This window comes from Silurus aristotelis, assembly GCF_946808225.1.
Source record: "Silurus aristotelis genome assembly, chromosome: 16".
Lineage (NCBI taxonomy): Eukaryota > Metazoa > Chordata > Actinopteri > Siluriformes > Siluridae > Silurus > Silurus aristotelis.
In genome coordinates this window covers 7,903,938-8,027,116 of record NC_139589.1, presented here as the reverse complement: position 1 = coordinate 8,027,116, position 123,179 = coordinate 7,903,938, and the positions used below count along the sequence as shown (strand labels likewise).

The 123,179-nt window shown below is 38.5% G+C and overlaps 1 protein-coding gene across 5 annotated transcripts; it reads right to left on the bottom strand.

Moving 5' to 3' along the window:
• Nucleotides 1–8,024: 8,024 nt before the first annotated feature.
• Nucleotides 8,025–112,642, bottom strand: igsf9bb (immunoglobulin superfamily, member 9Bb). 5 transcript variants are annotated; one of them, XR_014537268.1, is made up of 21 exons: nt 111,873–112,591; nt 85,257–85,448; nt 80,576–80,722; nt 64,062–64,213; nt 55,231–55,348; nt 51,841–51,982; nt 47,548–47,693; nt 42,102–42,244; nt 41,665–41,805; nt 41,193–41,309; nt 40,806–40,956; nt 39,666–39,789; nt 33,819–33,994; nt 33,270–33,496; nt 32,271–32,355; nt 28,527–28,688; nt 27,401–27,446; nt 14,925–16,559; nt 13,918–13,963; nt 11,974–12,101; nt 8,025–9,385 (listed from the first exon to the last, which is right to left on the bottom strand). XR_014537268.1 is itself a non-coding variant. In XM_083564826.1 (20 exons), exons 1-20 carry the CDS (start codon nt 111,934–111,936, stop codon nt 9,171–9,173), a joined length of 4,299 nt encoding a protein of 1,432 aa, XP_083420952.1. In that variant the 5' UTR covers nt 111,937–112,642; the 3' UTR covers nt 8,025–9,170. The 5 variants fall into 5 exon arrangements, 2 of the variants coding, with proteins under 2 accessions (XP_083420952.1, XP_083420951.1); XR_014537269.1 differs by having other exon boundaries at nt 13,918–14,127; nt 39,678–39,789; XR_014537270.1 differs by having other exon boundaries at nt 39,678–39,789.
• Nucleotides 112,643–123,179: the final 10,537 nt, after the last annotated feature.

The window sequence follows — 123,179 nt, the reverse complement described above, 5'->3', positions numbered from 1 at the left end:
CAGTTAACTCTTTAAATAATGAGGATATAAGGCGGTTACTTTAGAAGAAGTAAGCACTGACAAGACAGTGTGTATCGTGGTGATGTTCTAGACAAGGTGGCAAGAACAAAGACAATAATTACACATGCAGTGCTCATGTTACAGTGACAGGAAATGCAAGGAGAGAGACGAGACGACTGTTATTCTAAACACTAATTACAATTCCTTCCTCCTTTCTTTTTTCCATAATTCCTTCCTTTTTTTCCAAATTTTTTTCTTCCTTCCTTAGTTATTCCAATTCTTTGCTTCCCTTTTTCTTGTTATTCCAATTTTTTTATTTCTTCCTTAGTTATTCCAAATCCTCCCCTGGTGGTCTAGTGGTTAAGATGCAGCGCTCCCACCGCTGCGACCCGGGTTCGATTCCCGGTCAGGGAACCATCCCCAGCCACTCTTAGTGCCGGTCCCAAGCCCGGATAAATTGGGGAGGGTTGCGTTAGGAAGGGCATCCAGCGTAAAACATGTGCCAAATCAAACGTGCGGAGGATCCGCTGTGGCGACCCCTAACGGGAGAAGCCGAAAAGAAAGAAAAGTTATTCCAAATCCTCACTTTTTTCCTTTCTTAGTTATTCCAAATCCTTTCTTAATTTCTTCCTTAGTTAATCTAAATCCTCCCTTCTTTCCTTAGTTATTCCACATCATTCTTTGTTTCCTTCCTTAGTTATTCCAATTCCTTCCTTATCTCGCTAGATATTTCATATCCTTCCTTCCATCCTTCTTTTATTATTCATTACAGTTCATTCCTTAATGCCTTCTTCGTTCGTTCATCCGTTTTTCTTCCTTCCTTCCTTCCTTCCTTCCTTCCTTCCTTCCTTCCTTCCTTCCTTCCTTCCTTCCTTCCTTCCTTCCTTTCTTTCTTTCTTTATTACTTTCTCTCTTTCTCTCTCTCTCTCTCTCTCTCTCTCTCTCTCTCTCTCTCTCTCTCTCTCCCTCCCACCCTCCCTCCCTCCCTCCCTCCCTCCCTTCCTTCCTTCCTTCCTTTCTTTCCTGGTTATTACAGGAATTAATCTTCATTCTTTTCTATTTGACAAAACATTATTTACTTCCTTCTTTCCTTCCTTCTGTCCTTCCTTTCTTCCTTTCCTTCCACCTTTTTTTTCTTTCCCTTTCTATTTCCACTTGTTTCAAATCCTTCCTTTGTTTTTTTTGTGTGTATAATTAGCAATATACATGCTATACATTCTCACCACTTCTTTATTTTTATTCTCAATTTAATCTGTAATTCAGGCCATTTGTTTTTGACAGGAGTTTGTTTACAGCATTTTGTAAGCACCACATCTTATTTCTTTACTTGGTACATGTCTTTGCTAACACTGCATTACAATGCAATTAACAGTGAGGAAAAACGTTTTTTTTTTTTCACCTTTGCATCAAATATGAACGAAATAACCGTTAGTCTCGATAAGTGAGAAACGTGACGTTTGCACCGAAGACATCTCCCGTCTAGACCACAAAAATTGGATCATAAATAGCACCAAGTCATAATGTGGTCAATGGGATGGCGAGTGAACACGCACCACACTGATGTTTCTATAAAATGTTACTTTGTCTGTAAGAGTATCTACAGGCATTCTACAAAAGCAGTTTGCAACATCTGTCGTATCGCTAAATAACCACACTTTCGCTACCATCACGACAGAAAAAAAAACATACTTTTTTTTTTGTTTTCATAAACAAGACATCAAAGTTGGATCACATTTTCTTTCACCTATTACAAAAGTTAGATCATCGTTCCGTTTACTTTTTCATTTGTCGCTATAAATATCTGTCCTTTATACATACAGTACACTGCCAAAATATCTCTACTTGTACAGTCTGCTTACTAGAAGAATACAGATTACACATATCTTACACTGTGCTGCTATACATATTGAATGTGTGCCCCCCCGCCAGTCAAATACCATTACAGTCAATGAGGCGGTACGTCTATGCGGACACATCACCAACTTAAACGGCTTTATAGGACAATAATGCATTGCGGCTGTGTTTACAAAAACAAGCAAACGAACGAACAAACAAATAAATGAAAAACAAAATTGTATGACCTACAGTAATATCATGATGAGAACAGCAGAGCAGGACTCTTTTTCACAGTAAAAAGTGTTAATGCACAAAGCATCGATGATAAAATATGTCGATTTTGTAACTTTTTTTTTTAAGCAAAATATTTCGTCAAACTTGAGAAATTGGAAATAAACACAATGCGGGAGATTTGTGAAGCACGATATTATTTCAGTCATTCTATTCGATCTGTTTTTAACGCGTTTTGTGTTCCTGGATGCAGAGTGGTGAATTGAATAAAATACGATACACTACAAGCGAAACAAACCCACCCCACCCCGCAACTAGACCACGCAATCCCCCCTTTGGTTTGTTAATCCTTCTTTTAATATCCATATATATCCATTCAAATGGTTTTGCTCTCGAAAATCGAATAAATACAGTTGTTTATTCACATTGTTCAATATCCAAACCATAAAACAACTTCTTTGTCGTTCACTAACAGTATCCACAGTGTGCAGCAATTTCTCATGTACAAAAATATATTGCGAGATATGTAGTCTTTATTTACAAATTGTGAAAAGTTCTATTGTCTAGTGTGTATCTGCGGTTCCCGATCGTTTTCGACAAGAAAGCGGACTGCCGTCTCATATCCCCCACCACGTGCTATATTGTGCTGATACCGGACCCTCTGCCCTTCTCCGCCTAAAGTAAGCAGCATGATCGTTGTTTAAATCCCTGAACGTCTGAAGGAGGTCAATGTTTGAGCATGCATTCTGTAAGATTTGGGTCTACAAAAAATAATTAATCAAGCGTAGGTTCTTGATCAGATGTGATATTTATATTTTAAGTACATCAGCATACTTATTTATGCTCATCATATTTCCTTAGAGATATTTATTGAAACCTCTTGTGATGTTTAAAATAAGTAGATTTTCTCCCTCAAATAAAGGTACATTACTTGTACATTAATTTTCTTGTCACTGGAGTGACACTATATGGACAAAAGTATTGGGACACCTGACTTTTCCAGCCTTATGTGGTTCTTTGCTAAACTGTTACCACAATAGCACTCAATTGTATAGGATGTCATTGGATGTGATAACATTACATTTTTTTGCTTTACACGAAGCCCAAACCTGTTCCGGCATCACAGTGCCCCTGTGTACAAATCAGCTCCATGAGCATATGGTTTACATGGTTTGGAATGGAAGATCTTGAGGGCCTGCTATAAAAGCTCTGACCTCGATCCTATTGAACACCTTTGGAATCCTCACCCTACATCAGTACCTGACTTTACTAACACCCTTTTTTCTAAATGAGCACAAATCCCAATTACCACACTTCAAAATCTAGAGGAGCATCTTCCCAGAAGAGTGGAGGTTATCAGAACAGCAAATAGGTTGTAAATGTAAAATGGGATTTTTGAAAAACCCAAACGAATCTTATGGTCAGGTGTCCGCATACTTTTTTTCTATATACTGGCCTTAAAATCTGATTATGAGAATAACTTTTTAAGTCAAATATTTTATATTGATATAATATTATATAGCAAAAACCATTTTGCACCTTTAACAGTGTGCTCACTTCACTAAATGAAAATAATCGACTTTTGCCTTTGAGTATAGATCATAGTATAACCCCATAGTATAACCCCAGCGAAATCATTTTCATCCCTCAAATTTCAAATAAACTCAATGCTTCTCAGTCTAGTGTGACGTTACAGTAAATGATCTAAATGATCAGACTGATAACGTTGAATATCGGCCTCTTTAATATCTCCATCGCAACAACACCCATTTCTTCATCGCCTTGAAAAAATAGTCCTTAATAAATTATCTACTTCATTCCAGAAACAAAAAAATCTCTCATGTGCACTCATTCAGATACATATCTGCTCCGGATAATAGCATTCGAAAAAAAACTGAAAGATCATGCTAAACACGTCTCAAATCGTTTAAATACATTTTTTTTGTATCTGTTAGGAGATAACAGAGAAAGTGCCAAGACCCTGTCCTGTCAGCTAAGCATCATTCCATAAAATAAGGATAATAGTAAATCAAAGTAAATCACTAATAACACATTTAAGCTCAAGTAGAGAAATGTACATTTACCATATGCATATATACTTGTAGATTTCATTCGTGAAGCCTTACAGAGGGGATATTAGTGACAGCGATTCCTTAGAACAAGGTGAAGGGGAAACCTAAATGAGACAAATGAACACTTATCCAGGAGACGTAACAAAACGTGTTTTAAATGGGAGAATAATCTTTAAAACGAAACAATTCAATCTTCCATGAAAGATATTTCACATCCACGACATGACACATAGATGCAAAAAACGCAAAGGAAAAAAACCAAAGAAAAGACAAGAATAAAGTGAAAATGACGTGTTGAATCAGAACAAAGAGTCGAGCTTTACTAAGATGGTCGTTTTATTCAAAATTATACAAACGCAAATGATGGATTGGAATGGAAAATGTTTCTAGCTTAAAATAAATTGTCATGGTAACATAATAGAACGCTTGTTCTTGGGATATAAATTCCATATTGAATAAATGCAATGCAATAAAAAAAAAGGTTGATAAGGTCAAGCTTGTCAGTGTCAATGTCACTCAGCTACAATGCTACCAATTGAGCTCAAGGGTTCGCTTGTTCGTGGCCTTCAAAGCTTTCTTCTCTCTTTCTTTTTTATTTATGAAATATCGCCCTTTTCACTTTTTATGAGTGTTTATTCAGCATTTATTTGATCTTTCAGACACCTACAAACTCCTAAATTTTATATATATATATATGTGTGTGTGTGTGTGTGTGTGTGTGTGTGTGTGTGTGTGTGTGTGTGTGTGTGTGTGTGTGTTGCCCTGCCACAGCTTAATTACACAACACGCAGAAAAACTCAATGGTGCTACAGAAGATACTGTTCAGTTTAGGTTTGGAATGAAAGGTTCACAGATTAAGTAAAGAAACGCGATGAACTGGCAACATTCACCACAAAAACACATTCTGCAAATGCAGGGTCAATGCAAATGTATCTTCTTCTGCCCATTAAATGCGAAAAGATACTTCAAAACCAGCATGAAAAAAGCAACATACAAACACAAATGATTAGAAAAGTAATTTGAAATATGGGAATATGTTTTATGAATATATTTTGTCGCGTGCATATATTGTCCAATTTATTCAAAATTACTAAAATTTTATCATACATTGTGCAATATATGCTATTATATACAGTATTTTGACATATTACAGTACATTCCTAGCATTTTGGATATTCCTTTTTTATATCACATGGTTTTTTTTTGTGTTGAAAATAAAATACAAACAAAAAAGAACAATATTTAGTTCATCGAATTGTTCTATATCTTTTACAAAGCACCATAGTTGACCAAACAGAAAATTGCCCAGTACATGTCTTGTAAATACTTTAGGAGCACATTTCTGAATTTAAAGATCTATCTAGAGGTTTGTTGCCATGTGTTTCATGGGTAATTGTCATCTAATCAGACATTTAATTAAATCACAAATGGAACAACAGGTATAGAGATTCAAAATCGCAGAAAAATATTTCTTGCAAAGAACAAAAAAAATAAAATAAAAAGCCATCTGGTGCGATCTGAACCAGTCGCAAAGCTTTGTGCCAAATAAAAAGTGTCAAGCTCAGTGCAGTATGTGAAAAAACTCCAAATAATGTAGGCCTAGTTGACAATCAATTGCCTAAACAAGGCAAAATTAAATGATACAAATGAAATAAATAAATAAAAACGCTTACACAGGTACACTTGTAATGCGCTGGTCTCACATAAGCACAGAATACATCAAAGGTATTCCTGATTTTTTTTTCTTTTTTCATGTTTTCTTTAATAAGAAAGTGCAGTCATGACAAAATAAAATGAAATCTCCATAACCGTGCCAACAGAAAGTGTCTGAGGTAAACCCCAGCCTGTTGTCAATGTAGTCAAAATAATAAATGCAAATTGGTGATCACATTCAGCACCCAGATGTAAGTCAAGTATGAAAGAGGACATTTTTTAACTCAAAAAAAAAAAAAAAAACAAACAAACAAAAAACAGTTTTGAAAAAGCATTTTTGATGGACAGTAGGTATTGACCGTCAAGATGCCACAGCAAACATTGAAAGTTTTGATCCGACGCTTGGAAGATGTTGAAATCCTAAAACGTCAAATACTGCGATGTTCAAAAACGACAAGCAGCAGCCACATCTGCTGGAAGATCTACTAAGAGAAATTAAGCAAATTTCAAGTGATTACAGTCCAAAGACTCCCAAAGTTTGATAGCACCCAAAAATCTAGGCTGTTGAATATGCCTGTATTGTACTGATTAGCCTTTGGAAGGGGCTTGATCATGAACCGACACAATCAATTTGCAAAACTTAGGTTAAACATCAACCTAGCTGGAATTTAAAGTGTCCCCCCATTACCAACCAATTGTCCAACCTACGCCCTTGTGAGCTGTTTTTTTTTTTTCAGCAGGGACAAAGTAATTTGAAACAGGTAGAGCACCATTGCTGACCACCACCAGCAACATCCCCCTTTCACTGACTGGCCACCAAAGTGAACATACATGAGCCCAGATATGTTTGTCCTGACAGTGAGAATACATATTAACCAGTAGAAAAGAAGCACCCTTGGATGATAGATACAGTATACAGTAAAAAACTTTGGCCGCATGGGAAAGCCTGGTCTTCTCATAGGCATTTCCCATAATGTCTTTCCAGAGGATAGAGACAGGAGCTGGGGTGTTGCTTCTACTCGCAGCCAGTTTAAACGTCGAAAATGGAAAAGAAAAGCTACTAAAATGGCCCACAAAGGCAGTAGGTTTCCATTTGAAATGAAAAAAACAAAACAAAACATATATATATATATATATATATATATATATATATATATATATATATATATATATATATATATATATATATATATATATAAATAAAAGACGACTAAATGGAGCGAAGCATTCAAGAGCCCAACTTTAGGTTTGCCTTTTTGGATCAAAGGGGGGCAGTTGAAAAAATACTACAGTATAATTATGGCACAATGTCCTACCCTTCTCACAGTACATTACACTTAAGAATTTTATTGAGTAAAGACTGTAGTATTGAAACTATAATATTTAATATGTATCTTTCTAGAAGCTACCGTAGGAGCTCACAAAATCGTGACTAGGTCATTATTACTAGCATCAACATATGACGGTACATCACAGTGATTACCAAGGTTTTGCTCCAATGCATAAAGACCCAACCCAGAATCATGTACACACGGCCATAGCAGCTTTGGATTGTAGTGGAGAGTAACCTGTGCGCATCTCTGGATAACGTTTCGTAACCTTCTCGGGATGACGGATGAATATTTAACAGTGTTGATGTCATTTGCTCAGCTTAATAAAAATCATAAACAATGCTTTGGGGAAAAAACAAAACAAAACAATGGTTCCTCCAGAAATGCTGGAAATAAGGATCATTCCAAATCCACGGAGGAGAAGATGAATGGAAACAAGACGACACTGCACACGCACAATGCGTATTATGTAAGAAATAAAGCCTGATGGTACATGCTATTAGAGGAAAGGAATCGACAATGGGGTGGTGTAGTGACAATTACCGCACCAGTGTTGATTATTTTCCAATAAAAGCACGTCCCAACGAGTTCTTTATACCACAGCGAACGTGCTATACTTTCTTCAGTGTTTACAGGTAGCCCCCAGTTACGACGGTTCGACTCTTTGGTCTTAGGATGGCGATAGCGATGCGATAAAATTGTACAAATAGTGCAGCAGGAAACGTAGCAGCGTATATGTTGTACAATACGTTGGGACGTTGCCAGTGGCAGACAGTGGCAACAGTGACAGTGGTCGAGTTCAGTTGTTTTGGTGTTAAAAGGTGCATTTTTTCCATGCTGTTGGTGTTTTAAAGGATAATTTAGGCTCTTGTCTTGCTTTACTTCATCAGCGAGTCTCCACTTGCAAACTGGCTCTCGTCCGCTTCCACTTAAATATATACTGTAAAGTTGATACATTACGGTACTATAAATTGCTCTTTTTTGCTAAATTATGCACTGTAATTTGCTCAATTATTAAATTACAGTACATTACCCTATACTGACCACCAAGACTCCTGGGTAGGCTAGGCCATGGCTCGAATAATGATGGGGTCATTGTAACGCATCATCATTGTAACGTCCAGGACTACCTGTACATACATTTCATGTAGTTATCCTTATCGAATAGTTCCTGATATCTTAGTCAATCACAATCTCTTTTGAATTAAAAAAGCCATGCTACCAAAAAAAAAAACGCAACACAGTGCCTGAAAACTTAACATTCCAGCTTTACCACTAACGATCATAAAGCATGGACGCTGGAAACTCCTTACGAAATGTTAAATGCTATGTCGCAATTTCATCAATTACTGTACATGTATTTGCAGTGCAATGCTTGAGCATGAACTACTGTCAAAGCTGCTGTTATTAAACACCAGTCAAATCAGATTAGAGAATTCAGCAGTACTGTGGTTAAAGTATATTAATACATAATACCATTATGAGCATAACAGTCATTCTGCCTTATAAGTAAGACCTGAAAAAAATTATTGAAGTGTAAATGACGGCTAACACACAAAAAACCCCACCATATATCCCACTTTTAAGAGGTTACAGGATGTGTGTCTGTTCAGCAGTGTTGCACTGATGAGTCTCGGGTGACTCTGAGGTATATCTTGCGTACGCATGAGAACCCTGTGTTCTGCTGAGACAGAGTAAGACTACTGGCAGAATGAAGCAGGTGCAGGAATGTGAGGAGGAATGAGAGCTGTAAACCATATGCATGAGCCAAAACTCTAGCATGACTTTTTTTTTTTTTTAGAAGAGAAATAAACATCCCAATGACACTGGTTCTCTGTTTGGGGCAATCTTGCACTGGAGCAAAACCTTGGAACACTACCAACCAGAAATAAGAAAAAAGAGATTCCAAGAAGAAAAAAAAAAAAAGAATGTAAAGAAAAGCATGGATGGAAAGATGAGGTGTAGATATGGGGCACAGCTGGGGTGGTGGGAAACTCAGTGCAGAACCAGTGGGCTTCGGGAAGAGTGTGGCCTGCTCTCTGGGCCCTCACAGGAAAGTGGCGTGGTCTGGGTCCACTATGTCCATGCTGGCCAGAATGGCTTTCTGGTCATCTTGCGGCGGACGGCGGTACAGCAGGGCGGAGAAGCGAGCGTACGGGTCCTGTCTGGTTAACTTCTTCTTCTTCTTGCGGAGGTAGAGAGCTTCTTCTGGTGGGAGGACCTGAGAGGTGTGGGGCTGCTGGGTCTGAGAGGTCGGCGCACCTGGATCCAGACAATGGGACGTGAGTCAGCGCAGAGTGCTGCGAGAGATTACAGATGTGCATAGACAACGATCGCAGCTAGAGGATACATAGGCATGATTTGGGCAAGAAAGTGATACAATCAAAGAGAACGAATATATAAAGCATTTGATTGGGTAGCTTATTATTATATGATGTTTTTCAGGATCATTAGCACCTTTAATAGTCAAAATGTACCATTCAATTACTGCTCCACAGAAGCTGATTACCTAAAATCAGAAACTGGCTGCATCCTCCAGCATCAAGAATCTAGAAACATAATAATCTACTAAGATGGGTAAGAAAGCGTTATCATTTCAAACGAATATCATTATATTACCAGTATTTCTGAAGGGTTTTCAAAAGTTAGCATGCAGAGATTTTGCATTGATTCTAGGATCTAGGTTCAGGAAAGCTGCCACGAAGGACTTTCATCAGCTCGACACTACCTACTCACACCATAGCTCTGTGCTCTTGAAGCCTGCACACAGTCAACTGACGTATTTAAGTTACTTGACTGAGGCCTGCAATATAGAAAGACTCTTGTCAAATACATCAAACAACATACACTCAGCACTTTAACCGAAACAACTGCGCCTCTGCTCATTCATCCAATTTGGTGGTGGTTCAATGCATATAATCATGAGGATACACGTTTAGGGTATTGATTCAAATTCATATCAAACATCAGATCGAAGAATCTAAGAAAATCTGACTGCGGCAAGGTTGCTAGTGTCTGACAGGCTGGGTTGATTATTTCAGAAGCTGCTGAGATTTTTTTTCTGGAGTTTACAGAAGGGTATAAAAAGTTAAAAAACAGAGAGTGGCAATTCTGTGGGTGAAATTGCCTTGTTGATGAAGGAGGTCGGAGGAGAATAGCTGAACTGGGTGCTGCTGATAGAAAGTCCATGACAACTACAAATAACCACTCTTTACAAGTCTCTTGATCAAAAACGCATCTCAGAATACACAACATGGCTAACCTTAGGGCGGATAGGCTACAACAGATGAAGGCAGTTGATGTTTCTGTGCCCATATTGCTGTTCTTTGCAGACAAGAATTGATCCTGATGTGGCTTTCTGCCATTTAGCCTATCCACCTCAAGGCTTGGATGGAAGAAACAGACTTTCTGTTATCATGATTATGCATAATTTTATGCATTGGACTGCAGCCATATGAATGTACATTAGTCAAAGTATCCCTATTAACGCACCGACATATGTGTTTCCGTGAACAGGCCCTGTAAAGTAAACTGTTATAACGACCAGGTATAACTTCATGGCCACCGATCCGGCATAACATTATGACCACCTGCCTAATATTGTGTTGGTCCCTCTTTTTCTGCCTAAACAGTCCTGACCCCTAGAGTATGAACAGCATGAACTACTTCAGCAATTTGAGCTCCAGGAGCTCGTCTGTTGGATCGGATCACACGGGCCAGCCTTCACTCCCTTCGTGCATCAATAAGCCGTGGCTGCCCATGACCCTGTCACCGGTTCACCACTGTTCCTTACTTGGACCACTTTTGATAGATACTGAGCACTGCAGACAAGGAACAGCCCACAAAAGCTACAGTTTTTGAGATGCTCTGATCCAGTCGTCTAGACATCACAATTTGGCGCTTGCCAAACTCGCTCAAATGCTTATACTTACCCAATTTTAAGGACAAAATGTTTACTTGCTGCCTACTATTTCCCACCCGCTAACAGCTGCCATGATGAAGAGATAATCAGTGTTATTCACTTCACTGCTTATAATGTTATAATGCCAATGTTATGCCTGATCGGTGTATATGATGATAATAATGGCTGCTTATGGTCAAACCTGATCCTAAAAGAGTATAATGCTATTTCATTTCTCATCAGGTTTATTTTGGTGCATTGAGACGATCCCACTTACCTAATCATGATGCATGTGAATAATTAGGTTTTAACAACCTAAAAAAACGTCTCCTTTTCAGTTAATTACTTATCGTCATTTAATATAGCAAGTTAAATAAGTATAGATGTATGAGTAATAAAAATAAAGTGAGCTTCACTAAAATGATTGCCTTCTTTGCTCATATACTAAACAACTGCTTTCCTTTTATTTAGCTCGCTGTCACAGCCCACCCATAAATTAGGATCTGCTTATAGTAAATTAGATGCATATAAGTGTTAATTTGTCTAAATAGCGCACTAAGTGGGAGAAGTATGATACACACAGTGTGCCAGTGTGCTGGCATTATGATTCAATTATTGTGTTTGAATCACAATGTGTGTTTTTTGTTGTATGAAAAGCGAAACAGAAGCACACTCCTTTAGTGGTAGTTTAGTGGTTAAGGCATTTGGGCAAGGCCCTTATAGCTTAGACCTCATAGCTGCTCAGTTGTGTGAATGTGATAAATGTAAGTCACTCCATATAAAGGCATCTACCATATTCTATTAAAATGTCATGTAAATGTAATTACCTTTACATTCAAACCTGCACAACCTTAATGATAAAGAGACAATCTGGGTTTTTCAACTAAAGCTGAATGCCGGCTGCATACTGCTAGAAAATAAGGAAATAAAAAAATGAGTGAAACCTCACCCATTTTCTTTCTGGTCTTGGAGTTGTTATTGTTAACTGCAACCTTCTTGGCTTTTTTGACACGTTGATATCTCAGGGCTTCTATCCTCTCAGACCCTGCAGAACCACTCGGTGTACCTCGATGTTTTCTGCACAGAGGACAAAGAAAAGGCAAAAGGGCTATCACACGGGTGAAAAGCTGTCTCGTGCCTTTCTAGTGATAAGACACTGGTCACATATGGCTTGGCCCAATCCATGTCAAGTTACTGCTCTCAGTGCCAAGCTATAGGCGCACCAGATTGCCTACGAACCAGTCCAAGACATCCACACTCTCGGAATCGGCCAGTTTTGTTCAGCATGACAATTATGGAGCCGGACGTTATTTGAGTGGAAAGATAGGTATACTCGGGGCTAAAGAGGTGTACAGGTGCTTTCTCATTAGTACAGTATTGATCACAGCAATGAGGAATTTTGAAAAAAAAAAACAAGCTTGATAAATATTACTTCTACAGCTACAATAAATTAAATATGCATACCTTGGTATGGCAGGATAATATGTATCAGTTTAAAGAGAACTTTAAGATTAGATAAAATAAGATATACCTTTATTCGTCCCACAGTGGGGAAATTTCTGTGTTAAATGAGAAAATGTAATGGTATTAAGAATAATAGTAATAATAATAATAATACCAATAAGAGATTGTCTACTTTTGTGAAAAGAAAAGTATACATCCTTAAACATTAGGTTGTATTCACAGTCTTCCCATCCAAATACAGTATGGAGGCACTTAAAATGCAGCCCACATACTCAGCCACACGCACACACACGGCTCTGACGAGGCACGGTGAAACAAGAAAAAGAGCATTATAAAGGAGCCCTTCCGTCTGCTGGGGCTGCCAAGAGAAATTAAAAGCCATTAGTAGAGGGGGGAAATCACAGCTGAGCGACAAAGCATCTTCAAAAATGTGTTCATAGACATGAATACTGTCTACAATGGGCTTCACCATGCTGACAGGGGGAGAGATGGCGGGAGGGGAAATGGCTACTTGGGAACAGTCACATAATGAAAAATAAAACAAAGCACTCAGACAACAAATGTAACAAGAATTTATCCAGATATTTGTTCGTTTTTCAACTGAAGAGCAATATTTAGCGATGGCATGCATGGAATTTTGCACATGGAACAGAACTTTAAAGGGGAATACTCTGAAAAGCACTTCACTGGGCAAAAGCCACACATAAAAAGAGAATGTTTGTTACGGTGCCCAGAGCCAGTAGTATTTTCCCCATTACAAAAACGAAGTGCATGAGCTTTTATGAAAGTATACTTTTCTCCTCTAGAATGGGAGAGTGTTCTGCAGTCCAAATATATAAGTAAACACATGTGCATTTGGATTTATGATGATGAGAGCGCTTAAAAAGGGCCAGTATTTATTTTTTTACTCTAATACATAAGAAACTTTGCAACTGAGGCCATTTTTTAAATATCTTTTGTTTTTTTTAACTGTAATTTACAAGTGACTCATTATGTGACTATAATGTGTTTTACAATACAACTCGGCTACAGATAAAAAAAAAAAAAAAAATCATATACACTTGTTCTAGTTCATGGCCCTGATGTGAACGTGATCACGATCCTAAATGTTTTTGTTTTTTTTGTGATCCTAAATGTTCTTTCGAGTAAAGCAAGTTTCTCTTGACCACATGATCTATGAAATATCTCTTAAGTAGAAAACTTACATATGCATACCAGGATGAGAATGCATATAGGATTCAAGACTGCAGAACTTAAATGCATAACTACTCATAACTTAAATAAAAATAAAATAAGAAAAAATAATGCAGGTTGGTGTAGCAAAATTAAACAAATCAAGACTCTCAGACTCGTATTCCCCTTTAAAGAACAAGGTGAATAAAAGCCCCACCTGCTGCCCCCCCCTTTCAGACATGGATCCAACCCTTACCTATTGCGGTGTAGAGGACCTGGTCACAACAACGCTGCCCAGATAGCTGAGATCAATCAAAAACAAAGCAGGTAAGACTCCAGGAGTCATCAAGAATGACCAACTGCCCCTAATTGAGATGGTGACGACATTGCAACAGATGAGAGCGGACAGTCCCTGCAACGTGATTCGCCCAACAAGCCTCCCCCTGGCAGTCAGAGCTGGGGTGACCTGGGTGATGGAGGAAAGGGAGGTGTAGGAGAAGCAATCATGCAGTCATATTACTAATGTTCGGGAGAGGAGGCCTGTGCCTGCTGTGCTGGACACGTCTAAATCAATCTCCACTTCATACATACTGTAAGTCATCCTACAAAGCCTGAAGTTAGTCAAAACAGGGCTTTATTTTGACTGAGAAAGGTCAATTGGGATGCACGGGGGTTCCTCCTGTTGGGTGAAAGGCAGGGTAAAGCAGAATGACATAGAATGGAAAGGCTGGGGTCCAGTGGTGGTGTTCCTCTGATTCCAGGCTTTTAAAGGGCTTTGGTACTGCATTTTAAATTGACTTAAGATATCACTTACTGAGAGACTGAGCCCCAAAAGGTCTGTCACCATATCTGTGAAGCAAATAATTCATCCTGCCTTGAGCTTATATTAATCTAAATATAAATTAATCTTTATTTTCAGGAAAATTTTACAGACAAGCGTCTTTAAGTGCTTCACAGACCTTATGAATGAACATTGATGTTTGACATGAAAAGCAGCATCAGTGAGACTGAGATCTACAGTGTAATAATACAACATCATCTATGTTAGAAAATGGTTCTGAATGGTTTGCAAAATGTAAGGCATTGAGGGCAGTTTAGAAAAGAAAACAGAAAACTTATGATATAGCAATTTTTTTCTCTAGCAAACACATGTAAAACAACTCTACCTTCATGATCAGTTAGAAAAGTTTTCTATTTGTGTAAATAAATTTATTATACTTTTTTAGTACAGTCAACTTTGTTTGGCAACCTCATTGAACTTACCCTGAAGCTGATAGCTGAGGCGGAGAGGGTTCTGATGGCAGAATCTCCTCCTCACTCCTCCTCTGTGTTGGAATATGTCCAAAAATGCTGCTGCTTTCCATAGGAGGTGACGGAGACTGGGATGGATAACTTGTTGCTGAGGTGCCAAAGGCCATGTGGGAACGGTAAATAGGACTTGCCCTTCGGCTTCCCTGACCTTGAGCAGGGGAAGAAGAAGGTGAGGATCTTTTTGAAAAGCTAACAGAAGGTGGCTGCAGGGTTATTTCAGACATCTCAGGGGGAATAGAAGGCTGGACAATGTTAGGACGAGGCCTAGGGCGCACTACGATCTCGGGAGAACCCTCATGAGAGCTAATGGGGCTTTGAGTAAGAGGTGAGAGACGGGAAGGCTGGAGTACCACCATGCTGGGTTCCATCCTACGGGGCTGTCTGGGACTGAGCCTGGGAGTTAACTCATACCAACGGGTATCCAGGCTTCCAAATGAGCTAGGACCAACAATGTGAGACGCTGGGTCAGGGTAAGGCAATACCGGCACACCCATACCGTGGCTTGTGTGTCTTAGCTGCCCTAGACTCTGTGCCTCTTGCATAGGTAAATGCTTGGCTGGAAGGCCCTGAGGCTTCAATTTGCTGGGAGATTTGCCTAGCCGACTCTTTGGGGCCTCCAGCTGAAGAATACCAGGATAGGAGGGTATGTGAATTGAGGCAGGTGGGAGAGCACTAGGAGGGAGAATGAGGGGTGGTGGAAGAGACGGTTCCCGGTGAAACTGCAAAGGGTGGGGGGGAGGAAATATAAAGTGGGGACCCTCAAATGTGGCAAAAGAGAAATCAGGCCGTTGCCAGATATCTGGGGAACGTGATGACGTGTGTGTCAGGGGAAGGGAGCAGCCTGAGACTGCATAGTGCTGAATATCTCCTTCACTGATTTCTTCTGGTATGGTTGGATGACCAAAAGGCCCCTCAATGTGGTAAGGGGGTGAAGACATTACTGAGCTGAGTGGGCTGGTGTCTGGCATGTAGAAAGGAGGTGGAGGCTCTGGTTCTCCAGGACTGCCTAAATAGCTGCCCAAGTAGAACTGGCCATGGGAAAAGGCTCGAAAATGAGGAGCACCACGTATCTGCCCCATGGCCTGAAGTCGACTGCTTTCCATGATGGTCATTCCTTCAATCGGCCTCTGGAAGCGGGGGCTATAGGCTGGGGGCTGCAAGTAAGACTCCTGGCTGGAAGAAATAGGAGAGATCTGATGCGGTCTAAGAGTGGCCATCATAGGAGGCATGGGGCCAGGATCATCATTCTCTTCATCAGACTGTCGAAATTCTGGGTAAAGGTCTGATTCTTCCACAAAGGGGAAGCCCTCAATACGCCTAGGCTTGACAGGTGTGTCCATGTCAGTGGGATCCATGACGAAGCGACCATCTGGCCCACGACTGATTAACTCAATAGGTGTAGTAGCCTCAGCTTCATGTTTAGAGACACTATATTTCTTGCTAATTATTGCTCTTTTGGTCTTCTTGTATAAGGAAAGCTCCTTCTCCTTGGCAGGACTTTTCTTGGCTCGTGATCCATCCTCAGATGACTCGGATGGAGCTCCCATAGATCGGACACTTTCTGGACTCATTTTACCAGAAGATGGCCTGATAAAAGGAAGAAAGGGAGCCATTAGTTTGTAGTATGTTAATCAATTTATTCTCACAAGTCTAATAAACTTTAACATATGTATGAAAACAATTTAGGATGGTTTTAAACTGAAAGACCAAATGTTATGATGTTATATTTTAACCTCAATACAAGCATTGCATACATCAACACAGCTGCAACCTTAATCATTTGTCTGAATCAACTGACAGCTAAAATACTGCTGTATTTCTTTCAGTGAGATAAACAGTTTGTAAGTTGCATGTAACAACATTACAAGTGAAGGGGTGTTAATGATATCATCAATGGTTTTACTGTAATTTTAAGTAATCAGTTGATAAATTTTTTTATAAACTTCAGTATACATACTACATATTAGATTAGATAATAGTCTTCAGTAACTGCTTTATCTTGGTTAGTGTCTTTGTGGATCCAAAGCCTATCCCAACAACACTGGAAATTACACAGATTCACATACTCATTCACATACAAGGATAATTTAGAGCCTATCCATCCACCTACGTACATGTTCTTAGGCAGATAGGAGGAAACCTGGGAACCCAGAGGAATCACCACATACAAAGTAACATAAGCTCTGGATTGAACCAGCATGCCTCCTACTGATATATTAACACTTTCATTTACTTCCAGGCCTAATTTATTTTAGAATTATTGAATCCTTTGAATAACTTTAATTAGGGTCACGTCAATGCTTTAGAACAAATTATACTTAAGTGGTTGATGGTTTGTTTTGCACATTTATTACTCTTAATGCTCAATCCTGTAAATTCTTAACTACAATTTCTTACATGACTTTTTTCAGGGCCAAGATAAGTTTAATTAGTGTGCGCAAAAGCTGTACATTTCCATTCTCTCACTGGTTGTTTGAAATATCTACCAGAATATGCTTTCATTCATGCCACTGTAACAGCTTAACTTTGCTAAAGCCTTTGCACCCAGACTTTAATTAGTAATTATACCTTTTTATGTTGTGCTTTTTTTCTAATGCCAAAATGTAGAAATAAACATATAATAAAGAAATAGTGTCTAGAAACTACTAGAAATAAAATGCAATAAAAAAAGAGCAGCATGATTGTATTGATTTATCATGAGTAAAGATCAATTAAAAAAATCGGATTTTGGACAAAGAGATTACTTTTATTTCAAAAAGCATGATAAAACAATCATCCAGGAAAAAAAGGAAAATCAGAGCTGCAATTATTTTATTAGTAATAACGTCAATTGAAGCCTTGTTTCTGCTGAATCATTACACTTTGCCTGTGCTGACTGCAGTGACGATGCTGGGTTTCCATGGCAACTGCCTACCGAAAACCAACATTGAAGTCAATGATGTCATCCCTGCGTCTGGAGACACCGCATCACAAGAGGAAAATCTTATACTCATTAATGGTGCGAAGATCAGAGCAAACCACTAATCATTTACAGCAGGTCAGAAAGCATTTACACCCTCTTTGTGAACTAAGCTTAGCTTAACACTTTATCAACCTCTGGCTGTCACATAGGCCATGTTTATTTTTTTTATTACTCTGCCTGTCACAAATGTATATGCCCCAAACGATTACAATAATCAAAACACTTAGGTACGTGAAAAAATACAGCACAAGCAGATCCATTATGCACATGCTCTGGCACAGCTGATTGAGGATGTGAAGAAGTCAAAGCTATATTTAATCAGAGACTAAAATCAAGAGATGTCAGAATTGTAAAGTATATGAATTATAACACTTAAAACTCATAAATAAAATAAAAACAGCTAAAAATGTAAGACGTTCGAAATTGACCCATTTCAATGTTACCATTTCAGCTCTAGTGGCTGTGAAATGTATCGTAATACGTATCAACTGCGAAAGAAATATTACTCTCTTGAACAAGCTCAAAGCTCCTACTTCTCTACTACACAATAAAGAAGCAGTGTAAATTGGTCAGAACTGATCTTCAATTATGATGTACTCTTATAATTAAGGCTATTTGTAAAACATTTGATCACCACAACAATAAATAAAAAAAAAACAAAAAAAAACCCAGAGAAGGTTGAGTCGCCACTTGTGGTCATGCTCTGGTGTGAAGTGGAGCGTTGGTCACATAGATGCAGGTGTTCAGAGGATGCTCGGCACCAAAATCTGAAAATCTGATGAACATCACGGGGGTTAACACACAATCCACCTAAACTGCTAATAAAACAGCTACAGTGTAGAATGTATGATTCAGAATCACAGCTGTACAACAAACTCTTATTTTGGCCAAAATTAGCATTGATGTTTTATTTGATGTTTTAATTGCTAGCTATGTGTGCTTTCTTCATGCTGTGAATGCCAGGCGTTGATAAAGTTGTTGGTTTTGTGCCACCGTTCGAGCAGAAATACCAGCTGGCAAAATGACCGGTCTCTTAGTAAATACTGGTGATGCAGATGACAAAAATTCCCAGGATTCCACATATTCGGAATATGATAAAAGAAGAAATGTAAACCTTCACCTATACTACAAGCAATTACAGTATAGTAGTTCAACACAATTTTTACACAGATCTGTATTTCCTTCATTTATCTACTATTATACATGACCTTTCACACAGTCAACTTGCTTTATAGTGGCAATAATTGGAAATAAAGAAACAATTCACACACACACACTCGACATGAAGTGAAAAAGCATTTCACTGCATGTCGTACCCTGTATGTATGTGTATGTGTCAAATAAAATTTGATTTGATTTGATTTGACTCACACACACACACACACACACACACACACACACACACACTCTCTCACATGTACATAAACTGTATATACATAAACATACAGTATATTAGGGGTGTAATGGTACACGTATTTGTACCAAAATGTTTCTGTACAGGGCTTTTGGTTCAGTACACATGTGCGGAGTTAAAAGGATAGTTCAAATCTGAGTTCCCTCAGGAACTTATTAAGTGGTGGACTGCAAGTTTGCTTAGACTCTGCCTCACACTTTGAGCACATTTTTATTCTTATTAACTTTGAAACATACACAACACTGCCAGGGGTATAAAAAAGAAACTAGAGCTAGCACAGAATCACTGTGGCTACTAGCTATGTACCGGAAATAAGATTTGTTTTGCGCATGCATGAAAAACGCTAAAGAATCCATAGAGCTAGCGTTAGCCGGTAACCAGGAAGTGGCTAGCGGCTAACGCTAGCAATTGGGATTCTTTAGCTTCAAAAATTTCTTAAAAAAAATCTTGCCAATTCCACATATCGAGGGAGTGAAAGAATTAGGGAAGGAATTTGTTAAAGTCTGCTGAAATAAGTAGAACAGTGAAGTTGATCATATCTTTAGAAAATTTAATATAAAATGTAAAACACACACACAGACACACACACATCTGAATTATCATCTGAGGTCTAACAAATGTGAACTATTTAATGCAATTGTTCATTTATTTATTTGTAATAATTAATGTTTAATTTGTGGCAATTAAAAAACTATATATATATATATATATATATATATATATATATATATATATATATATATATATATATATATATATATATATATATATTGCAATTAACATAATTAATAATTTAAAATTATGTTCATAATAATTGGTACAGATATAAAAATTATATCAAACCACCTGGTCATGACCCTGTACTCGACTGTGGAAGAGTTGCTACCGAGTCATATAATGTTCTGTGTTAAATTTTTATAGATATGACAGTGTATTATTTATTGTGTATTTTCCATTTAAGACATGTAAGAGTTTTACATACAGTGCAATCTGAAATATATAAACAACCATCAATCCCCCTATCCCCAATGGCAATTTTGTTGTAGACCCCCCTGCTCTAGATTTTTCGTGCTGCTCCACTGCTTATTTTAAGTTTCATGCAAAAAAAGAAAAGTGAAGAAGGTTAGCACAAGATGATAGATTACCAGGCACTCAGATATTTACAGTATAACGGTTCTTAATCCACATGACCACAATCTTGCTCTAATGTGATCTCATTTTCTTCTTCATGGCATTATTATAATAATATTGTAGTTTCTGCATTTTGTACACATTGTAGTATGATTGGTAGAGATGTTGAGAATTCAGTGAGTATTGCATTACAGTAGTCAAGGGAAAAAAACATGGCCCAATTTGTTGCTATTGTCATGCTATAATGGATATTATGTGCTATGTTCCTAAGATGATAAAAAGCATATTTAATACGTTATTCATGTGTTATGAGATAAACCTAGATCTAAACCCGAACTGGGTGACTTGATCAGAGACTTCCAGAAGCCTACAGAATTAATAGTACAAAGGCATGAGGATGTGAAGAAGCAGCAGGCTGGCCAGTGAAAAATAACCTAGAGGTCAGAAGGATGCGTGCTCAATGTGACCTAAAGATGCTCAGCCAAGCAGAATAAGATGGTCTTCATACAGTGGGAGAATAAAAACTCACTTCTTTCTCATCCTTTAACACTATTTGAAGCATGGAGTTAATTCAGTCGCCCTGAATTAACCAATAATATATGGATGAGCTACTGTATATTGAAATAATAGTGGAAATATGGCAACTCAATTTTACAATCACGCCGAGCAACACTTGATTGTTTTTTTTATTTTTTTATCATTGCGTATATAAGCAGGAGCTTTCACAGGCTTTCCCGGTAAACATGTCACCTGGCAGTTCCATGACCAAGCATTGCCTCCTGCTGGACATTGATGACTCAGCTGAGGTGCTTAAAGTGAGCACACTGCTCAGAGCTAGGCATGTTTATGGATGGAGGTGAGACAGGCAGGAGTGGAAAGAAAGGGCTGCGGCAATTTAATCTGAGGTGTCCGCCAAAACAACCGTGCCTATAGGCGGTGCACATGGGACATGCGGCCAAGCCAGAGCACGCTCAGCTGCGCAAGGTACAGCACTCACTGACGGCTTGAAGGTGGGGGCCTGAGCCTGCTCCCATCCGTCCCCTCCCACAAGGGCTCTATGCCAGGCAGAGGGGTTAGAGGAGCCCTGCGACAGGAAACATAACAGAAACAGAAGGAAGGGGCAGGGGAGCACGGAGATTGTCAACGATGTTTAGCTTCCGAAATTCCAAGACAGGAGAAGTGACAAAAAATAAAGCACCAAAACAGGAGAAAGAAATAATATAACTAAAAAATGGAGAAATAGGATCGTGGCACTTCAGTGGTCTCTTTTATTATCTCCAACACACTTTTTTCATCATGCGATTATACTGCTTGTAATGCAGAGGAAAGGAAATTGTTTATTGTTAGTATGTTAGAAAACAAGTATAAACTAATTTACACAAAATGAGAAGCAGTGCGATACATAAAAACAGCATCTTTCAAACCACTCTGGTACTCTGTTGTAAGCTGCCATTAGGCGAATACCTTGTTTTTTTTGCATAACAAATATTCTGCATCTTTTGCTATTACAGCAAACAAACAAAATAACCCCCCTAATAATCACGCTTACACAACTGTCCCATACAGTGCAAATGTAACAGATTCATTAGGACACAAGGAGGTGTGTTTCTTGAAATTTGCACTGGCACTAAAATGCAAAACTGCATACACTTAAACAATTTATACGTTTATACCTAGCAGGTTCATAGCTATCACATGCACAAGGAATGCACATCTTTCCATCCTTTTTAACAACTAATTGTTTATTAGTCCTAGAACTTGTATTTTTACCTAACCTTTATTAAAACCTTTCATTCAAGATCAATACGATGCATGAACTTTGGTTTTATGTACTGTATATACACTTTGCGGCAAACAGTGTGATCACATAATTTTAGGAAGCTATAAAAAGCACATGCGGTGGAGACAGCGCTAGTTTCTGCAATGGAAGGATGCTCTGCAGGGATGCAGGGAGTGTGGCCTGGAGACGCAGCATCTTTTTTTCCCTCAAAGAACCAGGGTTACATACGTAACCAAGAGACGTTTCCTTTCAGGAACTCGAGCTGCGTCAACAATGCTTTGTAAACAAGAGTCTAATATCTCCAGACTGACCGGTCCCTGCCTAATGTGGATGGGCACAAGTAGGTCGAAGGACAGAGAAGCCAAGAGTGTCCCTAAGGTCAAGGCTGTAGAACCTGACAAAGGTCAGCGGGGTGGACCAGCCCGCAGCATTGCAAATATCTTGGAGAGGCTTTAGAGGCCGCTACACTCCGAGTGGAGTGAGCTCTTACCCTGAAAGGTGCGGGGAGACCAGCATCCACAATTCGCCTTCTGAGGGTCTGCTTGTTCGCAGGGATTCCCTTTTTATAGGGACCGTAGCAGACAAACTCCAACTTTCTCCACAGCTCCATTTATAGCTGGTTAAACTTCTTCTGGTCAGGGGCCTAAGAGGGAGGAGGATAGAATGCCTACAGTTTTAACTGTAAAAAATTTCAAGGGAACCTCAGGCAAGGGCTCAAAGAAATGCTTAGACAGGTCCATCAGAACGACAGCCAGGTCCCACACAAGCACTCTAGGTCGCACCCGAGGCCTCAGCTTTCAGATACCGTGGACAAAACGTGTGACGGCGGGGCCACCAGGAAGGGACGGACTGTACCGGAACAGGGCGAAAGGCATAGAGGCGTGGTCTTGGCCACACCTGTACCATGGCGTCCAGCCCGAGCGGGGCTGGTTAAATGAGGGAAAACCAGAGGGGACAGTGCGATGTCTCTTGAGTAGCAAACAAGTCCCCTTGTGCTCCGTAAAACGTCCTCCATTTCTGCTCCATCATGTCTGGGTGGAGCCTCCATTCCCTGGTCCTCAGCCCTTGTCTGCTCCCTGGGCGTCTGCTCCCTGGTTTAGGCACCCTGGGATATATGCTGTGCTCATGGAGAGCAGCTTTCCTTGGGCCCACAGGAGGATCTGTATAGGGCTGAGATCGCAGACCCTCCTGATGGTTGATTTAGGAGACCACAGATGTGTGGCCTCTCAGGTCTGAGAGAAAGTGCTTTGGAGCCAGAAGCATGGCTAGAATCTCTAGGCAGTTGTTCCAGATGAGATGGGGCCTGTTTCACAGACCTTGGGTGGAGCAGCAACTCATGACCGCCCCCCATTCCGTGAGGGAAGCATCCGTCGTTAGCTTTAACGTCCGAAGGGGCTTGGTGGGCAGAGCTAGGGCCTTGAGGGACGATGCAGCACCCAAGGAGAGATAGCGAGAGTTTCTTCAACCCGGGGCATCGTCCCATAATTGCACTCTTTCAGTCCTACTAAATTAGCATATAGTGAGGCATTGGGACTGAAAGCAGACCCAGGCGTGGAGGTGGTGAGGTAGATCACAAAAAGCGCTCATGTAGCTCGAGGACGCTGTTTTTGTTTTCCGACTGGCTGAGCAATATCTAGCTTGGCGAAAGCACAAGTCACCACCTACAAAAGCTCCTTAAACAGGACTGGCTGCGAGGGAGTGTCTACAGGTTTGCGAGCATTTATTCCCTCAACCTCCTCGAAGGAAGAGAGCTGGAGCGCAGCACTCTCCTGACAGGGGGAAGAAACTGCTGGAAGGCGTGCTTCTGCGCCCTGGGAGGAGGCCCGTCTCCAAACCCTCTGCCATATCCAACTGCTCCCGAACAAGCCATACACAAACTGTGTGTATATCCCCCAGTGATAAAGCAGGGGGATAAAGGAGGAACACACAGCCAGTACCGAGGCTTGCTTTACATTTATTTTTTGCTTATATTAAATTTTTTTTCTTACACAGACACACACAGAGCGCTTCCAGAACAAACAGAAGGTAGCGCTTTCCGTTGGACAGATTACCTACGTAATTCAAAGCGTGGACACACGGAAGCTTTCCCAAAGCGTTGTGGACGCAGCTCTAGTTCCTGAAAGGGAACTAGGCTCGGTTCTGTTTTTGTGTCTAAATATGCAAAAATCCCTATAGCCACAGTCCAAAATCTAGTGGAAAGCCTTCCCAGAAAAATTTAAGTTATTATATGAGATCCACAAACCTCAACTATATGTACTAATTTAAAGCCAGTTAGATTTGCTGTGAAGTTGCTTTTGTAATTATAATTACACACAAGATTGTTTCTGTATACGTGCCATCCACATGAGATTCTACCATTTCACTACACTACACTTATAGATAACGATAATCTAAACTCTTTTATAGCCATTACCGTCTTAAGTAAGAAAAATAGCCAGCAGTTGTAATCATTTACTGCAACATAAGTACATAGTGTACAAGCGAAACATATTGCAGTAACATAAAAAGTGTGCTTTTAATTGCAGAATCATTTCAATTTACCCATTATGAATTTTAAGTTAAATGAAAATGAATGCCTTAGAACAACTGGCAAATTAGCCACAGGGGAAACAGAGATAAGCCTTTTGTTTAACTGAGTTTTCAGCGTTAACTACAGGAAATAGAGTGCTCTCGATATGGGATGCTTTACTGCCTTCACACCCACACACACACACACACACACACACACACACACACACACACACACACACACACACACACACACACACACACACAAATACACACACGCACTTAATGACCATTTGACCACCTGTACACCTACACAATTATCCAATCTAAAGTTAATACAGAAAAGGAAGCAAAAACATTCAGTGAGCAACAGATATGCAGGCAGAAATACCTTGCTGATTAGACAAAAACAGCCAGTCTGATTAAACACACTTTACAAACACGCTGAAAAGAAAAGCATTTCAGAATGTATAACGTCAAACTTTTAAGTGGATGAACTACACAACTCAGATGAACATATCAGGTTTAAATCCGATCTGCCAAGACCAAACATCTAAGTCTCAATCAACTCCCCAAAAAGATGCAGTTGGAAATAAAGGTTAAAATAATAATAATCTGGTCTTGTTCTAATAACTGCATAAATGAACATGGATAAAGGTGTTCTAATTAAAGTGGCCAGTAATTTTATATCTGGTGTAATATTTCTAAACATATTCGAGTTATATCTTAATAAAAATAAATAGGCTATATATAATATATATGATGTAATTATGGTATAAACTTGATTAGACTTCAAATAGACAAGAATGGCAAGTCTGTGATATAATTATGGCATAATATGGCATAAACTGTTTTAATATTTATTGTTTATTTGTTTATTGTAATAAATCTTTTATAAATAGCATAAAAGAACCTTATGGACCAATCATCAAATTGCAACTATATATATATATATATATATATATATATATATATATATATATATATATATATATATATATATATATATATATTAATAGACAGATCTTGATTGAATGACATCCAAGAGTCTCCTTAAGGTGCAGTACAGAAGGCAACAAGACAGCGTGAACAAACCAGTCAAAACATTTTAAGCACTAGGTTTATATTTTGGCTAATGTGTAAGATAATAAAACCGATTTTAATAGTGTAAAAAATAGAAAATGTCTGTTTATTTCAGGAAAGGATGCTGCAAGATGCGGACCGTCAACCTTTATGATCTAGAACCCAAATAAGACTGGAATTAAATGTATGTATTTATGCTTTCAGACAAACCTGTGATCAATATTCAGCAGTCTGGCCAATGATTAAAAAAGGTAGCAATTGAGATTAAGGTTTACTTAACTAAGATCATTTATGTCACATACTCCATGTGTTGCATTTCCCAGCATGCTGAGAACTTCTTGTATGGTGTGCATGGTATTTCACAACATGCACTTTTGATTAAATTACCATGCTTAAGTTTATATTTTGGATCTGTTTCCATTCTTGTCCTGTCAATGGATTGCTGCCTTAATGTGTTCACCTTTACCTTGTTTAGTACCATTGTTTTCTCATCTGTCTTGTTTTTTGTGCTTTTTTTTTTTTTTTTTACTTTTTTGTGCTTCCAACATTTGAATTTTTGGTACTTTTCTTGTCTTTCAATTTAGTGCAATAAATAATTATTTAAGTAATGCTATCAAGCTAAACATTATCATACCATAAATAAGTAAGAAAGTTAGCATATACAGTACATGCTAGCTTGAGAATTGCAATCACTGTTTATACAGTCACAAAATACATTTACAACCCTAATTCCAAAAAAAGTTGGGACACTGTGTAAAATGTAAATAAAAAAAGGATGCAATGATTTGCAAAATATTTGCCGCATCATAGAACAAACAATACAGCAAATAAAACCCAGAACTGTTCAGCAGCTAGAATCCTGCATAAGAAACGTATGGGGCAACATTTCTCTCCCAAAACTTCAGCAACTGGTCTACTCAGCTCCCAGATGTATACGGACAGAAGACGTGATGGTACTAAGTATTAAACATGGCCCTGTTTAACTATTTTTTTTGAGACCTGTTGCAACCATTGAATTCCAAATGAACTTATTTTTTCCTGTAAACGGCACATTTCTTCAGCTTTAACATTTGGTTTGTTTTCTTTGTTCTAATGTGGATAAAATATGGGTTTATTAGATTTTCAATTTATTTCATTCTGTTTTTATGTATGTAGGTCCATATAAAATGATACAAAATTAAATTATTGTGTTACATATTTCTATTTTCGTTAATTATTTAACAAAAAAATAACCAAGTTATAAAAATAGCTACGAATGTTACTTTGTTGATACTCGATGGCTCAAAGTTCAGAAATTGTTCAGGTGAACTAATGTGTTGATTAATGTCAGATAAGGGAGCCTTAATAAAAATTATTACCTAAAACAAAATGAACATGAAGTGGTCTTCGAGCACCTTTAGCAAACCACTGGCTTCACTAAGACCAGTAATTACATTTGGAGAAGCTGTAAAAGACTGGTTGTGTGTCGGCTTGCAGCAGTGGGACAGACGCACCACTCATTAAATTAGAAGAGATTGAGGGAGGAGGTGGAAGATGAAGTGGTTACTTACGGAGTCTCCACGCTTTTTCTGCAGTGTGTTATTGAAAGCGGAGGATCTATGTAAAGGAGGGTAAAACCAAAGACAAAAAAAAAAGACAAACTGTTATAAGCAAACAACTCAGGAATTACATAAATACAGCCTTAAGACATGACACCGCCAGTGTGTACAGTATTTACACACCTACCTGCAAACTGAAAAAGAAACATATTCAATGCAATAATCATGCTTTTTTTTTAAATATATATATACCCCGTATTGTTTTACGATATTGTATACATTTTTGTTTGCAAAGTCCAACGATTACTATCAATATTAGGACATATTGGAAAAAGAAGAATTTTACCTCTACAGTTTTATAAGAGAGAGCTGTTCTAACATTCTTCAAGCAAACTGTTCAGGAGGTTTTATTTAGTATTTAAGTAAAGACTCTCCAGTGTCAGCACTGGCCTCTTAAGTAAAGCTGTAAGACACATGTGATTTGTAACAATGCCTTTTATTATCATTACTATTACTTTGTTATAACATTATAGGGAAAAAAGAAAGACTGAAGAAATGACTCTTCATAGACTTTTATAAACATCAGAACGACATATGTAGTTTTGTAGTTATTCCACAGCATTCAATGTATAAACAATGTTTTATCAATAATAAAATGCAATCCTTCTTAAATAACTGTGATGTTATAACTGTAATTATTTAAAAGAACTTGCAACATGTTTTGAAAGACATTGATCAGTCAATCTATGCCGTTATATTTTCAATTCTATTTACAGATAGATGTTACCACAAAGCTGGAGGCACATCCAAAAAAAAGGATGTTTTTGGATGTGGTAAAATCTTTACTCTCTTCATTTGAACAAAGAGACCCAAACCTGTTCCAGCATGACAATGCCCCTGTGCTCAAAGCCAGGTCCATGAAAAGGTGGTTTACATGGGATGAAGTGGAAGATCTTGCGTAGCCTGCTTTAGAGCTCTAATCTCAAACCTGATCTCAAACCTACTGAACACAATCAAGGCCAATACTTTCATTCCCATTTTAAGCTGTGTATTAATGAGGGCTGCACCAAGTTACTATGTAAATCGAAGGCCTGGATGCGCTGGGAAAAGCCACGTGACCCGCAATTGCGCCACTCACCTCGCCGTCTCTTGAGTTTGCGCCGCCGCTGCTTGTTGACGAAGCAGGCTGCCAGTGTGCTGAAGAGGATGGCCGCCGCCAGGAAGCAGATGGTGGCCACGATGCCTGCCACCACCGGCCGTGCCAGCCCCTCGTCTGTCACGTCTGGCGTTGGGAAGAAATCTGACACACACACACACACACACACACACACACACACACACACACACACACACAAAGGGCAGCTTTAGGGCCAACACTAGTATGGTGCAGAGACAGCAGCATACAATATACCTATAGTTTTCGGTATGTTTTGTTGTTTCAGAGAGATTATTAGAGGTTTTATCAAGAAATTTTTAATTACAGTTTAGTCAAACAATATACTTGCATAGTACAATGAACAATAGAATAAACATCAGACCTTTATCAATGTCAAATTGAGAATAAATAGGCTATTAGCATAATGTGCTTATTTTGCATCGAATGGACCATTACCATAATTATAGCACTTGAATCATGTAATTAGCAGAATAATGAATCATTTTAGGCTTTTATGAGCATTAGACAGCAATAGACATTGCTGTCTATTGCATAAAAAAAGGTCATTTCTGATGCTATATTGAATATTATAGACAGTATGATCATTTATTTTGGAAAACCATTATACATTACAGTCATGTATTCTATTTTTCTATTTGTATTACTCCTCAGTATACTTGCATCTATTAAACTTATTGTCAACTAATATAATTGTCGATAAGCGTAAATGAATTGTGCCCCTTGTGGTTTGTCTCGTGTAGGAGTGTAGTGACTGCTCCTTTTCTCGACTGAGCCACACAAATTTCTTTGGATGCGGTAGCATCAAATTCTTCCTTTACTTGAACTAGAAAACCCAAACCTGTTCCAGCATGACAATTTTCCAACCACATTCTAGAGGAACATCTACCCAGAAGAGTGATGGTTTTTATAACAGTGAATGGGAGCTAATTATAAAATGGGATGTTCAAAAAATCACATACAAATCCACAAACTTGTGTTCATATAGTGTATAATTCTATACATTTCTGATCTTTACATGTCAAACAATAACTAAAGACTGATTTCAGGTAGAAGCTATATATATATATATATGAGGAAAATAAGTATTTGAACACCCTGCTATTTTGCAAGTTCTCCCACTTAGAAATCATGGAGGAGTCTGAAATTGTCATCGTAGGTGCATGTCCACTGTGAGAGACATCATCTAAAAAAAAAATCCAGAAATCACAATGTATGATTTTTAAACTATTTATTTGTATGATACAGCTGCAAATAAGTATTTGAACACCTGTCTATCAGCTAGAATTCTGACCCTCAAAGACCTGTTAGTCTGCCTTTAAAATGTCCACCTACACTACATTTATTATCCTAAATTAGATGCACCTGTTTGAGGTCGTTAACTGCATAAAGACACCTGTCCACCCCATACAATCAGTAAGAATCCAACTACTAACATGGCCAAGACCAAAGAGCTGTCCAAAGACACTAGAGAAAATTTTTATTATTATCCAAAATTGTACACCTCCACAAGGCTGGAAAGGGCTACGGAGAAATTGCAAAGCAGCTTGATAAAAAAAAGGTCCACTGTTGGAGCAATCATTAGAAAATGGAAGAAGCTAAACATGACTGTCAATCTCCCTCGGACTGGGGCTCCATGCAAGATCTCCCCTCGTGGGGTCTTAATGATCCTAAGGAAGGTGAGAAATCAGCCCAGAACTACACGGGAGGAGCTGATCAATGACCTGAAAAGAGATGGGACCACTTTTTCCAAGGTTACTGTTGGTAATACACTAAGACATCATGGTTTGAAATCATGCATGGCACGGAAGGTTTCCCTGCTTAAACCAGCACATGTCCAGGCACGTCTTAAGTTTGCCAATGACCATTTGGATGATCCAGAGGAGTCATGGGAGAAAGTCATGTGGTCAGATGAGACCAAAATAAAACTTTTGGGTCATAATTCCACTAAACGTGTTTGGAGGAAGAAGAATGATGAGTACCATCCCAAGAACACCATCCCTACTGTGAAGCATGGGGGTGGTAGCATCATGCTTTGGGGGTGTTTTTCTGCACATGGGACAGGGCAACTGCACTGTATTAAGGAGAGGATGACCGGGGCCATGTATTGCAAGATTTTGGGGAACAACCTCCTTCCCTCAGTTAGAGCATTGAAGATGGGTCAAGGCTGGGTCTTCCAACATGACAATGACCCGAAGCACACAGCCAGGATAAACAAGTGGAGTGGCTCTGTAAGAAGCATATCAAGGTTCTGGCGTGGCCTAGCCAGTCTCCAGACCTAAACCCAATGGAGAATATTTGGAGGGAGCTCAAACTCAGTGTTTCTCAGGGACAGGTCAGAAACCTGACTGATCTAGAGAAGATCTGTGTGGAGGAGTGAGAGAGAACTTGCAAAATAGCAGGGTGTTCAAATACTTATTTTTCTCACTGTATATATATATATATATATATATATATATATATATATATATATATATATATATATATATATATATATATATATATATATATATATATAAAGAGAGAGAGAGAGAGAGAGAGAGAGCGGTTTAGATATAGGAAAAGAAGACTTTGACAGTGTAATTGTCCTTTGGAACTTAAACTCCAAAGCCCTAAACATTCTCACTCCCAACTCGTCACATATGGACGTGTTCGTCAGGATCACTTGGCGTCACTTTTTTACGCCCTGGGTACCCCTTGATATCAGTTTGGGCACTTTAATATCAGACAGCGAGTGAATTTTAAAATAAAAATCAGCTAGAGAGTTACATAAATATGACCTCGAGGCACTCTGCTTACATAACATGTAAAATTTTAATGCTGCAGGCTCCGGTGTAAAAGTCTATGGGAAACCCTGCATGTTAAAAAATTACGCCAAAGGGGTTGAAGTCTGTGGTAATTCATGCACGTTGAAAAATGATGCCAAAAGGGTACCCAGTGCATCAAAAAGGGACACCAAGGAATCCTGGCGGTCGTGTTCCAAAGCCACATCCCCAAAATATATGCATGTGCTTTTTTTTTTTTTTTTTTTTTTTTTTTACCTAAACCTATACAGATTTAAACATGGCTCCATCTAATGAGATCTGGAGTGCCAAAAGAAGCTAAATATATATTTATCACAATTTGCCAAATCTAAACTTGACATCCAAGAATGTGATACTCTATTTTTTTATTTCCTTATTCCCCCTGTAATTTGAATACTATAATCCAGATGTGTGTGGATAAGACAGTGAGATCATGCTGTCTTGAGTATTTTATGATCATGCCATTCTCATGCCAAAACACTACTGAGGCATTCAACGGTAAATAAATCTCCAAGTAAGCTAGCCAGCTAACACTCAACAATGAACAATGATGCTTTCTTTTCCCTATAAGAAGATTCACACGTATTTTTCAGGAAGATATTCTTAAAAAATGTAAAAGTAAGTAAGAAGAAAAAGGATGAAATGTGTGAAAGCAGAACTTAACGAAGAGAATAAACACAAAGTGCTGAACTACAAACGGTTGCAGTTCAACACTATTTGCAGCAGATGGCAGTAGAGCATCACCAAACCTACAGTTCAGCTTATTTACTCTGTGACTTTATAATGTCTAATAAAATTACGGACATGTAACATGACAGTCTATAAAGTTTGTGTACGTGTAGTTTGTGTATAATTCAATTGACTTAGAGACTGTTGTAGAGCATAGAAAGGCATTTCCACTGACCTGTACTGGAGACCCCAACCACATTACTTGGTTCACTGATGAGGTCCTCCATGACGGCCATAACTCTGAACTCGTACCATACCTCCTGCAAAAAACACACGCAATTTACGAATTAGCTCACGCAAGCTAACAGCTTAATGCTAACTGCATACGAGGCAACAAAAAACACTTAAAACGGATTACTGGAATCAATTTCGGTGTGATTTAGGAGGTAAAACAGTACAAATTTTGTGGCTCTTAGCGAAGAAATAGAAGTATTTATAGTTTATCTTTGGGATACTGGAGGTGAGGCAGAAACACACCTTCCACTGCAGTGAAATATACACATTCACATATGGTTGTTTACACATAAGGGGCAATTTTCTGTAGCAAGTCCACATACTGACATGTTTTTGGAAGGTGGAAGAAAACTGGAAGTCCCGGAGGAAACCATGAGGGGAAATCTGTGTGAAAATTAAACTGCTGAGTCACTGTCCCATTCAAAATAATAGTTAAAAAAAAAGAGGAAGAAGAAAAAGAAGATAAATCAAGATTATATACATACTGTATATACATATATGCAAGGAGTGTATAGGGCACCGTAAGACAGATTTGGGTTAGTAGTAAGTAATAGTAGCAGTAGTAAGTGTTGAAATGGAAAAACACAGTTGATTAGATGAAATGTGAAAGATAGGTATAAGCATTAAGATGTTAGAGAGTGCTCCACGGTTTTGAAGTTGCCAAGATTCTTTGTGGAGATTTCTGAAATTCATTACCAACCCACTCCATAAACACCTTTATCACAGGGCATTCAGAGTGACAGAAAGTCTTTATGGAACTCCCTGGTGACGAACATATAGCAGTGTAAGCACTATGTAAATATGCTTCGTGACACAGCAGCTTTAAAAAAAATGGACGATTCTGCACTTTTTTGTCATGTCTGAGGAACGGTATGCAAATTTCCCTTTGGATCTTTACACCGTTGAATGTCCTGTCAGCTGACATCAGTCACATGTTTACCTGAATCAGATCTCTGGCCAGCAGCTCCGTCTCTCCTGCGGGGATTGCATCATCCAGGACGTCCCACCTCTCACCGAGGCGGAACTCCATGATGTAATGATCGATCGGCGACGTATGATTGGCTGGAGGGATCCATGTTAGCAGGACTCCCTGTTGTGTCCGGTTGGCTGTGAGGCACCGTGGTGGGGTAAGCAGCACCAGAGGTTCGGGGGTACTTATAGGAAATACTGCGTGAACAAAAACTCTGGTTTTAACCTCCAGTCGACACATGACAATAGAGATGAGTGATGAGTATTCACATAAACCATAACTTAGTAGTAAATTTCCCCAGACTGATTTTCTTTGTTTTTCTTGGCTGGACTACAGAAATGACCAATACAATAATAGAGAGATCTCTGTAACATACTACAAGTTTAAAATGCAGAAGAAATACTGGAAAACATTCTTCCTTCTATAAATATATATTTCTTCTATCTTGCAATCAGCTCACTATGCTTTGAAGTATTTGACTAAATATTTGGCACATCTGTATGCTATTAGACAGCCCACCTAGAGTGTTCACAGTGACGACCTCGCTGAAGGGGCCCGTGCCCAGCTTGTTTTGCGCCAGGACGCTGAACTGGTAGGCCGTCTCCGACTCCAGGCCCTGCACCAGCAGCCAGTGCAGTCCGCTCGGCACGGGCATGGAGAGCCAGTCGTGCGAGCCCAGCTGCTCCCTCTTCACCCTGCAGGGGGAGCCACAGGTTCAGGAAATAAATAAAAAAAGTTTAGGTCTGAACCTGCACACATAGACGCACACTCAGACACACCACTCTTCAGATAACAATCTCCATGTCACTCACGGTATTGATGAAAGTACTGCCTGCAGCTAGACAAAAAGACAAGGCCTATTTAGCTTAGGGTAAGTGCAGAGGAATTTGCCAGACTTTTAACTTAGCAACAACGGCATGCGCCTGCCAATGCCAAACAAAACACGTCTTCATATTGTACATGGCACCTCGCTCCTTCTATTAAAAGTGTCTTTGGGATGAGCAAGAACAGGATGTGTTTTGTGCATTAGAACAATAATCAGAGCAAGTGCATTAGTGTAAATTCGGATCGGTTGTAGAATCAGTTCAGTTCTTCTTGATAAACAGAGCCGTATATCCAGGTGACAGACATGTGTGGAGATCTGTGAATGCGTGTATGATGGGACTGAGGGCCAGTAACGGACGTGAATCAAAGTGTGCTTACTGAGCGCTTACTGTCAGCGTGCTCGGCTCTGATATACTGTCTGCCGCATGCATGGCTCGGGGTCTTATTTCACTAGCCGAACCACAGTCATTCATCCAGACGAGTGAGGAGGGAAGAGAGACAGTATGAGCGGCTTTCCAGTTCTGCTGATGTTATCTCATATGTTTCTGTCACAGCCTCATGAAAGCGAAGGTCTACTGAATAAGCGCTTTATTAATACAACTACCTTATTTTTTTATGTGTCAAGGCGTGATCGACCTCGTCCACGGAATGGGGATCACCTTAGGACCACCACTGACTATATAATATTCAGTGTGTGTGGTGGAGATACAAATGTTATCCAGCACAATGATGTATTAGACATACTTACCTTCTGAACCAAAGTTCAATGTACAATTATTTGAACTGTACCCTTTCTAAATGTCACTTTTTGACCATATAACTGTCGGTTAAATTGGTGAATTGTTTGTCAATCCACCAGGTCTACTGAGGTGTTTAAAGATATACTGCTGCTAAACACACAACATATATATTATATATTTGTGGTGGTCTATCAGAATCACTGACTTACGTTTTAATATATTATTGCCCATAAATATGTATTCAATTATTCCCAATAGTCTATCCTCTTCATTTTAAAGCTTTTCGCGTTGGAGTTTCTATCCAATCAGATTTCAGCCATCACATTTTATTAACCCTTTACAGTCAGCACAGCAAGCTCTTGTAGCATAAAATACATGTTGCTTAAAGCTGTTGCTTTAACCAAATAGATTTCGAGCTGCACCCACTGAGGCCATCGAGCATCTATCCAAAAGCATTAATAAATGTATATACAGAAACCAGGCATACCGTTATGACATCATAACATTATGAACGGTGAAGTGAACAACACTGATTATCTCTTCATCATGGCAGCTGTTAGCGGGTGGGAAATATTAGGCAGCAAGTCAACATTTTGCCCTCAAAGTTGACGTGTTAGAAGCAGGAAAAATGGGCAAACGTAAATATTGAGCGAGTTTGACGAGGGTTAAATTATGACGGCTAGACGACTGGGTCAGAGCATCTCCAAAACTGCAGCTCTTGTGGGGGTATTACTGGTCTGCAGTGGTCAGTATCAAAAGTCTATCAAAAGTGGTCCAAGGAAAGAACAGTGGTGAACCGGCGACAGGGTCATGGGAGCCGAGGCTGAGGTCTGATCCAACAGACGAGCTCCTGTAGCTCAAATTGTTGAAGAAGGTAATGGTGTTAACGCACGACAGTTCAGAACTGTTTTGGCAGGAAAAGGGGGACCAATACAATATTAGGCAGGTGGTCATAATGTTATGGCTGATCAGGCTGTCAAGATTTATTTTCAACGCAAATTCATTTGAACGGCACTAATTTCATGAGCTTGCCATTAACGCAGAGTGCATTTCTGTTTGACCATTTTAATTACAAATAAATAAATATGAAAGAGGTGAATGTGAAAACACATTTATTTACATCCTTTCTTTACTCAGATATAAAAAAAAAAAAACTGCAGTAATTTTTTCCACTGGTTGTTTAACAAGTACATAAGGTAAAAAAAAGGACTTTCTTCTTAATGTATCGGCGTATCGGAAGTAAAAGATCCATGAGTACTATATTTGAATCATTTATGCAATTTATTATTGCTGTCTCGTGCATATTATACCTTGCTCATGTGAGTGTTTTCTAATGTTACAGGCACACAGCGAGACAGGTTTTCATGAAAAGTAAGAAATTATGCATTAAAATGTTGTGAAGTAAAAATCTAAGTTTTCCAAAATGAAAAAGTAGAGATACTTTTAAATATATTGAAGTTACAGTAACAAAGTATTCAGTTAGTTAATAACTGGGCAATCGAAGTATGTGACTGGCCACACACTTGTACTGTACAGTGATTTTAAATAAGGAATTATTCACTCTTGAATAAAACATTATTGCATTACTAATAATGCAATGTTGCTTTCTACAATTCTTGTCCCTTACGTGTTTCATTCACAGTATGAAATTGTATCCAATATCCGCATTTTGGGGTTGAGTCATATCCGTGTAAAAGTTACACACACCGGCACAATTTTCAGCTGTTAGCATTTGTCCGATGTACCGGAAATGGCAGCAACATGCCAAGTGCCTACATCAATTGGTCTGGCATAGACTGCTGCGGAGAGCCACAGAGGGCATCTTTAAAGGTTAGAGAGGAAGTCTATTCATACAGAACCTTTAAAGTATGAGTCATTGAGCTTCTCTCTTCCACCGACACCTTTAGTCATTTCTTGGCATTGGCCGGCCCTCAGTAGGGCACCTGCTGCTTACAAATCAGGCCAGTATATGCCGGAGCCAGAATGAGGCGGAAAGGTGAACAGAACGCAGCTTGCAGTGAGAAGGACGAACACTCCGGTCTCTTCTTATCCTGAAGCTGTTTTTTTAGCTTGTGGCATGGGGATATATTGGCGTGATGCCACACAAACAGCTGCTCCACGAAGCAAAAGTGCCCTTTGTATACATGTGTACTAGTGTGTTTGTAATTACGCTGTATTATTGGAAGGACTCCGAGATTACGTGTGTGGTCTTAATCTGATTGGAGGTCAGAGCCTTGCAGAGTGAATGCTGATGATATCCACAGTCAGTGACCGTGATTGCCTCTTAATTACACACAATCGCATAAACCAGCATGGATGGCCTTTCACAGGCTTCCTCTGCTTCACTTTACTGCAAACTGCACTTTCCAGATCCCTCCGGTTACTAAGCTTTTAGGGCTAAATGACAATCATACCACCTAAAACTGCTGTGTGACTGGTAACTACCGCAGTGTGAATAAGAATATTATAAAACTAGACAGTCATGTTATAAATGAGGGGTGAAAAAGGCAAAATAATGTTTTTATTATATTTTTGCATAAGAGGGTGTTTGGTTTACTGCATAAACAGTATTAAGAATTGTTTAACGAGTATGCACAGTAACTTTGATTCGAAGAAGTATGCAGGCTAGACCGTAGCATAACTAGCCATATCTGAAAGCCGAAATTAGCCCTATCCGAAAGCTAATCATAAAAGGTAATCAAGAAAATACACACAATAAAGATTTACACAAAATGAGGAGAGATGAAATATAAATACGGATTGAAATTTCATCCAATGTTACTGTGCTACTATACTTGCTAGCATGCTAGCTAGCTCCAGCCTAACTATATCTTACAAACAATTCATCAGCAGGTTAAACAGCTAAAGCTAACCTGTCAGTTCTGTACTCACACTGTCTCTGCTAGCTAGTTACAAAAGGATCATTAAATGATTGGTTCACAAACAAGATTTTATTTTATGTCATCCTTTCTGTACCTGCTTGAAACCACAAAAACAACTTTCGCAAGTGCAATGTGAAGCAAATTTCCATTCTATAGAAAAGGAAGAACACAGAGCTATAGAATGCTGATATTCGTGCTGAATATCATTGGCAAGTACAGAAGCTCAGCAGCGGAGCCGGGGGCAAGCGCAGGCAACAGGCACAGGATAGAGAGCAAGGAAAAATGGAGGCAGGTCAGCCACAAAGCGTGCTGCTAGTTTAATAAGCCCAGGCAACAGCTTGGCTTAGATGGATCTGGTCATTCTCCGGGCAAACAAAAAAAAAAAAAAAACATTCAAGCACTTAATAATCTCTTCTAACACACGATCTGCTCCGTGACCATAACGCATATAATACAGATACGACATTGCTAGCCTCTTACATGTTCTCACGTTTGGAAAAAAAGGTCAATCGTTTTTGCTATACTTACATCCGGGAAGGTACGTCTTCACTTACTGTGGCACAACTTGTCTGTTTTACTGGATTGTGAGAGAACTCATGTCAAATTCACATATATTTCCAAATGAACTTGATGGAGTATGTTTGTCTGGGCCATTCAGACATCAGCTACACTATATGGTTAAGGTTTGTAGACACCCAACCATATCACCCACATGCTCTTTTTATTCAGATTTGGTCCACATGCTTTTATTAGGATAACATTCACTTTTCTGGGAAGGCTTTAGAGTTTAGAGCACAGTTATGGGGCCACAAAGCATCAGTGAGGTCAATACTGATAGTGAAAAGACCTGGAGAGCGTTGTGCTCTCCAGAACACTGTAATACTGGAACGTGCCCCTGTGAAGAGAAATTGTAAAGCTATAGCATACAAATATATTTTATACAATCGTGTGCTTCCAAATATGTGGGGTGAAAAATAATCACACATGGGTATGAGGGTCAGTTGACCACAAACATTTGGCCAAATACTAATGCTTTTAAATAAACAGCACACATTATGCTATTAGGAATTTGGTACAAAACATTGTATTCTCTCAGGAACATTTTCTTTACAAACAGTTCTTACTTAAGTACCCTGCAGTTGATATATAATATTTATTTTTTTAGATTTGCAATTATTTATTTTTTAATTAAAATATACTAATTGAATCATTTTTATGGCTTTTTTGGGGGGCTATGTTACTTTGCATCGCGTAAAAGATTCTTCGTGTTCAATTAGAAATTTGCTCATGCCCTCCAAAGAACCAAATAATCTGAATATATTATTACATTTCACTGGGTGAAGTGTTTTAAGGCAGGACTAATTACGCACTATCCTACAACAGCCGCCTCTTTTTAATACGCCGATTTGTATGCGTAACATCGCCATTAAGGGTCGTGTCTGGTCGTTCTTTTTGACACGGCTTTATGGTTATGCACCAGCAGTTTCCAAATAATCATGGCTAGCATAGAACTGCCTGAAATGACCCCAGTGCATCTTTTCAAACTCAGACTCCGACTCAAACTGACTACAGTGATTACATTTATAATATGTAAGTATTGTACTAAGATCGGTCAACTAAGCTGTCATACTCGTTTAAAAGAAGATCCCAGTCGTTCCTATTATATTCATTAATTTATATTTAATCCAGTAGGAATTATTCATTTTTAGTACTAGTCCAGTTCTGCCAGATTAACAATTCCAAACCTCATTCAACGGCAACATCTGCTCAGCAACAGCAGCCATGTAGCAAAATCTTTCAGAGCCAGAGCGCTGATCAAGGATCACTTTTGCCCACCCCTGGCCAGCGATCCCAGATGACCACTCCTCCCCGAAGTTAGGAAAGGAAGCAAAAAAGCAAAGCATGCTGGGATCACTCACACATGGCCGTACCAGACTGAGAATGTCTGCTCGAAGCCACCGTCGTAGCTTGGCTCCCATGAGACGTTGGCTGAGGTCGTCGAGACCGAAACATGGATGTTTTTGGGGGCGTGAGGGCTTGTGCCTGCGAAAAGGTATGCGCAGAGTCAAAACATACAACGTAAAAACAGTCATTTCAACACTTAACACGTTTCGAGATTTCATCTCATTCTTGACATTCTTGATGGAGGACATTTTTAATCAGACAGATGAGCAGAAAGAGAACTGCAGACAGACACTGAGTGATTCATTTACGCTGTTATCTCTTAGCTGAGATTAGTAGGCTTGTCCTACAAACAGCATGTTTAAGAATCACTTACACAAAATGTGCCTTAAAAGTCAGCTAAATAGAATGCCTTGTGTAGGACACAAGCACCTGGTGGATATTCAGGGAAAAACAATATTTAATAGATAAGTGGCAAAGACAAGAGACAAGCTGGCAAAGAGCTACTGTTAAAAGCCTGCAAATTAGCATGATAAATGCTGCCAGGCGGGCTATTCAGAGTTCCCATCAAAGTGCCTGGTCTATTTGCATTTACAAACAGCAGGGAGCACAGTGTAATACCAACAAGACCACTGGGCAGCAAAGTGAAAGCAAAGCTGCTGTCCATGAAACCAACCTCAGCTCTGTGTAGTGCTTTCATTCAGCCAAAATAAAGCTCTCACACATTAGACCGTGTAGCTTCTTGTGTAGTCTTTCAGCTAAAGTAAACACTTACTCATCTGTAATATTCAAATGGAAACGCTGTGCACCGCTGACCTGACAAATTACTCCTGCCAGGCACTGTGGCTAACAAACAGAGCTTTGGCTATTCAAACCGTGTTGATGGAACGATCCGGTTTTGAAACTGAAAAAAAAAAAAAAAAAACCTCTCAAGAGTTGTGGACGGATTTATCTTAAGTTTGTAATCTAGCGTTCCAGTGTAGATTTATTCATTGATAGAGACTCAAAGCCCTTTTGTACGTTGATCTGGACAATGGCATCTGAGTGAGTCGGCATCGTCCTCTACCCTAAACAAACTTGTTCATCACACAGGCAATGCAGCGTTAACCCACACCGGTATGTCATTTGCGTGAGTCACTAGGTGTGCGGGCTCCTACCGATTACGAGGAGGCGCGTGCTGGCAGTGATGCTCGTGGCAACATTGGAAGCGACACACTCCCACTCCCCATGGTCCTCCTTGCTGAGAGATTTGAACTGTAAGCTGCCTCTTGGTAGGACGTTGTGCTTGCCCCTGCTGGGCTTCCCTACCTTTGCCAGAGAGAGAGAGAGAGAGAGAGATAGAGAGAGAGAATACAAGAAATTAAAAAGTTCGGAACAGAAGAAGGAAATGGGAAGAGAGGAGAAAAGCTTTTAAACATATAATGAATTACAATGTCAGTTTTGATAGACTGGAACACAAAAGGCACAGATTGCTTTACCATGTAATACATATAAAAAAAAAAAAAAAGTACATAATACTGAAGTGACTTTTTGAATAATGTTACCTTCCTCCATGTTATGTTGGGAAATGGGTCTCCTTCTGCCTCACAGGGGATGACTAGCTCTCTACCTGCCTCCTGTCTGTACTCTCCTCCTGGAACCACCAGAAACTTGGGGGGATCCTACACACGAACAGAGAAAAATCAGGTTCTCAGAATGCATGCATGCATAGGGCAACACCAACATACTGTCTAATGATCCAAAAGACACCAGTGGATGGCAACTGGTTAATAACATAAAGAACCCAAATCAGGTAATACTAAAGAGAAGGGGGATCAGGTATTGCTGTCGATTAGAGTGAAACAGGGAAAGGAAATCAGAGACACAGACTGAACAAAGACAAAAGGTATGCAAATTAAGTCAGGACTCCGGGATGCAGATGGAGAAATGATACATTGAAACACAAATCAAGTAATGACACAGGAAGGCAGACTGGCTAATGATACAGGGCCACAGATGACTTCCATGTGCAAGCACCTTTAGCACCAGGGGGGCGGAAGGGGACTGTCCCATGGTACCCAGGGCGTTGTAAGGCACGCAGGCATAGGTGCCAAGAGAGTCCTCTGTCACCTCGGCCACTCGAATGCTCCCATCCTCCATTTGGCTCCAGCCCGGGTACTGAAACAGGAAGTACTGTACTATTACTTGAAGCACAGGAAATAGGAACAAAGTGAAAAAGGAATGAATAAATGTTCCCATTTCCAGCAGGCCATAATAATATTATGCACATTCTCTGAATCAGCAGTGAATCATCAACCTTTGAGAACATGATACTAACCCTGAGTCAGTTCCACCTCACACAGTGTGTTTGAAAAGCTTCCAAACTATTCCCAACGCCTAGTTCTACAATCTAGAGCTTATGTCAATGTTATACAAACGAACGTGGATGAGCACGAGACTATTTTTTGACTAACCTTCTCTATCCGGAGAGGCAGACCGTCTTTTTTCCACTTCACTGAAGTGACAGGTGGGTTGGCATCCACCGGGCAGCGGATGTACCCCGGCAGTCCGATGGCCACATTAATGACGGGTGGCATGTTCACCACACGGGCAGGGTCTGCCAAATAAACATGTAGGGAGGGCAAGAAAGTTTAGAAAAATAAATGTTTAAGGTATTTAGGACAAAGCAGTCATCCGGTACTGAACCAATGGTATTTAGTCAGTACTGATATGTCTAGTCAAGCGCAGGTTAATGTGAGAGACAGTCTCTAATAGTGAGTGTATCTTGTTTCAAAAAACATCAATTGTGCCGGACAATTAATCGATATTACACGAGAAAGAGAGAAGTTATACTGAATTTCAGGACACCTGTAATCTGGCCATGGGTAAATATAGATGTGCTGATATTCAGTAAAACTGTTAGATTTTTATACAACGATCCTATAAACAAAGATTTAATAGTAAGTAAGTGACATTTCATACACACCACAGCCACATGGGTAATTTTGCTCTGCTGCCATAAACGGATCCCAAAGGTCCGACAACTATCTCACGTCAATTTGGGCATTACGCCGTAAAGATGCTTCGAAGTAAAAAACGCTTTCATATTTTAAGACAAACGTTATATTCCTAAAAATTGTCTGTGAAATTGTATTCGACTATTGTAGAAAGTGCAAATATTTACAAGCTGTCCCAGTGCGGTTACAGAAACGACAGACCCCCCCCAACAAAACAAAAACAACGTTTCTCTAGTACCTTTTCAATTGCAAGAATCCTTTAAAAATTTTCAGCACAAGCACACACAAAATCCTTGTTCACTTAGGGATGAAATGTGATGAATTGCAGAGTGAGTCAATATACACAAAGAGCTATGTAATTGAGCACTGAAAATAGGATAAACAGATGAATGTATCTGTATAACCCAGCCATTAGGGGGGCACAAGCCAGTGTACTCTTAGTGCCGGTCCCAAGCCCGGGTAAATGGGGAGGGTTGCGTTAGGAAGGGCATCCAGCGTAAAACATGTGCCAAATCAAATATGCGGATCACAAATGAGAATTTCATACCGGATCGGTCGAGGCCCGGGTTAACAACGACCGCCACAGGTATCGTTAGCCGACAGGGTACCGGTGGAAATTGGGCTACTGTTGGCCGAAGAAGGAGAAGGAGAGGAGGAAGGCGTCTACAGAGACGGCAGGAAAAGGAGCAGTGTAGGAGAGTAGAGGTTCGGGTTGGTACTTTAAATGTTGGTACTATGACGGGTAAAGGGAGAGAGATAGCTGATATGATGGAGAGGAGAAAGGTAGATGTGTTGTGTGTTCAGGAGACCAAGTGGAAAGGGAGTAAGGCCAGGAACAGGAGGTGGGTTTAAACTGTTTTATCATGGTGTGGATGGGAAGAGAAATGGTGTAGGGGTGATTCTGAAGGAAGCGTACAGTAAGAGTGTAGTGGAGGTGAAGAGAGTTTCTGATAGGGTGATGATCGTGAAGGTGGAAGTTGAAGGGATGATGATAAATGTCATGAGTGCCTATGCTCCACAAGTTGGCTGTGAGATGGAGGAGAAGGAAAGATTCTGGAGTGAATTAGATGAAGTGGTAGATGGTGTACCTAGGAAAGAACGATTGGTGATTGGGGCAGACTTTAATGGGCATGTAGGTGAAGGGAACAGAGGTGATGAGGAGGTGATGGGTAGGTATGGTTTTAAGGAGAGGAATGTGGAAGGGCAGATGGTGGTAGATTTTGCTAAAAGGATGGAAATGGCAGTGGTGAACACGTATTTTAGGAAGAAGGAGGATCATAGGGTGACGTATAAGATTGGAGGAAGGTGCACACAGGTGGATTATCTTCTGTGTAGGAGATGCAACCTGAAGGAGATTGGAGACTGTAAGGTGTTGGCGGGGGACAGTGTAGCTAGACAGCATCGGATGGTGGTCTGTAGGATGGTTTTGGAGGCGAAGAAGAAGAGGAGGAAAGTAAGGTGTGAAAGAAGAATAAGATGGTGGAAACTGAAGGAGGAAGAGTGTAGTGTGAGGTTCAGGCAAGAGGTCAGACAGGGGCTTGGTGGTGGAGAAGAGGGACATGAATTATATTGGTAGAAAAATGCTGAAGATGGAGCCACCAGGTAGGAGGAAAAGAGGAAGGCCAAGGAGGAGGTTCATGGATGTGGTGAGGGAAGACATGCAGGTAGTTGGTGTGAAAGAGGCAGATATAGAGGACAGGGTGGTATGGAGACGGATGATCCGCTGTGGCGACACCTAATGGGAGCAGCCGAAAGAAGAAGAAGAAGAAGAAGATGAATGTATCTGTATAGAGAAATTATTTATTATGTCCCAAGTTATGATCCTAAGTAAGGGCTCATAGGCTCAACTGCATAAGGCGATACTTGACTTCTGGATTGCATGGCATGAATTTGAAGTTTTAATACCATGCATGAAACACCTTGTATTCACAGCAAGGTAAAGCCAATTAACGCAATTAACACTGGTTGCCATAGTAACAATACAAGTTGCCTTGCTTTGAAAATGAAGAATTTGCCATAGATTATGTTCTTAAAAAAGAGCATACAGTGCAGGAATCTGTAACAAAAACTAGAGTTTCTGTTGAAAGTAAGCAGACATGCCATCTCTTTGCTGCTCTAAATCCACACAGTTCTTCCTCTGACCTGCTACAGTTCTGGTTTTCATCCTCATTTTTCTTGACTTCACTATGTCAGGATGAGAAATAAAAAAATAAGAAACTAAATTTGATTTGCCTGGGCGACTTGACTAAAGTTCTGGACATCATTTTATCCGTCATAAAAGAAAAAAAAAAAAAAAAAAGAAAGATTGTATTGCATTTCGAAGCGCAAAAAATGATTTAAAGAAGACAGAGCTTCATGGCCAGTGTTCTCATTTAGGATGATTCTTTCTGTCAAAAAAACTGTGCCATATTCATTATAAAAAAAAAAAAAAAAAAAAGAACTGAGCTACATAATATCTGCATAGTAACTATGATTAAACCAGCTGAAATTCAGGTTGGGTATCACTGCCTTTCATCTCACACCTCCTAATCACAGCCTAGTGTAGCTCTCCGGTGTGAAGGAATCCACTGATCCATCTTTATTGTTGGCAAAATGCCCGGCTCTATTCTTAGACAACGTGGAAGAAAGGTGGGGGGTGGAAAAGTGAGGAGAAGAAGAAACCAGCATGCGCAGTGCATAGGGACAGACGGATAGAGCAGAGAAACGAGAAGTTAAGAAGTGTCGAATACGAGCGTGTGCTAAATGTAGAACGGCGTGCGGAGTGCAGTGCTGCCAGTCGTCTATTGGGGTCGCCAGCACCCACGCTGCTTCTGCTGCCAAGTGTCTGCAGGTGACGTCACTGCAGAAAAGAGGGTTTCCACATAGGATGATGTCACCCTATCCACATCTCCCCCTCCTGTTTCTTTCTCTCCTTCTGCTCCACATGTGCAGGGTGTCCACGCTAAGTGCTGGTGGATGAGACCGGTTTGGGGCGGTCAATCTGGACTGACGTGGACGAAGATTAGACCCCGGAGGACAGGGGAATAGGAAGCTAGATAGCGAAAAACCTGGGCTTATCGTTAAAGTCTATAAAAATGCCAGCTGTTAATTCGTTCAGCAAGAGATGATATTGGGTAATGATAAAGAAATCAGCCCTAGTGGGTTGCTGATCAGCTTGATTAAACATGCAAAGTATGGGGAGGATGAGCTCCGGGTAAAATGTGCTTTTTCTCTCTCTCTCTCTCTCTCTCTCTCTCTCTCTCTCTCTCTCTCTCTCTCTCTCTCTCTCTCTCATTCTCAGCCTCAGCTCAGCTAAACTATGAGGTAATCCCTTTTCCCTCTCTCTCTCTCACTCTCTCTTTCCCTCTCTTCCCAAACCAGCACAAGCCAATCTGATACTGAAGGAGTTCAAAATGTCTGTTGCCGTGGATACCACAGTCACCACCAATAGCATGTCTTCTCTGGACAGTTCCAGTGCTCGCTTGTCTGCCACAAAAGCTTTGGGAACAAAAGCTTCCTGCAGCGATTGACCACATCACGCAATTCCTTTACACATGTCTATCAGTGTTGAGTACATGAGCCATGACTGACTGGTCCAGTGGCTTATAGACTCAAGGTCACTGTTTCATTTCAAGCCCGGACTCCAGGGGACAAACGACTCATTCCAATCTGCAAACTCCAAATAGAAAGTGGTGGGCTGAAGCAAAGAGTCCAATATAGGGACAATGACAGGGGTGCACAAGGGGCATGGTGCTACAAAGTCTACATAGAAGCTAATCAAGAGGCAAAAAATTAAATTTACCCATTAAAACTAAGTGAAAAATCTAACTCAGCATATAAATCATGGTGTATTTGTTATATGCTATATGGACAAAGGTTTGTGGACACCTGACTATTGGATTTGTATGTGATTCTTGAACATCCTGTTCCACATTTAGTCCCCGTCTGCTGTTCTAATAACCTCCACTCTTCTGAGAAGGTGTTCCAACAGATTGCAGAGATTTGTGTTTATTCAGCCACAATGGTGTTAGTAAAGGCAGATCATGATGTAGAAGGAAGAGGTCTGAGGTGTAGTCAGTGTTCCAATTCATTCCAAAAGTGTACAAAATGGTTGAGGTCAGATCTCTGTAGCAGATCTTCCACTCTAACCCATGTATGTTCTTGGAGCTGGCTTTGTGAAGAGGAGCATTGTCATGCTAGAGCAGATTTAGGTCTCCTAGTTCAATAGAAGGAAAAAATGAATGCTCTGCATTAAAAGTTATTCTATACAACTTTGTGGTAACAGTTTGGGGAGGATCCACGTATGGCTGGAAAAAAAAGTCAGGTGTCCCAACACTTTTATCCATATACAAAATGATTTTGTAGGTTGAATTATACTGTATATGTCAGGACTTTCTAATGATCAGGAAGTTTTATGAAACATTAAAATGACTTGTTAAGTACAAACAACTCCATATGTTTTTTTTGTTTTTTTGTTTTGTTTTAATAAAGCAAGAAAGAGAACGAAGCTGTATATATCTGCTACGACATAAATTATAACAAGAACTATCTTATTTTTGCATCATGAAATTGACCTATAAATGAAAAAAAAAGCATATCATTATTTTATTCAATAAAAATTTTTAGAATGAAGAATAAAACAATAACAATAGATATGATTTGAATCAAGCCACATACCACCTGAGCATTTTGCTATAATATAATATCTTTTTGGATTTTATTTTATTTAATCAACTGTATATCAGAGCACCTTTAATAATAAAGTTTTATAAAAATAACATTTTCTACATTTTATCAAAAATGTTCTTATTCACTTTATAGTCAGTCATTATCGTGTGTTGCTGAAATAAATGTCTGCCTGGGGGCTGAGTATAAATATATGTCCCACCAGATGAGCCTAAGAAAGATAGACTGTGTGACTCACATTGCACTGTCAGGTATGCTGATGCAGTAGGTGGCCGACCAAGGCTATTACTGGGGCTGCAAGTGTATTTCCCGGCATCCTCAGGCTTCACCTGGGCGATGATGAGAGAGCCATCGATCAGGATGCTCACTCTGCGCTTTAGATCACTGGAGAAACAGAGGTTTCGGTAAAAAAAAGAAAAGAAAAAAAGACAGAATCAGTAAAGTAAAGTAAAGTTCTCTTTGCCATATAGGAATAAAATAATAAACTTTGTAAACTCATGTAAAACAAAAACTCTATTTTTTGAAAAACTCTCTTCAGCATCTTAAAAAATTACATATCAACATACAATGATCAATTTATTTATATTTCTCATACTCTAGCAATGTTAGAAAGCTGGGGTCAAAGTGCAGGGTCCAGCCATGAAAAGGCACCCTTGAAGCATAGAGGGGTAAGGGAATTGCTCAAGGGCCCAAGAGTGGCAGTTTGGCGACGCTGGAGCTTGAACTCTTGACCTTCTAATCAGAAACCCAGAGCCTTAACGATTAAGTTGCCACTTCCCTTCACAATAACACAATTCTGTTGAATTCTCAAATCTGAATAGTCAAACGGTGTAATTCGATTTCCCTAACAGCAGATTTAAACAGAGTTGAGTAATTATTTTGCTGTAATTCAAATCTCAGTATTATACAAAAGTATTGGGTCACCTGACCTTTCCTGCTATATGTGTTTCTCTTCCAATCCGTACCACAAAGCTGGAGGCACTCAATTGTACAGGTCGTCTTTAGATGCGCTATAATAAAATTTTGCTTTCACATGAACTTTAAACCCAAACCTGTTCCAGCATGGCAATGCCTTTGTGCACAAAGTGAGCTTCTTAAAGATCTGGTGTACATTCTTTGGAGAGGAAGATCTTGAGTGGCCTGCTATAAAGCTCTGATCTCACCCCTACTGAACAACTTTGGGATGAATTGGAACACTGACTGCACCCCAGGCCTTCTCCCCTACATCACTACCTGCCTTTCATAATTCCCTTGTGGATGATGAACACAAATATCCATAAGCACACTCCAAAATCTAGTGGAACAGCTTCCAAGAAGAGTAAAGGGAATTATAAGAGCAAATTGAGACTAAATGTGAAATGAAATGTAAACAAAATCACATACCATACCTATAACCAGGTGACCCAATACTTTTGACAATATAGTATACTAAAGGGACTTCTATGGCGAACAATCCACAGAAACAGATTTCACAAAAGTTAATGTTGATATGGTGAGGTTTTCTCTGAACTGTTTATTTATCACGTTTGGAACGAGTCGGTCTCGGTGCTTTGTAAGAGTCAAAGTCAAAGCTGTAACTGTAAGCGGGTTTTCAGTAACACACACCAGATCTGTTTCTTTACTTTATCAGCGGCTGGTGAGGATTTGGCTTTACAGGTGCTATAATGTAAGTGATAACAGGAACTGACTTTAGTTTTACAGACAAATGAAGCTACCTGTGTATATGAAGAAAATGTACAAGATGCTTAATTAATCCTAAAATTGATAAACAAAGAATGTTGTCAAAAAAATTGCTGGGGTACAAGATTATTAAAATACTTTAGGACATGCTGCTATAGCAAAATAATCCGCTTTTACACTCCACACATCTGCTAATTATTTACCTCTAACAGCATGCCCTGACGTGTTTTATTCCTTTCAAGCGAGGCATATGATGTGAAAAAATGTTACATTTCACATAAAAATAACAAACAAACAAACAAAAAATGTTAAGTTCTTACAGTGACTACATACACAACATCGTAACAACAATGTTACAATAGCTATGTTTTCTTTACTGTATTGATGACAATAGATCGTCCTGTGTCCTAGATCATTTGAAAAATCTCTGTGATAGAACCTAAGAAGAGGAGGAGGATATTTCTTGTATTTAAGAAATTAAATTGTATTTAAGAAATTATTAAGGTGATATTTAAGCTACGACTACATCATTCACCATTTTATCTAAATTTCTACATTTATGCCAAACCGTTTCCTTAAAAAAACCTAGGAAGACTCCAGCTGGGATATCCTGAGAGCAGGGCTGGGCTGGGAAATCTAAAACAGAACAGCCGAGTGAGCTTTATTCATGCCCCAGCTTTCTGTCACTCTCCTGCATTGTGCTTCCAGCAGAGAGTGGAGAGAGAAAAAACTTTTTTTTTTAAGGGGCATAAAAGCCTTTTTTCGATGGCATGTACAGGCCATGCAGGAGGGGGTTTAGGATAGCTCAATGCTACACTACTTATAAGCGGTGCTAGTGGAGTGCATGATGACACAAGCTCCATGCTGTCAGGGGAGCAAGAGTAAAGGAAGAGAGGATGCCTGAGTGCAGCCCAAGCAATCTCACGCTCAGACAGAGATTAGACTGGTCAATAAAAATCAGATTGGCACATAAATAAACTCAGACCAGTATCACACCTGGATCACTGCCCACAATGGCTTGTAAATATAAGTGAACTCAAACTGGGATCAAACCTAAATCGGTGCTTAGATGACCTTTAATTCTGCTTTAATAATAAAAAAAAAAAGCACTAGCTGAGATGAGAAGTTCGCATTTAAAGTACTAGTGTGATTCATTTATACTTATAGCACTGTTAATAAACTTATATAATTCTGTCCATCAAGTTTACTGTACCTACTGCATATAAAGATCTGTTGATCGAAATCCACGTGTACAATAGCCTGAGAAATATAATATAGTGGCTCATTTTTGCCTTGTGGAAATAAAACAAACCCTGCTACTAGACAGTCTTTACTAAACCATGCAGATCAAATAACAGCTGACATTTAAATGTTCAGTAGCACAATGTCTAGACTATTATAAGCATGACCATCATTTTTGAGACAGAAATAAATGTTTGGGGAAATGTTCTAAGGTTGTATGGTTTAAAAGCAGATACACTGATGCACATGTACAATGAAACGATGAGCCACAAACACACACACAGGAAGTGTAATCCAATCAGCAATGCTTCAAACTGGATGTGTATTGGTCCAACTTTAAGAGCAGACCTTTGACTTTCTAAATACATGCAACAAGACTTTATGTTTTATAGCTAAATTCTTACTATAAGATGTAATGTAATACATATATATGCTTGTGTGTGTGTGTGTGTGTGTGTGTGTGTGTGTATGTGTGTGTGTGTGTATGTGTGTGAAAAACCAAATAGATGTCAAATTCTGACAATAATTTCATGCAAGTTTTACAAAAAAAATGTGTTTCTTATTAAATTGGCTTTGACGCTCTTCCTGTAGTGGTTTACACAAAATGTTACTCTGCCAAACTTTTTTTCTAAAACCCCAAACAGTTAAAAACCCTATGAATGTCAATGTGGCAGAATTCTGACAAACAAGTTCATGGAAATTTTACAAAAACAACATCGGAGTGCTTTTTTCTTTTTTTTTTGTACTTTTTAAATTGGCTATGAATTTCTTCTTGTAGTAGTTTATACGAAAAAAATTCACTCTGCCTATATTTTTCTAAAACCCTAAAATGTAAATAAATCGCATTGACCAAGTAGATTGATTTCGATGTATGTATGTTTTGCAGCAAAGTGAACAACTTGAAATAATTCAGTAACCAAATACTCGCTGTCAAAATATCAGTGATGCTCCAGCGCCTATAACTCAGTCTTTAAATATAATTTTCTCCATTGGAGATACTTGTGGTTTTGATCTGTCCAAAAGAAAAAAAAGTTTCCATTCTGGAAAGCTGAAGTTTTCAAAATTATACTAAATAGACCTAAAACGTCAGTTTCACTATATGTCGGGTTTCCAAAGAATGACCCAGATATTAAAACAGATACTGCAAAAGCAGTATCAGATAAATAACGTTTACGGTAAGGACTATGAACAAACAATATGTGCTTAAACAGCGTTCATTTCTTCATACACTATAAAGACAAATGTTAGTGGACACCTGACCAAGATTCTTATGTGCACTTTGAACATCCAGGAGGAAATTTTTTTAAGTGCAACAACATGTGGGTCTTGTTGACATGCCTCTCAAAGTTTGCCAAAGGTTAAAGTTAGAGAGGTGATAATTCCGTTTTTTAATGGTAACTTAGCCTAATTATGTTTATGCATAACTGAAAGAAGATCTTAAAAGTCTTGGCTGACCGGGTAAATGAATGATTATTTCCTTTAAAAGTAGCACACATTGATGTAACCCTGCCAGCAATCCTGAAGCCTGAATGACGATGATGGCAAACTCTCCCCACAGCACAACAGCAAAACACATGTAATTCAATAATGAACCCGATCATAACTTTACTTCTTGAAGAAGACATTATCTTCCTCCCAGAACCAGGTGTACGTCATGTTGCCGGGATACGCCTCAGCCTGACAGGTGAAGAATGCATCCTGGGATATGTTCACGGTTATGTTCTCTGGAGGGAGGACAATAAATGGAGGTCCTGCAAATCAAAATGAAAAACAGATATTATTTAACAATAATACAAACTACAGGTACATACACTGTCCTTTTCATTCAGAAACATTAAAATATTTTTACAGTGTAAATCTACAATTTATAAGCTTTCTCTTCCTAGGTTATATGACCACATCAGCTGTGAGCATAATACATATCGAAGCAAGCAGATTTAGTGACCTAAAGCAATTTGTTTTTATTCATAGCTGCCAGTTAATATGGAGGATTCAGTGTCTCCTGCACTAACAAAAGAATTTCCAGCAAAGCATCTTGGCTGGCAATTACTATCTCTACTGGAAGCCCATTAGGAGGAGAAATATATATAAAATACTGATTAAATTGTCTATTATAATGGCCAATTACAGTGAAATCTAAAGATACCTTATGTTTGCATACTTTAAAAAAAATAAAAAATAAAAATATATACTGTATATAGTCAGCCCTTATGAATTTTCGGAGATAAGAACACGGCCATGACCAAAAAAACCGAAGAAAAATATAAAAAGAAAAAAGAAATTTTAAATATATTCAAGAAAACATTTAAAATCCGCTATTCTGATTTGACAACAACGCGGACAGAAGAAGAAGAAGAGGAAGAAGAAGACGAATGCTTGGCAGTCATGCATTGTGTGACTGAGACACGTAAGTTTTACTCTTCTCGACTTACAAACACTTTTTCGTCACTTTTAAGTCGGGGGCTACCCGTGTGTGTGTGTGTGTGTGTGTGTGTGTGTGTGTGTGTATATATATACCATACTATAAAAATAAAAAGAATAAGTGTACATTTGATTCCAGACATCGGCCTCAAAACATGACGTTATCTTGAAAGAGCTTCATATGTAATATCATTATTAGTGTGTGGTTTCTTGCTCTACTTAGTTTACCTTTCAGGGATTTATATTACACCCCACATTCTCCCTTCTGTTGGCAATACAGAGAGCGAGAGAGGAAGAATTTACAAGGGTGTACAAACAAGCAGTATCTCCAGCCAAAAAGGGTTCAACCGCCCACTCGAGCTTGTACAAACACAAACATGATCTCGTGCACCCCCACCACACACACACACACACACACACACACACACACACACACACACACACACACTCACCAAACCATTTAACCAACACAATACAATATAATAATGGTAACACAAGCAACCCCTTTCAATACAACAGCATTACAGGCATCTCCAGTTTAATCTAGCACTCTAGCGTGCATCTTTCTTTTCATTCATTCTCCTGAGAACACTGCTGTGCTTCTTAAAATTGAAGGCGGAATGGGTTATGTAAGCCACACAGTGAATGAGTCTCCATTCTTAGACACCTCTCCAGCTGAGCCGTCTCTCGTTTCAATGTGTGTAACGTGCTTAACCAGAGTTTTTATGTTGAAGCATAACCTGCTTTTTTATCAAATGCTTTTATTTATATTTTCTCATGTGACTTTTGCGTTTGGTCCAGTCAGTAGTCTGTTACTGATTGTATTTACTCTGTTCTTCGTTTGATTCTTGTTATATCCTTTGTGCATCACAGCGATGCATGAAGCCTTGTCAGTTGGGCCTTTCTGAGGCTTGAATTCCATGTTCTTGTATTTATTCACTATTTGCTGTCAGTCAGTGTGAATAATCTACTAAACTTGAGATGCCTGTGTAGATATACATAGATATGCCTCTGATGACATTGTCTGTTTGTGGTCTAAGCATATTTAGATCTTCAACTATGATTTTCTATAGCACATTATTATTTTTAGTATTATTATTATTATTTTATTATTATTTGTATATAGTTTTTGCAGTTGCAGAATTGCGCAGTAGAACAATTTGCACGTGTTCACCATGAAGGTCAACATATTCAATTCCAAAACATTTTTTGTGAAAATGATAACAAAGCAGCTATATAGAAATAATGAGAACATAATCTTTAAATAATAGATTTAATCCTATATCTTTATCTCTAATGAGCATCAGAGGAGATGGTGAAGAAAAAAACCCTGAGGACAGCATGAGAAGAAGAACCAAAATCAAAAAATAAAGATTTAACATGAAGCAGGTGAGAGTCATTTGTCAAGTGTTGAAATTGTTTTGTATGTTTTTAGCTCTACACAACTCAGACGATTTTTTTTGCAAAACAAAACTAAACAAAACAACAAATAACCAAGAGTATCAAATTGGCTATGATTCCGACTCACAGACTAAAAGTTTTTAAAAACGCCTTTAAATTCTTAAGGTAAGAAAAGCATGAGAGCAGAACAATAAGTGTGGAAATCATAATGCAGCAAAGATGTTCTGAATCTGAATATAACAGTACCTGAGTATTTGACTCATATTGATCGTAAACGCAAAGATGCACTAGTCCTCAACACCAAGCCACATTTAAGTAAAAAAGCCAAAAGCAGTTGATTTGTGAGGTTTCATTTCCTAAAATACAGCACTAACCAAGACCAACACAACAGCCTCAACAACACGGCCTCTTCTGCAGAATAAATGAGCCACGGCAGATAAAGCTGGCGTACAAAATGTATTTGGTAACAGTTATTGTCAATTCAAATATAATTGGTAAAAAAATACGTATATTAAATCATAAATGTAGTTGAGTAGAGTAAAGTTGCTTAATCTTTGATCCTCAATAAAACTAGACAGTTTACTCAAATACTCAATATTTAAATCTTTTTTAAATGATAAAAAAGAAAATCCTCTAAAGTTTACTGTGCTGGATCAGATTCTGAGCAGTAAAATGTAAATGCAAAACCGATTTTCTAAAAATCAACTTCGGTGCTGTTGAGCTTTAAGCCTGCATTATGCCTCGATTGCACGACGCTCTGGTAAAAACCTTCCACTCAATTAAAATGTACTAAAATAAACTCAACTTAACTAAAGTTGCAGCAGATTCTACACATGACTAAAAGACCTAAATTAAATGTGTTCTGCAAAACTTTACCCTGAATAATTGCTATTTTTGGTGTCCCTGCCATCACTTGTAGGCACACAATAAGGAATATTTGCGCCATGGCAATGACTTTGGCCTGCTGAAAGTTAAAAGAGGTCACTCACAGTCAGCCAATTACTCCTTTCATACATCACGTAGGCCCAATTAGCTGCTGTTTTTACAGCTCTACTGCAATCGCATCACTGAGAAGGTATCTACACTAGCAGCATATTGTTACAGACATGGTATTTAGATCAGCGAATTTCTACACATCCTTGTGCTTTGAGAACAATCTGAGGTCAAACGGTGCTACCTTGGACGAGTAGGCGTGTGGTGTGGATGGCCTCTCCCTGCACGCTGTAGGCCCTGCACGTGTATGCTCCTCTGTCTTGCCGGGTGATGGACAAAACGGTCAGACTGCCATCGCTCACCTGTTGAAACATGATGGACACAGCAAACTTGTTAGTGTCCAAACCTCAGTGAACACACTCTGATTATGCCTTACCTCTTGCAAAACTTCTTCCAGTCAAAGTAATAACAATGCAAATAGTTGTTTAATGCATTTACTGTACAATTGCGCCATTTAGTACCACCAATACTGGTGATTAGTACACTAATCAGGCCTAACATTATGACTGGTAAAGTAAATAACACTGATTATCTTTTCACTATGGCGTGAATGTGAACATTAGGTCCATGTGGTAGAAGTAGGAAAAATGGGCAAGCGTAAGTATTGAGTGAGTTTCACGAGGACCAAATTGTGACGGCTAGACGACTGGGTCAGAGCATCTTCAAAGCTGCAGTTCTTGTGGGGTGTTACTGGTCTGCATTGCTCAGTATCTATCAAAAGTGGTCCAATGAAGGAACAGTGATAACCCGGCGACAGGGTCATGGGTGGCCAAGGCTCACTGATGCACATGGGAAGCAAAGGCTGCCCCATGTGGTCCGATCCATCAGACGAGCTCCTGTAGCTCAAACTGCTGAAGAAGTTAATGCTGTGGATGCTCGACGGGTCAGAACTGAAAGGAGGACCAATACAATATTACAGGCGCTTGGCCTGGTCAGTGTATCAATGCTCAAAAATAAACATTTTATACTCCACAAAATCACAGTGACACTAAACTCACATATACAAAAGAGAGCCTTTTCTTCTGTAATAATCAATTCAGAAAGCTTCACTGAACTGCTTCACAATACTCACAAGCACGTGTTAGCTTTCACCCACCCTGGTTAGTCATATAAGGGTAGTGGGAAAATGCTAGAAAAAAAACTAAACACTACTACTTCATCTTCCGTCAAAAACGAGTAACGTGGCATATTATGACATTTAAACTAGAAGTTTATTACAGAGTAAAAGTGGAAGCAGACACAATGGATGCAGAAAACACAATTCCACATGTCAACAAAACATTTAGTAAAGGGCATTAACCAAAACGAGCAGGTTGTTATTTCATCACGACTATAAAAAAGAAAGACAAAGACAACGTGGGAGAGATCAAATAAACCAGGCCACTCCACTAGGGACTGAAAGATCAATGTGCTCCTGTTCTCTCTCTCTCTTACACCCACAGATACACCATTCCCATTTTATTAGAGCCCCTCAAGCTGTTACTAGTACCACCGTGAAATGGAAGAAGAAGCATTTATTTTATCACATGCACTTTACAAAATGATTCAATTCTTTCTTTAAATATCCACTGTTAGGAAATTGGGGTCCGAGCGCAGGTTCAGCTTTGAGATACAGCACCTCCCAGAGCACACAAGGTTAAGACATTGCTCGTGGGTCCTCATAGGCAGCTTGGCATGGCTTGGACGTGAACCCCCAACCTTCTGACTGGTAACACATAACCTTAAACACTAAAGCCACCACTGGCTTATAATTGTTAACCACTGCCCAGGGATTTGCAACTATCGAACCTTCTCCAGTGTCTTTCATTGTAACTGAACTGGTCCCAGTAGTGGTTTCCAAAGCATCCTTGCACATGTCCCAATATCCCTTAATAAATAAAATGCTTATTACCATGACCTCACCTTTCTGGAAATGAAATGAATCATGCAACTAAGTACATTTACAACAGAATTAATAAAGCACATCTTTTGAGATTCACATTAAGTAGCACATCAGGCAGATTCCTTCATTATAATTCAATACTGAAGGTTTCTAGAGTGTGTGTTTCTTGAAAAGCCTTCATATTTTAGTTCTGAGCTACAGTATGAATTAAACGATGACACACAATGGCTCTCTATATGAAAGAGCACAAATAACAATTCTTACTACACAGTGATGCACTAATAAGTCTGTCTGATTTATAAAAACAACGTCAGCTATGTGAATGCTCCCATCCAGTTCTCCCTTATTTACAAGACATACGCGTTCGATACTCTCCAGATAACACACAACAACATCTAAATGACTAATTTAGGTTTTAAGTCAACAGTCAACAATTATGCATTTTACTGAAGCTGATTTTAAAGTGATTATAACTGCTGTTGCAGGAAATAAGAAAAAAATAAATGTTAAAAAATAATAATTGAAATAAAATAAAATCAATTGTTAACAGGTTTAGAAGAGAAAAAGGAGTTCAATGTGTGTCTTTTTTTAATTCTTTCTTTTACAAAACTTAGATGTATTATATACTGTAGGTAAATATAGACAGTTTTGGAAATTTGATTATTATTATTATTATTATTATTATTATTATTATTATTATTATTATTATTATTATTTTTATTATTATAGTTTTGTGTTGAAAATCAACAGAAAACTGAATAGTTTTCCAGCCTCAACTGTGGGTACTGTACTTTAATCCTAAGCTTGGGTTTGCAAGCTCTCCCGCTGACTATATGGGTGTCCTTTAGGTTTTTATGCCAGTAAGTAGACTGGCCAGTGTATAAATGCTTTGTATGTAAATGACGCAAGAGGGTGCATATGTGTGTGTTTGCAGTTTGCTTGTGATGAACTGGCATTCAGTACAGGTCTTATTCCTCTAAATCCACCACCAAAAAAGTATGCTGAAAGCTTCAGGTTAAACCATAAGCCTATTTTAGATTTCATTCCAATATACAGTTAATAATAAACAAGCACTGCTCACCTGGTCCCACCATGTGTCAGGGTAAGAGGGGGAAGTACATCTAGACTCTTTTTTGTTCTGGCACCAAGGTAATGGTATGAACTTCCCCTTGATGCAAAAATAGCTGAGCCACTGCCTTTCTTTAAAAGACAGGTGACATCCTACTTTTACAGATGAAATGGCCCAAATATTCACATTAGGTACTTTGCATCTGTTTACAAAAATCTGCATATATACTGTAAATCTAAATAATTATTCTGACATACATTTTAGTTGTGATACAGGTAAAGAAAGTGATGTCGATTCCCACACCAGTTTCTTTCTTTTACTTTAATATTTAAGGTATTCAGTTTATCAATTACCTCTTTTTTTTTTTTTTTTTTTACTCTTAAACACTACACGCAAACGCAGCAAAACTGGTGTCACATCAGCATAAAAGTACAGCATTTTACTAACTACTGAGCCTCTCTCCGGACTTATTAGAGTTTTTCTCGGGTTTTTTTGCCAAAAAACGCATGTGACAACACAGGGTTAAAAAGACCCGAGGGTTTGGAGACAAAGAGACAAACCCAACTTCATGTGAATGAGAAGCCAGTTCAATTGGTGGAATAATTAAAATCCACATAAATATGTCTAGGTCAATAGATGTCAGTGACATACAGTGAATTTGTCACCAATTAGTCTGATATCGACGTAACAGAAAAATAATACATCAACTACAGACTGCCTTTAGAAATGTCCATAATGCTCCTGTGCCACTTGCTCAATGCTCAAATGATTATAATTTTTTTTATATTTGATATGTAATATATATTGTTATGGATACAAACATAAAACTATATCAATTTATAACATTTTATATTTATGAAAATAAAAAAAAATTATTGTGCTTAATCATTAATACTATATTTTACAATCTCTCTATGTAAGTATGTTGATATTTTGGTCATAAAATAAAACTTTTTATACTAGCATCCGAGGTTACGACATAATTCTCACGGTGCTACGACTTAATGTCGGAAATTACGAGAATAAAGTCATAGCATTAATAGAAGTAATTCAAAATTATGAGAATAAAGTCAGAGCATTAATAGAAGTAATTTAAAATTATGAGAATAAAGTCGTAACCACAAGAATAAAGTCGAAACAGTGAATTTACGTTGTTTGCCTAGCGAACTTTTCTGGGGCATAATTTTTAAGATGCAATCGAGCAATAGCCCCCTCTAAGGTCACAAAATAGGATGGACACTGTATCTGGTGTAACACTTTATTCTCATAATTTTGACTTTATTCTCGTAGTCTTTATTTATTGATTTTTTATTTTTATTAAAACGCCGTCATAATTTTACTACTACTAAACTGATGTGATAAAGTGACTAAAGTGATGAACAGTTCATAGTAATAAAAAGAAATTGTATATATCACCAGGTTTTATTGTTTTGTTATTCTCTAGAAAACGTTTTAATGACAAGCGCATGCATTTAAAAATGGTTAATTGTATTGGTGTATCAACTAAGTGCTGAAACATCACAGAGGCATGACGCAAGTCAAACACTAGAACAGGATATTGCAGGAAATGCTCACAGGCTGCAAACACAGTAACTTTTGATGCTCTGGCAGTTAGCTTGACCTGTCGATATCCCTTCAGGAAATCAAGGTAGCGTAATTAGCAGGACCCGAGCCGTCAATACAGTCTTTCATTGCTGGCACTCTGGAACTGTGACAACATTTACCTTCTGGTAACCCATGCAGAATCGATGCTAATGCTAATTGGTTTAACCAATGGCACCTATAGATTTATAACATAACATTAAGAACATTCGCTTTTTAAATCCGCTTTAAATCCATAATTACTCCCATTAACCCGGAGCCATTCATCGTTAATTGGGTCTTTTACTTTATTGCTGCATTTTTTTTTCCGTATCATCTGTGGTCTTTTTTTTTTTTTTAAGATTTATATTCGATTCCTAAAAATATATGTATATAAAGTACAAGGTATCATAAATATGACTTGAATCACATTGATATAATAGACTTACATTTGTACCTTTACAAAAGGTACTGATGAAGATTATAATATGATTTACTATTAATTGTGATTAAAACATTTCTGAGTAATAATCGGGCTGTAGATCTGCGAGGGTGACATTTTTAATAAGGTTTTCTAAGAGTTATCAGCTGCTACAGCTCATGACGACAGTCAGAAGCAGCTGCGAACTAGGTGATCGTATGTAAGATCACACACACACACACACACACACACACACACACACACACACACACACACACACACACACACACACACACACACACACAGAGGCATGCAGAACTGCAAGAACACATAAGTGCATCCCATTTATTCAAAACAGCAGCAATCTGCAACACAGTAATTACTCTAATTAAGCAGATGGGGACATGTGGCTAGACTACAGCAGACCCAACACACACACACACACACACACACACACACACACATACATACATACATACAGGCAAAATCACAGACATAAGCCTAAACTCTGGTGTGATTTTTGGCCTGAATGTTCTATCCTGGACAAATTTCACACATCACAGAACAATTCTTTGGACCTGAGACAATATCAGTGATCACGTAATATGATGTTCTTACTGGCTGCTTATTTAGACCAGCTGTGACCACTGCCAACTGATGAGAAAGTTCTTCCCAAGACATCCTATGCAATTGTACGAGGTGGTTCGAGACTAGTGGTGCTAAATTGCGTCGGCAATTTCATCATGGACAGCAAGTTAGAACAAAAAGCAAACATGAAACTCTGTTGAGACTGGGCAAATCTGCCACGGAGACGTTTCACAAGATGTAGGTTTGACATACGGCGACGCTGCAATGGGGTGTTTTGAGTGGCGGCTTTGTTGGAGGTTCTTGAAGCTTTTGAAGCACGCCTGCTGTTTAAAACACCTCATTGCAGCGTCGCCGTATGTCAAACTTACATCATGTCAAACGTCTTTGTAAAAGATTTCGAAACCACCCACCCTAGCCAGATTTGGCTACTGCAGACTTCGCCCTCTTCCTGTAGATGAAGATCCAGCTCAAAGGTTACCATTTTGGCACCATTGCGAATATCCAGCATGAATAGCAGAAGGTGCATGGCATGCTTTGAAAAGAAGACTTTTTAAAGACACTTCAGAAGTGGCAGGAACGCTCTGAGCTCTGTATTGCCGTGCAAGGGAATAGTTTGAAGGTGATGGTGTGTAAACGTAGATAAATAAAGTATTTGCTTGTAAACAGAGCTTTTGGATACCACCATTTAAAAATATTATAAATCATCGCTGAAAATGTGTGCCGTTTATCTATAGGCTGCTGAGAAAATTATAAATACAACAATAAGAAAAAAACAAACGGCCCCTCTGCCTCTCTTTCTTCTCTGTTAATATGATCCGAGTTTCTTTCTCATCAGCTAAATGCTCGCTGTCACTCAAACTAACAAGCTATGCATGGCGACGCATCTCTCACCAAAACATCATCTCTCTTCAGCTGCTTAGTGTTCAGTCTTCAAGGCAAAAGCCTGTTGCTGCCATTTTCTAGCTCTTATACAGCTATGTGTATGTAATTGCTCTTGATCGATGTGGTGCTGGAAATCAAACGCCATAAAAAAAATTAAAAAAAAGGAGTGACTGAACCGTGCATTACTCTCACACTCTCTATGCTTAGTGTACAATCTCTATAAACAGATGCATTGCATTTAGAAAACTGTTGGTGCCTCCACTGCATTCCATTCTAAGGTCATATGAGTGTGCAAAGCACCGTTCCTACCGTGTCTGCAGAAACAAAGCCACGTTTAGTTTCTCTAAAAAAAAAAAAATGTGCTGGGTTCGTCAGACCAAAAATAAACTGTTGTGCCACAGTATTGCTTCAGTCGCAGTTACTGAATATGTAGTGCCAGCCGAAGGAGTGGAGTAGGTATGTATTTTTAACCTGAATCCAAATTATTCAGACAATTTTATCTAAACTTATTTTCACTTACATAGAATCCCCTGCTTACAGATGAACAGCTAACAAGACTACTAACAGTTACAGCATTTTGCAAAGACTCTCATCCATTATAACTTAACATTGTCTTATTTTAAACAACTAAACAGTTCATGGTTAAGGGCCTTGCTCAGGGGCCCTGTAATGACAGTAGGGTGAAGCTTGTTTTTCAACTCACGATTTCTCCATTCAAAGGCTGAGCTACCACTTTCCATGAGCATTAGTGAAACTGAGGAAGCTAGTTTATGGCTACAACTAAGACAGGTCAAAGTGATTATGCTTCATTAAGAATGTAAACAGGGTGAAATCTAATTAAAATCTATGAAAATCTGTCCTTTTCTTTTGGGCTGATGTCTTCAGCCCTGTAGTTAATCTCTGGTTACATGAGCCGCTTCAGCTAAAATGTTCAGAATCTCTGATGTTTTTCGAGTTTAGTAACATTTAATCACTAAACTACAAGCTTTTTTTTAAACCTTTCTCTGTCACTGTACTTAGATTTGGTCTGTTGAAATACATTATAATTACCAAAATTATCTGGATATCCGACTACTAAAACTGCTTCTTCTTTCTCAGAACCAATTGAAACAAACCACCTACAATTCTCTAAAATCCAACCGTCATAATTATATATACAGTAATCCCCCGTTTATCTCGGTGGTTTCGTTCCAAAACCGTGATAAACGGACGCCACCCCAAAAATGCTATTTAATGTATATCGTACTGTATTGTATTAACATTTTACTTCATTTTATAATTAATAATTATATTTGTATTAATAAATTCCATTATTTCAACATAAAACTTTATATAAACAATTCCCAAAAAGCAAAAGAGCAATAGCAAATCAGCTTCTAACCTAATAGTTTGACGGAAGTGTGTGACAAATCTTAAGGGACTAAGGCAACATAATCACCGTTTTTTTTTTTTTTTTTTAGGTTTAAGGCCCTTATTTCATTCAGGACATTTTGGCTCTCTTTTCCGGCATAATGCATAATATAGAACAGGCAATGAGAGAAAGGTATTGGAAATTATGGCAGAGGATAATGTGAGTAAAAAAAAATAAAATGGTAGTAAAGCAGACAAGATACCAAAAAAAGTGCATAAAAAAGGGAGAGAAATAAAAAAATGAATAAAATAAAGCAGAGGCTGACATTGAACATTGTGGAAAACTGCTTTGAATCTGTCACTTCCAATTTTAGCACCTATCATAGGGTGTAAGAGTGCCAGCTGGAGCTGGGACTCTACAGGGATGTCTGCCAATCAAGCGACGACATCGGAGTTACTGTTCATACAGAGGCACGCTTGAGGAATAATAACTCTGCTGATACAACTCCCATTCTTAGAGCTGTTCTGATCAATAGGGTGACTCTGAAAAAAAATTTGAGAACTGGTTGATTATTGGTTGATCTGATGCCATACACTCTCCTTCATTAGTGACATTCAAGATTCTGATCTGCACATTTCATCAATTCAAGACACATTTACATAAATAAGTTTAATAGAAATTTAAGGTTGACAGATTCTGACAACTGGTTTAACCATTTTGCATTTAATGACGTATGCAATGAACTGATGCTGAGATGATTTGGAGGTTGAGACTATTTAGGTGAAACCAGTATAATATATTTTGATCAACATGACATAAACAGCTGATAATGTAGGAAACAGCAGACACTTGTAGACAATCAATAAATTAATGTAACGAAGCTTTCGCAATTTAATCAAAGCAACAAGAAATGGTCTTATGATGTGCACATGCGACTGAACGATGTGGAGGTTGAACAAGTAATTTCGAGAATTTAATTCCTGATCTGACATGAAATGCTCCAGAGCAATGGAATTTTAGTTTTTTTTTTTTATTTATCCTAAATGAAGGTTGCCAATTAACTCTCATATAGCGTTCCTATTGAACTTCACAGTTCTCAGTGGATTCACATGATAACATTGTATTACCCAAAGTATTAAATCCCAATAGTGTTCAATGCAAACGCTAGTGATGAGTATAGAATTCAGATTTTGTGTCATGTGGTTAGCCTTAGCAGCTAAGAAAAAAAAATTATTTCCCACCTTGTACTTGGTGCCGTCCTGTAACTGCTCCCCCTCCCGTATCCAGCTGACTGAAGGTTTGGGGTTGCCGAACGCAGTGCAGCTGAGCGTGATGCTGCCCCCCTCTTTAGCCTCTACGTACTGCGGTGGTGTGTCGGTGAACGTTGGAGGAGCTGCAACACAAACAATGTGTTTATATATTTGTATTTTACATAAATACAACACAGTGTCTGCTACATATCAGTCAGATTAATGGTGACATGGCATAATCCATGCCTTCATACACTATATGGACTAAAGTATTGAGACACCAGACATTTCTAGCCATATGTGGTTCTTCAGTTGGATAGGACGCTTTAGCTTTTACTCGAACTAGGAGACCCAAGCTGCATAAAGATGCACAAAGATGCTTTGCATGGGTTGAAGTGGAAGATAAAATGGACTGCTACAGCGCACGGACCTCAACCCTATTTAAAAACCTTTGGGATGAACTGGAATGCTGAATGCACTCAACAGTACCTGTTTGGAGTCTATGCAAAAGGTGTTGGAGTTTTTAAATGCACACAGTGTGATAATTTAGTCTAAAAATACCAGTTTCATGGTATAATGCTATAAATACTCCGTTCTGAACACACAATCCTGTGGTAAAAAAAAAAAGGAACGTTTTCAGACTGCTAGCAAAATGGTAGTGCCATATCAAGATCTTTTCACTATAAGAAAATGTTATAGTTTTCACGAAGAAATGAAGGTTAAGTAAAACAGTTGTATATACACTCATTTATGTGTCTCAAAAAGTAAAATGCAAAATGTATATATATATACAGTGAGGAAAATAAGTATTTGAACACCCTGCTATTTTGCAAGTTCTTCAACTTAGAAATCATGGCGGGGTCTGAAATTGTCATCGTAGGTGCATGTCCACTGTGAGAGACATAATCTAAAAAAAAAATCCAGAAATCACAATGTATGAATTTTTAACTATTTATTTGTATGATACAGCTGCAAATAAGTATTTGAACACCTGAGAAAGTCAGTGTTAATATTTGGTACAGTAGCCTTTGTTTGCAATTACAGAGGTCAAACATTTCCTGTAGTTTTTCACCAGGTTTGCACACACTGCAGGAGGGATTTTGACCCACTCCTCCACACAGATCTTCTCTAGATCAGTCAGGTTTCTGGCCTGTCGCTGCGAAACTCGGAGTTTGAGCTCCCTCCAAAGATTCTCTATTGGGTTTAGGTCTGGAGACTTGCTAAGCCACGCCAGAACCTTGATATGCTTCTTACAGAGCCACTCCTTGGTTATCCTGGCTGTGTGCTTCGGGTCATTGTCATATTGGAAGACCCAGCCTCGACCCATCTTCAATGCTTTAACTGAGGGAAGGAGGTTGTTCCCCAAAATCTTGCAATACGTGGCCCCGGTCATCCTTTCCTTAATACAGTGCAGTCGCCCTGTCCCATGTGCAGAAAAACACCCCCAAAGCATGATGCTACCACCCCCATGCTTCACAGTAGGGATGGTGTTCTTGGGATGGTACTAATCATTCTTCTTCCTCCAAACACGTTTAGTGGAATCATGACCCAAAAGTTCTATTTTGGTCTCATCTGACCACATGACTTTCTCCCATGACTCCTCTGGATCATCCAAATGGTCATTGGCAAACTTAAGACATGCCTGGACATGTGCTGGTTTAAGCAGGGTAACCTTCCGTGCCATGCATGATTTCAAACCATGACGTCTTAGTGCATTACCAACAGTAACCTTGGAAACAATGGTCCCAGCTCTTATCAGGTCATTGATCAGCTCCTCCCGTGTAGTTCTGGGCTGATTTCTCACCTTTCTTAGGATCATTGAGACCCCACGGGGTGAGATCTTGCATGGAGCCCCAGTCCGAGGGAGATTGACAGTCATGTTTAGCTTCTTCCATTTTCTAATGATTGCTCCAACAGTGGACCTTTTTTCACCAAGCTGCTTGGCAATTTCCCCCTTAGCCCTTTCCAGCCTTGTGGAGGTGTACAATTTTGTCTCTAGTGTCTTTGGACAGCTCTTTGGTCTTGGCCATGTTAGTGGTTGGATTCTTACTGATTGAATGGGGTGGACAGGTGTCTTTATGCAGCTAACGACCTCAAACAGGTGCATCTAATTTAGGATAATAAATGTAGTGGAGGTGAACATTTTAAAGGCAGACTAACAGGTCTTTGAGGGTTAGAATTCTAGCTGATAGACAGGTGTTCAAATACTTATTTGCAGCTGTATCATTCAAATAAATAGTTTAAAAATCATACATTGTGATTTCTGGATTTTTTTTTTTTTAGATTATGTCTCTCACAGTGGACATGCACCTACGATGACAATTTCAGACCCCTCCATGATTTCTGAGTGGGAGAACTTGCAAAATAGCAGGGTGTTCAAATACTTATTTTCCTCACTGTATATTTTTGTTTTGTTTTGTTTTTGTTTGTTTGTTTTTTTTGTTGTTTTGTTTTTTGCAATAAAAACTAAGTATAAATTATTCTCATATTCCCTTTAAAAAATATATACCAGTTCAAATATAATGACATTTTCACTTAAACACATAAAAATGGGATGAAAAAGCCACAAGTGGCTAATTACAGTTTTTCTTAGTTGATTTGAAGCATTTCTTGAATCATATAAACACACATTTACAAAAATAAGTTTAATAGAAAGTTTAGATGACAGATTCTGACAACTGGTTTAACCATTTTGCATTAAATGACTTATGCAATGAACTGATGCTGAGATGTTTTGGAGGTTGAGACTATTTAGGTGAAACCAGTATAATATATTTTGATCAACACGACAAACAACTGATAATGTAGAAAACAGCAGACACTTGTACACAGTCGATTAAACGAATGTACCAAAGCATTCGCAATTTCATCAAAGCAACAAGAAATTTTCTTATGATGAGCACAAATGACTAAATGACGTGGAGGTTGAACAAGTAGTTTTTAGAATTTCATTTCTGATCTGAGAAACGCTCCTCTCTGTGCACTCAGTCTAAAAAGGTGCTTATGCAGGAGAATTAATTAAGACGTGTTGGTGCTATAAAGCCAGAGGAGAGACAAGGTGAGACAGCACCTCTGTGGTCGCTAACATGGTGCAAGATAGACTGTAGGCGTGGCATTTTTGATCTGAATATGTATGCTAATGCTGTATAGTTTGGGAAAATATTCTGCCATACTGTAAAGCTGCTTTATACCATGTCCCAGCGATATTAGGAAGCTGGGGTTCACCCATGATTCAGCACCCCTGAAACCCAGAGAGTTAAGGGCCTTGCTTAAGCGCCACAAGAGTGGCAGTTTGGACCATGAACCTCCAACCTTCCAATCAGTAACCCAGAGCCTTAAACACCTTAAACCACTTCAGTAACTTTAGTAACCAATGAAATTAGCAGGTTTTTGGTGAAGTGTTGTATGTTTATATTATCTGAATCTTGCACTCTCTGTCTCTGTCTACAATACTAGCGATCTAGAGATAATGTGCCAGATGGCCAACATCATGAGACCTGATTAATACACTACAAGTGTGTTCATTAGTTGAAAGTGTGACTATTAAAATACTGAAATTACAGAAATGTTTAAACGACTTAAAATTGGTGTAGATTTTGAATCAACTAAAATGCAACAACCAATAGCTACATGAATTTATATGAATACAACTGTTAGGTTGTAGGTTAGTAACTGTTAAGTACTTGATAAAAAAAAAGTGCAATGATTTAGATAATATTTAATTGATTAAATATCCTGTAAAAAAACTCAAATACATAGTGACCATAGTGAACCAAAGACTGATCTGCTAAACTTACAGTCCACTGGAAGTAACTGCTGTTCATAATTTGATCTATTTCAAAGATCATTCAATTAATTATTTAATCAATCAATCAAACAATCAATCAATCATGTCATATGTAAACATTTAACACTGGCCTTAAAATATATTCTATTGTTTTTGTTTTAAATATGAATACATCTCAGCATGAAATATTATGATTACATCAGACTGTAAAACAGAGGTGCTTAACTTCATATTGCTTCACACTTAAATTAATAAACAAGAAATACATGCCTAAAAATATCATAGCATCCACACTTATGGACAATAAATATAAAGCTGTTTTGAAAACTAATAACAAATTATATTAGCCTAATAAATATATAGATTTAATTTCTCTGATTTGATTTGCTTTAAAGACTTTCTATGCCTTTTTGTTGTAGCTTTCCGCACAAAATCTTGAATAATTTAATAACGTGACTACTGGATGTTAATTTTGGACCACATCTGGACCACCTTTAGGACCACAGTGTTCTATTCCAACACAGAAACAGTTCCTTTACTTTTAAAAGCAAGTAATAGTTTAGTTTTTACTCAAACTAATACAAGCTGTTTTTATTTTTTAGTAAACTCGTGTGTAACTTACAAATTAAATCTATACGTAGGAATGAAGTCTGAAGTGCAGAAACGCTGTTTTAAAACTGATAACAGTAGATAACATCCAAGCAATAAAAGCACTGCCACCTCATGATGCTCTCAACAATCAGAAAGGTACAGTTGATGTTAATAAATTGAACAATCAATAACATCTCACCCAGGCCTATTTAATGGAACAGTCATTTAATGAGCTTATTACACCCATACTCCCTCTGAAAGATCTTCAAACAGGTTTTTTCTTTTAAGCGGCTATCATCAAGCGAGTAAAAGTAATAACCATAATTTAAAAGCCACTCAGGCAGACAAGAAAGGCGGTCAGAATTCTTTAAAAATGTTTACTTCTCCTTAATCAAATCGGAGAGAGAGTAAAGCGCTTTCTCGGATTCACGTGTCAGAGGAGGCGACGAAGCCGTGAGGCAGAGACATCTGTCCACTCAGAGATCTCCATCTGCTTGCTGTTCATCTTCAGACAAGCTCCCACACTCCCACACTGACCTGTGATGCTGACTAAACACCAACACTGCACAAACAGAGTCTCCCTCTCCCTCTTTCACTCACACACACTCTTATAAGCATCTGTCAGAATGTCTCAAAAGGCTGAAGGCCACAAGAGTGTGTGTGTAAAAGAACGTGAGTGTGTTGCAGTCACACAGCCGCAGTTTCTTATTGATCTTACGACCTGCTTCTGGCTCCCAAGCCGTCCGGTAAGCTCGCTTGACACTGGCGCATGGGCAGGCTGAATAAACCGTGCCTTATTTTTCGCTGAATCAGACATCAGATTCACATGGCACTACACCTGCAGTGAGTGGGCAGAAATCAAAGCGCTGGTACAGCAGCTTCCCTATTCATGCACAGCAGACTGTCAGGTTTTATAGCCCTGCTTTCTGTGATCTCACACACACACACACACACACACACACACACACACACACACACACACACACACACGACCAGCGGCAGGCTCCAGCAGGTTGTTTGGTGCCAGTCAGGCTGCACCTGCAGTGTCAGTAAAAAGGGCTATCCACTGAGGCTAAATAGAGCTTTTTGAAACAAGTGGCCTCCTATTGAGCTTCTCTGTGTCTCAAATTAAATCTTTCGCATGTCAGATCTGCATTAAAAGCATCAAACATAGCTGCTGGCCTCACATAATCTTTGTACCGCCAACCCATGCAAAAACATGAATTGGTGATGTTAGAACCACATTAAACAAACAACTACAATGTTAGGAGATCAAATGTTCATAAATCCCAACAATGCCAAAGCCGTCCATGTCTGGATGTACAAAAAAGTGGTTTGAGTTTGGGTAGGTGTTTTGTGACAGTTTCAATGATGGGTGTTTCAATAATGCAGCATGTGCAGCAGGTGGGTTCACAGGTCTCAGAGGAGGCATGTGGTTGATTTTGTTCATGTGATAGGGAAGAACTAGGTAGATATGATAATCTGTTGATATAAACTATCTACATAATAGTGTATATAGAAATAATAATCAAAAAACAATGGGCAACATTTTTTTTCGATACACAGTAGATTTGTCTGTTTGTCCCTAAGGTCTGACACTGGGTCACTACTGCGCTGCCTACACTGCTAATTTTAATATAAAATGAGTAAAAAAACTTCAAGTTGCCTTCTATTTTCTACCATTTTTATAAAAATTGAAAGTTTTGAAAATCACTACTATGGCAATGCATAATTAGACTATGATATAGCTATTTGGCTTTGTGACTGAAGCAGATTATAAAGCAGAGGAGCATATCATTTCTGTCACACTGTCCTCATACATGTCTTGCACCACCCTCACATACTTCTGTGACACACCTGATTTCTTCATACACTACAACAGCTCATCTTACTGCACCCTGGCATATGCTTTTTCTAGATCCACAAACACACACTGCAACTTCTTCTGACCTTCTTTACACTTCTCCATTAACATTCAAAATATTGCATCTGTGGTGCTCTTCCTTAGCATGAAACCATACTGCATATTGCTCACAGATGGTCACCTCTCCTCTTAGCCTGGCTTCCACTACTCTTTCCCATAACTTCATGGTGTGACTGATCAACTTTATTCCCCTGTAGTTACTGCAGTTCTGCACATCTCCCTTATTCTTAAAAAATGGAACCAGCACACTCCATTTCCAGTCCTCAGGCATCTTTTCCCCTTCCAAAATCTTGAACAATCTGGTTAAAAACTGGTCCTCATCCTCTTGATCGCTGCTCTCACTTGCTTCTTACTGATCCTATCTACATCCTGCTTCACCATCTCCACACCATCCAACCTTCTCTCTCTCTCATTTTCCTCGTTCATCAGCTGCTCAAAAGACTCCCTCCATCTTCTCAACACACTCTCCTAACTAGTCAAAACATTTCCATCTCCATCCTATATTGCTCTAACTTGTAGCACATCCTTCCCAGTTCGGGCCCTCTGTCTGGCCAACCGGTACAAATCCTTTGTACCGGTTGATATTGAACAGATTGTTATTGAACAGATATTGAACAGATTGTTTGCAAAACACGTTATGGTTTTAATAAAGCGCTCATTTACATACTGCAGGCTTCTCAGTGGCTTAATATCTGAAATAATAATTATCTAGCACTATATACTGCACAGACCAAAAACTGTGAATCTTGCACATTTTGAACACAAAAGATGGACAAAGAAAAAAACAACAAAAAGTGTGTTAATAAGTCACTGTGACATCCCAAGCTGCCAAAACAGCTTTTGGCTTCCATGTCTCTGAAAGTGTACTGAGGGTATAAACGCCATTCATCCGAAACAAACATTCCCCTAGTTGATGTCTCATGATGTTGGTGGAAAAATCCATAGCTCACTCACACACTATCAAAAATGTCCTACAGGTGTTCAGTGGGGTTGCAATCTGGTGATTATAAAAGGTCATTACATACGATTTACATCAATTCCATACTTATTAAGTTTTCAGTGAGCTCTCATGAATATTGGTGAAGTCATCCTGGATAGGGCAGAACACTCCTATCAGAATAGAAATGTTCAGGATTGATCAGTCATATTGATTATATTGATTTGCAGAACCCAAGAGGATGAGTGGAGCCAAACCATGCAAGCAAAATGTAATAAATGGTCCAACAATGTAACAGAGGCATCGGGTTTCATATTATTGTAGCTGAACAAAATAAATTGATTTATTGCAGATATTGACTTTAAATGAGTGTTTACAGTTTTTTGGCATTTCTTGAAAATCATTTTCACTGGGTACAGAGATGACAACAATGACTGAGCTTTTAACAGGGGAAGTTTATGTGAATAGATATCTCTGATAAAACTAAATATTCTCACACGTGTTACAATATTTAATGTCACCTAAATGTCACTTTTCTGCAGAAAAAATAGACAAAAATGAATTCTATCAACACAAACTATAAAAGAGGCTTTCAAGAAAAAACTAGATGGTCTAACAAAGTAACAAGCTTTTAATTTACTTGCAAGTTCCAACTGAGTGCTTGAAAGAAACATGGCTTCATATTAGGAAGTCATACATGACATCTCATTAAATGCATATAAAGATAAAGAAATATCAGTCTCGGAAAGATCAAGGATCAATCAAAGAGTGTTGCTGGTGATGTACATACACATTATTGGCGCCTGGCTAATATTTTGTTGGTCTGTTGGATCGGAACACATGGGGCAGCCTTTACTCCCCACGTGAATCAGTGAGCCTTGGCCACCCATGACCATGTTGCCGGTTCACCACTTGTACTTCCTTGGATATTTTTAGATTGATACTGACCACTGCAGACTGGGACCCCACAAGAGCTGCAGTTTTGGAGATGTTCTGACCGAGATGTCTAGCCATCACAATTTGGCCCATATCAAACTCCTTAAGCTTGCCCATTTTTCCTGGTTCTAACACATCAACTTTGAGGACATAATGCATTTGCTGCCTAATATTTCCCACCCACTAACAGCTGCAATGATGAAGAGATGATCAGTGTTATTTACTTCACCACTCATAATGTTATGCCTGGTTGATGTAACTAGTACAGTTAACTTGCTTTGCCAATCTGTCAGTGAAGCATGTAGAAAGCCAATCAGACATCCAGTTTCACTCTGAATAGGTACATTATCGAATGGCTTAATTGTAATGTAAATGTAACTGCAAATTCTTATTGAAATGTAAAATACGACATATCCACAGCTGAAGAGATGGCATGCTTTTAAAAAGCATGTACAAAGGAACAGTAATCCACCTTCATATAGCAGTAAACAAGTGTAAAAGAAGTGTTTAGGTGTAGTGCTCCTGAAGGAGAAAATGGTGAAATGCTGAAAAAATTCAGGAACCAAGAGCAGCTGAGCTCCTTTTAAAAATCATAGCCAGCTCTTGGTGTTCCTGCTGTTGCCAGTACAACTAGTGATGCATTTACCTCAATCACACTCTCTCTCAGTCTGTCTCCTCTCCCTGTCTTTGCCTCTGTCTATTCACTGGTTCGCTCGTTATATTGTAGTATGCAGATTAGGTGCATAAAATGACAAAAAAAAATGACTTGCTCTCAGAAATGCATCACAAGGGAAAGATTTCAGCGGCGTCGAGCCGTGCATTTTGCAAGACAATGGCACAACGGAGAGCAGCCAAATTATTTGAAATAAATGCAAATGCGGAGCAGCAGAGATGCCAGGAGAGAGGAGATCTGAAACGGATACCCAGAACTAATTACAGACAAATGCAAATGTCAAATCCAGCGTTTACAAGTGAGTCATTATGAGGAAAATCCTCTTTGCCGAGGACTGATGTGGTAAATATGGCTCATATCTGTTTTCGATGCAGCATATCATAAAGCAAAGCAATGCATCATGGGAAGGTTTAACAGAACGTGGGCGGTGAGGCTGCACTGGTCAGAAAAAGGTGCTGATGTCAGCATGGGGTCTGTGTACACCCTATTCATGCGGTTTCTGGTTTCATTTAAACAAATATTTTTAGAATACACTCCTATGCTTGTCCTTCCTTATTTTAAATTCATTTTGGGGCTAAAATTAATGTATGACCCAAACGTGAGTCAGTAATTATTGCCTAGTTAGTAGCAAGAAGGGTTAGATTAAAGATTTATGTTAGTGTATGATGTATTGCTAACATTATAAAATCATGACATGCTTTTTAAAGAAACAAGAGGTGACTTTAAATGAGGGTGACATAAAGGGGCCTTCTTTAAAGTGTCCCATATATATATATATATATATACCCTAAGTGTAAGAGTGATGCTATGTAAACTGGTGAAATAGAGCAATGCCTTTGATTCACCAAACAGATGTTAACATATTTCTATTATGATGTACGGAACATGGCACAACTGTAGTGCTAAACTACATAAATACATTATATTAGTCGCCCTGGTCTGCTGCAGCACAACAGGAGCTGGATGGAGTTGCTTTAGTCACCAGGAATTAATTAGTGAATGTGTTATGCCCAGGTTAAAAGGAGCGATGACAAATCACATAGAAATTCGACTGACATTGTGAAACACTGTTGAATGTACAATCATTAATATGAACTTGGAAGAAAGATTCATTAACTGGTTAAAAAAAATCAGATAATCTATACTGTTAGTGTGATTAGTTGGGGTTTACTTGGAGCTCTAACTGGCAGGAAAGTCAGCTTTTGTATGCTCTGCATATAAATGTTAAGGTAAAAGAAGATGGACAAACCAAAAAAACATCATAAAGATCAGGTTTACTGTAAGGCCATTTTTCACTTTTCAAGATAACATGACATCTCTGGTACAGGTTGCAGCAAATACTAAAACATTTAGGAGCTACTAGAAATAAGTGGACAAAGGAACATGGCTAAAGCCTGTTGGGCCTTTAATTGTAGTGCCTACCTGATATGAGCACATGACAAGATCAAGAAATGCCTAATGCATAATTAGGATGCATATCCTAAAGCCGTTACAACAGCATTGTAAATAATGATAATAAGATGCACATATAGTGTCATCAAAGATACCATTTAAACACAAGTTAATCATCATTCTCCTGTGTTCTGTTGTCATTTGTTGTGGACTGAGGCCTTTGCTACTGCCCACAAAGCCATCTGCAGAAAGGCTGCAGCATATGGTCAGTCCCACTCAGCTCAATGCTCAGCACTTACAGCAGGCTGGGAAGCCATCAGCACCATGGAGAGCTCCCTTTGTCAACGTCAACAGGACCAAAGTCAGTTAATGCCTCAGTGTGACTTCAGATCTCACATCTGCACAATAAAAACATGGTCATACACTTACAAAGTTGTAAAATAAATTGGTGGCTATGTCAACTATGGTAAAGTGTAGAGGAAACTTTAGCATCCAAACCCAACCTTATACCTTAAATCATGTCAATTGAAACAAAATCTAACAGAACAATATAGAGCACTGCTAATTCTAACTGATAAAAAAAAAGAATTCACCCTATTATCGAGAAAACCTAATGCTCAAACTCCAATAAAGCCACAGCCACACATAGCCAGGAGCCCAGGGAGCAAAACTGTCAGTTCGAAAAGATCGCAGCTGACCTCACATGTCTCAGAGGAGAAATGTGCTAGTCTCCTCAGTTGGTAGCTGTTGAATGAATGGTGAGAGCTGGCTGATGAGTGGGAAGTGCTAAGGAGAAAAAAGATAGGGTCATGTGCATATATTGGGTGCTTTGCTTCCATATCTTTTAATTTAAAGCCACAACACATAAAATGTAAAGTTATACGTGTAAATTATGCATGTAAAGTTAACAAACATTTCAAATTCATTCCTGCATATTAATTCACATGCTTATACTTTGCCCTTAAAGGCATACTTTTTTCTTTCTAAAGAAAAAGCACATGCATTTTAATAAGTAGCAATACTATTTGTACTGGGGTATACAATCATCTCATGTGAACCTTGTTGCCTAGTTACACAGACTGTCATGGTAAACAATCTCCCTGCTGCATTTCAGCTTTTCTTCATTCAATATTTCTTTAGATTTGTTTTTCCCACATTTTATCGATGCCTCGTGAAAATAACTTTGTAAAACTACTAAAAATAGTAGCCCATCCAGGTATCTCTGGGTATGCATTTCATACTATAATTTGGAACACACTCATTTTGATACACTCACATAATATTTAGGATCAATAGTAGGCAGTGTGTGGTGTAGCACATGTCATAAATGTCATCTTACTGATTAATGTCTAGAACCAAGAACTCTGTCCATTAAACGAAAGTAGACAGGCTTCAATATATTCCTTTATTAAGCTTCTATTGAGGATGTTACTGGTAGATTTTTTTTTTTAACCTCATAAATCACCATTCTTCGAAAATCAGTTCTGTCAGTACCATCGCATGCAAGTTTGCCCTACCAACTAGTATGAGTGGTCCACAGTTTTGCCATGCAGCCTTATTCATAACACTAATCTGATCCTATGTAGGGGTCAGACTAAACAATAGTGACCCTCTTGTTCCATCCCACAGGATTAGCGCTAAATTGCTTCCATGGCAGAGTGGATTTAATCACTTTGCTCTTTTCTCTGACCCTCACGCTAGGAAGATCTTTTAAAACTGCTTCTACATGTTTCTATAGCAACAGAGACTCTCACTTAACCTAGAAGGATTTTACAACTATATTACTCACAGGCGTAGTAATATAGTTACCAAAAGGTGATAATTGCAGTGTTTGTCATATTAGGAATCTCAACTGTGATATATCACTGTGTTTAGTGTCAGAAATCTGTGCACAAAAAATACACAGAAACAGTGAGCTGAGTAAAACTGACAACTGGTGGTTGTACCACTGAAAAGAAGAAATGAACAGAAATAAAAAAGGAAAAAGGAAAAGAAACAGGGTCAATTTGAGCTGGATTTTTTCAAGGCAAACTCCAGTCATTTGTACATGTGCTCACATTTATGTTAATTACAAATTAATTTAACATTATTACGAATGTAGAGTTTCTTGATATTTTGAATTACTGCCTCAAAGACAATCAAGAGATTACATTTGCATGGTTGTTAATTTAATATTAAATATCTATTTATTTACACATATATGACGGGGTTTTTTTTTTTTTATTTCAATTATTATTCAAATATATCTATGAATTCACCATATGGACAGTGTGTGGACACCTGACATGATTCGTATGTGCTTTCTGAACATCTTGATCTACATTTAGTTTCCATTCGGAGTTAGAATAACCTCCACTTCTCTGGGAAAATATTCAGATTTGCATCCCCTTATTTAAAAAAAGGGAAAATTTAATACTACCGCGTCCAAAAATGTATTGTGCAATTGTGTTACTCCATTCATATAGTGTATCTTTTATCTAGTTCTTATGTCTAATTAGATTTCGCCAACTGCATTAAATCAGTTATACTCATCACAGTAGCTTTTTTTCCCACTACCACTTTCTACCACTAGTTTCAGAATTAAAATATAAAAATAAAATCCTTGCACCGAGACACAGTACTTTTCATTGACCAGCACGGTGTGAAAGAGCACATTCATACATTGTGGGCTTTACGTCACTATTCAAACCCACTCAGAGGCTCTGTCCCAGCTACCAGCTGAGCTGTACTCATTTTCAGACACTACTAAAGCGGAGAGTTAAACTCCAGGGTCAATATAAGCCTGAAAAAAATCTCCAGACACTTGTGTTATAAGAAGAGCTTGTTGTCAGAGTTTCAAGAGCACATTTTACACATTGGTAAATTTTTACGGTATATAGTGTGATATGATACACAGATTTATTTTTTACCACTGACTTCAACAGATTTATTTACATAGGGTTAGCAATGTAGCCTACAAACGCATCGAAGATGGAAATGTACAGTAATGTGTATGGCTGGTAATTGCAGTGGCATGATTTTAGCTGATTAATTAGGATTGATTATATAAATTGATGTACAATTTTTGCTTTTGCAATAGAAAAGATGGCTAATTGACAACATTTATGAACCGCTGCTTATATAGTAAAAATGTAATAGCCCAAACATATACACGATATTTGCCTGAAACAGATATAATATATGGTTTCATAATTATAAAACCAATTTGCACTGAACATAACATAACATAAAACACAATACATAATTTTGAAGGGAGAGCCATAAATTTCTGCTCCTTCTACCTCCATGCAGGAAGTCCTTTCACTTATTAAAGCCTTTAAAACTAGTTCAGCTTTTATCTATGCCTCATATATGCTTACAAAGTTTAATCAGCATGGTTCACTCATTTTGAAATTGTAACTACGTGGCTAAAAACACATTCACACACGCTAATCGGTGGCGTACAACCATAAGTATGCATGTACACATTCACCTACACACATCTCTTGGAGCGCCTACTCCCTGCAGCATTACATTATTTCCACCCATCCTTCTTCACCTTGCACGCTCGAGCCGCTGGAGAGCATGTGTGAGGGTGAGAATATCACAGGAACAATATAACCGCAGCGGTGGCATCTCAGAGGCAGGTAGCAGCAGCTACCGGGAATCAAAAAGCGCTCAGTGACAGCCTGGTGGAAAAAGCACTCACTGTGCCGAGCAGTAACCTCCTCGATTAGCAAATCGCATTCTGCAGCTCACCTCTCTACCCATCATTGTGAGGATTCCTCTCGCAGGCTTGGGGAATTCATCAACTGGGCTACATGTATAAATTCATAAATATGAACCGAGTGGATTGTTATGTAGATTTCTTGGTTTTCAAAGCACAGCGGGCTGTAGGGATAGAAGGAATACTTTTCATATCAGCAACGAGTCTTTAATGATGTTAATTCCACTCTGTTCCACTCTGGGAAAAGCAACAGCTTTAACACTAAATGTTACACCACCTTCAAACTGAAGACTTCCATAAAGTAACCTAGACGTACGTCTCACATACATCACTTACATACATCACATACATATATACTGTATAGTTTATATAGCACGGTACTATAAATTGGTACGTTTTCTGAGTTATGTACAGTAATTTGTTAAATTGTTTTTTCAATTTTAATTTAAATTGCATTACCCCGTTCTATTCACCCTTCTTTAAGATTCCTGAGTGGGCTAGGCAACGTCTATAATTTTCTATATTTTCAAGTGACGATGGGGTCATTGGAACACATCTTTCGTAAATCGGTGAGTACCTTGGAAATTTTTTTATTCACTCCTTTTGATAAAGAGTTCCACATGCTCGGATAAATCCAATGCCGTCTCCTGCTCATTCGGAGTGTTAGTACATCACTTTTTGGATTGTTTTGTGGCTGTTTCCTGAATCAATTACATCACAGACTATCTCGCATTAAAAGCTTTTCAGTAAAATGTTTGACCTCCAATTATTCTAGCACAAGATCAGAGATAATGCTGGTTGGATCACTTTCTAACAGATAATAATTGTTTCCAAAGTCATTGATTCTGATTATTTGCAAATGAATTTCCGAAAGGCAGCTCTGTGTAAAACATCCGGCTTCAATAATAAAGAGCCAGGAATTAGGTGATAGCTCTGTGTAACCTGCTGTGCAAAAGTGTGACCGTAGCTGTTGACTCAGAGACAAGCACTGATATTAAAGTGTTAGTCACACTACAGGAGGGACACACACTCACATACACACACACTCACACACTGCAGATTAACTGCCCTCTCAACACTCCACCTTGTCTGTGCAAAGTTGCCAGAGTACACCAGACTCCAATAGACAAACACACAGAAGTCTCTCTCTCTATCATACACACACACACACACACACACACACACACACACACACACACACACACATACACACACACACACACACACACACACACACACCCATTCGCTGGTGCAGCTGGTTGACATCCCATGCCTTCGCATTCTGGCGCAGAGCTCAGCTGATAAGACAAAAATCAATGCTTTTCAATTTGGCCCCAGACAGACAGCCAGTGCTGCTGTGGCTCTTCACCTCTGTAACAGAGCTCTGAGGAGATTTAGACATCCAGATTTAGAAATGTGATCCAACATCCTCAACACATAGCTGCAATAAGCAAAATCTGTCTGCTTCCCCAAGTAATTGCAGAATTAGATTTCCCAGCAGATGTTTGCAAAAGATTTCAGTGTTGAATGTCTATCACAGAAAAAAAAACAATATGGAGGCTGTATGGAGATGAAGAGCAAAGTGGTTCTCAAGGCAACTGAATGCAAGCTTGAGCATATACACTTCTAGAGTTCAGTTTATGTCTTTATACTGCTTGAATTGCAATTGCAAATAACAATTTATGTGCTAAAACCTTACATACTACACTACACATCATTATTTGACTAAGTGGACAGCTGCAAAAGCTGAAAAACTCCAAATACCCCTCAATATAGTGTGTATTTAAATCCAGCCATATTTGCTTGCTAGATTGGTTGTATAGATTGGTTGTATAGATACACAAAATAAAAATGTGCTACAATAAGTTTTAATTATAGCAAACAAAATGAAGCCAAAATATGTCACAAAAACATTCAACATACTAAATATACAAGAATATAAACCTCAGAATAGCACAGTTTTTTCCTTACAGTGCTTTTCCTCTATACAGAGTGTTTTTCATGTCTTTAACTATGAACTTCAAAACAAATCTTTCTTTTTGAGGATTGTTTTTAGCCAGTAAATCCATGCAACTGGGTGCTGTTATGTTTTTCTCTATATCTTCACAGCAATGGTATTAATGAAGATTTATATGCTAAGAAAGAAAGAAAGAAAGAAAGAAAGAAAGAAAGAAAGAAAGAAAGAAAGAAAGAAAGAAAGAAAGAAAGAAAGAAAGAAAGAAAGAAAGAAAGAAAGAAAGCTGTGGACATTTTTTGGCTCATATACCAAAGTTTCTCAGTCTAATAAAGTCCTTTTCCCTTTATATTGGAACAGAGGTTCCAAGAAAGCCAGGAAGTGCTGACTGCACATTGACAAGTATGCCTTGGAAATGTTACATTGAAATTTCTGTCTTCTATCCTGACAAATGAATTAATGCTCTAAAATGAAGTTGCCCACAGACACCATGACTGATCCACAACCGATTTCTCAAATCCCAACTGAAGTTTAATTATTAAAAGTGGTATGACAGACCTTTCTGCCGATCGTCACTTAGTCTGAGTCAGAGGGCAAAAACTCACCATTCACTGTAAGGTGCACCCAGCTGCCATTGTGGAAGGTGTCGTACTGCTGCTCCAACATCAATACCTTGCACTCGTACCAGCCCTGATCATCTGAACGTACCCTCTCAATCCGTAGAGATGACTTCCCATGCAGGCTAGCTCTTCCTGAAAATGAAACACAGACACACGTGTTAGCTCGTACACACCAAGTCCTTTGTGTGGTTTGGTATGACACTTGGACTTTGACTCAGAATTACAGCTAAAAGATTATTTATTGAATCAAACGTGTCTTGTCTTAAAAACTTGAGACTTGGCTTAGATTTACAGCTTACATCTACTTGTTTTATCAAGTGGTTTAGACTTAGATTTTTGTAGGTTTTATCTGAGATGAACAGTTGGTTTCAAGTGTAGGCATCATAACATATTTTTCATACTAAATAGATACAGCAAGACCCTTGGTCTATATTTTTTTAGATATTCAAAGCACTCTCTGTAAAATGTTTTGGTTTTTTAGAGAGAAGCAGCCAAAACATTTTCTGATTACTGCAATTGGAAGTTGTCTTTATCAATTTAGACTAAGCAAACATACGGCAGAAATGTTAGTTGCAGGGAAAGTTCAGCTGCAAAAAAGAGAAGCCAATTTTTGGTGCGCTGCAGATCAATAAGGAAAAGCTGGAAAGGCGCCAGAGCTGCTCAAGAACAATGAAATGTCTTGGGACGCTTTTACAGCAGTGATAAAGAGGTGACAGAACCACAGGACCAACAGTGACACATGCTGTTGGTTAAAGATAGTTCTCAGGTACAGAGATTCTGGAGGTTTTATAGAGGTCAATACACTTAGCTCACAGTCTTCCTTCCTTTACTTTCAAACAACTTCTGTTATCAGTCTGCTTAGGTGACAAATTGATGTACATATGAGAATCAAGGCACAATTGAAATTTTATACCAGGACATTTTGGGGTACATTTTGTTTTTTGTTACAGCCATTACATTTGACCATTTTCTTTCAAATTTATAGATAACTTTAGTCAATGCTGCATCTTTTCATTCCTATGAAGAAAGCAAAACCATTACAGAAGTCCCCTCTCACAAATCTACAATCTCTGTGGTGACTGTTTCCCTTTCATAGGTTTTTGTACAGTAATTTCTTGTGCCAAAGCAGATGTATATCATGCCATCTGTTGAGCACAGATGTTCAGACACCAAAGAGACGTTGCTAAATGAATTATACAAAAGTTCGTCCTCCTTCGTTTTAAGGATAAACGCATCTTTTGTATCATGGCTATGTCGCTAAAACTGTCAAACAGAATTCTTAAGAATTATTTGCTTACAATACAACCGATTGTAGCAGATGAAAGAATGAGCCTTGTGGTAAACCAGACTGTTTAACATAAGAGGTTTTGATTTTTTGCTTTACAATGAACTCTCTAGTGGTTCAAATAAAGCAGCACTGTAAGTGACAATTTACTATAGATACAAAAGATGGACTATAGAGCCAAATACAGGAAATCAGAGACTGACACAAAATAAGGCCAAAACGCTTTATTCAGAAAGCACAACACACAGAAGGGGCTCTGTTCAAAAGCGCACTACGGGTCAAGTTTTGCAGAGTAGAGACGAAAGATTTGTGAGAACCAGCGTTATTATATAATTTTTGTTAAAAAATACCACTAAATATAAGTTTAAAAACATAATGCAAATGCGAAAGAATTTCTGGTGTTGCTGTTCTTTATAAAAAGCATTTAATAGAAGTTGACCTTTGTATGGCAATGTATCTTGTTTATATATAATTAGTAGTAGATGCGCTATACTTAAATTATATAGAAAGTGAGCAATAATTTGTGACCAATATTTTATATGTAGATTGATTTCTCGTCGCTAAACAATCTCTCAAGCGTGTTCTCTTTGCACCATTGCTTCATGAATATAATGTATCACAAAACTACAGAGACCGTGGCATGTCCTGAGAGGCACACAGAATATAGATAAACATGGCTGAGGTAGAGCTGCATCTGTATCATATTGAATTGCAAAGCATCATCCTTTTTATCATTGTATCATACTGCATTGTAATGGGATGAATAGTATTGCATTGCTTCAGTAGATGCTTCTTACAGTATGTATCTTTAATGTAGAATTTGGACAGTGGACTTCATTGACATTTAAAGGCTCTGGCATGGAGAAGTTGGATATATAATGATCTCAGATGTTGAACTATTTAATGAGTTGCTCAGTAGCTCCTGGTTCCGCAACGTCAACTGACTGTATTAGACTGTGGAAAGGACATTGCTCAATCACATACACGAGTGCTCATGGAAGTTCTTGGAAGTTTTCTCTGGAAGTTTTGTATTGTTTCTAGATTTATAATCACACTCTTGATATCAACCAAATGAGAATGGTTCCAATTTTGAGTCTAGTTTCTCTTAAGGTTTCTTCATCATACCATCTAAGGGAGTTTTTCCTCCCCGAGCTGCTCATCAGGGATGAACACACATCATTCTCTTTAATTCTTAAGTTCTGTAAATCTGCTTTGAGACAAAATCCACTGTGAAAAGCAATATAGAAATAAACTTGAACTTGAATTAAGTGTACCGTATCGTTGGTTATGCATCGAGATGCGATTTGCATCGGCCTCAATTATGGAGATGCACATCCTTAGCCTATAGACCATGTTGCAGCTGAAGCTCAGTGCTTAGTCAAGCTGCTGAGGCTTTAAAAATCTTAAGCCATTCAGCCATGTTTCAAATATTTTAATTGGTGCTGAGAAACTTTGTCAAATTCTGCAAAGATTCCAGGACTAGAGAAGAAAGTCTCTGCCAACTCATTACCATTCAGTGTGAACTTGAGCGCATATCCTTCTCCCCGTGACGTCTGATGAGAGTTTCTTTGCTTTCATAAATATAACAAGCTCTTAAATGATGTCCATGCTGTCTACGATCTATATCAGTGGTGTAATGTGTAATCTCGGTATGAGAGTAAAACATTATGCTTAATCTAAATGCTTCTGCTCTGATGAAGGTTGTTACTCCTCAGCCACCTGTCTGCAGCTCTGTGATGCTATTCCCTATTAATCAGGATGGATAAAACGGCCCTTTGAATTCGGCTTATCAACAAATTTATAATCTGCTGAAACAGGCTCTCTCTACCATTTTATTGAAGCAATGATCTAAGGAGAACGTCTCGTTTTCTGTGCAGTGTGTTTTTATTTTGTTCAACATAGTGGAACTGATGGGACACCATCAAAATCCATCAAAATCCATTGCATCTTGCGATTTATACAAATGATTGTGTACTTTGCTATAAAAAAAAAAACATTATCTCACTTCACTGATTGGTCAGAAACTCTGACAGCAGTGTTGGCCGTCATAGGTATATAGTCATGTGCTTGTTTGAATACTGTGTAATACTAAATAATGTTTTAGATCCTTGTTAATATTGCTTCTATATGTATTTGTATAAAACACCTTAAAATGCTTAAAAATACCACATTTGTTTTACTTTTTTTTTTCGTCATCTGCTAATTGTCACCAATTAGCTACCTCACGTAATATGTCAGTATACTACTCATACTGCATCACAAGGCAGCATGAACCACTTGGAATTTAAAGAGCTATACATCTTAAACATTGACAAGATCACAAATGCCCATGATTGGTTAGAGCCATTATGATTGGCAGGTTTAGGAGACTATACAATCTCTCCTACGTCAAGGGGCACAGGCAATTTTGCTTTCTGGGCCCCTAGCCATGATTACCTGTAGCATTGCTTTACTGTTTTATACTATGTATACTATTACATATAGATAGAATCCATCTATTAATTATTATCCCCAGCACTTGTGGTTAATTATATTTGTGTTTCATTTATATGGTTAAAATTGCTGATGTTTCGCTGTGATTTTTTTCTGCAATGAAATTCTGAGGTTTTGTTGTTTTGTTTTAAAACTTTGTCTATTGGCAAGTTGGTCGACTTTCACATTGTTTATCTACCTTACACACAATGCTGCCTGACCACCTGTTAATAGTAATGCCAGGGGGCTTTAGCCTTTACTTCATCTCTAAGGACAATGATGAGGCAGAACCTTCATTTGCCTTATTGTCTTACCTCCCTCTATACTGTATATATGCTCTCTAATCAAACAGGTCTGGGTCCAAATCTTTATCTTTCGCTAGCTTCACTGTCAATGCCATTACATTTTATCAAAGGAAAAGTATATTGAGGTGAAATACACCACGGGGAGAAGATAGCAGCATAGTGGTTAAGGCATTGGACCCCTGAGCATGGCCCTTAACCTATAAGTTGTATGAATGTGATAAAATGTAAGCTGCTCTGTAAAAGGGCGTCTGCCAAATATCATAAACAAACTGACAGAGAATTTCAACAAAAAAGCATTGCTTTGCCAATTACTTGGCAAAAAATTAGATGGGAAATTACTTTATTCTGTCATGATTGGCTTTATCATTATAACAATATAAAATGATTATAGAATTTCGTTTCAGTGTTTGCATACTTTATTACTGTACTCATAGTGTTAGAATGATCATAATAATAACAATCATAATAAAGCTGATTAGAGCAGTGCATAACAGAGAACAGAAAACTGTGTGTGTGTGTGTGTGTGTGTGTGTGTGTGTGTGTGTGTGTGTGTGTGTGTGTGTGTGTGTGTGTGTGTGTGTGTGTGTGTGTGTGAGAAGCTCACCGGCATACTCCGGGTCTACATGGGGAGGGTAGAACCGGAAGTTGATAAAGAAGGGGATGGGCACTCCGTACTTGAACCACTCCACCACGTAGGGCTGCCCGTTGAGCGGGTGGGACACGTCACATCCCAGAACCACGGTGTCCCCAGCACGGGCAGTCACAAACTGGGGCTCCTCTCTGACTCCGTAGGCACCTGCAGATCAAAATACACAAGGTTATTTTGCAAAGATTATGCCAAAATGTGTATTTCAGCAATGACAATCAAGGGTGGTACATCATATCAGAGGGTTTCAGACAAAAGACAAGCATTTTTTTACAACCGACCATGCAGTCAAGCAAAAGTCCTCCGGCACAATTTCAATAAATGTAATAGCTTGCTTCTAAGGAACTCTATGTTACTAATAAACAAGATACCTTATATTACACAGCATTCAATTTCACATCAATCATGTTTAAGTACACCAGGTATAGTGTACAATCTTTATATATACAGTACAAGCAAATATTTATGTTTTTATTCAAATTAAAACGCACATACTATCAGTAACGTTCATTTTGTATCAACAATGTCACATCTGAACAGAGGTGATTGAGCTTTCGCTGTGGCTGCTTTAAAGCTGTTGAATTTTTTTCTCCTTTTGTTTTTTTTTTTTGTTATTTTCTTTTGTGTTTCTCGACTGACACTTGGTTGTGAATGCTCTATTGTTTTAATTGGTACTTATCATTGTAAAGCACTTCGATAAGGTCTCGCTATAAAAGGTGCTATATAAATAAACTTTTGATTGATTTATTGATTGTGTCTAATCACTGATTAATTCATATTCATATCCAAACAATACTATATTGTGTGTTTTGAGCTCTGGACTTGGACACGATAATAACGAGGAATATTCAATGCTCTATTTGGTGAATTCTCCTTAATGGAACAGTAATAGTGTTAGTTCCTCTATATAACTCTTTGTATTTTAGTGATCTGACTGAGCAAGCACTCCAATGTGTGACAACTGTCACTGAAAAACCTGTGAAAGAGAAGTGTTATTATAGTATCAATTATAAAAGCTAATCCCACACTACAACACAAATACACAGGGACTCCTTCCAAAATAAAACTCTTTATACAATATGAAGAATTATATATTTCTTTTGTTAAATAGCAGAATATTCAAAAATATATTTAATATTTGGATCTCTGCCACACCAAAAAGCTGTTACTATAGAGATATTTTTTTTATTTATATGATTGCAGGATTTAAAAAATTGTCAGTGATGTTCATTGCTGAAAAGGAGCAATCACAGAGAAAAAAAGTATGAATTAGCTGGCTTCATGCAAGTCAACACCTGACACTACTGCAGTTTCATTAGCGAGTTCTTCAAATCCTGCAGAGATATGAATCAATGATACAGACATAGATAAATAAAGTCTCCTCTAACTGGAGTGTAGGCTGCTAAAAGCATACGCCTCACTCCTTGCAGAAATGTGGCTCACCTTGGCTAGAGGTCACTGTTAAATCAAATACTGACTGATTTAATTACCACTGCATATTCGAAAGCTACAGAAGATCCATAGCGTTACCAAATAACCTCAGTGTGCAGGACTGCATTGGGTTAAAAACAGCACGTTTAATGTGTGGTAAAGAAACAAATTAAACGGTAAGCCAGGGTTGCCTTTTTTTTAGAAATTTCATTTCCATATTGAGCCACAGCACATTTCAAAGCTGTGAAGTCAAAAGATGAGGCTCACTGTTATGATTAGTTATTCTCAATTGCTCATGCTCTCTTCTTCTTTTTGACTCTCTCTCTCTCTCTCTCTCTCTCTCTCTCTCTCTCTCTCTCTCTCTCTCTCTCTCTCTCTCTCTCTCTCGCTCCATCCATCCCTGGTAATGATGTGGTGATGAAAAGAGTCACGTTGCTAGAGCATCCCTGTGCATATACCCCAGACTCTCCTGCATCCAGTGCCTACTGCAGCACCACCTGCTGATTGGCTGGCAATGACATCACCAGTGAGCAAAACAAGCCATGGAAGGTATGACTTCACTGTACACACAGATGAGAGCAACAACCGGTTAACAAGTTCCTCTCGATGCTCCTCCAGGACTGTTCTCGTTTACGATGAAAGACACAAGGGAGCCGAACCGCTCGATCGCAAAGAGCGAGAGAAAAGATGATAAAAGAAAAAAGAGATGTGTATGCACTAGAAAATCCTACAGATGTGGCTTAAACTCTCAGCATGACATAAAGATTATAAACCTTCATTTTTAATTTTCTATAATGAGCTTCCCAACAGGAAATGTCATAATCAATTCACCATTAAAAACTGGAATAGCGACCATCTACATACACTATTTGAACAAAAGTTTGCAGACACCTGAAGATTAGATTCGCATTTGCATTTTGAACATCCCATTCCACATTTGCTCTTATAATAACCTCCCCTCTTCTGGGAATATGTTCCAATAGATTTTGGGGATTTGATCTCAAACAGCCACAACGGCATTGGTAAAGTCAGGTACTGATGCAGGAATAGTAAGGAGGTCTGGAGTGCTGTTAGCTTTCCAGTTCATCCCAAAGGTGTTCAGTAGGGTTGAGGTCAGAGCTCTATTGGAGGCCACTTATGATCTTCCACTCGAGCTAATGTAAACCATATCTTAATGGAGCTGGCTTTATGCACAGGGCCATTGTCATGCTGGAACAGTTTTGGGTCTCCTAGTTCACATGAAGAGGAAATGTTATGCTTTGCACCCAAAAAACATTCAAGACAATTGTGTAATTCCAACTTTGTGGTAACAGTTTGGAAAGAACCACATTTGGCTACTTTGTCAAGTATTCATTGTGTCTGAAGTTTTTCATTGACACATACCTACAATGAAGAGAACATGCAGTGAATAGTCTACTATTGCAAGGCTCGATCAGCTAAGTTCAACAGAAAGAATAATAAAGCTACTTCAATTAGTGTTAATCAAATTTTAAAAGAAGAGACACATAAAAATGTATAATACCAATTAATAGATGAACTCAAATAGTTATATTTTTTTAAAGAATTTAGTTTTCCGTCTTTTACATTTTAGATTTAAACCACTGAAGGTTGTATATATTATGGTATTAATCTGTGCCTGTATTTCTGGATTTGCACTTATTGGATTTTCCTCTGATGTCCTTGTTTGCATGTGATCTGACCCTTGCTCTGTATTTTATGTTGATCCGGGGAAAATCCCAAGTAAAGACCAGGAGCTTGGCTTGTTTTCAGTCCTGCACTACTGATGATAATGTATGCTGTCTAACCCCTGATTAAATCAAATCCTGGTACTGTAAATCAAACATATTAAAGTATAACAGTAAAAACTCCAAAGCACAGGCTACTCTCTGCTTACTCTCTGCATTTCCACTCCTGATGATTTCCCTGTAAATATGCATCCCCTTCCAAATAGTTTCCCTGGAAAAGAAAAAATGCTACCTCTCCTCACTTCTATAAACAACCATAGATTAGTTTGTAGTAACAACCACAGAGTGAGATGTTAAGGGTTGATGGACCTTTAATTGCAATTGAGGATTTGCACCAGTGTGTAACTCATCTGCATCAGGCTGACAGCCTCCATGTAACCCGCTGCCACCTCTAATGCACATTTACAAAGGATATATTGGTCCTGACAGTCTGTTCAATTGTGTTGTTAAAGCATTTTCATTCAAATAATCACCCACTGCCTCAGTTGAGCTACTACTTGCACTGGATTTTGTCTTAAACAGCTTTCCATAGCTTTTCATAGCTATCAAAATAACAATGTTTTATTTGCATTTGGGCTCTCAGATTAATATATCAATTTCTTTAAAATTGGGTGATTACCATTGAACTAGAAATGCTAAAAAATGACATTCTTCACCTTAAAATTCTTTTGAAGTACTTCTATTAAGGCAAACAACAGTTACAAAGAAAAGTGGGTCTTCTGAGAGCCTCTTGCCCTCATGCACATGCTGACATTAGGAGCAGATGGCTGAGGATGGATCAGCAATCTCTCAGACCACTGAGGCACAGCAGCAAACGATATGTATAGGATATCAACATACAGCACTGCTCCATAAGGGGTTTGGCTGAGAGCACATCCGGAGAGCATGCTGGATTATGTGTTTGTGGACTTTCTTGTGAGCCAGCTTCAGAAAATATCTGAAGATGGCTCACAAGAAAGTCCACAAACATTTTGCTGAAGACAACCTGTCCAAGAGAATGAACTGAAACCATGCCGTATGATCTGATGAGACTAAGATAAACTTGTCTATCTAAATAGTGTCCAGCATGTGTGGTGATGCCCTGATAAAGAGTACCAAGAAAACTGTGGTTTGCCTACAATCAAGCATGGTGGTGGTAGCACCATGGTCTGCAGTTTATTGAGGGAAACAAGGATTCCTACATGTACTGTGACATTCTGAAGCAGAACATGATGCCCTTCATTCAGAGAAAGTGCTAACTGGCAGTTTTCCAACTGCCTTGTTGAGGAAGCTAAAGGTGATGATGTAACCAAGTATGTCTCCAAACCTGAACCCTTGAGTGGGGCATCCGCAAACGTGCCAAGAGTCTAACATCCAGCAGCCCCATTATGTCATTATGGAGGAGTAGAAGAGGATCCCAGCAACAACCTGTGAGGTACTGTATGCACATATATATATATATATATATATATATATATATATATATATATATATATATATATAAAACTGAATTATAAATAAAGTTTCCAGACTTGGCGCATCAGTAAATCTAATGTTTAGTTTTTTTTATATCTGTCTAAAAAAAAAGAGGTAAATAAATGTGTGTTGTGTTCTTCTTCTTCTTTCGGCTGCTCCCATTAGGGGTCGCCACAGCAGATCATCCGTCTCCATACCACCCTGTCCTCTATATCTGCCTCTTTTACACCAACTACCTGCATGTCTTCCCTCACCACATCCATGAACCTCCTCCTTGGCCTTCCTCTTTTCCTCCTACCTGGTGGCTCCATCTTCAGCATTTTTCTACCAATATAATTCATGTCCCTTCTCTGCACATGTCCAAACCATCTCAATCTCGCCTCCCTCACCTTGTCACCAAATCATCCTACATGTGCTGTCCCTCTAATAAACTCATTTCTAATCTTGTCCATCCTCGTCACTCCCAACGAAAACCTCAACATCTTCAGCTCTGCTACCTCCAGCTCCACCTCCTGTTTTTTACTCAATGCCACTGTCTCTAATCCATACAACATCGCAGGTCTCACCACAGTCCTATAAACTTTCCCTTTCATTCTTGCAGATACTCTTCTATCACAAATCACTCCTGTCACTCTTCTCCACCCACTCCACCCTGCCTGCACTCTTTTCTTTACTTCCCTAACACACTCTCCATTACTTTGCACTGTTGACCCCAGGTACCTGAACTCCTCCACCTTCTCCACCTCTTCTCCCTGCAACCGCATCACTCCACTGCCCTCTTTCTCATTCACACACATGTACTCTGTCTTACTCCTACTGACTTTCATTCCCCTTCTCTCCAGCGCATATCTCCACCTCTCCAGGCTCTTCTCAACCTGCTCTCTACTCTCACCACAAATCACAATATCATCTGCAAATATCATAGTCCAGGGAGACTCCTGTCTGACCTCGTCCGTCAACCTGTCCATCACCACTGCAAACAGGAAAGGGCTCAGGGCCGATCCTTGATGCAGTCCAACCTTCACCCTGAACCAGTCTGTCGTACCTACTGCACACTTTACTGCCGTCACACTGTCCTCATACATGTCCTGCACCACCCTCACATACTTCTCTGACACACCTGACTTCCTCATACAATACCACAACTCCTCTCTCGGCACCCTGTCGTACGCTTTCTCTAAATCCACAAATACACAATGCAGCTCCTTCTGTCCTTCTCTATACTTCTCCATCAACATCCTCAAAGCAAATAAGGCATCTGTGGTGCTCTTCCTCGGCATGAAACCATACTGTTGCTCACAGATGGTCACCTCTTCTCTCAGCCTGGCTTCCACTACTCTTTCCCATAACTTCATGGTGTGACTGATCAACTTAATTCCCCTGTAGTTACTGCAGGTCTGCACATCTCCCTTATGCTTAAAGATCGGTACCAGCACACTCCTTCTCCATTCCTCAGGCATCCTCTCCCCTTCCAGAATCCTGTTAAACAATCTGGTTAAAAACTCCACTGCCATCTCTCCTAAACATCTCCACGCTTCTACCGGTATGTCATCTGGTCCAACCGACTTTCCATTCTTCATCCTCTTGATCGCTGCTCTCACTTCCTCCTTACTAATCCTATCTACATCCTGCTTCACCAACTCCACATCCTCCAACCTTCTCTCTCTCTGATTTTCCTCATTCATCAGCTGCTCAAAATACTCCCTCCATCTTCTCAACACACTCTCCTCACTAGTCAACACATTTCCCTCTCCATCCTTTATTGCTCTAACTTGCAGTACATCCTTCCCAGCTCGGTCCCTCTGCTTGGCCAATCGGTATAAATCCTTTTCTCCTTCCTTAGTGTCCAACCTCTTATACAGTTCCTCATATGCCTTTTCCTTGGCTTTCGCCACATCCCTTTTAACCTGCTGCCGCATCTCCTTGTACTCCTGCCTACTCTTCTCATCACTCTGTCGATCCCACTTCTGTTTTGCCAATCTCTTTCCCCTAATGCTCTCCTGCACTTCCTCATTCCACCACCACGTCTCCTTGTCTTGCTTTCTATTTCCAGATGTCACACCAAGTACTTTTCTAGCTGCCTCCCTCATCACTCCTGCAGTAGTTGCCCAATCATCCGGCACCTCTTCACCACCACCAAGCCCCTGTCTGACCTCTTCCCTGAACCTCACACTACACTCTTCCTCCTTCAGTTTCCACCATCTTATTCTTCTTTTAAACCTTACTTTCCTCCTCTTCTTTTTCGCCTCCAAAACCATCCTACAGACCACCATCCGATGCTGTCTAGCTACACTGTCCCCCGCCAACACCTTACAGTCTCCAATCTCCTTCAGGTTGCATCTCCTACACAGAAGATAATCCACCTGTGTGCACCTTCCTCCACTCTTATACGTCACCCTATGATCCTCCTTCTTCTTAAAATACGTGTTCACCACTGCCATTTCCATCCTTTTAGCAAAATCTACCACCATCTGCCCTTCTACATTCCTCTCCTTAAAACCATACCTACCCATCACCTCCTCATCACCTCTGTTCCCTTCACCTACACGCCCATTAATGCATGCCCCAATCACCAATCGTTCTTTCCTAGGTACACCATCTACCACTTCATCTAATTCACTCCAGAATCTTTCTTTCTCCTCCATCTCACAGCCAACTTGTGGAGCATAGGCACTGATGACATTTATCATCATCCCTTCAACTTCCACCTTCACGATCATCACCCTATCAGAAACTCTCTTCACCTCCACTACACTCTTACTGTACGCTTCCTTCAGAATCACCCCTACACCATTTCTCTTCCCATCCACACCATGATAAAACAGTTTAAACCCACCTCCAATGTTCCTGGCCTTACTCCCTTTCCACTTGGTCTCCTGAACACACAACACATCTACCTTTCTCCTCTCCATCATATCAGCTATCTCTCTCCCTTTACCCGTCATAGTACCAACATTTAAAGTACCAACCCGAACCTCTACTCTCCTACACTGCTCCTTTTCCTGCCGTCTCTGTAGACGCCTTCCTCCTCTCCTTCTCCTCCTTCGGCCAACAGTAGCCCAATTTCCACCGGTACCCTGTCGGCTAACGATACCTGTGGCGGTCGTTGTTAACCCGGGCCTCGACCGATCCGGTATGAAATTCTCATTTGTGATCCGCATATTTGATTTGGCACATGTTTTACGCTGGATGCCCTTCCTAACGCAACCCTCCCCATTTACCCGGGCTTGGGACCGGCACTAAGAGTACACTGGCTTGTGCCCCCCTAATGGCTGGGTTCTGTTGTGTTGAAGGTTTTAATTTCATATTTATTTATTTCATTTCATTTTTGTAATGGTCAAACAGAAACGTGCGCTGCAATAATCACACATTAATAAAATTAACTTAAATATTAAATATTAATTTGCGTTAACCCATTATTTACACGTTTTTATATAAATATGTTTTAGTGCCTTATTATCTTGTGAATAGTTGTAGCTTTAGCTGTTACAATGTAACTTATAACTTTCATTCGCCAGGACACAGGCGACGGTTTTCCAATTTACTGCAGTCTGAGCCCTCTGCATTCTCAGCTTTCTTTTCTCAGAAGAGGAACCCGATGTGGCCTTCTGTATTTTAAGCCCGTCCAGCTCAAGATTTAATGTGTTGGGTATGATGCGGTACTTTTCTGCTCATTATGGTGGTTAAGAAAGTTTCTCTCTGCTATATGTTCTGTTTATGTTTTTTTTTTTTTTTTTTTTTTTACCATCCTGTGGTAGAGACAGTTGAGACAATCCGTGGAGATTAATGAGGTTTGAAATATTAAAACCAGCCTTTCTGGCACTCACAAAAATAACAGTCATAGTCATCACATGTCACTCTGATGTTTGAGGTAAACACTGAACTGAAGCTCTGTACATCTATATCTGCATGACTGGCTGATAATAATTGCATGAATGAGCACACAGGTTAATGTTCCAAATAAAGTGTACAGAAGGTTTACGTAAATATTTCTTGGCAAAAAATAGTAACAGAGCCTACTATATTAATCCTCTCTATTCAACACAGCACCTAATCCACTTCTTGTGATTTAGCTTTGTGTAATGTTTGGAATAAGTGAGAGCAATTGTTTAAGTAACTAATGTATGTATAAACTGTGACATGACAGAATGCTACATCAAAAAAAGACTTCCCCCTAATTTCAGATTTTTTTTGTAACCTTGAAGAAAATGATACAGTTGATTATGACATTCTGTGCAAAAGATTTAAGTCCTGCAAACAAACATCTCGATACATCCAATTCAATTCGATAAAAAAAGCCAGCTCTACTTTTCCTATAAAACTGCAAAAATGAAGTATTTCAATATAATGCATAATGACATCAGCTCGCTCCAGAGATTTCCAGTGGGGATTAAGACAGCTCTGTCAAAAGTCTGACTATGGTTTAAGGTCTTTCAACAATTTATGCATTGTTGGAGGATCCAACCAAACCTTGGTAGAGACAGCCAGATTTTCATTTAAATTCTCCTGGAGTAATCTAACATCATCGCAGATCATCAGACCATATTTAACAGCAGGGAAGCGCTGCCAAAAGCTTTCTTTTTTTCTCCTATTACATATCATGTTAGGAGTGCAACCCAATAATATAATACTGTTCACTGTTTACAATCAGTTTTAGTAGAGGTCAAAAAAACAACTATTAATGTTGAACAGATTGTTGACCCAGTTTACACCAGAACATTTTTTACTTTTTATGTAATATATATCTGGAATTGACACTAACATCTAAGGGAGTTTTTCCTTGCCACAGTCGCCACGGCTTGCTCATCAGGGACAAATTCACACCATTCACCTTAACTGTTGATTTGTGTAAAGCTGCTTTGAGACAATGTCTGTTGTGAAAAGCGCTATACAAATAAACTTGACTTGACTTGACTAACCCCACAACCATGCATATATATACTGTGTATATATATATATATATATATATATATATATATATATATATATATATATATATATATATATGACAAATTGAATTGTGATTCAGGAGAAAATCTTGTTCCTGGTGTGTAATCTATTCGACACATATTCATATCATATGACAGAGGCAATTCTCTTTCCAATATCCGGCAGCTGTTGTGCGCATGTATTTTCAAGGCTGCAGAGGTTAATCTACACACCAGATGGGAGACATATGATTAAGACGCAGCTTCCCAAACATCCATTAGGGGGTTGTCTGCTTCACACACACCCTACCCACCACCATCACCTTCACCACCACTGCCACTTTTGCTGTGATTCTTTGTTTTAATGATGTTAGATGTCAGAGTCTGATTTAATACTCAGTCAGGCAGGGAAAGCAACCAAATTTGGGATTTTGCTAATGGGGTTTAAAAGCCACAGTGACTGTCGCTTTTTTAATTGCTAATGTGTAATCAAAGGCTTGATAAAGATGCTCCATCAGCAGGAAGTCTTTCTCTATATTAGCTTACTTAAATGCTAAAAGATGTAGGGCAATTGCCGTCACACGATTGATACCGAAAATTATTTTGTAAAAAATAATTTACAAGAAAACGAGAACCAAAAGAAGCATTAAAACGTACATACGCTGCACTTGATTGTGTTACAGGAGTGTTTCCACAGAATTTCAGAGGAAACCCCCCCCTATTTTTGAGGTGCGTTATTAAGAAGAGAACACTATTTGTCTCACTGGGAAACGTATTTAAACATGAATGCTTTAACTGTCTGTGATGGACTGATAGATGATCAGAATTCTTCCATTTATGCTGAACCTTTTAATTGGAGGATCATTTTCCTGCACAGATTCACTTCATTAACACATTGTTCTTATTGAATTCAATGCCAAGAGATGGCTGTTTGATTTATATAACATTGATTCAAAATAAATGAAACTGGTCCATTATATTTCCAATTATTACAAATATTAACCTGAAGAAGACATTCTTATCAACAACTTTACCTTTTGCTTTAAAAGCAAAGCATGTGCCCTGAAATTATCAATGAAGAGTCTTATAGACGGAGCTGGCCTATTATTTGTTGGTGTGGACATGGTTGTCGATGAAATAAAAAGCTGTAGTGCTTTCACTTGGTGTGCCAATAGATTTGTGTTGGAACGGTCATTGGGTGGGAAAATAGAGCTCCACCACACCACTCAGATCAATACAACTTACCTCCTTTGCAACATCTGGTAAAGGGGAAGGAAAAATCAATAGGTTTTCACAGCATTATCATTTCAACAGCACTATTCAAGTGAATATACTTTTATGTCAAAAAGCCATTGCACTGTTACAAAATACCTTAGGAATGTAATCAATCACCTACAGGAGATCCACCATGCAAAATGTCACTGTCAGTGAAATATCAGGCTTTCCAGGTTTAGAAAGCTCTGTTATCAGTAGCAAAGCGTCTATAGTTGTTTTGAACTGGCAGATGGGGAAATGACAAAGAAATCTGATTTGCTGAAGTTAGGTTTAAGACATTGAAAGTCATTTGAGTCACAATCCAGAACTTGGTATATCCCAAAACCGGCAGCAAAATTATTCTGGACAATTAGCATTCATTCATATTGTGACAAATAGTTGCAAAATACAAGCAAGCAGACCAAGTAATGAGACCTTTTGTTTGTCTGCTGCAATGGTTTAAAAATACAAGCACTTGTATGAGTTAGTTCACTTCACAACACCTGTTCAATATTTTATTTTATTTACGATGAAGGAAACAGTGATTTTCCGCTGTATGAAAGTTTTAGATTGATTGATATAGTGAAGCTTTTAGTATGGAGACATTTATGTAGCATTTGTGGAAAGAGCGTCAGCACTCCGGATAATAACAAGAAACTCTTTTTGTCTTATTCATATTAACAGAATGTTATGGGAAAACTGTTTATAGCTGCTGTCATGTAAGTGATCAAATACATATAAAGTGAATACCTTTGTTTCACTTAGTTCCACTTCATTAACATATATTACAAATGTATAATAAATAATACATTTGTTAGGTTGTCATATATTAAAAAATAAAAAATCACACTTCAGGCTGGTAAAAATAACTCCACTCTACTTCAGACGCAATCTTGTAAACATCCTATAAAAACACCACACATCGCATTTTATTTGATACTCAGTTTCTAACAGAAAGGAAACTGCAGATCTAACATTGGAAAACATACTCTAGTAAATGAGATTGTGAACACGGTTGGGATCTATGGCACACAACAGCCTCAAATCCTGTATCGTTAGTGAAACGCTGACCGTATCCAATCCTCTTAGTCAGCAACTTTTCCTGAGAAGAGCATCTCTTTTGCTCGTAATCCCTGGCTCTCCTGCAGCAATAACTTCTCAAACTTTCAGCAATACAACAGGCCAGACAGAATCTGATTAGAGCACAGCGCAGACAATCGAGGCCACACACTCAGGATGACTCACTGCTGAAAGAGATGCATACAACTAATCTGAAGAAAAAAAAAAAAGTTGTTTGTTCTCCAGGGAAAACGCGTCCCACTCATTACACAATACAGATTGTCTACGCTAAGGCTGTTAAGTTATGGTGATCTGCATTTTTCTTATCTGCCGTTATATATGCTCTATTTCAAACGTAACTGTGTTGCTGTTCCACCCTGCAGCCCAACTGTAGCTTCAGATTCCTGTTCCTGACTGACAGAAGAAGAATCCAAGCTGAACATTTGCCTTTGAAGCCCAAAAGTCAATGTGTTTTACCCTTTTGAGATGGTTTCCTGCTTACCACGGTTGTTAAAAGTGGGTGCTACCATAGCTGTCCTGAGAGCCAGTCTGGCCATTCTCCATAATCTCCTCTGCCCTCTCTCCTCAGCAACTTGGTTCTACCTGCAAAACTGCTTATCCCCGAGTATTTTTTCTGCATAAACTTTACTGACTGTTGCACATTAAATACCAGGAGATCAACAGTTTCTAAAAATCTCAAACCACTTAGCAATAACAACCAGGTCCAAATCCCTTCATGTTTATCCCATTTTCATGAAAACACTGATCATTAACTGAAGCTCTTGACCTGCATCTGCACTGCTGCCACATAACAGGCAGACATGCATTTGTCTTTAGACAGCAGGTCTTGAAACTATAGCTAATTATCCAACTAATGTTCTGAAATCCTATTATTCAAAATATAAATAAATAATTAACGTATCAGCAATAAAATGAATTGAAAAAAATCTAAATTCCCAAATTTTTGAAAAACCCAAATTTATACTAAAACTACATTGTTTTATTTACTACAGTAAAAATATATCTAATGCTAAGAATATGACAGAATGCATTTCCTTATGCAGCTGTAAGGAGCAACGCAGTGCTGCATGACACCAACACAATCTCAGAATCAACTAACCTTATACAAGCTGCAGCTCAATTTGCTGGTAATGCATCTCTCTATTTATATCTGACAGTTATTCCCTGCCCACTGCCTCTCTACCTTTTCACTGTATGCTAGACTTATTCCTGCTTTCTGCTTTATCTCTGGCATGGAGAAAAGCACGAAGGACGTGTTTCTACCTCGGCCTCTCGTTCTGGCTTTAAATAGATAAATGAGCATTTTGAATACCGTTGTCATTGTTTAGCTTTCAGGTCGAGCCTGGCGCTCTGTGCTTTATAAGACTGAAGAAGTGCAGACATTCCAACCGCATCACTTAATGCAGTATGGATTCAAGCAGCAGGAAAAAAAAAAGAATAATGTCCTCTTAGCGAATGTGATGTTCTTTTCCATGCAGCATAAATCAACTTAAGGCTCTTTTATTAGCACTGCAAAAGAATGTCACTCTGTCACACAGCCTTAAACCTCCAAAACAACTTTCACTGATTAAATAATATTTGAATTTTTATTGGAATTTTTTTATTCAAAATAATTTTATTTTGAATTGGTATTTGACAGCAAAAAAATTTTTTTATGTTAAAACTGACATAGTTTTCAATTGACTGAAGTAACATTGCATTGCAATCTCTCATGAATAACAATACATTGGCTTTTTTAAATAATATATGTTTATAGTTAATGAAAAATAAACCAATATATTAAACATTTTTGTTTCATTTTATAGTTTCAAATATATTTTAATGTTTTAAATCTTTAAAAGATTCAGTATCAAATTGCATCACTTCAGCTGATTCCAGTCACTTTGCAATTGTTAAAAAAAAACTATTAATAATATTAATTTATATTCTGATATTCATGATATTTAAAAAAAAATTACATGGTGAAATAATTGAATTGAAATTCCCTGGATGAACTGTGCAAAGTAATGGAGAGTGTGTTAGAGAAGTGAAGAAAAGAGTGCAGGCAGGGTGGAGTGGGTGGAGAAGAGTGGCAGGAGTGATTTGTGATAAAAGGGTATCTGCAAGAATGAAAGAGAAAGTTTATAAGACTGTGGTGAGACCTGCGATGTTGTTTGGTTTACATTTATTTGGCAGATACTCTTATCCATAACGACTTACTTTATCTCATGTATAAAACTGAGCAGATATGGGGTTAAGGACCCTACTCAAAAGCCCAGGAGTGGTAGATTGGTGTACCTGAGATTTGAACTCATAACCTGATCCAAAGTCTACTGCCTTAACCACTAAGCTACCACCTCCCCTGAGAGACAGTGGCAGTGACGAAAACACATCTATCTATCTATCTATCTATCTATCTATCTATCTATCTATCTATCTATCTATCTATCTATCTATCTATCTATCTATCTATCTATCTATCTATCTATCTATCTATCCATCCATCCATCCATCCATCCATCCATCCATCCATCCATCCATCCATCCATCCATCCATCCAATTGCATAATGAAAATCACAACTCAACATTATAAATGCTGATATATTTATTATTGTGCTTGACTAGTTATTTAAAAAAATTAGCCATATAAATAAAATTACAACTTTTAATCAATTTCGTTTATAAAAAATGTGTTTGACTGCACACACAAATGAGATGCCTGCTGTAAACACTGTCACTGACTGGTCGTTTTTCTAAACAGCTATACTGGAGCTTATGCTGATGGACACAAATGCACCAAACGTGTCACCTTAAAAGTGGCTGCCTTACATCCATATCCACATCTACATCCTCCCACACAGCCCTTAATGGCAAAAGCTAAATCTCAACCTTAATTACAGTTCCAAAGTCAAGAATGTTTTATGTTTCCACAGTATGTAATGTTCTTTTATACAAGAGGCCCTGCTCACTGCACTGACCCGCCTTGGGTCCAGACACGACACTGTAGGCAGCAGCGCAGGCATGAGCGATCTGAGAGAGAGGAGCAATGCAGTGATTACCGCACAGCTAATTTGGGTTCAGAGGGGGCATAGACATAGCTGCAGTAGGAGGACATGACTCAGGGACGTCTGATCCATCAGCGCTAACCTTCAGGAAGTGACAACGCGTGTCCCGACTGCCACAAGAAAACTACAGCGAGATCCACTGCAGTGCACTTTGCGCCCTGAGACATGGACGTGCCATGATCTAGTTTTCAACAGATACAGTGCAGACGAAGAGACAAGTTATGATGGATGCACTGATAGAAATGTGACTTGAATTGATTGCTGGGCCTTGAAGCCAAGAGAAAGCGATGGAGGGAGGGAATGAATGAAAGTTTCCTGGACAGGGGGGATGGAGTATCTCATGGCCAGGGCATGAATATTTAATGTGCGTGAAGAAGCAGGGTTGGAGGAAGCTGAGTGCGCTGCATCAATGAACAACTGAAAGATGAACCACAGGAGGAAGTGGGCCAGCCGAGAGGGCGGGGAGAGAGGAAGAGGAGGTCAGTATGCTGCCTACCACCATGCTGAGCTCATGAAGTTACCCTCTCTCTTACACATGCACACACACATACACACATTTCCGCACTCCTCCTCAGAGTCTGCCTTGCTGTGTAGCTGTGTGTGAATGAACACTGGCTTTGGTCACACAGTAGCACAAATCTGATTTATTTCTTTAATCCATTTTTAACACAAATCGGAATATGCATTTGCATCCATAATTATATTGTTGAGCACTGACTGGTTTACAAACAACACAGCAATGATTCTGCCACATACAGTGAGGAAAATAAGTATTTGAACACCCTGCTATTTTGCAAGTTCTCCCACTTAAAAATCATGGAGGGGTTTGAAATTGTCATCGTAGGTGCATGTCCACTGTGAGAGACATAATCTAAAAAAAAAAAATCCAGAAATTACAATATATGTTTTTTAAACTATTTATTTGTATAATACAGCTGCAAATAAGTATTTGAACACCTGTGTATCAGCTAGAATTCTGACCCTCAAAGACCTGTTAGTCTGCCTTTAAAATGTTCACCTCCACTACATTTATTATCCTAAATTAGATGCACCTTTTTGAGGTCGTTAGCTGCATAAAGACACCTGTCCACCCCATACAATCAGTAAGAATCCAACTGCTAACATGTCCAAGACCAAAGAGCTGTCCAAAGACACTAGAGACAAAATTGTACACCTCCACAAGGCTGGAAAGGGCTACGGGGAAATTGCCAAGCAGCTTGGTGAAAAAAGGTCCACTGTTGGAGCAATCATTAGAAAATGGAAGAAGCTAAACATGACTGTCAATCTCCCTCGGACTGGGGCTCCATGCAAGATCTCACCTCGTGGGGTCTCAATGATCCTAAGGAAGGTGAGAAATCAGCCCAGAACTAGACAGGAGGAGCTGGTCAATGACCTGAAAAGAGCTGGGACCACCGTTTCCAAGGTTAGTGTTGGAAATACACTAAGACGTCATGGTTTGAAATCATGCATGGCACGAAAGGTTCCCCTGCTTAAACCAGCACATGTCCAGGCACGTCTTAAGTTTGCCAATGACCATTTGGATGATCCAGAGGAGTCATGGGAGAAAGTCATGTGGTCAGATGAGACCAAAATAGAACTTTTGGGTCGTAATTCCATTAAACGTGTTTGGAGGAAGAAGAATGATGAGTACCATCCCAAGAACACCATTCCTACTGTGAAGCATGGGGGTGGTAGCATCATGCTTTGGGGGGGGGGTTTCTGCACATGGGACAGGGCGACTGCACTGTATTAAGGAGAGGATGACCGGGGCCATGTATTGCGAGATTTTGGGGAACAACCTCCTTCCCTCAGTTAGAGCATTGAAGATGGGTCGAGGCTGGGTCTTCCAACATGACAATGACCCGAAGCACACAGCCAGGATAACCAAGGAGTGGCTCTGTAAGAAGCATATCAAGGTTCTGGCGTGGCCTAGCCAGTCTCCAGACCTAAACACAATAAAGAATCTTTGGAGGGAGCTCAGACTCCGTGTTTTTCAGCGACAGGCCAGAAACCTGACTGATCTAGAGAAGATCTGTGTGGAGGAGTGGGCCAAAATCCCTCCTGCAGTGTGTGCAAACCTGGTGAAAAACTACAGGAAACGTTTGACCTCTGTAATTGCAAACAAAGGCTACTGTACCAAATATTAACATTGACTTTCTCAGGTGTTCAAATACTTATTTGCAGCTGTATCATACAAATAAATAGTTAAAAAAATCATACATGGTGATTTCTGTTTTTTTTTTTTTAGATTATGTCTCTCACAGTGGACATGCACCTACGATGACAATTTTAGACCCCTCCATGATTTCTAAGTGGGAGAACTTGCAAAATAGCAGGGTGTTCAAATACTTATTTTCCTCACTGTATCTACATTTTTAACAAGCAGCAATGCAGCAGTGCAGCGGATCCACACTTTCATACTGCCTTGTAGATAGCTACGTTATGTGACAACTGATAAGGTTATGTTTTTAACAAATTAATCAGTTAATTTTGACTATTCCTATGATTATAATAAATAAAATGCACATTCCGAATTGTACCTCCAGATAAAGGTTTTCAATTTAACTAGGGATGCACTGAAACAACAATATCACTGGGAAACTTCCTGCCTTTTCAAACGTCCGCCACAGAGGGAGTGCGCATGCTCGGAGGGGTTTTGCTTTTCTGTGCCGCGTTTCTCTCATATTCAGCATAGCGATCGGGATGTTTGGATTTCAGGTGATAAATTAAACCCAAGGTGGAGAAAGTTTTTGCAGACTGCTCTTGAAATTTCGGCATTACATGTTTTGCAAATCGCTATCCGTGGGTCTTTCTCAGATACACTGAAATACGTCCACACCACAGACGTTGTTTTTGACAAGCACGTGCAGGCCGCGGTTTCTGTTTGCGTCATCACAACAAACTGTTTTGGCCGTGTTTTTTCGGTGATCAAAGTCTTTCGGCAGAAAACCGAAAATGCACCTTTGGGCATTTTTTGGGCAAGTTTTCGGTGGCCGAATATTTGGTGCATCCCTAAATTTAACCCATCTTTTACACTGCTTACACTTCATGAAGTGAGGAAAATCAGTGGTCAACAAATGAAGTGTCTGTTTGGCACGTTAGCAAATTGGAAGCAAATAAAAAGACAGTAAGGAAAGAAAGAAACAGAGGAGCTAGCTAGTGTGCCAAATCATTTAGCAAACATTAATCAACAAAGTTACATATTTCATTGATTAGCTACTTAAACATAAGTCTAAATTATCCAGCTACCCCTGCAATTATGCATCTATCCCTATAATTTGGATTTGTGTTTAAGTAGCTAATCAATGAAATATGTTTACTTTGCAGCTACAGTCTGTTTAGCTAGCTAGCCGGCGAGGAACGCTAACACTGTACAGTATCTGACTAACTTGAGCTTCCACATTTCATTACTGTCCAAATATATTAAACTTGGTAGCTAGCACCAAAAAAAAAAAAAAAAAAAAAGTGCTTTCAAATCTGTTTGGAAGTTCCAGCAAAACTTTTACTGGACAAAATTGTATTTTTTTTATGCTTTCGCTCACACGTTCACTTTCTCTCACTTTCAAGTTGCTTTATTATTTGTTTGTTTGTTTGTTTGTTTGTTTATATTATTATAATTACAGCAACAGTGCAGTTTCATACATTATTTATACCAACATAGTCAATTTATGTTGATCATGTTTTAATGAAATGTAATGGAGCACTGGCATTCTGAGCTAAATAATACAAAACAATATATAATATTGTTATATAAATATAAAATATATACATTTATTGCAGCATTCCCAGCATACTGTCACAGCTTAGCTTACCTATGCAAATGTTTTTATAGATTGTGTATAGAAAGCTTACCTTTTTCCTACAGAGTTACTCTAATTTTGCCATACCTCAATCACTCATTAATCCTTTTATGAGACATCTGGTTAAAATGCAACACTTATCCACTAATAGTGTCTAAAACATTCCAACCTCCTGCTGAAACATTATTACATACAGCAAGATGAAGCAAGAATTTCTATAAACTCCCACCAAACTCTCCATGACCCATTGCTTATTTCTAAACCACATTTTGTGCAAAAGAGTCTTTATTACCCTTTAAACTTGAATGAAGGAGCAAAATATTTTTATGACAAAAGGCTTCAGGCTCTTTGTTAATAACTTTCCATTACACTGACAGGTATTTTAATCATTTACAAACTTAATATACCACACCTTTACCTAAACCATCACCACACGACTTCTGGGCCGCCTTCCACCCAGGTTTACTTCAGACCTGTGAGAAACACACCTACTCTTGAAGGTTTGAAGCTTTAAGGTCTGTAGTGCACTTAAAGAAATAAATAATTTAAGCAATTCAAAGCAAACTCATTTCTGCTTTGTTGTGTTTATTCTTCTACAAAGCAGCACTCCATAATCGAGACTGGCACAAAAAAAAATATATCCAGTTTGCATGCTGTTTTTTCTTCTTCACATCAACCATCTGAGACTAGCTAGCTTCTTCGTTTTATTAAGTTTAAACTGAAACTTATTTGGTTATGCAGACTGGAGAGACCTAACGACAGCTTTGCAGTACACTGGTCAGTGTTTCCACATAACCATGCATCTGACTATGCTAACTTATAGAAAGACAGTAAAATCTCTACTAATTTGACAGATTATACATCAAAAGTAAGTATGTTTTGTGAAATTCAGCAGTGAGTAGAGTTTTTTGCCAAGCTGAAGCCGCATAAGCGTTTATTTTTTACTTTTAAAAAGTACTCCTAGCCTACTGAGGCTACTCGTTCCCCAGGCCTCTGTGTGTAAAAAACGAATGCTGCAGGCATGTAATCTCTGTACCAGGCACCAAGTTACTACATTATCCAGCACAGAAATTTCTCCAGCATAGTTCGTTATTAAGGCCCCTTTTTTGATCCAAAATACAAGATTTAAAACCTAGAATATAAAGGAAACAAGGCTATTTATTAAAATTCTCTCCAACTTTATTAAAACGGCTATTTCTTTCACATTCCACTACGCTTTGGGGTGGATGCAAGAACATTGAATGCAAGTTTGGGCAACTGGCAAACAACACTACCTGGGCAAAATGAGAGCGAGAAACGAGAAACTGAAGATCAAAAACTGAGAAACAAATATGGCTTGGTAATTGGGAGTGAGATGAATGCAATACTAGGGGGTATATATACAGACATAATCAAACACAGAGGAAGAAAAAAAGCTGAGAATGGGAAAACACTTGAACACAATGACTAAACAAATTACTTACCCAAAAAGACTGGAATGTGAAAGTCCTTTAGCACTTCGTTGCAATGTAAACTCCGACTCGCCACGCCATGCTCTACAGGGGGATATTTCCTGATGTTTGGCAACGTTACCAAAAATGACAGCTGCAATTCTTCTTAGTGCCAAAATGATTGGCACCTATTACTTTAAGTACATAAACAGGGATGATGATTTCTGCCAAACCACACATTGCATTATTCCCAAACCATCGTTCTCTCTCAAAGTGGCTAAAGGGTGTTATGTATAAAGTTTCAATACAGACTTCCCAAATCACTACCTGCCTTTAATATAATAGGACTGAAGAACTATGACAAATGCTCCAACGCAAAAGAAGACCTATGGGATAGGTTCTTGTACACCAAATTAACCTTTAGATAAAAGAATGAAAAAAGAAGCAATGAAGATTTTCAGAGCTCTTTCAAGCTAGTTCTAGCCAGTTTTCCCCTCAGCATTCCTCTTTTGCTCCAGCTGGGCAGGTTGACCTCCTCCTCTGTGAGTCATACTGACCTCCTCCACACACACACACAGAGTACAGCCCACTCCAGCATGTGCAACACCTTCACAGTCTTCCATTACTCATGTCTAAGAACACGGTTCTCACACCTGAAAGCCTACCCAAGCCTCACGCCCACAAACAGGAGGAATTATTTTCTATTAAAAACACTAATTCTATATGCTGCAGCAATTGTGCGAATGTATGCAGACAGACTCACAACATGATACAACACTAAACTATTCTTATAGAACTGATGTTTGACTTTATTCATCTGAAATATTAAAAATTTTGATCATTTTTACCAACCTATCACTTAATTACACTGATGTCTGAAGTTCACACTAAGTTGTACCTAATAATCTGTCTACAATGTAGTTGCAAAGATATTTGCCCTTATTTGACTTATTTGTGAATATTTGCAGTTCTTGGTGTGAAATAAAAAATGAGCCTTTGCACTTGTAGCAATGAAAATAGTAAAAATATCAAAGAATGTTTGCCGAATTATTCTATAATCTGCATTTTTGGCATTAGGATAAAATATTTCAACTTACTCTTTGTTCCATTTGGTGTGATTTTTATTTTTTTTTCAAAATTGTAAGCCAAGCAACAGTGAAAATCTGTTGTGACCGTTGGTTTATATTTACCATCTTTTACATTTTAATTGAATCGAGACACCTTAACCCTGCCTTCTTGTTTCTTCTGACTCACAAAACCTAGGTTTGTAGTTTACAAAGTAACCATTCAAACAACATGTCCTTTCCTTAGTGTTGAGCTGTTTTCTCTGGTACATGAATTTTTATTTGCCTTCAGTTAAAGCAATTTTGCTCTACCTGAGCAAACATGATAGCATTGTGTATCGCCATTACTATTGAAATGCTACTCGTGAACGCTTGAGTATTACTGAAAAGCAAATAAATTAGTTAAGCACCGTGTTCTCCAATTTAAACCATATAATCCTAAGATAAAGACTGATCGTTTATAGATAGGGATCTATAAGAGATAGGAATAGACAGCACTTGCCAGTTTAAAAAAAATAAATAAATAAACAGTTTATTACCAGTTATGCTTGAAATTTCTTGAACTCTTCTGGACACCAGGATTTTTGCTAATGGCCAAATTTCTACTTAAACAGGGTGCATGCTATATTTCATATACATTATACAGGAAGGATATTTTTCCATACATCTATTTTAATTGTTTTATAAACATGCTAAGTACCACTATATGGACTTTCTGTGCAGGACGATTACTGTGCCAACAATGCCACAGACCACCATGTGTATTGGCACACCACTTCAATGAACTCATGCTCTGAATTATTTTTAAAAAATGTATTCGAATCACTAATCAAGTGTCACTGAATCACTTGTCCTGTACACATAACATCCAAGTGCAGCTGTGATATTGTAACATCAATTCACATGAATGATACAGATATATGACTTGTACTGGCATATGACAGGAGCCATTTCACATGCTGAGAAGACAAAAATAGTAACACACTGACCTTAACTACTACAACAGTGCAAAGACATGAATAATTAACCAAATCCCATGGTGTGCTTTGGAATGGGTCTATATACAGAACATCATCTAGTGGTGTTTATTCTTACTGCTTTTTCCTGTCACTAATAGCCAAGAGAACAAAGCTGGTGATGTGCAGCAACGACAGAGGAGCTACAGAAGTGGGTGGAGATCCTGAGTCAATGTTGTCCCACATACCAGTTGGCTGACAAGTGGGCTGATGGTTTTTATAGACGTGACTATAGCTTTGAGCCAAAAAGAGACTCACGAAAAAAAAAAAAACATCGGTATCAATCGTTATATGGCTATCATTGCACAGCATGGTTCCTATGAAACATAGCCTGGCACCAAAATGTGTGTGCTGTGAGTACACCAAGTCCTGATCACAGACAAAAAGCCCATTAAATGGTTTTGAGTATCGAGAACTGTGATGCGGTATGTCCCATCTATATTTCCTTTTGGAACAAAAGGTTAGAATGGCGACGTGTTGAAATGCTTGAGTGATTTACACAGCAGTCAGTGGTTTTTCTGAAATGCCACAGCTCTGTCAAATGTAAACAAACTTCCCACTACACTAACTAGCAAAATATGGAGAACAAAAAAAAAAATACTTTTTTAATTGTGAATGGTTTTTTACCTCCATCTTCACTGTCGACTGACTAGATGACAAGATGCTGTGTTTTATACAGTACACATGTGGTCCAAGGTCAAGGTCATCAGCAGAAGTCACCTGACATGCCTGAGTGATAGCATATAGCAGATAGCATACTTATGGTATATAGATATTTAAATATTAAGCTACTTGAAAAAGCAGTGCCACTGTGTAATAAATGCAGATTTGCATTTCTCCAATTCATTTGTTGTATTTTTTCTTGATATATGTGTCTATAACACTAAAGGACAAATGCAGACAGCTATATACCATCTTTTTTTTTATTTCAGGGACATTTTAAGGTGGTACAAACCATCTTGCACTTCTTGGTGGCTCAAAGATAGAGGGTCTGGATAACTGAACAGAAAGTCGGTGGTTTAAGCCTGAGAACTGCCAAGCTGCCACTGTTGGGCCCTTGAACACCCTTTAACCTTTTCTGCTCCAGGGGTTTGTATAAAAGCTGCACTCTGACTCTAACTCCAAAGATATGCAAGGAAAATTATTTAATTGTGATTTGACAGTTGAAATGGCTTCATTTTTTTAGAACAATTAAAGCAAATAAAACACACACACCGGCATGCAGCCAACTGAAACCTGAACAGATGTGCTTCTATCTTTGTGTAAGATGCCAACACTGCTTTATGTAAAGAACTGGGTTCCAGAACCTGACCTGCTCTTTTACCCACTTTTAAAGCCACAAGACAAAAGACGCATAACTTTGTTTGAGAATCTTGGAATATAAATGAAGGTTTTAGAAGTCCATATGTGAAATTAATCAAAGCTTCACACAGTCCCTATGGGAGGCCTTGTAGGAACACATGCTTCTCTCTCGGGCTGTAGCAGCAGACTAGAGACAGACGGCTCAGGAGAAAGTGTATCAGAGACAGGAAATGGCCCTTTGAAGTGCTGAGAGTGAGGAAATGGAATCCACAGCTCGCAGACTGCTAAAATACTCGCTCGACAAAACTGGGCGGATAAAGGCCATAGAAAGGTGCTCAATGCCATGGGATCTTAAGTACTGGGAAACATTTCTGCACAAATTTTCCATGCTTCCAGTTGGCTGATAAGTTGGATCAGGTGTGCAAGAGTTCTCGAAGAGAAGCATTTACTAAAAAACCATAAAAATTTGACACTCCCCAAAATAGGTCAGCTTAAACTGCAGCCCTTCAGTCTACCCCAAAGCTACGTCAGTAGTTTTAATAATTCCAGTAGATGAGGCAGGTATATTCTCAGCTATATATCTTATTAATGTTTCCTTGTTCATAACATTAAATAGATCATAAAGAACTTACTCTTTAGCCAATGTGTTGTAGCAGGTCTCTTAGTTGTGATGTTTTGCTCGACAATGGGTACCCTGGACTGGGAGCTAACATTCTAAACTATGTTTTTAACATACACATTGAAGGCGCATGCCATATCCATTATACTGACAATATTATAGACGTATAATAAAAGTCATAAAATGAGATATCGTTACTCCAAGTAAAGAGCGTATCCCTCTAATGATCACAAGATCTAAACAAAAGTTTTCAGTGTTTGCTGGTTTTTAAGACTGTAAGGTTCCAGCGATCTGATATAGCATCCAGGACTGATATTAGCCTGAGATGATGGATTGGAATCAGGTTATATTTCAAATCGACCTGATCTGATTCACTGACATGGTATTTTATTGCATGCCATAAAAGCATGTGATCTTGACATCTAGAGCAATCACTCACTCATTGTGAGGATGTTAAATCGCAACACTGAGAGCAGAATTGATGCATCTCTAGCTACAGCTTAACCTGGAATCAATCAAGCAATAAAATACCCAGTTGAGAAAAGTGGATTAAAACAGACACGACTTAAAACTTAGCCATCGCATAGCCCTGAAAAATCTATTTTTAAAAACCTTGGGATGACAAACTTTGTGACCTTTAAGCTATGGGACTAAAATATTCTAATGTAATGTCCTTTTAAATGACTAACTTCAGATTTATTCCATAAAGCATCTCCACTGACAGTCACTCCAGCCAAAGATGTTTGGAAATTGACTGCCTCAGCTTTCTCCACTGTGCTTAGTATTCTGCAGCGTTTCAATGCAATCAGCAAGTCATCCACGTTCCGATGTTTGATTGGTACACTCGCTGTAAGTGATTTTGGCTGGAGTAGAGCTAACATTATAAATCATAATTACAAGACATTAAAAGCCAAGATTTTTGGAGATTGATCCATATGCAAGGGAAGAAAGGCCACAAAATCAGTTGCACTGTGTAACATTAACGTAATCAAAACTGGTACCAATTTAGGATGCCTGCCTGTAAGTGTATCGTGTCTGAATCCTGAGTATTATAGCGTCACCAGAGCGACATTCACTCGGGCATACAGATTAGTCATAATAAGTTTAAAGGAAACAGACGTTATCAGGCATATGTTCCCATCATGGTTAAAGATCCACTGTTCCCTCAGGGAAGCTGTGAGATGCTTCAACATGTACAGTGTAGTCTGCTGACATGCAGCCTCTGGGCCCTAGTTAGCAGGCTTTATCCTGATCAACTCATCAGCTCTAGGAAGGAGAGAAGGCTGTTCGGCTGCTTTTGTGTTCACATAGCAAAGTAAAACAGAGACCCGAGCTCTGGTATATGCCCAGGGCTATAGTCGGCGAGCTGCATTTGCCAGAAGACAGCTTGAGACAGCAGCGCAAGAGCAGAAGGTGGTAGCTTCATCTGGTCACACAGGAGGGAAATGTGAAGCATATGCAGGCCAATGCGTGGCCAGCAAAGCACAGCGAGAGACTTCCCTTAGTTAGAGATGATGTGACATATCATGCCAGCTGAGGCTTCTTCACTTCTAAATGGCAAATGCTCATGAAACAAATTGAGCTGCATTTTTTGCTTCCAGTGTGTTTAATAGAAGGACATCTCACAGATCTATTTGACCATTTCAGAGCCTTATCTGCAATCCTTCAGCCCTCTGGTGGACGAATGTGCAACTGCAGGGCTAACTGAGTCCACTGACACATCATTTATTAAAAAATAAATAAATGAATAAAAGAACATAAGCAAATGCATTACGTTTTTTCTATTAAAATCCCATCCAGCAAACAAGCATGCACTCAAACATTTAAGTTGCTGGTCTACACTGTATTTACATTTTGTATCTTTCAAATGAAATAAGAGCACAGATCCTGTAGAAGTGAATGAAAAATGCAGTAAAAGCAGAAAGGGAAAATGAAGCAGTCATTAGTGCATGTTAGAAAAATGGGTGCTTTATATGAATCTTGGAGCATTATCAACATCTGAGGTACGTGAAATCCAACTCAATGACATCATGGAGTTAGAACAGGTGCATGCTGCACAGGTGCACAGAGAGTTTGCAGTGCAGAACTGCATACCAAAAGGTTGACATTGAGTTTTGCTCAATATTATTTTGTACAAAATAAATAAATAAATAAATAAATAAATAAATAAATAAATAAATAAATAAATAAAAACCACCTGTCTGTAGTGTGGAAAAGGTGTCAAAAAAGAATTAAAACAGCAACTTCAAGTCAGAGCTGCAGGTTTGGTAACACTTTCAGAAAGGGGGAATGAAAAGAAATGAAACAAACAAACAAACAAACAAACAGAAATCAAAGTGATCACAGGGAGGAAATCAAATGCAACTTGAGGATGGAGGGGCATCAAACGTTGCACTTCAACTCACCTTGAGCGGCCGTTCCTCGGGCGCTGAACACACTTGCTATCAAAGTGGCCACATACCAAATCATAGTACTATCGCCAGCCAGTAAGAGCGCTCATCATATCTCAAAGTGCCCCCTTCCTAAAATCATTCCTACACGACCCCCGGGATGCAAGACGCACTGCTGAAATCCTTTTACTCATGCCCTGCACCCTTTCCTCCGGCGCTTCCCTTCATTCTCGCCCTTCTTCTTCCCCTTCTCTCCTTTTCGCATCCTTATCTCTCTCTCTCTCTCTCTCTCTCTCTCTCTCTCTCTCTCTCTCTCTCTCTCGATGAGCCTCTGCACCTGCACCAGCGCGACGCGGCCCGACGCGCCTTTCAGATCGCGACGCCGGCGTAAAACCAAACCCCCCAGAATTTAGCTCTTGGACACCGCCCCCGCTCGAATGTCATTGGTGGACGTGGGAGGGCCGAGGGGCGTGGATTGGCTCCGGCTGCGTCGCTCGCGAGGTAAAAAACGGCGCTCGGCCTCCGCGTCAAGGTGAGTTGCGGCGTGGAGCAGACGCGGCGCCGCGCCGCAGTATCATGCGCAATAGCGGAGTCCCGCGCGCACCTCAAGCTCCGGATAGAGGTTTCCCTAATCCCTCACGTCTCCTGTCTGAATGGAAGCTGGACCACAGTGTGCAGATCACTATGATGAAACAGCAACCTTGATCACAGGGCTTGGCTCAAACATCATCCCCCCACCCCACCCCCACGATGCGCATAGTCGCTTTACGCACGACCCCTGCGGCACTGAGCTCCAAAACTCTAGATCGAGTGGCGGACCCCTGAAAGCTCACTGAAAAGTTACACGTGATCGCTTTTCAGACCTGGAGCACTTTGGGCGCCTGATCACGTAGTGTTCGAATTAAGTTTTAAGAGTTCAGGTGGGCAGTCTTAGGGCGTGACACACGTTTTTACACGTGGGATCACGTTTGGACCAAGTATTCACAAAGTGTACAGGATGATCACCTGAAATGTGTGATTTTTCCAGAAGGGAAATCACACCGATAGTTATAATAAAATTTTTCTTTTTTTAATTAAAATAAATAAATAAATAAATAATAATAATAATAATAATAATAATAATAATAATAATAATAATAATAATAATAATAATTGTTTTTATTATTAGAAGCAGTAGTAGCAGTAGAAGTGTTTGTGGTGGTGTTTGGTGTGTGTGTTTTATGGTGTGTGTGTGGTTTTATCTGCTTTTAAGGGTCAAACACTGAGACCTGTTCATATTTAAAATAATGATAGATAGATAGATAGATAGATAGATAGATAGATAGATAGATAGATAGATAGATAGATAGATAGATAGATAGATAGATAGATAGATAGATAGATAGATAGATAAAAAAAAACTTTAACTTCTGAAGAAGACAATTCTTGTTTGTTATCAATAGTGTTTATATTTATTTATTTATATAAATCCCAATGTAAGGAGGTTAGGTAACTTTGTCTAAAAACAAACAAACACCAAAAGTAATTTTGCTAAATTTATAGTGTTAAAGTTCCTACGAGTAAAGATCAGCAATGTTGTAAGAACATGTTAATATACAGATGTCCAAACATTCCCAGACAAAACACAACAAACATATGGAGATACAACGGCTACAAGCAATATCATTTACTAAATAAGCTAATACCATTCGCTTTAGCTTAGTTTAGTAAGTTATTATTAAAGAAATGGATGAATGCACACGTGACATGAACCTGTAGATGTATCCATGTCATACATTTTATATTTGAGAATTAGCAATGCAGTCCATTTGTAGCAGTGTTTTTAACGTGGCTCTGGTTTCCTTTCAGTGCTCACTTACTTTAAACATATTTTCCTTTCAGGATTGTACAGCAAGAGAGTTCAACATTTATCCCTAATGTGTCATAGTTGGATATTGTGTCCAGTCTACCATTAAATGTGATCTAAAACATTGAATCTAAAGATCTCACGGCACTGGAAATCTAACCGTTTATCCATACAATTATTGAGCAAACTTACTGCATTAGTATTGTTAGTTTGGGATTTCCCTTAGTGTAAGAAATCTATATGTAATCTGTTCATGTTTTATATGAGAATAAATGCAGAAATGTTCTTTTACTTACCCACTAGTACATTTCATCAATGTTTATTTAGATTACTATCATTAAATCAAGCTTAGAATGTATAAAAAATCTGAGATAACGATATTAGATAAAATTCCATGAACTTAACCATATATATGAATGGGTTCTTATATAATAACGTCAGTAACATGAATGTAAAACAATTCACGATCAAATTAATAAATTACTAAATTAAGTCAATCAGAAGTGGTTGCTGTACTCAGGATTTCTGTCCTGGATTTTAAGTATTTAAATAAGCTTTAGCAATATATTCTTAGGAATCTAGAATGAAAAACCTGCATAGTTTTTGCTTTCTCATTCCAAAATGAGGGGGGGGGGGGGTGCTGTTAATAATCACCAGCTTGTTATCTGTAATGATGTAAATGTCTATAAAAACAATTCAGTTCTTGATATTATAACAGATTAATAACAAATCTGTTATTATACAAATTATAACAGCTATAGAGTTATTCCCTCACTAGCCTGTTTTTGCCCTCCATTGAAGTTAATAGAATTGTTAGCTTACATTAGAGACTCCTTTCATTAATGTTAAATAAATGTATACATTGTGTTTTAGATTATGTAGGATGTTTTTCATGCAGATCCTTGTATATGTTGTTACTATAGAACCTGTGCTTTGCCTTGTAGACAGCTGTTGTTCTGAAAACATAATTGACCAATCAGATTCGTGAATGAAGGAGGGGTATTGCTTGGTTTCAAATGAAAGGCAGAATAAGAATCTGTACATTTATTCAACAAGGGGTTACTCTATTTAAAGTGTACTTACTGCTTGACGCTATTTTGTTATCATAAAAGCAGCATTCATGTCACATATATTATGTGATCTCGATGTTGTAATTCACATGTGTCAGCACAATTCATTATGACTGTGCAAAGATTGGTTCTCCACAGCACACTCATAGTCATAGTCATTTTATAAAAAACATAAAAGATCTTGATGAAGAACTTCCTTGAATGTTGTACATATCGACCCACTTACAATGACACATGCTTTGCTCAGAGGCCTTGAAATAAAAATAAAAACACCTCCATGAGAGACGCTTGGTGAAATCAGACAAGGATTTTAAGACTCATTCACTACTTTATTTGGGTTGTACCAAAGTTACCTACACATGTACATTAGTAACATGTTCTTACCTCTTTGACGCCTTTCTTTTGAAGCCTACTTAGTAACTGAGTAATAATAAATTATGACTCATATGGACTTTGCAGAAAGATATGTCATGCTCCACAAGCTTTTCTCTGAGTTTCTATTTCCATCAGAGGAGCCAATTAGGATCTGTATATTCTGTTTAGTTAAAACAAATCATTTTGTCGGCCACTTTGGAATTACAAAATGGCAATGGAATTAGAATCTCTATGAAATCTAATAGTTTTCTATGAGAAAGAAAAAAAAAACACCAAATCACCTTTTTTGCTGGAAATGTGACGACGTTGTGGTTGAAGTACTTTGCATATACTATCAGAGTTAATGAAGGGTCCTTATGTTTAGTTGATGCATTGACATATGTTTCTAATTACTTCAGGGAAAACATTTTTGAAAGTCCTGAACAGGTAATCAGTACAAGGTTTTTAGCTGGCCATAAAAGAAACAGTGGAAAGAAAATCGTTGTAAATAGGAAGTAAATAGTAAATAGGAAGTAATAGATGAACATGACATTTGTGATGCTGTTTGCTTCAATAAAAATAACTGCTCTTGAATGCACCACCTAATGTAAAAGCACTTTTTTGAAAACGTGATTTATGGGATGATTCGTGTGACTTATCTGACAAGTCAATTTAGAACAGGCAATGACCCCCAGATTTAAGATAAGTGCTCAGCAAACCAAGGTTATCAGTAATTTGAATGAAAGAAAAATGAAGGGGTCAGATGGGAAAAAGTGTGCTGCTTGATGATGATTTAATAGGAATTGCAATGAATCTCACAGTCACTAAAGAGCTCTACTATTATAAACTGTTGCTTTAAAGCAGGGCATTGAATTAAAGCACCAAAGAAAGAAAACTATAATGTTTAATGGTGAAGAACTATGCGCTGTTTTCTGTTTTCTTTCCATTTTTGCTACATTATTTTTGATTGCTTGGTTAAATCCAGTAAACCAATTTGTTAGGTCCACAACACTAACACCTTGTATAATACCAGCAGCATTACTAACACTACTGGATTTTCTGTGAATGTGTATTATATCTCTGTATCTATCTGTGTATCTATTATATATGATCAGATATAACCTGCAAAAATTTTTACACGCTGAGATAAACTTGAGATAAGATAAAGCTTGTGTGGTTTTGTTCCACTTGAAGTTACTCATTTGGTTTTATATTCTAAGTGGACCACAAGCCAAATGTAAAGTCCTGACCTGAAAAGCAGGAAAGGCTGTTTTTTTTCAGTGAATGCTTAGAGTCTGAGCTCTAAAGAACATTCTGTGCAAGGACACCTTGAATCCGAAGCCAATACTTTGCAGGGCACATTGCACACAATTATTTACATGCTCATTTACACCCAGAGTCAATATACTCTAGGCAATTCATCTACAACCAAGTATTTGGGAGGTCAGAGGAAAAATAAATACAACTGCTGTTTTTCGACTCCATTTGAAGATTTGAATATTTCAAAAGGGCAGCGAATGGCTCTTGAGGCAGTTTGTCAAGTAAAGTAAAGTCAAGTTTATTTCTATAGTGCTTTTTACAACAGACATTGTTTCAAATCAGCTTTACAGAATTTAAGAGTTAAGGTGAACCTCTTCTTCTTCTTCTTCTTTCGGCTGCTCCCATTAGGGGTCGCCACAGCGGATCATCCGTCTCCATACTACTCTGTCCTCTACATCTGCCTCTTTCACACCAACTACCTGCATGTCTTCCCTCACCACATCTATAAACCTCCTCTTTGGCCTTCCTCTTTTCCTCCTTCCTGGTGGCTCCATCGTCAGCATTCTCCTACTGATATATCCCATGTCCCTCCTCTTCACATGTCCAAACAATCTCAATCTTGCCTCCTTTACCTTGTCTCCAAAACGTCCTACATGTGCTGTCCCTCTAATAAGGTGAACGATGTGTATTTACCCCTGATGAGCAGCCATGGCGACTGTGGCAGGGAAAAACACCCTTAGATGTTATGAGGAAGAAACCTTGAGAGGAACCAGATTTAAAAGGGGAACCCATCCTCATTTGGGTGATATCAAGAGTGTGATTATAAATCTTTAAACGATTCAGAACACTATAGAGTAAGAACTAACATGAACACATCCTCGCTATGGCTACATTATGAAATGCTGATAATAAACATTGATGACTTGGCAAATAGAAGAATGGCCAATGACTTATGGACCAGTCAAAAAAACTCATATTCCAGCAGAAAGTCTGTCAACATAATGTAGTCATCAGTGTCCTGGAAGTTCTGTATACCATAAACATTCAGATTCTTAGAAGTACTATTGACCATTGGTTTCTAATTATTTTTGAAGCCTAGCAATATTCCATCAGATAAATTGCAATTGAGTGACCTCTGCATATCTAGTCAAGGGTATTGATTCTTCAATCAGAAAGACAAATAGAGTTGCTTCTACATGCTCTGTTTGCTGATCTGTTATACAGAATAATGTACAGTTTAGTTCATGACAATTCAAACCAGACTAATAAAAATTAAACAAAAAACTTGTACAGAATATTGAACAGACAGGGCAAATGTTCTTTTTATATATTTTCTAACCATGTGGCCTAATTACAAAGATTCAGACAAACTATTACCGTGTCAGAAATGTGTGTTTATGTTTAGTGCTTAGTTCACTGAAATCACTGACAGCACATATCTTCTGCAATCCAATAAACTTCAATATTATTATTCAGTTATTCATAAAGCATATTCCGTATACTATTATCAATAATTCAGAAACTTATAATACAGCAAATTCAGCTCCAGGTACCGACTCCTGGACAGAATGAAATATTGATTTTCATAAGGAACCCTTGAAAATGTAGCTTTTCTAATTATATCATACTGGATAAACTGGTCTGGTTATTTTCAGACTTGCTATAGAATCTAGGACCTAATTTTATATTATATAAATCCCTGACCATCCTGGCATGACCATCAAGACCCTCTGACCTGGACATGAAGCAGCTATAGGTGAGGTCTGAGCCCCTGATCATTGGTCACTTGTCATCTTGTAATTTCTAATTTGTGCAGCTGGATTATGTATTGTTTCCCAAGGTTCTTTTGCACCTTCTCATGCTTTCACCAACAGTAATGAACATCTAGCTTTCAGGACTATGGTTATTATTGGAGGCATTGAGCCAAGGAACCTCTTTAACCCATGAAGGTTATAATTCCCAATATTGTTGGTTGGTCATGCAGTTTTAGAATGTATGGAATCCTCCTATGTCCTAGCGCAATTATTCCACTTGCAAGTGAAATTACTAATGAAAGATTTTTGTCTAATTCTAAAAGTACAAGCATGCGCTCCACTAAAGAATATATCCAAAATGATTAATGAAATACTATTACTAATTTTAAAAAGTTTTATTTGATCAGTCTAGAAGTCATGTTGCACCACATTTCTGGAGATACAACATTATATATGTATATAACTTATAAAGAGGAATTACAATAAAAAACAACTTGACTTGACAATGATGCAATGATGGCTTACAGCTCCAAGGTCTGGGGTTTGATTCTGAGCTCAGGTTCTTATCTGTGCAGAGTTTCACATATTTTACAATGTCCTTATACAGTAAATGTCATTGGGGCTCTTTGGCTTTCTTACATTCTCCAAAAACATGCATGGTGGCAGACAGACTTCGCTAAATTGCCCATAATTATAAAAGTGTGGGAGGATGACGTCGTGCCATAGACTGGAGTCCTATTAGAGTTGAATACAGAAGATGAGTGACCTTTCTCAAAAAAGCATTTCTTAAACTTTCCCAAATGCCTCTATGATAGGGCTGCCTTTTATCTGCTTCATCGTCACATAGCACTAAATTAAACAACAGCGATAGCAGCATTTCACTAAAATCCAGTATAACAACTAGGAATGAAGCTTGCCCTAAAAAGGTCCATCCCAAAAAGAAGGCTATTAGATTTTTACTCTCATGAACACACATTTAAACATCTGCCCAAGTTACCGATTACAAGCCTGAAATGCAGCTACATTTGACAGGAGTGGCCAGTAAACATTAATGTAACACCATTAGCCTAAAGGAAATCATGTTTCATGTCCTTTTTATAACTTGTACTACATTCACAAGGCAGTAATGAACTGTCAGACTTCTGAAAGTGCAATAACTAGCTATAGTAATGACAGCATGATTGCTGGCTGTGTTGGCCTCAATGACTCGAGGATTATTGACAAAATGCACCACATGCAAGATCCTTTTTGGGATGCAATAGACATAGATGTAAATGTGCTACAATAAAATGTGAGTGTTTCAAGAGAGCTCTCCAGTCATCACGCCATTTTGTCTTCTATATCTAGCAGTCGTTTATTCAAAGCTGTTCTGAGTTCATGCACAGCTTCAGATTACCAATCTTCTTGTGATTATCTATATATTTATTGTGTTGAATGAATTGTAATTGTATATTTTTATTCACTTTTTATCAGCTAATGCAGCACGGTCTGATGATCAAGAGATAATATCAAGGTGACGAAAGGTATAAAAAATTATTTCAATAGCAATAAAGGACTTATGTTATTCAGTAAAAGTGATACACGGTGAAAGAGAGTGAGAGAGAGTGAGATAAAGGGATATCAAGGGGGTTAAGTGGCACTGATGTTTTCAATGTCAATCTTAGTACAGTAGAAGCCATCTTAAAATAAAACCTTTTCAAATATAAGTAAACCAAGCCAGAGTAATCTCTCTACAGCCTGACCGAGGCAGAACAAAAAACGGCATTGCCAGTGGCTTGTAAAGCTTTATCCAGTTACCCAAGGGGAGCTTGGCATCCAAAATTTGGATGTAGAATTTTGGATTTGAGGAGATGTTGGGGTTGAAACTAGGCCATGTGCAGACTGGGTCAGAACAATTCTTGCTTACTGGCTGCTGTTTAGGACTGAGGCAATTCAGTGAAACAACCTATATAACAACAAAGTATGGAAGTTGCATATTAACTATGCAAAAGTTTATCTGAAGAGAAATTTTGATCAAATTGGTCATGCAGCCAAATACAAACGTTATACAATATACAAACGTTAACTCCACCTCTATCCTTAACAAAATTTTTATAGTCTCCTCCTCAAATGACCGACTATTGCCCATTAAGCATAATTAAGCAGATTAATCAGCACGGATAATTGATTGCTGGAACTACCGGTTGCTGTCAAAAATCCATACCGATAGTTTTTCCGAGTAGCGTCCATTGCTGGATCCGCTGAGTCATAATGACAGCGGGCCCTAGAGGTGAATCATTGACAGCACGTGCTGTTTGGATTTACTTGTGAGACTTTTAGCATGGTGCTCGGAGAACGCTATATTATATTTATTATTTATATTATTAATAGAATTCTATTAATTAATATAATTAATATATTCACTTTTTTTTATTATAGCATGTTTTCATGATTCAGTACTTTTTTTTTTCATTAATTTTTTTTTATTTCAGTACAATTTTACATGAAGTATTGTGTTGTAGTTTTATCCATCCTGTATCCATTTAAAGAAATATCGGATGATTAATCTGTTTTTAGCACGTATGATCCAACCTAGCTATCAGTATCGATATCAACCTCTATTTGATACCTTTTAAACATTGGGCACAGGCTTTAGAATCTAATTGTTCAAACTTCCATGTGTACACTTTTATTTCAAACATTTTTGTCGAATTTGTGGTAACTAAGTAACTAAAAAAGATTTATTGCTGACATTTACTATAGTCATTAAAGGTAACATACTCCCCAGCAATAGCTCGAATTCTGAGACTTAGTTTCCTGCTCATTGGCATGAATGTAATTTTGTACAGTAAGTCAATTTTATTTATGACAATCGTTTAAAACAACATCTGTTCCCCAAAACACTGTACGCAGTGCTATTTACAGTTTATAAACAAATACTGTGCACCTGTTACTTTTTTTAATTGCAAAGGCACTGGCATATTGCAGAAATACATATGAACAATAATCATACACCCACATATAATATAGCTATTCCCAAAGGCTCTGGAATAAAATAGTGTTTTAGGCTTTAATTTCTATCAGTAAATGACATTAGCAATTTGCCAGACTTGGCACACAGCAAACACACAATTTCTTTTCTGTTTTCTGATTCAGCCAAGATCAACGCAGTCTGCGATAGGTGTGTGGTGGATCTCCTGAAGCAGATTATCTGAAAAAAACAAGTCTGCAATGTCTTTTTATAATATTTAGTAACAAACAACTAAACAATTATAGTGAATACTAAAATTAAATGGAAACCCAAAAAAAGGAAGCTGGAACTGGGGTCACATTGGCCCTCCTCCTTGTACCTTAATTTGGCTGAGCTGCAGCATTTTGACGTGTCATGAAAGAAAATAAAATCAATGGCCATCATCCTGCCACAATATTCTTTAAACAATGCTAAATTTAAATATGCTGCTGCATTCTTAGGTGTTACCTGTTAGTCTGCCATTTTTCTCAGAGCAAGCAATTTTAAAAGGGCATTGCCAACATAAAATGACAGGAGCTGCCATTATCTACTTAATATTTACAATGTTAATTAACGAGCCCATATGCAGTTTTATCTTGAGTCATGTTGAGAAAGTTTTTCCTTTTTCTGTGCATCACAAAATCTTCAGACTATCTGAGCCATGGTCTATATTTAATTGAGCTTAGATCACTGTTATTTTGAAATGTCAAGCTATAATTCAAATGAGCAACTCCAGTGCCTGATTCAAAGTGTGATAGATTCATAATCAGCATTCTTTTAATCCGGAGGAAACCATCTCCAGCCTGTACCATTGACATTGCGGACTATTGATTATTGACTTTCTCATAATTATTTCAAGAATGATACGCCACTGGTTAGCCAAGCAAACTATACAGCTGGTTTTGCTCTGGATGTGTTTTTTTATTATTTCTATAATACAAATTAATGTTGAGGTGAAGAAAAGAGCTAAGGCTATGTGTGTGGGGGTGGTGTTTGGAAAAACTGTTACTGTGGTTTATTGCCAAGCTTGGAAAAAGGTTCAGTCTCAAGAGAAAGTAGAATGTGTTTGGGCAACACACTGCATCAGTAACTCATAATTCATTTCTGTCCTGCACAGCAGTATGTAGCTCGCTTATTCATTTGTAAGTATGAAAATAGCTGCTAACAATGTTTTGCTTTGTTGTTTGTTTTGTCACATTCCAGTTCTTGAGGTGATTTGCATTTATGACTTCTTAGTAGCCTTAGGAGAGACTCGGCATTCATCTCCATGTGGTTGATCATGACATTCAAAGAGCTGCTTAATGAATTAATTTATGCCACAGTGCTGTGGATTTATCTATCCGTATTGGTCACAGGGTATTGATTAATTTTCTATTACAGCAGCTCTGACAGTGGTTGCAGCTACAGATCAAATCACGGGTTTCATCTAATACACAGGTTTCATCTAATACTAATAAAGTACATTATCATTTCTGTATGGAACTCGTGCACAGGGACTTGTATTTTTTTTTTAAGACGTCTCCAGCATCAGTGTGTGGACAAAATCAGAGGTAATAGCATCTATTAATGAGGAATAAAACACTGGGCATGTTATGAAAAAAAAATCAGCATTGTTAATAAATTTTTCCGATAACAGAATGTGATGCTTCATTCTTTTTTTATGTTATAATCAATAACAAAACATTTTTTTGAATAAAATACACATTTTCATTCTCTTTAAGCTTGCAAGCATGTTAGTATGCACTGGTGTGTACACGTTGCTGATGTAGTGTAAGCATGTGACTCTTTCCGCTCAGGCAATAAGCTGCCGTGTCCTGTTTGCTGATGTGGGGATGATGGATGAGGAAGAAAAGAGGATGGCGGGATAATGGCAAGTCTATCAGTGTTACTTATTGTATGTAGGCACTCCAAAGGCACATGCTAAGTATCTGGAGGTAAATCATAGTTACGTATCTGGTAATAGTTGTGCATAGAGAAGCAAAGTGTTAGCAAGGCACTGGCTTATGTACACTTAAATAAATAGAGTGGGTTCTTAACCCAAAATTTGGT

Bases quoted from the DNA above. Each gene is read 5' to 3' on its own strand.
- igsf9bb (XM_083564825.1), bottom strand. From the start codon at position 111,936: ATGATTTGGTATGTGGCCACTTTGATAGCAAGTGTGTTCAGCGCCCGA. The intron at 39,790-40,805 runs GTAGGAGCCCGC...ACCTTTTCGCAG, and splicing joins CACGCGCCTCCTCGTAATCG to GCACAAGCCCTCACGCCCCC. The intron at 33,995-39,665 runs GTGAGTGATCCC...CTCCCCCTGCAG, and splicing joins TCAGTCTGGTACGGCCATGT to GGTGAAGAGGGAGCAGCTGG.